The 144,179-nt window shown below is 48.0% G+C and overlaps 2 long non-coding RNA genes across 3 annotated transcripts; both read right to left on the bottom strand.

Annotated features, from left to right (window-relative positions):
* Positions 1–2,679: 2,679 nt before the first annotated feature.
* LOC126496747 (uncharacterized) lies at positions 2,680–5,778 on the bottom strand. The gene is made up of 3 exons (XR_007590419.1): positions 5,114–5,778; positions 4,432–4,545; positions 2,680–2,910 (listed from the first exon to the last, which is right to left on the bottom strand). It is a non-coding gene; the product is annotated as an uncharacterized lncRNA (long non-coding RNA).
* A 26,248-nt stretch (positions 5,779–32,026) lies between these two features.
* On the bottom strand, positions 32,027–108,482 carry LOC126496746 (uncharacterized). 2 transcript variants are annotated; one of them, XR_007590418.1, is made up of 3 exons: positions 107,567–108,295; positions 55,772–55,942; positions 32,027–35,085 (listed from the first exon to the last, which is right to left on the bottom strand). It is a non-coding gene; the product is annotated as an uncharacterized lncRNA (long non-coding RNA). The 2 variants fall into 2 exon arrangements; XR_007590417.1 differs by lacking the exon at positions 32,027–35,085 and adding an exon at positions 108,464–108,482 and having other exon boundaries at positions 55,646–55,942; positions 107,567–107,954.
* Positions 108,483–144,179: the final 35,697 nt, after the last annotated feature.

Below are 144,179 nucleotides of genomic sequence, written 5' to 3'. Positions count from 1 at the left end.
TCATGTAGGGCAAGCAGCAGGAATGTTTCTGTTCAAAGCTGTAGAGATTAGACACAAGGGAGCAGATGAGGAAAGCAAGAATCAAGGGGCTAAAGAGAAGGCTCCAGAGTGAATAGTCCACTGCTCTTCCAGAGGACCTGGATTTGGTTCCCACTTGTGGGTGGCTCACAACTGCTGGGACTCCAGGGCCAGGGGGTCTGATGCCTTCTTCTGGCCTCGGCAGACACCTGCATTTGAGTACATGAACACACATGTGCGCTCATACACACACACACACACACACATACACACACACACACACTTCCTCTCAAAATAGATACTTTTTTTTAAAAAAAATACGATACAATGGAAGAAAGCTCAGTACACAAAGAACATGGATTTTTCTGAAGTGAGAAGCAATTCCTATACGTTAAACCATCTATAAAAATATCGTTTCCCAATCTGGGGTCCTAAGCCTAGGCATTGCATGTAATTCATCAAAACATACCCCCTTGTTCCTCGACGAGAAAGCCAGAGAAGAGCTAAGCGCGTTCAAGGGCTAAGATCAAGATGTTATTTGGAGTCAGCGAGCAGAGGTGGACTCTTTGGTGAATGGTAGTGAAATAATGGGGGGGGGTACAAAGCACACATTCCATAGACAAATAAAGCCAACGTGGATCAAATATATAATGTAAAAAATGAAACAGAAAGAACTAGAAGAAAAATATAGATTTCCATTTTGTAGGGAAGAGGGTTTTTATAAGAATGCACAAAAAAGTAAAGAAGGGGAAACTGGTTCAATCGGTTGCACTTTAAAAATAAAACTCTATGTTGGAAAGATGGCTCAAGTCCAGTGTGAGGAGCAGAGTGCCCACGTGTGTCAGTGGGTGTGGTAGCCCGCCTGTAATCTCAGCTCCAGAGACAAGCTGGCTAGCTAGCTAGACTACCTGTGATGGAGAGATAGCATTTAGAGAACCCCTTGCCTCAAGAGAGCAATGGATGAAGGTTTGATTTAGCTCAGGATTTGAGAGGATGGGGGTCCAACATGGAGGGGAAGACATGCCATTGGTCACAGACAGCCAGGACTCCCCACGGCCGAACAAACCAGGAGGCAGACAACAGAAAATGCTGACGAATCTCCCATCCTGGAACTCCATTGCGTGGGATGGTGCCACCTACATACAGGCTGGGCTCTTCCTTCTCAGTTAAACCTCTCTGGAATCACCTTCAGGGACACCCCAAATCCAGTTGACACTGAAGGTTAACCCGCCTACTCCTCGTCACCAAACCTCCCATAAATGCACGCAAATCCACCCGCAGAAGTTATTCACAGTCAATATCTCAGACAACCAGCAAGCTCCCTTGCTTAAAGATTGTAATAAATCAACAAAAACAAAAACAAAAATAAAACAAAACAAAAAAACACCAACCTAAGCATCCCATGCAAACACCGACAAGAAGTAAGAGCTGACGAGATATGGTGATGGAACCTGGAATCTTAGATTACTTGGCCATTCTGGCACCTGAGGTGTAGAGATTGAAATACAATATCATATGCATTTGAAGAGAGGCTTTTAACAACACAGAATGGAAGAAAAAAGCAACTGAAATCTAAACCAAGGCATCACCATCCACCTTCGGGGCTGCCACAGTTCTCTCACGTGCTGTGTCTGAAATATGTCTGGGGCTGCATCCTTCTGCCTGCTGCTAAACTACAAAGGCTTCTCCCGTCCCCGAGAGCTCAGCCTCTGAGAACTCACAGAAAGGTGTGCTCAGGCGGGTGGGAGCCGTGTGCACCCCTACCGCCCTTTAGGCGGCATCACTTGTATTCACGGAAGACGGCACACAGCCCCAGTGTCTGGCATTCTGCAACTGGTTAAATAATCAGAGGCACAGCCCACTGCCCTCCATGTAACAAACTAAAGTGCCCTACCTCGTGTGTGACGAAAATACCTCCGTCGGCTCCTGTGAAATAGGGCAACAGTGGAAGAAGAAAAGTGATTTTCAAGAGACAGAGGCTGGGGCCAGCGAGATGGCTCAGTGGACAAAGGTGTTGGCCGCAAAAGCCTGGGGATCTGAGTTCGAGGCCCCAGATCCATTTAAAGATGGAAGGAGAGAAACAGCTCCCCCAGATTCCCTCTGACCGCTACATGCATGCTGTGGCATGTGAATCCCTTTCCCCGCGTCATACATACACATACATATTTCAGAACGACAGGCAGTTTAGATCTTTTATTTGTACAGGTGTACAGGTTATCTATTAAAATACATTTCAACATGTAAAACATGAAGCCCATGTCCTTTCTCCTGAGGGGCAGGCAGATTCTAAAGGCAAGTAATTAACCCTTCAAGCACATTCTATCCACTTAGGCTGCCAGCGGGTCACACTGCTGGGTGAGTGCCCCAGGGGTGGGGACAGTGGAGAAGTCCCTGCTCTGCTGTGCAGGAGCCACACCTCAGGCCTGTGTTAACTAAGTACACATTAGCCATCCTGCAGCTACCCTGCATCCGCTTAGGGAGAAGCAGAGGAGAGTGTGGTGTTAAAATGTGAACTAACCAAAACGTGCCAGCTGCCTGGCCAGCCTCAGGACTTGGAGGTGTTAATTGATGATAAATGCGTTTATGATCATGGCTCTTTTCACAGCTTGGGGTCACCTCCTTCTACTTCTCAGTTCAGGTTAAAATTAAAAGCCCCACCATTTGTCTTTTTTCCCTGCCCCCCTCCCTGGAGAGGATGAACATACTGTGGCCCCCACGGCTTTGGTCGGCCATTGTGGCTTTGCACTTGGTTACAGAGTACAGCACCGACACACTCAGCTGCTGGCTCCTGAATCTGCCTTCGGACTCCAGAGCACCTGTGGGTGACTGCTGTGCACCAAGCCCCAAGCAGGATGAGCTTGGCGTACCCTCTTTGGTTCCTCCAGTAGAAACCTAGAATGAAGAACAGAGCTATTCGGGGGTTTCACAGAGGGGTTGGCTGATCAAGCCTCCAGCTGTCATCTTGTGAAGGAGAGGGCAGCTTGTCTGTCAGGGGCCTGGCCAGCTGCCAGTGGGTGTCAACAGTAAATTCCCTTGCCCCTGGGCTCAAGCACTGGCTTTCCTGGCCTTCTAATGCTAGCCGGTCACTGTTTATTTTTTCTTTGTTCACCTTCCCTAGGGGCCCTGCCAGGAGGCAGGTGGTGGGGGCATGAGCAGAGAGCTGTCCCTGTTCTGCAGAGGCCTGAGCAGCCAGGAGGCTGACAAAGAGTAGAGGAAATTCCAGAGACAAACACACAAAAGGTCTGTGGGGAAAGACACCTGAGCGTCATTCAGCCAGGACAGCAGCACGCTGAAAAGCCTGCTCACTCCCTTATATGGAAGAGGGGGGCATTGGGTTAATGAGTCACAAAAGGTCAGCGGAGGCCTCACCTCAGTCCCTCTCTTTTCTGTCTTGGAGCTGAGCCCTAGGGAGACATGGCACACTCCCAGGCCCCAATGTCTTCACTTTAGGAAACTTTCTCCACCCCTGTAACTATTTGTGTGTCTTTGTACAGTTCATTGTAAAGAGGAAAGGCCTAAGAGCCCAGACACTCTGGCATCCTCCCTCTAGACCCACATTAGCCAGTGACAGACACCACGAGGCAGTGTCTCGGTTACTTGTCTCTTGCCATGACCAAACACACGACCAAGGCAGCTCACAGGAGAAAGCTTTTAACTGGGATTACAGTTCCAGAGGGCCAGAGTCTGTGATGACAGAACAAAAACACCGCAGAAAGAGCCAAGAGCTCACGTCTTGATTCGCAAACAGGAAGCAGAGAGCCCTCAGGAAACAGTGTGGATCTTTTGAAGCCACAAAGCTCGCCCTCCATGGTACACATCCTAGTCCTTCCCAAACAGTTCCACCAAATGGGGACTAAATATTCAAACATTAATCCTAAACAGTCACTCAAACTTTTAAAAGATGAACTACTCAGCTGACACGGTAGTGCACACGTTTAATCCCACCGTTGAAGAGGCAGAGGCAGAAGGATCTCTGGATTTGAGTAGTTTGACATAGTGAGTTCTGGAAGAGTTGGGGGTACATAGTGAGACTGTAGGCCGGGTGGTGGTGGCCCACGCCTTTAATCCCAGCACTCGGGAGGCAGAGGCAGGCGGATCTCTGTGAGTTTGAGGCCAGCCTGGCCTACAAGAGCTAGTTCCAAGACAGTCTCTAAAGCTATAGAGAAACCCTGTCTCGAAAAACAAAACAACAACCCAAAGAAGGAAGGAAGGAAGGAAGAAAGAAAGAAAGAAAGAAAGAAAGAAAGAAAGAAAAGAAGATGAGCTGCTAACAAATTCTGAAAGGCCTGAGATGCTTCTAAAGAGCCTGTGAACATGTTGTGTTCACTGGGGACTTTGCATGTGACTATTCATGTGTGTGTGTGTGTGTGTTCACACTTACTAATGCATGTATAAACATGTCTGAGTGCTCACCTGTTAACAAATGTGCACACACTTGAACCTCAAACAAGTGAGAGCATCCCATGGCTGCCCGTGTCACTCCCGGTCTGCCTAGAATCCTGTTCTGAGACTGCATGGGTACTCCAACTTTTAGACAAAGAAAGACCAGAGAAAACAGCTGTCAGCTTTGCATGATCAAACATCTGGGTGCCCAGAGTGGCCACTGCCTGAAGAGTCGTCACCTGAAGAGTATGGCAGATCACTCAGTGGACATGGAGACAGCATTCCCGAGGTTCTGGGATTCCTTGGGCATTTGGTTTGTACTGGATTCCTGGCTCAGCATGGGGTGGGGGTGGGGGTGGGGCAGCTCATTGGCTTTGACTGGGCAGAGAGCAGCTTCCAGGTTTTCTGGTTAAGCCCAGAGGAGAGAGAACTTTCTGAAAGGAAGTGTGTGTGTGTGGGGGGGGGCTAAAGGGACCTGGGAGAAGCCTTAAGCAATGTACGCAGAGTCAAAGTGCGGAGCACTCAGCTCATGGAATTGTTTCTTTCCTGGAGGCTAAAATCCACGGGCAGGTAGCCAGCAGCCACATTAGGATATGAAATGTAATCTGTTTAGAATAAGTTTGCAAACTGCCTCTCATTGGTGCAGAGCCGTGCAGAGGGCACCACAGCCCATGGTGATGGGACCCTTGCCTGCTGTCCATGGCAAGCTCACCCAAGCTGGCAGGTCACTGTGTGTGGAGTCCAGCCTCCCGTACACCTCCTTGCTCAGCCATCCATCTCCCTCTGGAGCAGATAAACACGTTACCAAAGACGACAGCTGGAGTGGCTGAGCGCCAACCCCAGCTGCTTCTCCCTCCGCCACTGCTGCTGCTGCTGCTGTCTCCGGAGGGCAGCTACAGAAGCAAAGAGGCAAATTGACCTCTGCAGGTTGGGAGGCACCCCCAGGTCACACAGTCTCGCTGGTACAGGAAGTTGGGTCCCCTACACCAGTATCCCCCTCCACACACACACACACACACACACACACACACACACACACACTTCGGGGCTTGGCCTGAACAAGGCAGCAGCCTGGGCAGCTGCTGGCCACCTCTGCCCCTGAAGGCATTGTTCTTGTAGTGTCTGTGCTTCCCCTTGCCACAGCATCTTGCTTTCCAGAACAATGGTGAGCGAGAACAGCAGCCAGGACTTATTAGGCGTTTGCAGTGGGCCTGATAGCGTCTCAGCACTTCACGTGTTTGTCTTGGTGTACTCACCCAGCACGTCTCCAGGGAGATGTTAGTCACCATTTTGTAAACGTGGAAATGGGAGTGTGGAAATGGGAGGCTCCAACAATATGCCCAAACTCTCAGGGTCGGTTGGTCGAGTCTGGATTGGAGCCCAGATTTTCTCAGCTCCAGAATCCAAGCAGCTATCATGCCCCCCCCCATCTCCCTCCTGCTCTGACCCCCTACATCTCCCGTGTGGAGGTCCACAGCCTGAATCCTTCCTAGAATCCCAGTTCCAGAACTGACACTGGACTATCTCCTCCCCCATTTCTTCCTTAGAAACCAAGGAAAAGATTGAATCTAGAACTTCCTTCAGACTTCTTCACACGCTGATCCCCAGAGGACACTCCTCCCCCCTATTCAAAATTGAGAAAACAATAAACCCTGTAGCAAAAAGAAAAAGGGAAAGCAAGGGAATTGGAGCCACACAAATCTAACTTACCCTTCTGTGTTCACCTCTCACCAAATCTGGGCCACTCGCTCAACCTTTCTAGATCTCCAATGTTCTAGAAGCAGGGAGCGCGAAAGTGCCCACCACCGTGGTAGGGCTGCTGTGAGAACTAAGTAAGACGGGCCAAGCCTGGTGGTTCAGGCCTGGAATCCCAGATACTCAGGAGGCTGAGGCAGGAAGATCTTATTAAGCTCAGGGCTTACCTGGGTTACAGAGTGAGTTCGGGGTTAGCCTGGGAACTTAGTACTCTCCTATCCCAGAAATAAGGGTAAAAGGAGGGGGGAGGTAGTGCCTTGGTCCCCAGTACCACAAGGCTAAATGGGATAAAACCTAAAGAATGGCTGGGTCTGGGTGTACATATGGCCCACAGCTCTACTGAAGACGTGGTAGCAAAAGTGGTGTCGCTCAGAGAAACACGTGGGCTCATTTAGTTCTCTTCAAACTCTCAGTTACAGCGCGAGAACTCCCACGGCCCTGGCTCTGAGAGAAGATTTGGCCTATAGCACACAGACCGGAAGCTCTAGGGACCACATGTGGCTGTAGGTTTTGAACTACTGCCACTCCTGGTGGGGATGCTCCCGAAGAAGAGGCGTGGTGGAAAGGTGGGCTGGAGAAAGGCAGGGTGTGCTCACATTGAGGGAGAAGGCACAGCCCTGAAAGCCGGCAATGAGAGTCACTCACTTCACTGGGCAGCCTCAGTCAGAGGCTTGTTCCCTGGGTCTGCCCCATCTTTCATGGACGGTGTGCAAGCCACCTCTTAGGTACATTGTTTCCCTAGGAGTGAAGACAATTAAAGATATAGGCTTACAGAAAAAAAAAATCCTGTGTCTTCCTCAAACCCAGCGTTCTCCAAGGGGCCTCCCAGTCCTTCTCCCGACAGGTTGGCCCTCCAGCCACCACTCTGGGACCGAAGGACACCTTGTCTACCACGAGGCTGCCTGGCGTGCTCCATCCACTAGGCCAGCACTACCTAACCTTCACAACAGGTGCTGCTGATGTCACTTGTCATCCCTTGTTTACAATATTGTCTTTCACCACTTGTCAACTGCTGCGGGAGAGATCTAGGTTCCCCCCCCACACAACACACACACTGCTGATAATCCTCCCGAAATGATTTCTAATTCGGAGAATAGGCTCACTTTAGTTTACATAGGCTGAGTGAAAGAAATAAATGGATGAAGGAAGAAACTTACAAACTCAAGGTGTGTCCTAGTAAGCTATAAAGGTTTCCTTTTTAGGTGCCTGGCAGTGGTGGCACACACCTTTAAACCCAGCAGTTGGGAGGCAGCGGCAGGCGTGTCTCTATAAGTCCAAGGCCAGCCTGGTCTAAAAAATGATTTCCTTTTTAGATTTAGTTATTTTATGTGTATTAGTGTTTTGCCTGGTGCCTGCAGAAGTCTGAGAAGGACAGCAGATCTCCTGGAACCAGAGTTACAGGAAGTTGTAAGCAACAGTGTGGGCTGAGAACTAAACCGGAGTCCTCTGCAAGAGCAACAAGTGCTTTTAAGCAAGAAACCAACTCCAACCCCACAAGTTTTAATTGTCAACTTGACACAGCCTGGAGTCACCTGAGGAAGAAGTCTTAATTGAGGGGTTGCCTAGATCAGATTGGCCTGAGGGTATGCCTGTGGGGGGTTGACTTGTTAATTATTGGCAGAGAGCCCAGCCCACCATGGGTGGCACCATTCCCTGGGCCTGTGCTCCTGGGCTGTGTAAGAAAGCTGACTGAGCATGAAGCTGAACCAGCCAGCAAACAGCATTCTTCAGGGTTTCTGCTTCAAATTCCAGCTTGAGTTCCTGTCCTGACTTTCACCAATGATGGACCGTGACCTGTAAGAGTAAAGCAATTAACCCTATCCTCCCCTAAGTTACTTTTGGTCAGAGTTTTATCACAGCAACAGAACAAAACCAGGACAGCGTGCCAGAAATAAAGGGTTTATTTGGAAGCATTGTTATTACTAAACTGTATGTTCAGTGGAAAGTTTATTGGGATCACTTTATTAAAATAACTTATTCGCTCTATACTTAATTCCCCAAACTCAGAAACTACTCAAGTGTTCATCAATAGGAACATGGTCAAGTTTCTGTATGCCCGTATACAACAGGGTACTCAGCAAAAGAAAGGGACTGATTCTAAACCACGAACAGACTCCAAACAGAGCTTACTAAGAGAGAAGGGTTCAGACAGAGGTGACTGCACAGTTCCTATTTCCACTCATCACATGGCATTAGCAGGAAAAGTGATTTTAGGAATTTTTTTTTTTTAAGAAAAACAATATTTGCATATTACCAAAAGGAAAGATGAGAGCTTCCACTTCCAGGAAGCTGGAGCAGACATTTCTGTTCCTCCTTCCGGCTGAGCACTGCTAGGAAGCCTGGGTATTATTATGTAGAGAAAATACAAAAGGCTCTGGAAGAAGGAGAGAAGACAGATTGATTGACTAGCAACCTTTAGACCAAAGGAATAAGTGGCAGAGAGTTCTCTCTGGAGCTGAAAAAAATGTAAATACCAAAAGACTGTCCGTGCAAACCTACTCTAAGACCTTGGAAAGGGGTGGCCTAGAAGACAGAGTCTCTTGGGCAATGGTGGTCCACTCCAGGCTCCACTCCAGAAAACACACCCCACAAGCCCACCCCATGCCGAAAGCTAAGTGGGGGACCTAGCTTCCCACTGTCTCCAGGGGAACTTCTCTACCCATCCACCCCTCTCCAGATTGGTATTCAAGAAGACTGAGTGGAGGGCTGAGACTTTTCATCCATGTCCAAGGGCAACAAGTTTCTGTGGTGTCAGGTAGACAACATCAGAGGAGCCTTGACTTGTGCCACCAGGAATAAGGAGACTCTCTCTTTAGATGCCAGCAGAAGCTGGTATGGAACCTGGGTTTCCACTTCTTCCTGGCCATAATGAGCTGGTTTCCACTCCCGAACCTTCCCTATGTAAGATCTGTCTGGAAACCAGTTAAAATGGAAGATAAAATGTAAGATGCTCAAATGTCAAGATGTCTATGGAAAATGCTCATACTAAAATCCAGGAACAAGGTGTTATTTGTCATGGTCAGGAAACAAGCTGAACAAAGGAGTTGAATTCAAAGACCTCTTTCTAAAGGAAAAGGGGGAGTATAATATAAAAATAATGAGATAAAAGGGTAGATTATTGAATCTACTTTAATCCAAAGAGCAACTAATAATCCCCAAAGAATTTACATTGGCACGGATTTTGGTTAATCCAAACTTAAAGCTCTTAAAGCTATTTTTGTTATACTGTTTTTATGTTTCTACTCTGGGGTTATTGTGTTTATGTAGCTCATTTACAAATGTGATGTATAATTAAGAAATACAGATTCTAGCTGGATGGTGGTGGTGGCGCACGCCTTTAAACCCAGAGCACTTGGGAGGTCGAAGCAGGCATACCTCTGTGAGTTCAAGGCCAGTCTGGTCTACAAGAGGTAGTTCCAGGACAGGTTTCAAATCAAAGTTACCTCAAAAAAAAAAAAAAAGAGAGAGAGAGAGAGAGAGAGAGAGAGAAAGATAGGTTAGTAGTTAGTCATCTACAATAAGCAAACTTGTAGTCATAATAGGTCTGTTTTCAAGGTTAAACAGAAATATTTAAATAGATAGATGGTCTTAAACACTTCAAAGACCTACAGAATATGGCACTTAAGATGTTTAATGACCTGAGACTTTTCATGACAGTGAGACACTTCTGCTCCTGGCAGTACCAATTTACTTCAGAAAAGATAATGGATATTGAAGAAACTCCATATGGAGCTTGCTTTCTTTGTGGAAAAAACTAGCCACTGGACAAGAAACTTCCCTTGCTTCAAGTGCTGACAGTATGCTTTCCAAACTGGACAAGTAGGACACAAAAGAAAGCTACTGCTGAACTTTGCCAAGACAAGGTGGGACAGTTCTTCAAAATTTCCTGCTTCTCATAAATGTCTGTCAGATATACTAGGCCTATAGACCAAAGGTGGATACCACAATGATACAGAAGAAAATTTGGGTGGGCCAGATGTCCCTGTTGTTAGGCAACATTACACCCTTCTGGGGTCTTTGATGGAGTTAAAGACTAAATAATTAGACTTAAAATTTTCCTTAGTTATGATAAAAAGGTAAATTATATCTAAAACTTTAGACTCACAAAGATAAGATAAATAATTGAATATTTTCTCTTAATTTGCCAAATACAAATGGATAGGATATTATAACTATTGTGGATTGCGTTGGGTGGGCTGGGTTACTCAGTCTAGGGGTTGTAACCCACCCGCAATCAAGTTATTCCAGGGTCTCGGAGGGGCGCTACCTGGAAGGGAATGAGCTAAGACAGAAGAACGAGGCCAAGCAACTTTGTCAAGGCCTCTGTTTATTAGGGACGGGTTACAGTTTATATATGGTAAGGGATGAGGGGCAGGGTACGGGATCTCGCAGGCCGCGTGGTTCCGGTCACGTAGCTCGGTTACATTCAGACAGACAGGCCAGAAGTCACAAGTGGCCACACCTGGTTCCCTGGATAGCTGGAATGTGAGGTGGGTTCCGCTAAGATTAGCAGTTAATTGGATGAGGGGCAGGTTTTGTCAATAGAACATAACTATGGGTGTGAGGTTCTCTGCAGACTCCCTAGAGTGATGGTTTCTGTAATGATTGTTAGAGGGGAAATGGCTCCTGACAAACTATAATTCTTACTTGATAACTTTTTTGTTGTATATAATTTTACTATGTTAAAGTTAAAACCTGGGCTGGAGAGATGGCTCAGAGGTTAAGAGCACTGGCTGCTCTTCCAGAGGTCCTGAGTTCAATTCCCAACAACTACATGGTGGCTCACAGCCATCTGTACTGAGATCTGGCACCCTCCTCAGGTGTGCGGGTATACATCGAGGCAGAATGTTGTATACATAATAAATAAATCTAAAGAAAAAAAGTTAAAACCTTCCTTTTTTATTTAGACAAAAGGGGAAAATGCTGTGGAATGATTCTTCTTTACAGTATGAAAATGTGCTGCTTTCATTATTAATAAAAAGTTGATTGGCTAACAGCTAGGCAGGATTTTTGGGGCAGAGAGAATGCTAGAATGAAGAAAGGCAGAGTTGGAGGAGACTGAAGGCATAGAGATACCATGAGATGCAGAGCAAGCAGAATGGGAAGTACATACATGAGGTAAACAAACCTGGGACAGCACATAGATTAATAGAAATGGGTTAAGTTATAAAAGCAAGCAAAAGAGAAAAAAAAGGCTTAAGCTATCAGCTGAACATTTATTATTAATATTAAGTCTCTGTGTAGTAGTTGGAGAGCAGTTGGTGGGACTGAAAAGTCTGCCTGCAAGCTTTAGATCAGAAAATCTAGGCAACCCATTTACAATAGTGTCATAAATATATAAAATATGGCCCAGTGAAATGGCCCAGGGAGTAAAGACACTTGTGGCTGAGTCTGACAACCTGAGTTCAATTCCTGGGCCCAACCCACACTGGAGAAACAACCAACCAACCAACCAACCAACCACACACACACACACAGAATGTAATTTTAAAAATTATAAAAGGAGATATATTTGGGGCAAATGTGACAGATGATGAAGACTGGCTATGGATTGACAACCACAAAGAGATGCCATAAGGTACCCATGGGCTGGGGACAAACAACAAACAAATAAACAAAACCAGCATCTCAATCAAGAGCCAGTCAGGACCCAGGGCAGAGGAACTTTCTCCAAACCAATGGCGTTCAGAGCTAACAAAACACCCACTGTTCCTCTCCCCTGGGCCTCCATGAAGTCAGTTGTCTACTGCTGCCTCCAGCCAGAGTAAACCCTGCTCTTCAGGGACCTGGGGTGGCTTTGGTTTAGAAATAATCCACTAGCCACTAGGTGCTCAGTGCTCTGTCCTTCCTTTCCTCCGTTTCTGGGGCTGGGAAAGGTAACACGTGCCTAGCTGAAGGAGAGCTAGGAAATGCAAGGCACACCCTACCAGCCTTCAGAGAATTCTTAGAGGACCAAACCTCTGACTGGCAGGCAGGGAGAGGGTCTGGCCAGGTCAAATAGGGTGCCAAATAGGGCAATACTCTGTGCCAGGAACCCTGAGGTTTTGTGTCCTTGGAACCAACATGGCTGTGTAAATATTGTCTGGGTGGGACAGGAGTGGGTGAGAATCTCTAGGAAGAACGCGGCACCGTTACTGCTCAGGTTCCCACGGGAGACCCTGAAGGCCGGAGTGAGCCTTCTTTTATGGTGATTATTATTTTAAGTGGAGCATCAGTTTATAAACAGAGCTGTCAGCCTACATGCCCTGTGTAAGCTCAGAGCCCCACTGCATCAATGAGTATTTTTAGCCTTGGTTAGCTGGGAGTCTAGCAATGGGCCAGGATGGAGGCTCATGGTGGCCTCAGCCAGCACGTGGATCTACCGAACCTGATCAAACTCCAGAATAAACTAAAGGATTCAAGACACCTAGTTCAACTATCTATAGAAGGCCAGGTCCCACCCTCCTCAAAGATTACTTAAAATGAAGGGGAGGGGAGGAGGAGAAGAAAAGAAGGAGGAGGAGAAGAAAGAGGAGGAAAAAAGAAAGACTTCAAAGATAGAGGTGTCCCTGGGGAGGAATAGTACTAAAGATTCACAAATTGAACAATTATAATAACAAAATAAACATTATTAAATTGTCCTTGAAAGGTGACAAATTGGTGGGAATTTTGTTATCCTTTCCAATGAACCTTGGCGGGGGAGGGGATATATGTGCATTTAAAAGCTCCCTGTGGAGGCTGGAGAGATGGCTCAGCAGTTAAGAGCACTGACTGCTCTTCCAGAGGAACCTGGGTTCAATTCCCAGCTCCCACATGACAGCTCACAATTGTTTGTTCCAAGGGATCAGACACCCTTACACAGACATACATGCAGGCTGTCGGGGGTTGTGGACCCCCAGACCCTGAATTTCTTGTGAACAATTTGTTATGCTTGCATCTGCTCTGAGCATCAGGAGTTCCTGATGCCAGGGGAGGGTTTCTGGTGGGTTTGGCTGAGGGATGGATATCAGTCAAGGATCCCTATATAAGCTGCCCTGGAACACAATAAAAGGGGCATTCTTGTTTCAAGGATGACCCATGCCCCCCCCCTCTCTGTGTGTGAATAGCCAAAGGCCCTGTAGTGCAGGCGGTAAGCTACAGGCATAGTACATGTAGTATAGGCGCTACAGGACTGTAGTACCCATAGTAGCACAGACGCTACAGCAGGCAAAACACCAACGCACATAAAAAATACAAATAAATACATTTAAATGCACCCTGTAGAGAATGTGTTATTTATTTCTGTATCCTGCCTCCCTGACTAGCTAGCTTTTCCTTCGGACCTCCCAGTGTTATGCACACCCTTCCTGGGGTTCTTCAGGGGCTGCTTTGGGCATTATCCTCTGTTCTGTCTCCTCCATACAAGGCCTAGAATAGGGGGGACAGACCTTCTTTCCCATACCTGGGTATTAGGGTTCAGCGGTACTGTAGGATAATTGTGCGTTCTGTTCTGGAAGTCTCCTTCTGGAGACGAGAAAGGTGTTGCATGCGCTAATCTGGGGGTCCCTTTTTCTCCTGCCCCTCCCTTTGCTTGACTATGAAATTAAAGATAGGGTTCAATATTTGTGAGCTGTGTTTCAGCTGGGTTTTTAGTTTTTAAAGTTAGCATGTTGTAACATGTAAAAGTCATTTGTTTGTTGGAGGATGTGGGTAGCAGGGTGTTTACTGACTGTTCTCCATGTTTTCTTCCATCTTGAAGATCTCCTGTCTCAAAGAAAAGACCCACATGAAACTTGGTCCCTCCCCACAGACAGGAGAGAGAAGGGTGACTAGCTTCTTGCTGTCTTTTGCTTTGTTTGCTATAGATAAACCAGAACCCACAATGAGGGCCTCCTCTCTTTGTCTGGCGCAGCTGCTGTTCACCCAGTCCTGGTTTGCTGGTGGGGTGGGAGTCTTCTGGGTGAAGGCAGGTGAGTCCAGAATGACGTCATTTCCAAGGTTTGACTCAATTCCTGCCCCCGCAACCATCCCACCTGCAGCGAACAGAAAGGAACACCTGTGAGGAGAGAAACCGCTCTGCGCTGCCATTAAAAGTGAACCTGCTGTAACAAAAGCCAAACAAACGGTCTCAGGCCTGACGCGAAGGCATCACCAGAGAAAACCCACGGTGACATCGGCACTCTTCTCTCAAAAACAGTCGCGCTAAATTAAGTAACAACAGCAACAACAACAAATTGTTTCCCACACCCTTTGCCTGGCTTCCACCACCAGGGCTCAGCCTGCACCAGTTTCCATGCTTGAGTTATTAACTTATGAAAATAGGCACAAAGGGGGGGAAATGCGCACAGATCCCCGGCTGCGTTATTACTCATTGCTATGGCTCAGTGGGTTCCAGCACAAAGGCGTGTTATTCTGCCTGCCACTCTCTCGGGTTTGAACAAAACGCGGCTCGCTAATGGGTTCTGCCTCATATACCTTTCTGTAATCATTACGTTGCCATTCTCTGTAATTTATCCTGTTCTTCACGAGGACTGTGTGCATTAGTCAGACGTGCCCATGTCTTGGACATCCCCTTTCATTTGTGGCTGGGAACCAAAGGTCACGAAGCTGCCAGTCACTTGGGGTAAGCACCCATAATGCACCCGTTATGCTGATCTGGGCAATATTTGGAAATAGTAATGGATGACCCTGAATGGATTCTGAAAACCCAGTGAATTGGGATAGCGGTGTGAATGATGAAGGGAATCTGAGAGCAGTCAAGAGAAGACGGAAGGAGGGGGAGTCTTCCACCCATCCCAGATGGGCCTCATGGTGGACCACATCTCCCTGAGCCAGTTGTGGCTGCTCACAGGCTGAATGGTCTCAAGTTTTCCACTTGAACTCCTATACTGCCAGTTATACCCTACAGTTTCTAATTTGTGCCCAGCAGTGCTATTTCAGGGCTGGAGAGATGGTTCAGTGGATCAAAGTCCTTGCTATTCAAGCACAATAACCTGACTGCAGATCTCTAGGACCTAGATGTGGCCACGGAAGGATCCAATGCTGGACACTGGCCCTTATAAGTGCATAGATGAGCACACATATGCATGGCGTACATGTGCATGTGTGCATGCATGCACACACCAACTTTTTTTTTTTTTTCCTGAGACAGGGTTTCTCTATATAGTCCTAGCTGTTCTGGAACTTGTTTTGTAGACCAGGCTGGCGTCAAACTCAGAGATCTGTCTGCCTCTGTCTCCCAAGGGCTGGGACTAAAGGCCACCACACCCAGCCACAAACGTTCTTTTTGAAGGAAAGAAGAACTATCCTATACTAGCTTGAGCCAAGTGTGTAAAGGGATTGAGTGACATCGTGCTCCTGGACACTCTAGAACTGGCCGTAGAAGTCAAGGCCTGTCAAAGTTTATTTTGGGGGCAAAGGGGCACAGCCAAAATTTCCAGTGAACTTGAGACTGACAACCCTGGGAAAGCTGGGACACAAGGTTTTTAAAAACCAAGTCGGAATCGCATGCCACCGGCTACTAAGCAGGTGACGTGGGTTGGGCACCTTAGAGCAGCCAGAGAAGAGCCCGTGAAGCCCCCTCCCTCCACCAGGACAGAGAATTCTCCACCAGCCTCTTTGCCAGTCAGCTCCGCAGCTATCGTGACTCTAGTAAAAGAGCAAGTACATTCTTGCACCTTCCTGGAAGTGCTAATGAATGCTTTGGTTTTGTTCTTTCCTCCTCATTAAGATAAATGAGTTCTTTTCTGCCCCCAGGAAGCTGCTCTAACCCAGACGCCAGCCACCCTCCTTCCTGCTCAGCAGAGCTCAAACCTCTCTAAGGGGCCCTGTCCTGTCAAGTGGCCTAGGGGCCTACCTTGCTTGCTTCAGACTTAGCCTCAGGGCCTTTTCAGACAGCTCACGGCTCTTGGAACCCAGCGCTCACCAACCTGGGTTATCTCAACTCTGGAGGTCCTGATACACACTAAGAAACACAGGCACATGGCAATGTGTCCTGGAGAGGCTGCCAGGCTCAGCAGAGTTTAGGAAGACAACACCCCTAAAGGATCTTTAGAGACTGTACAGCCAAACCCTGTTCACCCTAATTTTGAGTCAAAAATCTCTCACTGGCCTTGAATTCACTAAAGGAGCTACGTGGACCTTACTGTCTCTGCCTCCCCAGAACCTAGCCTTTATCTGTGTGGGTGCTTGTGGGATGAGCACTTTATATCCCTAGCCCTTTGCCCTACTTTTAACAGTCTAAAATGAAGCAAAGTGGTGTGTGGATCCATGTTGTCAGGGTAGTGGCCTGAAGCTGGAAGCAGTGTTTCTTCACTCTGCTGGCCTGTTGTCCACACTATCCCCACCTAAGACCTCCTTCCCTCCTTCCCAATGCCAATGCAAAGCTACCGGATCATGCTGACTGGAGGACAATGTGAACTTACCCAGAGACCACTGGTGGTAGAACAAAGGGCCTTCGTGCAGCTGTAAGGGAATGGCAGGCCTCTGGGACACAGCTCTGTGTAGACAGAAGTTTCTGTCTTGCCCAGTCCCACAGCGGTTCAGTCCCAAAGAAACACACACAGAATTATACTAATTATAAACTGTTTGACTTGTTAGTTCAGGCGTATAACTAACTAGCTCTTACAACTTAAATTAACCCATAATTCTTATCTATGTTTGGCCCACATGGCTTGGTACCTTTTATCAGTGAGGCATTCTCATCTTGCTTCCTATGACTCTGGCTATTGACTACACGCCTGAGCCATTCCTCTTCCCAGAATTCTCCTAGTCTGGTCACCTGTCTATACTTCCTGCCTGGCCCACTGGCCAATCAGTGTTTTATTAAACCAATACAAGCGACAAGTGTTTACAGGGAACAAGAGCGTTACTCCACAGCAGCTCTGTGCTCCAAAGTCACAGTGACCATCAAGGATACAGCACAGCTGGCCTATATGTGTGAAAGGCCTAGGTGGTTGCTAAACTGTCAGAGGAGAGTGAGGGCCACTTGAGGACTGTTCCTGGGATTCAAGCTGAGCAAACTGGTTGGTTGGAAGCATCACCTCAGCCCCTAACATGCTTATCCAAAGAGTCTGGAACGTTTGGGTGGGGATTCACCCCAGCCCCTGGCATCCATTTTGGAATGTTGGGTGAAAAGCCCCCGTTTTAAGCCCCTTCCCCTGGCAGTTGCCACAGTCCAGACTCCACCTCCGAGAAAGCCCACCAAACAGGTGACTCCTCCCCGAGAGGGTCAAGACCACTCCCACAGGCCCCCAGAGAACAAACACATGGTGCTTTTGGTTCTCCTCCCCCACTCTCCATGTTTTCCTGAAGGGCCACCTGGGGGCTCTGGTACCCATTAAACCTAGCCCTTTTTAAATTTGGTTCGATTTGATCTGATTTGGATTATTGCATCGGCAGAGAGGCTTATTGGATCAGAAAAACTTGACACAAACATAACCCACCTTCCCTCCCCCTACTTGAGCTATGACCAGTATGAGCACCAGGTCACATCTTACTCATCCATCCCTAAGTGATTTGATGGTTGATATAAAGAGCTGGACAGGCTCCAGAGCCACCTAAGAGACAAGCTTCTGCACGATGCCTGTGAGGGATTCTCTACAGAAGTTCGTTGAGGTGGGAAGACGTCCCGTAACTGTAGGGTCACCCTGCCATGGGCTGGGGGCTTGAACTGACCCACAAGAAGACAAGTTGAGCATCAGCATTCATCTGGCTGAGTGTGCGATGTGACTGAGTGTTCAAGTTCCTTCAGCCAGCCCTTCTCCACCAAGACAGACTGCACCCTCAAACTGTAAGCCAAAAAAAAAAAAAAAAAAAAAAAAAAAAAAAAAAAAAAAAGCCCACTCTCCCTTAACTTCTTGTCATCAAGAAAGGTCACTGATGCTGGTGGCTATATTGATGAGTTCCTTTCTTTAACTCCTTCTCTGTAGCATCAAGTTCCTTCCCACGCTGCCCAGGCCTCTATTCCCTTTCAAACTGAGACTCTCTGGCCAAAGAGCAGCCCCCGACAGCCGCCACTCGACATCTCTGTGGGAACTGAACTGCTCTAAGTACTCCATATAAGTATGTTCTTTCACATCTGAATGATTTTCATTAACTGCATCTGGACTCCACTAAAGCCCAAGCTGCTGGGCACTCCTGCAGTGGTGAACTTTTCCCAAGCCTCAGGTTGGGGGATTTGTAGTTTAGGGTGAAAGGCTGGTACAGGTGTCCGGGACCACTACAGTGTTTGACTCACCACCCCCAGCCCACTCCCCCCACCCTACCCCCAGCCAACACTGTCCACCAAACATACCCTCCGCTCTCATAGCCTCGTGTGCAAGATTGCTGTTTGGAAACCATTGGCAACCCCAAGCTGCACAGAACCCAGAAGCAAGTGTATGACACCCGCTTCAATGGGAGTTATATATATAAAAAAAAATTCTTTCCCACTTCAAGGAAGAGGAGAGAGCTGAAGCTGTTGATGGAAAAACACACTTCCATGGGCAGCACAGGGTAGCCATGCGCACGTCTGCTGTTAACAGGTTGCAGCTGGAAACAAACCTAGAGCTGTGTATGTGGAACCAGCTAAACACGATAAGATTACAACTTGGAGGGTAACAACGGAGTTAGGAGTGGGGCAGGGGGGCAGGAAAAACCCAGACCCACACTCAGTCTGTGTATTTGCTCCTCACACTTTACTACAGACGTGTTGACTGGGCCAGATTTGCTATGAATTTGAAAAGCCGGAATGGCTCAAGATTAGTTACAGATGAACTCAAGATGTTCCCAGAGCCTTGCAGTGCAGCCTGCAGCACAGCCTCCAGCCTCCCATGAGAGTGCAAAAGGAGACTGCAGCTAGGAAGTCACTTGGATTTGAGGAGCTCTGGCCCAGGAGAAAGACAGTGTGCTAGCTACTCACATGGAGAGGACACACAATGCCTTAAGAACAACTCAAAAATTTCCTTTGGGTCAAGGGTACAGCTCACAGCCGACTTGCTCTGGTGGTTCTGAGTCTGTAGCAAGAATGTCATGGTAATGGGAGCATAGGGCTGACACCTCATGGCAGGCAGATGAGAGAGAGAGAGAGAGAGAGAGAGAGAGAGAGAGAGAGAGAGAGGAGAGAAGGGAGTTTCCTTCACCTCCCACTAATGGTAACAATTTCTGTGCCCATCAGAATTATACTCATGGAATAGGTCAGAACCCTCAATCATCCAGTAATGATCTCAATGATTGAATCCACCAGCTGGGGTCCAAGAGTTTAGCATGGGAGATGTCTTGGGAAGACATTTCATATCCAAACCATTAGAGACACCAAAGCCTCCTCTGCAAGGGCAGGCACGTGCCTAGGCCTTTCTCTGCCGGCTCTGTGCTCTTGGGGAGGGATCTTTTGACTATGAACCCACAACTACACTCTGAAGCTACACTGTCCGCTCAGCACAGAGCTGAGCAAAGGCTGAAGGGATTTTCTCAGAGTCCTGGTACTCTTCCTGGAGGTAAGACCTTGATTTGCATGCTCACAGGGTCCAGAAGGAACCAAAGGAATTAGGACTAGCGGGTAGCTAACACTGCGGAGGAAGGAACTGCATTGGCTTTGCCTGCTCCGGCCTCTGCCCACCAGGATTCCCATCTTGGACAAAAAGGTGTCACAGTTTAGTACCCTTCACCAGTTTCCCTCTGAATGTCACCAGCCTCCGTATCTTCACACCATGGCTTGGAACTATGTACTCATCTGCAGACATCTTTCCCTAATCTTTCTCTAGAGATTGATACCAGTCTATAAAATGCATCATAGGACGCAAAAATAAGTCACAGGGCCTCAGAAACAATCAGCTGAAATTGACATCTGGAAACATACCTTTCCCTGCACTCACGCATGCACCCCGGGTGTGTGTGTGTGTGTGTGTGTGTGTGTGTGTGTGTGTGTGTGACATCTGGAAACATACCCCCCCCTGCACTCACGCATGCACCCCGGGTGTGTGTGTGTGTGTGTGTGTGTGTGTGTGACATCTGGAAACATACCCCCCCTGCACTCACGCATGCACCCAGGGTGTGTGTGTGTGTGTGTGTGTGTGTGTGTGACATCTGGAAACATATCCCCCCCTGCACTCACGCATGCACCCCGTGTGTGCATTCCTGATGGGCCTCATGCTGTGAGCGCTCACCTAATAGACTTCATCAAAAATCACTTCTTTTAATAAGCAGCCCGCAGGGAAACAATTATTGATGTCAGTTTCATTATCCGCAAAATTCTAGAACAAAGGATGCAAGGCCCGCAACTCTGACTCATTAGATGATACCGAATTTTAGTTAAAGACATTAATATGTTAAGTTGATGGCAGAAGGAGGCTATTCTTCCCAGGTTTGAGAAAGAAACCGGAAGGCAGAATATGGCTGCCAGATTGTCTCAATAAACTGTGCAATGTGCAATATTTGTCACCTGTGGCTTTTGTCTGAGGCTTTAGGTTCTGTCTGATTTTTTTTTTTAAAGACAAGTCTTTACTGTGAGGCCCTGGCTGGCCCCAAACTGTCAGCAACCAGCCTGCCTCCACCTTCCGGGGACTGGGATTACAGGTGCACCTTCCGGGTCTGGGATTACAGGTGCACAGCCCCTCAGCACCACTTTAGCTGGGGTAAAGCAGGACCCAAGTTGTGCACATCCACAGGAGAGAGGGTGGTGGGATTCAAGGAGGAAGCTTCGGTCCCCTCAAGTACCGCCACAGCAGATCCTTGAAGAGGATCCACCACTAAAATCCCACCCCTCCCAGGGGGCTACTGCCCCAGGTTGAGATAAGTCCTTGAAAGGAAGCTCTGGGTTTGTTTATTTGTTTGTTTTCTGAATAAGAAACTTGGTGCTATGTCCAGGCCATTAACACAGGAAAACCTTCTGCAGTGGGGCTGGTAAGTGGAACTGCTCTTCTGAAAGCGGTAGATTAACAATATAATGATGGGCAAGGATGTCCAAGCCACCCCAACCAATTCTAGGAGCACTGGCTTCTGAAACATTAACAGGCACACACACGCGCTGTGCTCCAAACCTGTTGACACACTGGCTTCAGGAAAGGCCTTCGACAGCAGGTGAATGTCCCCACCCTCTCTGGACAAGCCTCCATCTAAGTCATGCTGTGTCAGAGAAGGCCTAAAATTCTGTGAAAGAGGAGACGTTTTGCCCCAGCCACAGAGCACTGAGCTGTGGCCAGGACCTCTGGGGGAAGACATTGGCTCGTGTCCAAGGAGGAAGTAGCTGCCTGGGTCTTGGAAGCCCACAACAACCAGCTTCATGCCTGGGCCAGAGAATATATACAGGGTGCTAAGTGAGGCCTGCCACGTGTTCTAAAGGATTTGGGTCTTGGGATGTGCGGTGTCAGCCCAGCATGGGCACTGAGGCAACTCCTTCTATCCTGAGTGGGGTTGGGATGGTATGGGGGCAGGCTGTGGAGTTCGGCACGGACTAGAAGGACCCCTCCTTCCTCCAAAGAAGAGAGCAGAATGTAGTTAGAGCTGAGGCTCCAGACCGCCACAGTACAGTCGCTGAGGCTGGACTGGGCCAGTGTAAGGCAATGAGCCACAGCCGAGGATGGACCAGGCCAGTGTAAGACAGTGAGCCACAGCCGAGGCTGGACCAGGTCAGTGTAAGGCGGTGAGCTACAGCAGAGGCTGGATCAGGTCAACGTAAACCAAAAACCATAAACCAAAAAAAAACCCAAAACAAACAAACAAACAAAAAAACAAGATGATTAGTGCCTAAGGAATGATGCCTGAGGTTATCCTCTAGTTTACACACACACACACACACACACACACACACACACACCACCATACCAAAAAAAAAAAAAAGACAAAAAATCATTGTCAGGTCCTAGCTCAGTTGTTCCTGAGTTGTGCTTCTGGACACCAATGGGCTGACCACTCTCTTGTGGCCCCACCCCTCTCTTCCTCACTGTGTCAAGGTCAGTGACTACAACCGCTGTAGGCCCCTGGCTCACGTTGGGTGCCCAGGCAGGATAGGTTTGTGTTACTCTTTCTGGGAAAATACGTGGAGCTTCATTGAGGAGCAGTATGTAATGAGCATCCAGCATCTTGAAAATGCCATGTGATTCCGCAAAGAAACTGAGAGAGGACCAGCACATGGAGAGCCACCATAGCCCTGAAGTGAAGCAGGAGGGCCACACTGGACACCACGGAGAGCCCCTGCAGCCCTGGAGTGAAGTAGGAGAGCCACACTGGACACCACGGAGAGCCCCTGCAGCCCTGGAGGGAAGCAGGAGAGCCACACTGGACCGCTCTCACACAAGGCCCCTCTCCCGACATGGTGACGGCAGGTCGCAGGGGTCCCAGAAGAGGTCAAGTGTGCCCCTTTGAGACAGTGTGGCTCCTGGACACAGGGCCACCTCAGTTCTCACAATTTTCCAGGTGGGGAGATGCTGGTGAGGTTTATGGAGGCTGGGTCTCGCCTGTGTGCTCTTCCCACCGGCTGGGGGAGGGGTCCTAAGAAGAAGAGATGCCAAGGCTGGGTGAAAACGGACAGCGGGCCTCGTGGGGCAGGGTTCACTGTGCCCTATTTGGGCTGGGGCACATGATCACTTTTCTCTGAGGCAGCACATTTTCCATTCTAAAAATAGCCCGCGATGACCCAAGCCATCTTCCCCTCCTGAGGAGTCCCATGGCTCTGTGTTGTTGTTTTCCCGGAATTTTTGTGATTTCTGAAGGCTGTGAACAACGAAGGCATCATGCTATCAATGCCCCTCCGACGATCCCCCAGACACAACCACCTGAGGACCAATATTCAACCCTTCCATTGAAAGAACAACTTGCCCTGGGAGATGAGGGAAGCTCCCTTTGACAAGCCCCTGTAGTCAGCCTGCCTTCTCCCACCATCAAAGGAAACACGGGTGCTGGTTAACTAGAAAGACCCAGCCGCCACCCCGCCGCCACCCCCGCCCCCCATACACACAGGCTAGCAGCAGAGGGGTTCGGCCTCTGCCTAGGCCTGAACTAGCCACACATGGAGGGGTTTGAACAGGACACTGGATTTCTGTCTGCCCTGAGAACCTCCCTACATCGATTTTGGTGGTATTTCCGGGAAGTTCAGGATACAATTCTTTTGAGGAGGAGGCACCTGCTACTGGTCAGGTGACTCCTGGGATCCCAGTTCCTTGACTGCTTGTTTGCAAGCAAAGGGACTATTTTTATGCATCTGAGTGGGGCCCTACTAATGGCTGCACAAGCACTTCTAGGGAAGTTCACGTTTCCCAGAAGCCAACGTTAACTCTAACAGCGCCAACAGGGCACCGGGAGTGGGGGGCAGGGAAACTTAGCGATTTAATTATGAGAGACACTAGCTTTCTCTAAAGGGTTAATGGCTGTGGACAAGACAGTCATATTAAGTTATACATGGCAAAGGGTGATCAGTGGGTGAGCAACGCAGGCAAGCAAAAGAAAAAACCGTAAAAAAGGGGAAGATAGGATAAAGAAAACCGCAAGGATATACACCCTCTCCCCACCCCCCACTCCCATCCACCCCCACCCTCACACAGAGCATTATATGTACAGTCCACAGATCGGAGCGAAGTTAAATTGGGCTCACAGGAATATAGGGAAGAAAGAAAACAGATCAAGTTACACAGAATCCTATTCAGATTTGGGCTTGGGCCTCAGTGCACAATGCCTGACTAAAGAGAACAAGGCCATGGTGTGCCGGTGTGCTGCGGAGAGCTCACACCCACTAGCTCCGCTTTCCCTGTGGTCATCGGCTGGCCTGGCCCTGGGCTGCAGGCTAATTCCCTGCTCTGCAGGTGGAGACAGATAAAATAAACCCAAACGGTGGTCACGGACTGCAGAAAGCCTTTCTTTCAGAACTTGATCAGCCTCCAGAAAGGAAACATGCATGGATTTTTCTCCGGACAGCAATCTGTTTTCTTAGGGTGCAGAGAAAGGCCCGGTGGCCAGGGTAAACAAGGCAACCGGTGGCAGGGCTTTTGGCAGGCTGGGTTGCACAGGAAGTTTGAAAAGACCGCTTCCTACACTCTGATTTCAACCAAAAGGGAGCTGTCAATCTCGCAGGATGGAGGTACTGGGAAAGCAGCCGCCAGGAAAGAGCCGCTGCAAGGGGGAAACCTGAGTCACAGGTGCGTGCCTGGAATCCTCCCCAGCTGCCTCCGGCTGCTTCACCTGGCTAGAACCCAGTCCTAGAAGCTGGATTCTACAAGTTCACTAACTGGGGCCAAGCAGGGCTGCTGGAACAAAACAACAACAAAAAAACAAAACAAAACAAAACAAAAAAACTCCAGGTAGATTTTGGCTTCTCTTTCGAGCAACTGGGAGGGCTGGCTGGGAAAATCCAACTGGCCAAGTGACCCCTGCATGTCAAGCCAGCCATGAGATGGCCAGGTATGTTTGAAACAGTAGAGATCAGACCCTGTCCCTCCAGCAGACACTTGTGATGCAACTCTGAGAGGAGAGAGGCCCGCCAGTGCTTCCCAGGGAAGTGACACACATAATGGTCTAGGAACAGCACCCCGCGTTGCTGTGGTGTGTGACTCTTTTCAAAGCCATTCTATCTTTTCCTATTTAAGTCCCTCCTGACCCTAGGTGGGCCAGACAGGGAGAACATTCTTCTCACTGTGGAGCGGAAGAGGAAGACGCCTAAGGACATTGCCTAGCCTCTGAACAGACACGTGCCAGGTCGTGCTGGGTGGCACAAAGTCCTCATACCTGGATGTACATCACAGTCATCAGCCTTCACCAGAAGAATGTTGCCCTTAAGGGCGGGAGAGATGGCTCAGTGGTTAAGAGCACTCACTGACTGTGTTCTTCCAGAGGACCCAGGTTCAATTCCCAGCACTGACATGGTAGCTCACAACTGTCTTTAACTCCAGGATTCAACACCCTCGCATGGACATGCATACAGACAAAACACCAATAAATAAAAATAATTTTTTTTTTAAAAAAAAGAACATTACCCTTAATCTGGTGGTGGTGACTTATGCCTTTGATCCCAGCACTCAGGAGGCAGAGGCAGTTGGGTTTCTGAGTTTGAGGTCAGCCTGGTTTACAGAGTGAGTTCCAGGACACAGAGAAACCCTGTCTTGGGGAGAAAAAAAGAAGAAAAGAATGCTGCCTTAGGGGCTGGAGGAATGACTTAGCAGTTAAAAACACTGGCCGCTCTCCCCAGAGGACTCAGGTTCAATTCCCAGCACCCCCATGGCTCCTCACAACCATCTGTAGCTCCAGTTCCAGGGTATTCAACGGCATCTTCTGGTCTCTGCAGGCATACATGCAGGCAAAAGACCTGCACACATAAAAATAAACATTTAAAATAAAAAATACAATGAAGAATCTTCCCCTAACCTGGACCCCAGTAGTGGAGTGGGCATCTAGTGTCCTTAGTTCTCACTGGGCTCTGCCGTGGTGTGAGCTCAGGCTGTGTCTGCCGTGTGGGGACAGGGCTCAGAGCATATCTGAGGCTGATTCAGTGAGAGATCCCAAGCCTTTCGTCCTTGCTTCTGCCTGGGACGCTGTGGATCCTGAAACCTACGTAGACCAAAGGTCAGCAAGGGGACTGTGTCCCCTACTGTTCTCCTTTGCTTTCTGTTGCTGTGGTGAAAAGCTGAGGAAAATGAGCTGGGAGAGCAAAGGCTTTGTTTGGCTTGGAGATTAGAGTCCACCATCAAGGGAAGTCAAGGCAGGAACCGGGAGAGAGAAACTGAAACAGGCTTCAGGGGAGGAATGCTGCTTACTTGCTCCCACAGATACTTTAAATAGCCCAGGCACAGGCTGGGCCCTCCCACATCAATCATCAATCAAGACAATTCCCCACAGACACGCCCTACAGGCAAATCTGAGGAAGGCAGTCCTTGACTGACGTCCCTTCTCCCAGAGGCATCCAGGTTTGTGTCAACTTGACGCGAGCTATGACATCTACCAAACCTGTGCCTTCAAATCCAATCTCCAGCACTTCAGAATGTACCCTTGCGTGAAAATGGAAAGGCCATGGTGTCTCTCTTCATGTCGAGTCCCTGTACACCAAGATGCTAAGAGACTAGGCAGGAAGGGGTTTCAGTCTGCAGCGGTTGCGCATTCAAAGTCAGCATCCAGTGCCCGCCAAGCTCCGAAGACATTCTGTCGCATGAAGGGTCTCTGCTCCTTTGGGAATGAAGGAGAGCCAGTCTGGTCTTTCTCCTTTACATCTCATCCCTATTTGTTCTCAGCAGAATTTTTCTGAAGTGTCTCAGAAGTGAGAGCAGCCCACACTTCCTCTTTAGGACATAGACGGGCTCCCGGGTGAATTGTGGGGCAGAGGAATACCTTTGTCCTCAGCAACTTAAGACCTTGCCCACTTGGTAACTTCCCCTTTATCCCAATGGCTTTTCTAGAGAAATCTGAAAAATGCATTCACATGACTGCTGGACAAACCAGTCAGGAGCTTGAAGCAGAAGCTTCCTTAGGTGGGAATGAGGCTACAGAATGCATCCATAGGCAGGCTCGTGTGGGGACCCCAGACCCCGACAACACACACTCATAACATGAAACTTCTCCCACGTGGTAGAAGTGCCTCCCCACCCACCAATCCACATCAGCACCCTGTGCAGTGCTGGTCAGACCTCAACTTTCCCAGGGCGGCGTAAGATTCCATTTCTGTTCTGGGAAAACCTTACATATCAAGCCGGCAGTCTTAGGACTCGGGCAGCCTTCGCAGACAGAGGAGGTCCAGGGATGTGGAATGCCACTCTTTCTCTATTTCCTGTACCTCTATAGCGCTCTTCTGAACACCCTCTCTTTCTTCCTTGCTTCCTTGCCTTTACCCCAAAGTCTTCACTGATTACACAAGTCCAGAGTTTGTTTTTTTTTTCCCCTTCACCAAGCATTACTTAATGTATCAATTTGGGAAACATTTTTTTCCCTCAATGGAGACCCTCGCTTGTCCATGTTTATTGAGGCTATATTCATAACAGCAGAGAGATGCAAGGGACCCAGCCTAGACATCTGATGTGGGATTCCCCTCTATATGCTGTGAATATATTTTATTACCATTGGTTAATAAAAAAAGCCGCTTTGGGCCTATGGCAGTGCAGAATAGAGTAAGGCGGGAATTCCAAGCAGAGATAGAGGAGAAAAGAAGGTGGAGTCAAGGAGACAAGATACCATGTAGCTAGCCAAGGAGACAGATGCCAGAACCTTACCGGTAAAGCAGGAGCTTTGTGGTAAAATACAAAATAACAGAAATGGGTTCATTTAAGATGTAAGAGTTAGTTAATAAGAAGCCAGCTGAGTTATAGGCTGAGCAGTGTTTTAATTAATATAGTTTCTATGTGATTATTTCAGGTTTGGGCAGCTGGGAAATGAATGAGCAATCTCTGTCTACAGACATCCATCAATGAAACATTATTCAGCAGTAAGGAAAAAAAACTATAATCTACAGGAAAATGGATGTATCTTGAATGTATAACACTAAGTAAGGCCACCCGAAATCAAAAAGACAAAAAAAAAATGTGGATCCTAGTCTATAATATGTATTTGTATATATGTAAACAGGTTTGAGCGTGGGTGCTTTGAAAGTCTAGGAGGCCAAGAGATGGTAGCAATAGATGATAAGGAAGGAATGGGGGCGGGGTGCTGGCTACGCGTTCATCAAGTTTACAGAAGCTAGGGTCATCTGAGGGGAGGGACTCTCAGCTGAGAAAATGCCTCCAGAATACCAGCCTGTCCCAAACCTGTGGGGCATTTTCTTGATTGATGATTGATATGGGAGGACTCAGCTCTCTGTGGGTTGTGTTAGATTCCTTCTATTTCAATGTTACATTCCACATGCCTTCAAGAGAGTCCAGCCATCCAGTCTGCCCCACAGATATCCCAGGTACTGAGCTGTATGAGCCATCTGCCCTCGACACAGCAGGTTGCAAGGTGGGGGACTCTGCTCTCTGCTCCTTTTCACAGATCCACTTCAGCCACAGGGACTTCCATGGAGACTGCTGTGCAACTGTCAGAGACGGATCTGTTTCTCAACCCCTGCAGAAGCTTAAAGCAAAACAGTCTTCCTGGCTCAGAAGCCAGCCTCATTGTTTTCGAGTCGCACACATGTTTTACATCAAGAGGAGGGCTGTGGTCGGGGTAGGGGAGCTGAAGGGAGATTCAAAGGTTCCTCGGTTCTCATAGGTCTCAGCCTCTTCAAAGCTTCATCCCACTCGACAGGAGAGCTTCTGCCCACACTTGGGTGCTGTGGTGCGTGCACACAAGGGACTAGTCTGTGGGCCAGAGAGCAGGTAGCAGACACAGAAGGCACCCTCCGTGCACACGCCTTCCCTACAGGATGGACGGTTCCCTTTGGAGTTTCCGAAGGCGTAGCCTAAGGCATCGCGCAGGAGGTCCTGACTGTCCACAAGGCAACGTCAGACAGGGCTGACGGGTGCGGGTGCGAATGGGCTCAAGATTGCAGGAGCAGGCAACTTCTACTAGGGACTTTTGCAAGTGTCAAGGTCAACAGGGGATGGGGATAGCTGCCTGTCTGTGAATTGGAGTGTTGCACAGATGCCATTAGCAGGCTTCTGAATAAGGCACAGGGAGGCAGCTAGACAAGGGCAAGGGCTAGCCATTTGTATGATGGTGTTCCTGAAAGGAAGGAGTAGAGGGGGAGAAGAGGAGGGGAGAAGAAAAGTCAGAGGAACGGAAGAAAGAGTGGAGAGGTTACCTTTATTTACCTGCTGATTTTAATTTTCCAGAAAAGTTGATAAAATAGTCTGGAGGCTCTCCCTAGACCTCACCCCCAGTTTCCCTGGCCGGTATATTTGTCAGCATTAGTCCCAATGTAGAGTAACCGAAGTCTGTAGTTTACCCAGATTCCTATGGTTTTGTAGGTCAGTGTCTCTCTCTTGGAACAGCATCCCATGTTTAGATATCACATCTCACTGATGCCTCTTGGTCACGACAATTGCTCAGACCTTTATTTTTGAAGCCTGTGGCCCTTTTGAGGGCCACTGTCAGGTGGAGGTTTTGTTGCTGTTATTTTGTTTGTTTATTTTTCTACAATTAGGAGAGGAAAGCACAGAAGAGCACACTGTAGGAATATCTGTTATCAAGATCACCTCTCTTGACCTCTGACTGTGATGGTGCTTGTGGTCCCTCTCTGCTATGAGACTCCTCCCACTATCGGGCAGGAAGTCCTCATGCCAGCTACACTTACAAAGTGGGGAACTACTTTTCACCTAGAAGGGTGGAATGTTTGTAAATTATTTGAAATTCTTTTGCAAACTAGAGATTCTTCTATATTCCTCCATTCCTTTAATCAGATCTATCTGTAGTTAGCTATCGTGCATGCTAATTTGTACTTGAGTTACTTCGCCTATACACTACATAACTGCTCAAATTACTCTGTCTCCGGCTGCTGAAAACTCCAGTGGCTGTTGCGCCCCCTGATGTGTGTTGCTGCTTGTTTTTCTGCTCTCTTCCTGGGACCCTCAAGTGTACCACACTCCAACTGTCTATGCTCTGCTTGTCCACGGGTCAGCTATGGTATATGAAGTGGTGTCAAGGCTGGTATTGTAAACTAAAGTCTGGACATAAGGGGCTGGAGGGACGGCTCAGTTGTTAAGAACCCTGGTGACTTTTGCAGAGGACTCAGGTTCAGTTCTTAGCACACACTGCAACTCATGGCCATCTGTAACTCCAGGGGTCTGACACCCCCTTCTGGACTCTGAGGGCACTGCATGCGTGTGGTGCACGGAAGTATAAGCAGGCAAAACACCCACACACATACAGTAAAAATGAGAACACACCGTCTGGAAATGTGTGTTCTTTGTTAGTGTAGTAAGACTGTTTTCAGCCTCCCCCCCCTCAGCTGACAGAATAAGGAAATATCTGTGTCTACACAAACTATCTGAATATTTTGTGTACCCATCAGTATCTGTGGGAAGCTAAAGTTGAGTCCATACTGATTTCTCTAACCCTGAGCCGCCGCTGCGTGAACAATCCCGGCCTCCTCCTTGTCTGTCAATCCCACTCTAACCGTGAGAAGCCTGATTCTCGCCCTCCACTGTCAGACACTTCCCTAGAGGCCTGATTTCATTCTCCACTGTCCAGACTCTTCACTGTTAGAACACTTAACTCCCAGCCTCAGAATGTGCACTCGCGAGGAAAACAATTCTTTTAAATTTCATTTTTAAAATTGCATGTGTATGAGTGATGGACACCTCTGAAAATCTCGCTGGAGTTTGATCATCATCGCGAAGTATGAGGACGGCGGAAGCTTCGTGGAAATACAGTGTTTGCAGGTAGAATGGCTAAGAGAAAATTAGGATGAGGAAGTCATCAGAGTAGTCATAACACACACACGCACACACACACACACATACGTGCGTGCGCACCCCCCCCACACACACACAAATGCACTCCCTTTCACTATGTGTTCTTCTGTGCCAGCTTGGGATTCTGCCAGCAAGGCTATCGCGAGTGATGGCTACTTGACATTGACCCCTTACTACAAGCCATGATAAATGGCCCATATTATAAGCAACTAGCAGCAGGGAGCATGCCATTGTCTCGAAACCCTATGCAGCCAGGACGGAGGTACACCTAAGACAATACTTTCTCCATATGTGATGGCTAATCTTCACTGAAAACTCGATGAGGTCAAGAGTTACCATAGAGGCCAGGCAGTAGTGGTGCATGCTTTTAATCCCAGCACTCAGGAGGCAGAGGTAGGTGAATCTCTGTGAGTTCAAGGCCGGCCTGGTTTATAAGAGCAAGTTCCCAGGACAGCCAAGGTTGTTACACAGAGAAACCCTGTCTTGAAAAAAAAAAAAAAAGAATTACCATAGAAACAATCCTCTTGGCACATCTGTGGAGGGATTTTTTTTTTTTTAGATTGAGCTAGTTGTGGGCTGGAGAGAAGGCTCAGTGGTTAAGAGCGCTGCTTGTTCTTACAGAGGACCTGGGTTCAATTCCCAGTATCCTCCTGGTGGTTCACAGCTATCCTTAACTCCAAGGGTTCTAATGCCCACTTCTGACTTCAGTGCGTGTCTAGCGTGCACAGACAAACATGCAAGCAAAATATTCAAACACATAAAAGTGTAATAAATCTAAAAATAATTTACATTGAGTTAGTTGAGGTGAGAAAAAAAAAAACCCCTTCCAACTGTGGCACCAGGCTCTGGGCTGGGGTGCTGGACTGAAGAAGGAAACGTGAACTGAGTATCAATTCACATCTCCCTGCTGCCTGAGGGCCTGACCTCCTGTGACCAGCTGCCCACACCCTTGCCCCACCATGATGTACGCGGAAGCTTTCTTAAATCGGGCACCAAAATAAACCCCTCTTCCCTACTTTTGCTTCTTCTCACAGCAATGAGAAAAGTAAGTCATCCTCAGGGCCAGGCTGGCCAGCAGGCACCCCAGGCCCGCCTGTCTCCCCCACACAAGCAGAGCCCGGTAGCTAGACTGCTCAGGATGAGGGGTGGATGCTAAATCAGCTCAGCTCGCACTGCACCGGGGCAGGGTTTGTTAGCTCACATGCCCTCTCCTCCCACCCCACCACCACTCTCTGTTCCCCCAGCTCAAATTCATGCCACCCCTCCAGTGTCTGTCACTCAAGTCCTGAGTCCCTGCCAAGACTGGAGGGGCACCACCCTCCCCCCAACATCCATACACCCACAGACGTGCTTCTGTCAATAGGCCCAGGAGAGAAATAACTATTCCATTAAAGATTTGATTGTTGTTGGAATTGATCCGCATCTCTATATTGCCATAGTAATCTGATAGGAGACATCATTTTTATGTTTTTTTTAATGTGTAGTTAGAAAGAAATAAAACCATTCGTCAAAGGCTGTACTTAGAGACCAAGAGACTCAGATCAGAGAGACTTGATGAGCTACCAAGAAGCAGGCAACATGACACACAAAGTATACCCCAGGGAGATGACCCTGCTGCTGTGAGGGAGGAGGGAGGGACCGGGCGCTCCCGTGTGAAGATAAAAACAGGCAGTTGGGCAGCTGCGTGGCTCACCGGAGGGTCTTGTATGCGCGGGTGCCAGCTGGTAGGAGCCCCAACCTAGAGAATAACTGCGGCTTGAAGATTTAGAGGCTGGCACTGGGCTCCCAAAGTACAAGAGCCAAGTCTACTCTGTGTGTCCCTACAGGCCTGTAGCTCCTGGCAGAGGTGACCCTCTGTAATGTCATCATCTGGGGTGTAGTGTCCAGCAACCATAGGAGGACAGAAGCTTGGAGGTTAGGTCCTTAGCCAATTGGAATATGCAACCTTGGGGTTCCGGTTGGCTTTTTATTGGGCATTCTTCTTCTGATTGCAAACCTGATGGACATTTATTGCATGGATTTTGGAAAGAGAGAAAAGCAAACAAGAAATTAAAATGGACCAGCGTCATCCTTCCAGCTAACTGGACTCATTTATCAATCAGACATTTTTATTTCCCAGCCTTTGGAAAAATACAGACTGTAAAGAAGAGAAGGCGAGAAAGAGCTTGGATATTGGGAAGTCAGGGCAGGGGAAGGGGTGACCCACCATCCACACAGCCTGGGAACACAATGAAGAGATTGAAAGTGACTGTGCCACCAGAATCCTCAGTCCCTCTGAGGAGAAACTGAGGCTCAGAAGGTGGGTGCAGAGATAGATCTCTGTGAGTTTAAGGCCATCCTGGGTTACAGGGGACTGATCCAGTCTAAAAGAGAAACCGAGTTAGGCAGTGGTGGTTCCCAGTACTTGGGAATCACACATCTTTAATCCCAGCACTAGGGAGGTGGAGACAGGAAGGGATATGGCTGGGCGGAGAAAGGAATACAAGGTGGGAGAAGACAGGAGCTCAAGGCATTCAATCTGAGGATTCGTAGAGACAGGATCTTGCCCCCATGGGTCTGAGGATTTTGTAGAGGTAAGAAATAGTGGCTGACTGCTCTGCTTCTCTGATCTTTCAGCTTTCACCCCGAATATCTGACTCTGGGTTTTTATTATTAAGACCAACTAGAATTCACATCAAGTAGTTACTGGTTTGACCTCTTGACCTAAGGTTTGTTGATTTTATTTAATTACTCAGTCTCAGTGATCAAATATCCCGCAACACTGTGTCCTCAGGGAGGGTCTTGGGGGTCTTAGGAGGAGATGAAGAAATACCATGGGGAATCTGGAATAGCTTTTAAAATAGAGTTGTTGATTGACTGCTGAGAAAGGGCCTCAGGGGGCCTTCAGTATCTTCTAGATCGGGCTCAACCTGTGCCAAGTGCATAGGACACTTGTCATAGGCACCAGGGATCCACCTCTGGGTAGGACACAGACAAGACACAGTTCCATGGGGCGGGGCTGACGTGGTTCCTCACTTCTACCACACACTTTCACTCCCACCATGAGCATCTGTGGCAAGTGTAGCTAGTCAGGTTCCCGGCTATAGAAAGCACCTGTTGGAGCCACAGACTGGGCTCTTCCCAAATGAGAAAGCCAAGGTCAAAGCAGGTGGGAGGTTCTCAGCCTTAGTGCCACTACCTACAGAGGCTCAAGCTGCCTCACGGTTTGAACCCAAAGGGGCCTATGCAGAATGAAGAAGATTTATTTTTCTTTCCATAGAAATCCTAGAACTTCAGGAAAGAGGGGGAAAACTCACTGGATTTAGGAAAGGAAACTTCAGGGGAATCAGGTCTGCTCTGATTGGCCCTCATGGAGCTTTCCAGATTCCAAGCATTTCTCCTGATCCAAAGTGTGAGGCTGGCAGGAAGTGAGCATGAGAGTAAACCTCATAGGAAAAAAAAAAGAAAGAAAAAAATAACAGAAAAAAAAAACAAGCCTTCAAGATAAGCGTTCAGGGCTGTACTTGAACTTTAGAATGTGAACATATTTATTTTCCAAAATTGTAACTACAACAGAAGAACAGAAGCTGGGGCCGATGGCTGGCTCATGACTTAACTCAAGCACTTGGGAAGGTGATACAGGAAGATTTCCATGGATCTGAGGTCTGCAGGGACTGCATAGTAAGTTCTAGGCCAACCTGAGCTATAGTATTAGACCCTATCTCTGAGAAACAATAACACAAACAAAAAAGAGCCATGATTAGTGCCAATGAAAAGGAATTACATAGACATCTTGTCAATGAAAGACAGTGCAGTGGCCCAAACCAATCCGGTAAATATGTGTGCTCCAACATGCCCACCTAGACAGCTGGGCAATCGTGTGTAGCACAGGCAAGATAAGTGAAGGCATGTGCTGGCCAGGGCTGGATGGGTCAGAGGTGGATCTAGGTAGTCCTCTCCTCCTATTAGTAAACTGGAGTTTATTTTCTTTGAAAATAGGATTGTACAATGAACAAAGGGAATCAAGCAAAATTATAATTACAAAAGCAACAATGGTTCACATGTATATCCTGTTTTCTGTATGAAATAATTAAGAATTTTATATACTGTGGTAGAATAATCCTTTTGTACACTGTGAAGATGTGTGCTCTCATTGATTTAATAGAGAGCAGGAAGAGGTTAGGCAGGACTTGTGGACAAGAAAAAAGGGAGCCTGGGGATGAAGAAGGGCAGAGTCACCAGGGGACAAGGAGAGAGGCAAGATGAACTTGCTGTGCCGAAAAAAGGCACTGCCACGTGGTAGAGTGTAGACAAGAAATATGAGCTAATTTAAGTCATAAGAGCTAGTTAGTAACCAGCCTATGCTATTGGCTGAGCATCTATAATTAATAATAAGTCTCTGTGTGGTTATTTGGGAGCTCGCAGATGGAACAGAAACTTCTGCCAACAGCATGCAATAGCTAAAATACCAACACATGTATTTAACAGATGGGGAACATGGGCCCCAGGAAGACTAGACAAGGTTGTAGAGCTCGTGTGTGTTGGAGCTGGGACTGAAGCAGACTCATTCAGTGAGGAAGTGGAAGCTATAGTGATTCTCATAGACAGATCTGAAGATAACATTCAGATGGGCTGGCTTCAGAGTCTGCAGATTTTCTACCTCTAAATTATAGGTCCAAAGCATTCGAATCTTCACATCATTTTATTTGAAGATCTGAAATGAGAGAAAAATACAGTTCATGTCTTCAGATCTGAACAGACAAGTGTGATGATGATTCAATGATTTGTTTCGGGCATCAACGGGACACAATCTAGGGCGCACCTGGGAAAAGTCTCCATCATGGATTGTTAGAGCAGGTTGGCTTGTGCACATGACCTGTCTTGAGGTGAGAGGACCCTCCCTGATTGCATGTGGGCAGCACGGTTTTACCTGCTGGGCCCTGAGCCAGCTAAGAGTGAAGAAAGGGCACTGGACAAACCAGCAAGCCAACAGAAGCAATGTGTGCCTTCATTTCTCTTTGTTCTCAGATGAGAGGTGACTAGCTGTTTTAATTCCTTCCACCTTGACATGGAATTGGAAGTCAAAGGAACCCTTTCCTTTCCTAAACTGCTTTTGGCCAAGATATTTTATCACAGCAAGAGACATGAAACTAGAACAGCTTAGTGAATGAAAGAATATTGTGAAAGACCTTGACAGTCCATTCAGCTTCAAATCCTCTCCCCAATGTGTCTCCTTCCTTTGTTCTTTCCCTCCTTCCTTCCTTCCTTCCTTCCTTCCTTCCTTCCTTCCTTCCTTCCTTCCTTCCTTTCAGTTTTTCAAGACAGGGTTTCACTGTGTAGCCCTGGCTGCCCTGGTGTTTGTTCTATAGACCTGACTGACCTTGAACATACAGAGATCTGCCTGTCTCTGCCTCCTGAGTGCTAGGTTTGAAGGTATATGATAACACCAATCAGTCCTTTTTCTTTTTAAAAAGTCTTTATTTACTTATTTGTGTCTTTGTGTGTGTAAATGACATATGCATGCCAATGCCCAAGGAGGCCAAAAGGCATTTGACTTCCTGCAGCAGGAATTACAGGTGGTCATGGGCCCACTGATGTGGATGTTGGGACCAAACTCTAATCCCCTGGAAGGGCAGCATGTGCTCCTAACTGCTGAACCACCTCTCCAGCCCCCACCATTCCTTCTCTTTCCTTTCTGGAACATGGTGGATCTCAGAATCACTCCTTCCCAGACAGAAGGAGCAGCTGAGCTCAGAGCACAGTCTAATGCTGGTTTTGATCTCTGCACTCACAGTGGGAGTCGGTCTGTGGGACTCTGGGCACCTCTTTTATGTCTTTGGGCGTCTATCAGTGCTTATGGACAGGACAGAAGCAAGGAAGAAGTCTTGTTGTCTAGAGATTTTCTCATTCACTGCCCACAGTGCCCAGGGCCATAAGAACTCATCAGATCAACTCTCCCTGGGAGACTCCAGCATCCTATCACCAGTACCCCACTTATCAGTAAGAATGACATTTGCAAGTTTGGGCCTATCAAAAATGAATTTCACTTTCAAGGAATGTTCCCAAAGGGCAGGAGGACACCAGTCTCTCTATGAGAAAAAGAAAAAAAAGGATACAAGTCCAACCCCAAAGTAATGGTACTTAAGGCTTAAGTTATGAAGAACTGTATTGTATATTCACGCAAAGTGTAAAAATGTCTGAAGATCTCTCTCTCTCTCTCTCTCTCTCTCTCTCTCTCTCTCTCTCTCTCCCTCTCTCTCTCTCTGTCCCCCCCCCTTCACCCTTCCTCCTCCATAACCCCCTGAATAAACATTCAACCTCACCCTGCAAAAAAAAAAAAAAAAAAGTCTGAAGACCATTTTTTTCACCCCGAATTACCTTTATACAGCCTTTGGGTGCACAGGCACCTTTAAACAGGTAGAAAGTAGCAAGCCTGGTGTTCTCTAAGTTTCTGACTTCCTGAAATTGTCATCCTGAGAAATACTAGCCACTAACCAGGAAGGGTTGAAGAACTCTATGATGTGGGATTCCCCTCTGTATGTTGTGATTATGTTTTATTGCCATTGGTTAATAAAGAAGCTGCTTTTGGCCAATGGCTTACCAGAGTAAAGCCAGGCAGAAAATTGAAACAGAGATGTAGAGAGAGTAGGCGGAGTCAGGGAGATGCCATGTAGCTGCCAGAGGAGAAAGAAAGCTGGCAGTAGGAACCTTGCTGGTAGGCTACACCCTTGTGGTAATGCACAGATTAATAGAGATGGATTAATTAAGATATAAGAAATCGCTAACAATATGCCTAAGTGATTGGTCAAGCAGTGTTTTAATTAATACAGTTTCTGTGTGGTTATTTTGAGTCTGGGCGTCGGGGAACTAATAAGCAGCCTCTGCCAACAAATTGACGCCAATGTGAGTAACTACATCCTGGAGATTTTAAAGGTAAATAGAGATTTTCTCTCCTGCCTACTTGAGAATACTTAAGAGTTTGAATCCTGCCAACTTTTCCAAAAGAGCCTTTGAAATATCCTGGGGAAGTCACAAAATCCTAGGGCACATTATACTAAGGAGCAAAGACCACGTCCCAAGGATTAAATTTTTTCTTTCCATCTAAGGGAAAATGTTCAACAAGGCTACATTAAAGAATACAAAGCCAAACATCTACAACTTTGAAGTGATGGTCCATCAATAACCACCTGATGTCGAAGAAAGACAGAACCAGAATCTCTGAAACCATTATGAAAAACAATATCAATGGAAGTTTTAGACAGGCAAGAAATTTTTTTTTTCAAGACAGGGTTTCTCTGTAGCTTTGGAGCCTCTTCTAGAACTAGCTCTTGTAGACCAGGCTGGCCTTGAACTCACAAAGATCTGCCTGCCTCTGCCCTCCGAGTGCTGGGATTAAAGGCGTGCGCCACCACGGCCTGGTGCAAGAAAAAATTTTAAAGCGATTTGTATTGAAAGGGAAAACAGTGCCACAAAAGCCCAAGAATATCATGTGTTAGATGGACAAGAGCTCCTGCTTTCCCTTGATGCTTAGGTTTAAATCCAGGGCATTGCACATGGTAGAAGGCTGCTCTAGTGCTGAACTAATTGTACAGCCCTGTAAAAACCTTTAAGTAGCAATTATATGTTCAGAGGACATAAGAGAAAACATAGCCACAATGAGTGAACAGATGGAGAATTGCCAGACAGCAATGGATGTATAGGAGTGTGTGTGTGTGTGTGTTCATTGTTCATTGTGGCATTTTCATTTATATGATCATATGCATTATACTTTGTTCTCACTTGTCCCCCTCCCCCACTGTTTGCTCCAGTGCTTCCCCACCTCCAGCTGGTTCCTCTCCCTCCCCCACAGTCTCCCATCTACTTCCTTCTCACATGTGTTCCATTATCCTCTCTATTCCCCACTTTCTTAGCAATGTATTTTTAAAGAATCAAAGGAAGTTCTGGAGCTGATGAGACAATAAAACCTAAAATAATAGTAAAACTTTTAAATCTTCAAGAGAAAATTAAATAACACAAACTTAGAAGTAAAAGTCCCAAGCTATAAAACAAACAGAAGAAGACCTGGGAAGTCTTGGAAGTCTTGGGGTAGGCAAAGACCTCTTAGAACATGAAAAAACACTAATCACAATTTGTTTGTTTGGTTTGGTTTTTTGAGACAGGGTTTCTCTGTAGCTTTTGGAGCCTGTCCTTGATCTAGCTCATGTAGACCAGGCTGGCCTCAAACTCACAGAGATTCATCTGCCTCTGCCTCCCGAGTGTTGGGATTAAAGGGTGTGCACCACCACCACCCAGCTTACTGATCACAAAATTTAAGTGATAAACTGATCATATCAACAAAATAATAGATGGTGTGAAAATATTCAAAATCTGTTTAGTCAATAAAGGATTTATACTAAGCATATATAAAGATCTCCTACAAATTCTTAATAAAAGCTATCATCTTCTTCATCATCTGGTAAATAACTCTGGGACCTCAGCCCATGAGATGATGTCACCCACATCCAGGGTGAGTCCTCCTTTCTTGGTTCATTCTGTCTGTGAACACCCTCATGGGTACACACAGAGATGTGGTTTCACGGTGATTCTAAACCCTGCTCAACTAAGAAGATGAACTACCACAATGGAGGCTCCAGAGGTTGACACCCAGAGAACTCTCCCTCCAGATGCTCGCCTCTTCACCTAGGTGTCCCTGGTGATGAGACAATGCTACCACAGTCTTCACTGAGCCATCTCCAGATCGAGGGAATTCTCTCTGTAATTCACACTTATTCCAGTGCTGGGTCCCCTAGAGAAAGAATACTTTCCATGCTGACTCAGTTCCAGCTCTGAGCAGCAATGTGTCTGCATTTTGTCAAATATTATAATTTACTGTTAAAATAAAATCCTGTTCTCATTAAACCCTAAAGGTTTTTAAGTGTTTGCTTTCCACCTCCCAGTCCAAAATCCAGGAAAACTTCTGGCCTCTATTCTAAGAGAAACACACACACACACACACACACACACCCCTCCCCGCAAAACACACACACACACACCAAAAATAACCAAAAGGGGGCACCTACCCCAGTGATCCGGGCTCCAGACAAGGGGGAGTGGTGTCCCTTCAGAGCCACAGAGTTCTAGAGGGAAGGCCTGAGATACAGACATCAAGGTTTCCCCAGGGTTGATCTGACTTTAGTGCCAAAAGTCCTTCATCCCAGGAGATCCTAAGCCCGGAGTACACCAGGATGGTTGCCCACCTAGCGGAAGATCGAGAGCTGCTGGTTGGAGGCCTCGTGTCTTTGTCAACCCTCAACTCTCAAGCTGCTTCTGGTGGACCTTGGATATGATGGTTCATACTCCTTCTGCTCCAACCAGTTCTCCTGGATTGTGTTATCTTTGCTATCAGCCCCCCTCCCAGACATACACACATATACAGAAATACACACATACAAGCACACCTACACAGAAACATACACAGACACACATGTAAAGGCACACACAGACACACATGTAAAGGCACACACAGACATACACACCGCATACAGAGAAACACATAGATGATACACAGTCAGCTGCCCAAACTCTATATATCTTACTAGGTGTCAACCATACTGTGGTGGTTTGAATGCCAAATGCTCCCCATAGTCTCTGGTATTTGAATACTTGGTCCCTGTTGATGGGATCCTTTGAGGAGGCTCAGGAGGGTGTGACCTTGCAGGCGGACATATGCCACTGGGGGTAGGTTTCGAGATTTCAGAGCGGTGCACCATTCCCAGCTTGCTCTCTGCTTCCTGCTTGTGGTTTAAGATGTGAGCTCAAAGCTGTCTTAATGTCATGCCTGCCTGCTGCCAGGCTTCCTCACCATGGCAGGGACGGACTCCTATCCCTCTGGAACTGTGATTCCCCAAGGAACCTTTCATTTTAATGAGTTGTCTTGGTCATATTGTTATAGTAACATCTTATTATTATATATTATATAGCACATAATATATTGTATATTATAATATAGCATATAACATGATATATGTTGTACAAATTAACATGTAAACACAGCAATATTGACATAACTAAAACCCACTTTCTCAGCTGGACTGGATGGTACGTTCACACCTGTAATCTCAGCACATGGATGGAGAGGCAGGAGACCCTCTTTCAGACAAAGCAAAAATCAAAACACAAAAAATAATTTTAACCACACCATGTATCTTGGCTTTTTTTGTTTGTTTGTTTTCTTTATCCAACGATGTCAGGACACTTCCCAAAGGGGTCCACAGTTTAAAAGTCTTTGAAATACTTGAGTTATCTGTGAATTTACTAAATTTTGTTTGGTTGTATTATTCTACTTGAGGCAGATTTTCTGCTCTTAGCCCAGGCTGGCCTGGAATTCACTATACGAGGTTTTCCCAGAACCCAGAGTTATTACTCTATGTAGCAAAGGACTTGGAGCTGAAGAGATCACCTTGCCGTCTCTGGTCCCGAAACACAATTTCGTTATCATCCAGGTGCTCATGAAATGGAGACAAGAGGCCAGAGGAGGCAAGGCGGAGGTGACTAGCGCAGCCATTCTCTGAGACGGAGGAAGGGTCCCCAAGGACTGCTGGCAGCCTGGAAAACCCAAAGAGGAGGGAACAAGAGTTACCCTCTGGCACCCCAGGCACCTTGACTTTTGCTAGTAAAGTCGTTTCAGCCTCCTGAACTCTAACAGCAAACACTTGTGCCACTGGAATCTTCCGAGATGTGCGCGCGCGCAGCAAGGGAAAGAAGGGTACTCAGCAGGAAAAAGAACTAACGCTAGAGGAACCAAGTGCGTTAGGCCGTGGGGAAATCCCGGGAGGAGTTCGGACAGCCTCCTGCTGGGAAACAGCCTCCAAATCCCCCAGCCTGGAACCCTAAAATCCCCTGGGCCAGACCCCAGCCCCACCCCGGCCCCTGGAGTCATCCGCATCTGCTCCAATGTGCCGACTCTCAGCCTGTACCACTTGGGAATCTGCGGGGTTACTAGCCTATAAGGCCAAAGGGAAGGAGTACCTGCCATGCTGGCTGCAGTGCATGCTGGGAACAGGACCAGGCCAATTATCGTAACAATCTGGGCTGCCGGGCACCTACCTATCTAGAGTGAGCTCCTGTAAAGAAGCACTGACTCTCAGCAACTTTCAGATCCTGAGTAGGAATCGCTAAAGGCTCCTGAGTGGCTGGAGGGCCACAGGCCACTGAAGCATTTAAGTCACAGGATGTGTATGGGGGGGGGGGGGGGGGGGGGAGCGGGTAGAACTGGTAGACAGGTCTTGGGCCACAGGTGTCCCAAGCAGATGTCGCTCAAAAGATGCTGAAATAAACCTAGGTAGACTTGAAACGTTTCTTGCTGGCTCATTTCATCCCAGCCTGAATGACAGGGTGTGGTGTGGGGGAGGGAGGGGTGAGGTACATTTGGTCATACAGCCCTTGTTTACTGAAATGGCTTCTCTTAACCGAGAAAAAAAAAGTCCCGGAATAAAGGGGGTGGGGGTTGTCCTTGGCTTCCTTCAGCTTGCTTGGTTACAACAGTCAAAACCGGCCTTCAGATTTAGTTCCCGAAGGCAGTCAAAACCGGCCTTCAGATTTAGTTCCCGAAGGCGCCAATGACAAACGGAGAGTGCTGTCCCTTGGCCATCAGAATCACAGCGCCTTCCCCCGTGTGCACTGTGGGACACAGGCAGTGTGTGCCTAACACCTCCGAGGCCAGACAACCCAGACTCTGCTCCCCAAAGCCTGGGTCCAGCCACTATGCCAGAAGCGACAGCCCAGACTTTCCCTGACACAGTTGAGCAACTTGAGGCTTTTAACTGCCTTGGGAATTTGGGTGTGCCTCAAATGAGGAACTGAGATAGGCTCTCACTTCCCAGTGGGGGGCACAGCTCTACTCACAGAGTCCCAGTTCCCAGGCCTGGGAAGCAGGCAGATGGAGCTTCCATCAGGACCCAGAAGCACTGTTCCAGGGGCTGGGGGCCCATTTGCTTTTCTAGCAACTCGCCTTCTCATTTCAAGGGCATGACGATGGGAACAAGGACACAGTGTCCACCTCTAGCCAGTGTTGGAGCCTCCTCCTCTGCTGACCTGTGCACAGTGCAACCCCAGGTTCTCCTTCCATCCGCCTTTAAACATCCAAGGGCTTTGGGGAATTGGGGGTCTAAGGGGGACCAATGGCTCGACTCTGTCATTCTCAGAGCAGCTGGTACAGGAGGCACAGGCATATCCCAGAGAAAGAGGAAGGCTTGGCCTTGCCTCAGTTTCCTCCACACTCAGAGGGCCTCCCTGTCCAGCCAAGTCGCAGACCCGCCAAGACCTAGCATGTGCTGTGTCCTGGCTACCAGTGGTTAGGCGGGAAAACTCAGGCATTCACCTGCCAGGTTCTAATCCTACCACCAGGTCTTACTTTCCTCCACTTATTGTGGCATTGCTTCAGTTCAGTGCCTCAGTTTCCCCATCCCTAAGTAGTAAGGAGTTTGGGCCTTTTGAGAAAGCTGTGTGTGTGTGTGAGCAACACAGGAGAGCCGAGGGCCGCACCCGGCATGCGGGATGTGATTGAACCTGAACGCGGTCTTCAAGCACCAGAATCTGAACCAGCGCGCTAGGCTGCTTACCACGAAGGGAGTCAAGGTCCCTTTTACGTAGCTTGCCAAGCTCCCCTAGGATCTGACATTGGTTCCCAGGCATGGACAAATGGCAAAAGCTTTTCCTGGCACCTCAGCATGGAGGCCCCTTCCCTGGGGGCTAGCCCCCAGGTCCTTCTCTTTTCCCCTATATCTCCATGGGGCAAGGATCAATCTTCTCCCCCATATGCCAAAGGGGAAATGAGGATCAGAGAGGTTGGATGGTAAAGTGAGTCAGGGTGGCACTGTGAACTGACCCTTCTGACCCTTGCCTGCCTGTTATCAGGTCTGCTCACTGTCGTGAGAGGTGGCTGGATGTCTTTGCTACATGGGCCCCGTAGAGGCAGGTTTAGGAAGCAGGCTAGGTACATAAGGCACCGGAACCAGGCTCTCACATCATGGTTCTCCTAGACTGCTGGGCCTGGGCTACCTGGAGGGTAAGTGGTAAGTGTCCTCATACTTCTGCCTGCCTGCAAGGACACTCTCCCCCTACCCCCATCCCAGTTTCACTTCTGATAGGTTGGACAGACCCTATGTCTAAAATGCTAGGGCTGTGGTATTACTTTGAATGATGTCTTGAGATGAAAACGATGGGGTCTCAAACTATTGCCCATTGCCCCAAATGACTAGGTTACCCGATTATTATTTAATAACATCTTATCAGAACACAGTGGTTCTCTGTGCATCACCGCTGGCTGCTGTTATGCTACATGGCACAGTAGAGCGGCTGTGACAGACAGAAGGGCCTACATGACTAAGGACATTACCAGCTGGCCACTGTGAAAAATCAAAGCTCCCTTGAAAGTTTGGTTCTGGAATGCCTTGACAACATGGGGAGTTTATATTCTGAATCTCTACAGTTTGGACCAATTCAGGTTCTACTGAAGGTGCATCCAGTGTTAATACAAGTGCAGACAAGGGGTGGGGCGTGTGTTGTGTGTGTGTGCGCGCACGCGCGCGCACAAGAACTAGTAGCAGGCAGTGAACATGCACTTATTTATTACTAATGTTGAACTCGAAGTCAGGGTTCTCCAAAGCCGAGAGTCTGTATGGGATTTGTTAGCTTGCTTACAAGATGCCGTGCAGGTAGTCCAGCAATGGCCTTTTCACACTGGAAAGGCTCAGAATCATGTGTCTGTTCAGTCCAGGAGGCTGGATAGCTCACGGACTCGATGTGGAGTCCTGGAGAGACACTGGCTTCAGTCTGTACTGGAATCCCAAAGAAAGAAATCGGTTCCAATGTTGGTGAAGAAATGTCGTAGAAGCAGGATAGATGGTCTTGCCAGAGGGTATGAGGCCAGAGAGGCAAAGATCAAAGTTTTCTTTTTCCATGTCTTTTTATATGGCCCGCCCAACCAGAGGCCCAGATTTGGGGTGGGTCTTCCTGCCTCAAATAATCTGGTAAGAAAATCCTCCCAGGGGTGCCCCTCACGGGGGTTTCAGCTGATGTTGACAACAGAGGTTCGCCGGTAGAGCTCCTTCCGTCATCCCATAGGCCTCAGCTCGCTCACAGGAGAACATGGAGAAAACGCCACCCACCTCACAGGGCCGCTCTTGCCAGCAAATGAAGTCACATATGAGGAACTCAGCATTTGGGGCCCTTCCAGAGCCCCCAAAACCATTCCCAGGAGCACCGCCGCGGCTCTAGTGAGGGTGCCTAGCATGTGTTAAATGCTCAGCCAGCTCACCAGCCCCCACACCAGAATTATCCTAGGCACCTGCCATCATATTTGGAGTACAGGTATCATTTGAAATAAGATAATCTCCCTTTTTCTCAGGTACCAATTTGGGTCATCTCAAGAATGTGACCTTCTGCCAGTTTCAAAGGTGCAACATTGGTCACTTTACCTGCAAACAGGACCCCGCCAGTGCTCTGTGCATAAACCAATGTCAGTGGGGTCCGGGATGTCTCCCACAGACCCTCTGAGACCCCCAGACAAATGCCAAGGTGTACATGACTCCCACTGGAGCTAATAAGGAGACATTTTGGATTCCCCAGGGTAGACTGGATCAGTCCTCTTTCTGTCAGCCATCATCTCCGCCCAGAGACAAACGGGTTTATCTGCCTTTTACTGCAGCCAGTTGCCCATATTTAATAAGGGGGGGGGGAATGGAGGGGATTTGCCGAAATGGTTCCTGGGCCACAGGAGGAAAAGAAGGGAAAGGGGTGGGAAGCTGCTCTTTGACCCCAAAGTTGGCGAACTTGCCTCATTAATCAATCAGACCTGTGCTGGAATACAACGTTGCTCATGTTCAGGGAATTAAAACTTGAAGCTAAACTTGTAGCCGGAGGTAACCTGAGCGCAGGCAGCCTGTCTCCCACCGTAGATTTATGGTGTTTACTCAACAGTGGATGGGAACTTTCAGGGAAAGAACACCTCTCTTCTCTTTTTTCAAAACACTTCGTCAGCCCAGAGTGATCAAGTTCCCGATTTTCAGTGTGCGGAGCGCACACTGGATTTGATCTTCCCTGTTCTGAGCCCAGCTGAAGGGGGAAAGCGGGCAGCTGACACCCACCGGTGGGAGTTGCCTGGGAGTGGTTTCCTTATCAGAGTCAGCTCTGGCTGCAACCCTTGCTTGGCCTGGGCAGCTCGAAAATGGGCCACCTGCACACAGCCTAAAGGTGAACCCGGAACATGGGTCACCTTGCCACACGCCACGAGGGGCACAGGGAATTCTTCAGAAAAGCCTCCGGTTCCCCTTGTTTTGCTTTCGGGTCCTTTGTGGTTTCAATTCTGAGCAGTGATTGCTGTGACTTCAGAAAAACAAGGGGTCCCATTTTTCAAGCTTTTCCCACAACAGCCTCACCTGTCAGTCCACGTAAACATCTCCCAAGTACACAGGTTTCAGGCTGACGTCCTTTCTGGATAAGATTCCTTTAAGACACCTCACAAGGAGCTTTCCTGCAACTATGCTTGGACATGAGGCTTGGAAGTGTGGGAGCCTATAGTCAGTCCAGATCTTCTCTCCCTACAGACATCCGCCCCTACAGGATCCCACTCCTACCTTGCCTTCTGGTTGCCTTGGGCCTAGGGTAGTGGAGATAACCATCCAGCTGTTTCAAATTAACCTAACATTTTGAGCCTTCTTGTTAAACAAACCCATCCCCTGCAAGCCATTACAAAAGCATTTTATGAACACAGGCTTACAAAGGCTTTCTCAAGCTTAGCAGTGTCCAGAAATTTTGCACTGACTGATATTCTATGTCAACAAGAAAGGCCACGAGTAAGAAAACCAAAGATTCCATCACTTACAGCAGTTCTCACCCCCTTTATATGGGGAGCCTGGTTGTTGGGGGGCACAGAATAGTTTGCTGGCAAAGCCAGAGTCCTCCCAGACCTGTTCTCTAAGTGACCTGCAGAGGCCCAGAGACCTCACAGTAGCTAGTTTTCCTGCAGGGCAGACTTGCCCGCTTTTGTGCTCCTGGACCTGGAGAGCAGGACCAAGGATGCCGAGAATTTACAAGCAGAGATAAGATAGGATTTAGAGGAGGAGGTCAATCAGATAAAAATGCCACACACAGACTTGGAATGGAGCTGAGTCTTCTGCCTGTCCTGAAAGGAAAAACGGAGAGGGATGAAGATGAGCGTAGCTCAGACTTCTGGCAACCTGCCTGTTTTTAACACATTGTGGTTTAGTTCAATCCATCTTTAAACAAGGTGGAGTGACTCATTTCGTCTTTTCTGCTTCCTTTTTCTCTTCTGCCTCCATCAAAGACTTGAAGGATGTAGTCACGATGCCCTCAGTTTACCTTCCAACAGGAACAGTCTTTGAGAAACTGACCTTGCCAGAATTAGATGAATGGGCAAGTAAGTGCATTGTGGGATGAGGAGAGAGTAAGGCCCAGAGGCTCTGGTTGGTCTTGGGGGGTGGGGGGCTTTGGATTCATTCTCATCTGCGACTTTACCAAGACTGAGGTTACAAAGCGCCCCTTTCCCCACCAGTTCCAAAGCACATTAGGGATCTTGTGTTTTGACAACACCTCCCTGTATCTTGAAAGTCAAGAAACAGTATACTCAAGGAACAGTTAAATTGTGTGGAAGACGTAAAGAAAGCCTTCCTGGGGGAAGCTAGTGGGGTAATCTAGTTTTGGGGTGGACCCTGCTGTTCTCACAAAACAGTCTTACAGGATGGCTTGACACAGCAATCTCCTTCAGCCTCCTGCCTGGAGAGAGAAGGCTGATGACTTTGAGACTGAAAATGGGCCTTACAGTCTGCTCTTTTCTTCTGTCATAATCTCAGAATTTAGGATAGGATTGAAGCCAGACGGTGACAGTAGACCAGAGCCAATGGGGAGTGAAGCTTTGAGCTACTGTTGTGTGCAACCAGACGCAACATTGCTCATTTCTTCCTACTTACTTTTTGAAGAAAGAACAAAACAAAAGCTTAGATTCTTTTTAAATTTTGTTTGTATAGTTCTGTGCTGTTTCATCAGAGACTGTCTCCAGGTAATATGTCCTCACCTTTTGCCTATAGACTTTGCTCTATTTGAACAAGTATATTTACACATTTTAATCATTCTGATTTCCATAAGTTAAAATTAAGCTTTTTTGGTTTTGGTGACCCAGAGCTTTCTGAAGCAGAGTTGAAAAAGAATGCAAAGGTTGTCAATCATGCAAGAGACTGACACTTAGCTCATTCTTAAAAAATCTTTTTCACCCTTCCTATTTCCTCAAAAGTTAGTTCTCAGAAAACAATTCATTTACTGTATGTGCTCTATTTACCAGCAAGGTTAAAGGTTCAGGAAAAGAAAGACTTCAAAATATTTACATTAAGGCAAATGGTTCTGAGAGCAGGAGCTGGCCTTGTCTGACACAGGCTGGGGGAAGCAGGATGGTCACAAGTCAGCGCATCTTCTTGTTCCCCCACTATTTCTCTTTTTCTTCTGAGAATGTGATCCTCTTTTCTTCTTTCTTGTAATGTCCGTACATCATAGCTAAGGTCCTTATGACTCCAGGAGAATATCTTTCTGATGAACATGTCTATATTTTCTACTGTATTCATTTTTCCAAACAAACAGTTTGGTGAGTGAAAGCAAATAATGTGTATGGGGGTCAGCATGGTGAGCCTTTGCCTTTATGCCAGGTATTTTGCTCAGAGCTAACGCATTAGGACAGAGAGTTTCCTATGCTGATGTGGTTGTTAGGCAATATCTTCTCTAGTTTGTGGGTTTGCAAAGCAAGGATCCGGCTGCATTACTGCACACGTCCATCACACATGCACACAACTACTATACACAGCTATCACACACACATGTACACGGTTACCATACACAACTATCACACACACACACATGTACATGACTACTTTACACAGCCATCGCATACACATGCACACAGCTACCATATACAACTATCACATATACATGCACACAGCAACCATACACAACTATCACACACACAGGCACATGGTTACTATATACAGCCATCATACATGCACAAGGGCTTCTATACACAATCATCACCCATGCATACGGCTACCAAACACAACCATCACACACAGGCACACAGCTACCATACCCAACTATCACACACACACATGCACACAGCTACCTATACATAACTCTCACACACACAGGCACACAGCTACTATACACAACTATTACACACACATGTACATGGCTACTATACACCGCCATAACACATGCACATGGCTACCATACACACCCATCACACGTGCACATGCTACTGCACACGTCTACAGACACCATGTACCACAAAAGTCATACCCATTTACACCCAGTGCAGAATACCACACACATGAACATTACATACCTATACCCACATTATACATGTATCACACATCTAGGCACACACTCACATATGTGTGTGTGTGTGCCAAAGATGTCTACACTTACATCTACCCTCGGACCTACCCACACAGGCATGGGTGCACAAACATACCCAAGTACGCACATGCTGCAGACATTTATTAGACAGACATACCCACATATGCACCATAGACATCTATCCCATACACACTCAGCATCAAACATGCAATCCGCATCATCATATACATCACAGCCTGTGTCACATGTACACAAGCACAATACTCATATGACTGTATATCCCCCCTAACACACACATCATACACACACTTAGGTACCCACACTCATTTCCCCATCCTTACCCCTCGAGGTCGGCTCTGCTCCCTTTTAAAAGGACACTGTGGTGTTAAGTGGCTACCGTTTGCAAAGGAACCAGACTTGAGAGAGCCTGTGCCTAAGGAAAGCTTTCTACCGCAGGTCAGTCCTGCTCAGACCAGGACCTCCTCTGAGCATGAATGACTAGACAGTGACTAACTGGAGGAATATTACTTTTTGCTTGGTTGGTTTTTTGAGACAGGGTTTCTCTGTAGCTTTGGAGCCTGTCCTAGAACTAGCTCTTGTAGACCAGGCTGGCCTTGAACCCATAGAGATCTGCCTGCCCCTGCCTCCCAAGTGCCGGGATTAAAAGCGTGTGCCACCACCGCCCAGCTAGGAATATTAATTTTTAATAGGCATGAACAAACTATCCTGAGCAAGTTGGGGACTGAGGATATCTAGAAAGGCCTAGAAGTCCAAAATGGCAGGATAGTGGTTGGTATAGAGGGATGGTTGTAGACCAGCAGCCATTTTGGATGGTTTGTTTTTTCCTTTCTCTTGTTTGCCCTCCTCAAAGGCCAGCAGTGACTTGCGTGGGAGTCTTTTCATAGTTTATCATCCATGCGTGTCTCTGTGTTATCACCGATTCTCAATGTTTTTCCCACCCTAACCAGCTGGGAGGGAGAGGCTCGTATGAGGCCCAGGAGCTTCTCTGTCTGTCTGGCCACGCCACCATTCAGTCTAGAACGCTGTGGAATCACTGACTGACTCAGCACTGACAGCCAAGAGCAGATGTGGCCTTTGCCCTTTTGAAGTCCCCTGGGAGCTGGTGGAAGTGGTTGATTCTGGTGCCAGTGGTCAGAGCTGGGGCCTCTACCATTTTGACTCAGAGAGCTACAGCAAACCGAACCCAGAACTGCACAGGTCACTGAACTTGCAGTTTTGCCTTGATGTCATTGACCATGCAGAGGCCTTGGGAAAGGCTGCATGGCAGGCAGATACCCTGAGCCCAGACACTTTGGATTTCAAGCCCGGGCACACCACCATGAGTCAGCTGTGTGACAGAAGGTAGACTTATTCTTGGGAAAATTCGGTTTCCTTAACCTAAATGAAGATAACCCTGCCTCCAGCGCCTGTGAAGAGACTCTGAACTAATGTTGGAAGCCCCTAGAAGAGAGCAAACCAGAGCCTCAGCCTGGGTAGCCAGGATGGTTCTTAGAGAGGCGACCATTTACAAACCTGTCTATACAGACACTCAGCACTGACACACGGGGCCTCAAGAAGAATGGCCATCGAGATCCTTCCCAGCCTTGAGATCAGGCTGGCTTCTCAGATCCTGCTAAGTCAAGTATAAAATGAAACCTGCCCTTGATTACAGAAGTGAGAACCCAGAAGGTGGGCGGGTGGATGCCAAGAGGTAAATCAAGTCTAGGATTTGGAGACTACAGTCTGTCTTAGTCATTGTGAGTCAAGGCCACACTTTCCCTCAACTGCATAAAGGCAAACTGACCTCAAAAGTACTTTAGTATTAGGAAAAGGTGTGTGGTTCTAGAAAGTTCAACCAGAGCCCTTTGTCAGAGGCCTCAGCAAAGATAACCAAGAGACCCTGCCAAGACTGTGAGACCTTCATCACATCTCGACAACTTCATCAAAGAACTCAATGGGCTTCCTCTGAAAGGAGCCAGCCGAGCGAGCTCCTTCTGCCTTGAAAGTCCCCTATGGGCCAGGGGAGGAAAAGAAATTGTTCCCATGGAAGTTTTCAGTCCACCCCCACCCCTGGGTTTGCTTTCTCTTCCTGGCATCTTTGTGAAAACATGGGATCAAAGAGCCCCGCTTTGGCAGGAGCTGCCTAGAGCCCATGCCACATGTGAACCCTCTCTCCTCAGAGGTGTGCAGGGCCCTCGGCTTAACCACAGTCTTGCTGTGGTTGGCATATATGCAGATCTAGCTTCCCGCCAACCTGCAAATGTTTCAGAGGGGCTGATCTGGGAGGGAGAGGCAGGAGTCGAAAGAATGGGAACAGGTGTTTCCCAAAGACACCTATTCGAAAAGCCTGCAGAAAACCAGACCCTCTCCCACTTCTAGGAAAGCCCGGGGAAGGAGTGAAACTGGACCACAAGCTTTTGGGAAGAATCTGGTGGTCTTGAGGAGGCAACAGAAGTTCTCTGAGAGAAAGTCATTCCATGCTAACCTCATTTCCTGTTTTGACGTGCTTCACCAGAACAGGCGATTAGGGGAATGCCCCAGAAAGTGTGTCTTACTTTCAGTAAAGCATTTGAAAGCCTCTCCTTCTATCCTATCTGTGCCTGGTTCAAGATGGGCTAGATGACCTTGAGACTAGCATTCACGATTGGCCAGACCAGACTTCCCCAGAGAAAACCAACCCACGACCTCATGGCAGCCCTGCTGACCTATTGACCAGGCCACTCAGAAGATCCTGGATTCATAGGTGTTTCCTTCCACAGTCAAGTAGCCTGGAATGACCATCATTCCACCCACCAGGAGGTTGAGTGGTGGCAGCATTGACCTGTGGTCGGGCAATAGGGATGAGGCCCTTGAGAGATGTGACCTTCACAGAGCCCAGTGTGGCTCTTGCCGGTGTTTTTATAACACCTATTGCTTTCTAAAATAGCTCGTAAGGAGACACAGAAGGCATATTTACCAAGACTGCCAGCCACATGAATCTCTGAGGAAGACACACGTACTGATTCAAGGGCCGAGAGCGAAAAGACCACGTGGAACTCAACACGCCGTGGGCAGGCTGGGTAAAAACACAACCTATGTAGGGGTTTAAAAAGAAAAATTCTCTCAACATTTTCTCCCAGCTGTGACACTAAGCATTCGAGTGTGTCCAAGGATGTGAAAAACCAACCTCCACCTTTGAATTCTTTCCTTAAAGACGGAACTTCTTTTAGGGACGCTTGGGTGACAGCCTGAATCCCTCCCCGGCGGATCTGAGAGCCTCAGTGTGAGAGCAAGCTAAACCCAAGATGATAAAGTGCTTAAAAGGGAAAGCTCTGAAATTCTAAATAGTATTATTCTCTGTCTAAGGTGCTTTCCCTCCAACTTTAAAAAAAAATAGAAAGAAATCTGACAGCGGCTGAGTGATAAGAGGAAAATGATTCAGCATGGCTTCTCTCTTCGTCTCTAACCCCTCGCTGGCAGGGCTGGCTCAGCCAGCTCCCTCTGCCCATTACTTTCTTTAAAAATTAAGTAAATTTTCTATGTATAGCTGTTTTGTCTGCATGTGTACACATGCATAAGGTGGGTGTAGTGCTGGCAGAGGCCAGAAGAGGGTGTTGGATCCACTGAGTCACAGACAGTTGTGTGTCACCATGCAGGGCCTAGGGATTGAACCTGGGTGGTGTCTGCAACCCCACCTAAGCCCACTTCAACAGCTGAGAATACCTCTCGTCTCCCAAACTTCGAAAATTCTTGAATTCATTAATTACACAGGTAGGTTCAGAGGGCTCACTCTCTGTGGCTGAGTCTCCAAAGAGGCAGGTGAAAGCATTGTCTTGAATGAAATCTTACAAAGACAGGCCTTGCGCATTTGCAGGGTATTTTAAGTTCTTTTCAATCATCTAGTGCAGGGAATGTTTCCTTTGCTGCTGCTCAGGCCCTGCCTCAGAATATGCTTGAGGTAGGAGGGCAGGCCTTTGCAAAGTTAACCAGTAGACAGAGCTAGCCCAAATTCTTTCCGCGTCAGCCAGAGTTTCCCTTACAGTTAAGGGCTCGCTGCTCCTGTGTGCCAGGCTAGCGCCTGTGTTTCTCAGGACATTGCCTTTCCATGATATGTATGAATGTATATATTCTCCTCTGAATTGTTCAATATGACAGCTGCAGCCGTGGGTCTGCAGCTGCTCTGCTTAGACAAATTAAAGTCGAAAGGAGTTAAAGGCTCTGATCCTCAGTTATATTAAATGTCCAGGGCCATATCGGCTGAAAGATAGAGTAACAGAGGAGGTGGTCCTAGATCAGTGTTGCTTAGTCTTGTGTTAGCAATTACATTAAATGTATATAACTTAAATAAAAATATTATAATGTTTATATTATAATTTATAATATAAAATACATACATATACATATCTTCAGTTATATTAAATGTCAATGGCCATATCGGCTGAAGGATACAGTAACCAACAAGGTAGAGCAAAGGTGCTCAGTCTTGGCTTAGTATTAAACAGGCTTGTGTTGCTCAGTGGTTAAGAGCACTTGTGCTGGGCAGTGGTGGCGCACGCCTTTAATCCCAGCACATGGGAGACAGAGGCAGGTGGATCTCAGTGAGTTTGAGGCCAGCCTGGTCTACAGAGTGAGTTCTAGGACTGTTACACAGAGAAACCCTGTCTTAAAAAACAAAACAAACCAAAAAAAAAAAAAAAAAAACCAAGAAAAAAAAGAGCACTTGTTGCTCTTCTAGAGGACCCAGGTTCAATTCCCAGCACCCACATGGTGAGTCTCAATGATCTGTAACTCCAGTCCCAGGACATCCAACATCTTCTTCTGACTTCATTGGATGTCAGGCACCCATGTGGCAAAAAACTTACATAAAGAAAATAAAATAAAAATTTAAAAATGCCTGTGGAGAATTTTAGAATATCAGTGTTTGTTCCTCATGTTTCCTACTTCCAAATTCTGGTGCTTTGAATCCAGGTGAGTCCTGGAAATTGAGGGTTGTTTTTGTTGTTTTTATATATAATTTGTGATTAATTTCACTCTCTGGTCAGGGTCAGAATTTTGTCCTAAAAGCATCTAAAATTATATGGTTAATTCTCTTTTGCCTTTTTTTCTTATTATCCTTATGAGTGAATTAACCCATGAATACTGTTTAGATTATCTCTGGTCTTTCCAAAGCCTGTGACTTCCACTTTGCTGCTGTTGTTGTTGAGGTCATAAATACCCTACTGAGTAGAGGTGGGTAGTGAACAGAGGGCGGGCTGTGTTCTGTTTGAGAACATAGGAAAAGAAAGGCTATCTGGGGGAGACATGCCTGCTAGTGGAAGCCCCTGTGCCTGGGTAGGGGTATGCCCAGAGAGGACTGTGTGAACCTCTGCAGGGCACATACACACACCTATGTTTGGGTCTAAGCCCCTTGTCATCTCCTGGGGGCTTTGTCTCCACTCCATGGGTGACCCCCTCCACATTGCTTCCTTCTCTGGTAGAGCCCAGACCAATGAACCTAGCACAGGAGACAGAGTCTCAGGACATTCTGCTGAGGATAGCTGCTGCTGGAGACACCCCACTGAAGACTTGTCTCTTCCACAACTCAATGGTTTTTGACTTTCCAGGAATATAATCAAACAAACTTGTACTTGAGGATAGGTAAGCAAGATTGGTTCTAATAAGCATCTGGGTATGAAGATAGGGGAAGGCTTGTGTCCCACCTCTCCTGCTAAGCAGGGAGCTGGAGGATGGGCTGGATCCACATCCTACTGCTCCAGCAACCAGCTGCAGAGACGGAGGCTTAAGCCTCACCATGTCGTTAGAATGTAGATATGCCTATTGCTGAGAAACAACACATGTCTGCTGTAGTGAGAGCCAGATGCTGTGGACAGATTTGGGGGTAAGACAGCACATCTGCCTCTATCAAGAAAAAACTAGGAAGGACAGTAAGATGCACAGACAATAAACAGCGATGGTCACTTCTAATAGTAGGTCAACCCTATGCAGAAAATAAGAGAGATGAAATGGAAGGGGTCAAGGTGTCTCTCAGGACTTGGTGTTCAGGGAGACTTCCTAGAGTCTTAGCATTTGGGTGAGAACTGGATGGGGCCCCTGGGCCTCTGTGATGAGCCCATGACCAATTAGCAAGCTGATATTGAGAGTATAAAGCAGTGAGCACAGCCACTGAGTTATTCTTGGATTTCTGCTAAGCTTACAAGTGAAAACTAATAGACTCTTGGAGGTGACTACAAATGGCCTCTTTGGCTACATTCCCAGGATGGTGAATATGTTCAGTTTACCACTGGAAATGAGAAGAGGACTCTGGAGCAGGAATGGCTGGCCATTTAACCATTTCAGAGGACATTCAAGTGCCAGTCACAGGATTTGAGGGACAGATTTGGAAAATCAGGACATCTGGATGAAACATCCATGATTTACAGTGCTTCACTTCTTGAGCCAAGCCTACTTGTAAGTAGGCTATACATGCCAGGGAGGCTATCCCATCTTGACTCCAGAACATGGTACACAGTAGGCCCCATAAGAAAATTATTATGGGCTGACTCTGCAAATCAATGTTGTACGTGGAGGTGGGGGGAGCAGAGAAAGTGGGAATTTCCCATTGTGACACTCTAGGCCAGTTCTCAGTTGTGACCAAAATGAACATGGACAGACATGGACAGAGCCCAAAGCTCTCAACTGTCAGCCTGCCGACAGTGGCTCCAAGAGAGATCTTCTAGAATGGAATAAAAAGTAGGGCCATCATGACCGAGTACTGAGATTCATGCTTAACACACTTTTCAAATGCCATGGTGATCTATGTGGTTATGACAACCTTGACGTGTAGCCTTGAAGAAAGTTACCTTAAGTTCAAGCTTAATTAGTGTTTCCGTATAGCTAATCAACAGACTATTCCATTTTCTTTGGTTTTGCTTTTAATGAAGAAAAAAAATCAAGACATGAGAGAGGGCCCGGTAAGTGAGAAACCAACCGAAGAAGACTATCACCAAAATACTGCAGGCTCATCACCAGAGAGCAGGGAGGCTCACCAGAGTCCTCCGTAGCCAGAGTCCATTCCCAGGGAAAACCCTTCACCTGCCTTCTCGCTGCAATCAGCAGGCAGCAGGTAGAGGTGCTGGGGGCACGTCCTGATTTTTCTGTGTCTGTGTCATTTTCGATCAACTGTGTCATGGGGCTTCCTGTTTCAGCTCCCAGTTATTCTGAAACAAAAATATGCAAGAAAAACATAGGTCACTGCCAACCGCACTGAGACAGTCACTCTAGTACATGGAAACCGAAAAGGGAGGCAGATCATAAACGCCGCTGTGAGCAGGGGGGTCAAATCAATAACACATCTATTCACGTAGTGAGACCTGAAATCTAAGGGTGGCGGTGAGGTGTGACAACCTTTTAAAGCCATTCAGGGGAGATCAGAGCGACAAATGTTCCCAGAATCTCACTGTCTTGTTTGGGGCCACCCTGTTGTGACTTCCCCATGGGGTTGGATGCCCAGTGAGCTTTGAGGCTCTACTTCTGTGTGCTCTTGTTGATTGTTCTGGAGACTCACAAAGGACTTAGAAGATACCCTAGATGATGCCTTAAGCTCCCACCCCCTAGGACCCAGAGCAACCCCAAGCAAGGTCACTGGAAATTCCAGTTCGTGGAGGTGCAGAGCCCCCAGTCAATTCTCTGAGACTCTGAAGATCACAGCTATGGGCTCACTTGAACTTGTGCCAAGTAGCCTCCATAGAAGAGAAGGAAAAAGTGAGACAAGCCCCCGCCACACACACACACACACACACACACACACACACACAACCAAGCAGAGGTTGCAAGGACAGTCCAAAGCTGACAAAAGTTCCAGAAAGACCATGGTTCTATTAATAACTGCATTGTTGCTTGAGGCCCCTGTGGTCAGCCTCCCAAGATGCACCCTGCCTGCAGATCACATTCTCAGCGCTCCCAAACAAGTGAAAGGGTATTTCCAAAGGCAGAGTAGATACAGAGATGCAGATGGTGCCACGCCCCCAAAGGGTATGCTGAAGGCCCACAAAGCCAGCTCTGCACTCAGATCTGCTACACACACACACACACACACACATGCACACACACGCCAACAGAATGGAGCAATTTTTCCAAGAGATGGTTGGAAACAATACTCCCATGGGAGGAAGGTCAAATCTAAGCTGACCACTCTTTCCAGCTGTGATTCTGAACAAGGCTGATAGCTGAGAAGGCAGTACCACTGAGCTTCCTGGGACATCCCCCTGTCTCCTCCAGCAGGCAGCCTGTTTAAGACACCACCCTGGGTTCACCCTGAGCTCCAGCAGATCCTGCACTTCCTTGGGGCCTTTTGTTAATGACTCGTTTTCTGCAGTATCAGTGGAGGGAGTGTATGATTTTTGGAATGGATCCATCCTTCCCCACTCTTGTGATTCCTTCACAACGCACAGTGCCCAAAGGATGTGAGAAGTAGGAAATGTGGAAAGTTGCTCGGACTGGTGTATTGTGTGTTTCCCAACATGTCTGCTGCTGCTGAATGAAGTTAGGAAGTCCTGCGAAGGACAGATTGCCCGTCCATTGAGGTCTGACTGGAATTCTAAGGATGCTCTCTGGGCTGCAGGTCACTAACAGCAGAGCTCCTCTGAGGCTCAAGGCTCTTGATGCGGGCAACTGTGACACCATAGGCCCTTTACTTTCCTGCAAAGGCCCCTACTGGCAGTGGCAGTGGGGAAGTTTCTGGAAGCTAAAGAACCTGGCTGTGTGACACCTACACAGTTAGGAGGAACAGCACCAACACCCCAGGCCCCCAATGAATCTCTTGGGAAAACCAGCTTCCCGTTTTGTGTCCTGTGAGCCAGCATTTTCTGACCAGGCTCACAGTATCCGCCATCTGGCCCAGGATTTCATCTGCAGCGCCTTCCTGGGTGGGCAAAGAGAAACAGGAACTGAGTGACGCACCAGTGGCTGACATGGGTGGAAGGAGAAACTGGCTTCCTTTAGTTCTACCAACAAAGTAGAGGCAGCTGACTACCCTATCCCCACCAGCCTGCCTCTTCTCAGCGGGATGCAGGACCCAAACCTAACGGTCTAGGCAGCTACAATATGGCGTACCCAGTCAAGTGGGTACAGAAATTACTTGGGGTAGCCAGGCCTTACAGATGAAGTAGGCCAAGCATACAGAAGGAGGAAGTGGACACCCTTCCCAAGGTCACACTGGAAGGGGCACAGCTAGACTGGGACTTGAGTCTTTCCCACCTAGTTCCATTGGGCTAGTGGCCAAAGCTGAGAAGTTTCTTGAATTCCAGCTTCTGCTACAGGGCCTGAATTAGCTGGCCTGGGGAACTTTGGCATGGACAAAGCCAGTTCCTATGGGTCCCATGCCGGATGACTAGTTATCAATGGAGGCTAGTCCATCTAGGTACTATAAGAAGTCTGTTCCTAATGCTAAGTGCATCTCAAGAAAGGCTTCCATAATCTAGTGGGCACTGAGAGTGGGCAGAAACTACCCATGACCCTTCAGAACTGGGGTGAGCCTGAATGGGTACCTGGTCACACATGGGACCATATTACTCTCTGCTTTGGTGGCCTTGCTATTCTTGTGGATCTTTAATACTCACTGTTAACACCGCCCCCCCCCACACACACTATGGATACACAACTTTATTTCCCCCAGGATGTGAGAAACAGCCTAGAAACTACATGCACCATACTGTGCTCACTGGGGACCAGAAACGCACAAACCCTTGATGCCTCTCCACCCACCTTGTCTCTCATCAGGGTTCCTGTGTCCAGAGCTACATCCATTATCTCCGAGCAAATTTAGAGCCTTTGTGGGTGGGGGACTCCCCTGAGAAACTTGTGAGTGCTCCATGCATCACTCTTAACTACACCTAACTGAGGAAGTGGCTGCTTTCAGCCCCGACAGCAGAGCCCGAGTCTTTCCCAGAGCTGTTCCAACACCCAGCTCCTCTCACCCACCACCGAGTACAGCATCCCATCTGCTAGAGTGTCCCCATGTGTGTTTTCTCCCAAACTCAGCGTCGGTCCTCTCAGAAGGATGTGCCAAGGCCATCTCTTACCAATCTGGCAGAGCCCAAAGCCCTGGGGATTCCCAAGTCCAGCAGGTAAAGTTTGATAGTCATACCAGATTCCCACCCTGCATCCTGGTCCTCACATTCTGAGAGTCCTGGAATGGCCAGACGCTCACCAGTAATTCAAATAAACCAGAGCCTCAAGGATCTTGCAAGCTGGCTCACCTTTTAATAATCCTTAGGTACCTCTAGGAACTGCCTCAGTTTACGCAAAGTTACAATTGAGCAAAAGGGCCACAGCTAAAGGTCTGGTCTTCCTAGGCTATCTTCTGGTCTTTTCTTTCCACACCCTTCCCTTCGGCTACATTTTTGCTAGAGAAAAATTATTTTTTGGAAGAACATCATTAGCAAATTTATATAGCCTGACTGGCTTTGTGAGAGGCCAAAATAATAGAACACCCTGCTATACAGTCACTAAGAACTGCCACGGGCCTCTGAAGAGCTGTATTCACCAGAAACAACGCAGAGCCCCAGTCCTCCAGGCATGCCAGGCTGGCCCTGAGAGCGAGCAGGTCTCAGTGCAGGTCTCCAGACTAAGCCCATTCTCGCCGCAGTAGCATGCATGGAATTACCCGAGGATGCATTCGACACCCAAAGGCTCCAGCTTCCTCCCGGCTCTTCTAATTTAGAAACTCTGGGGTAAAGACCAGGAACTGGGGTTGTCCTCATAGCTTCCCTCCCCGGAATAGAAATGCAAGAGCCATCAGTGGCAAGTGGTGGTTTGTTCCCTGCGCCAGTCTTCGGCACTGGGTCATGAACTTAGTCTCCTCTGGCCCTACTGACCACACCTAGCCATCTGTTGGTGTCTAGTTTCAGTAACTATACTCGAGCCACTCAGTGGCTGGCCCTTTCCAGAGATTCCCCACAGTGGGCAGGGAGAGTGTGCAACTCCAAAGGCATCCAAAACGTGGGGAGACTGTAGGGGAAGCCTCCATCTCCTGTGTTTGATAGTGCCCTCCTACACAGCACAGATCTGAGCTGGAGGGCTCTCAAACTCATGAGGCAGAAATTCTCCTACACCAAACTGCTCAGCCAGCCAAGCCACCCGTCACTGCCTCCTCTCCCCAGCCTACACAGACATACTGAGACTACGGGACCCTGAGGTCTCTTGACATTTCCCTTTAATAGAAACAGAATCATGTCACCATCTCTGTATGCCTTGCTGTCACCCTGGGAAGGAGGGTGGATACAAAGGCACCCACCTTCTAGTCTGGTCACACTGAAGTGTAAGAGCATAGGTACCAGACACAACAAAACACTTGCACTGAGTCAGGTAGGAACCACAGAAGGGAAGCTTGAGAACAGGTTAAAAAATAGTTTAACAACAACAACAAAAAGCCTAACCTTGTACAGAAAGTATGAAAAAAAAGGAGAAAAGAGAAAAGGAAGGAAGGAAGGAGGGAGAAAGAAAGTTAGGAAGCTGTAAGTACGATACAGGTAAGATGTTTGTCCCTCGGTTTCCATGGTCACCTTTTCCATGGCAGAGAAGGGGCCACAGGCAGGGTGGAGTACTTGGGTACTGTACTGTGGGGGCTTACAGTAATTCACAAACTACAGGCTGGTCAGACCCCAGGAGACCCCAGTTCCCACTCAAAGTCTTCCCCAAAGGTGTGAGCACCCTATCTCTGAGAACAGAGCCCCGTCACTCTGGCCTCTCCATCTCAAGTTAGGATCTCTTGCCTGTTTCAGGTGAAGAAGCAAGGCTTGCAAGATCCTGACATGACCCCCACTTCCACCCCACCCCTGCCCACATACCCCTGCCCACATAACTGCAGTGGCTGGAGAAAGCCTGCCAGCCCAGCCTCCATAAAGGCCCCGGGGCCACAGAGACCTGCACATAATCAAGCCAATTAAACCTAGCTTTAGTGTCACAGATAGGGACCCGGAGGCTACCTGAGGCAGGGAGGAGGAAGGGGGCTGCCGCCTGACACCAAGCCATCTGCCCTCTGTGAAATGTGACCTGATTGGATTTTGAAAAATACCAGAGAGGTGTGTACTCAGATCCTACACAGGAGAGGAGCTGAGGCGACGAGCCAGAGTCAAGTCCACTTCCTCTTGGTAGCACCAAATACTAGAAGACTGGGAACTAGGAATCCTCCTCCCCACAATAAAAGTCAACATTGTAAAATAAGCAATTGATTGAAAACAGAGCTACTAATTACGTAACCAGGGAGGAAAGCAATTAGTCAAGGGGGGGGGGGGGAGAAAGAAAGAAAAAGGGTTTTTGTACACCATAATCTTAAAAATAGAAGTAAAAGCTTCAAATCATACCCAGTTGTCTATTGTGCACCCCTCTTTGAGCTGCTGAAAAGGTTAATAATTTTCCTACCGAAACTGAATGTGGGTTGTGAAAGAGCATTAAAATAAAGAAAATTTCCCCGCGGCTGCTAATGTATTATCACCAAAGCCATCGAGTTTCAGTTTGAGTTATTTGTATTTATTTGTGAAAACAAAGATCACATCAGCAGAAGCCTCATCCTAATCATTGTCCTGGAGTGGCTGAGTTTTTTGGATGGAAAAGAAGAAGACCCTCACATGTATGTACACACACACACACACACACACACACACACACACACACACCAAGTCAAAACAACAGGCTCGAAGGGGAGAATAGTCTTAACTCAATTTTATCATTTGGAAAGAAAAAAGTATTTTCTTATGTAAAACATTAACATTTGTTTACAGTTTGTCCAGATACGAGGCTCCATTTGTGCTTTCGGTTGTTGAAACTTTTGTCTATCGCGTGGCCAGGTAGAGAACTTTTTTTTTTTTTAACTGTAGTGTTTGTTTAACACTCTCAGGAGTGTAGTTATAGCGATATCATAATTCTGTGTGGAAGACTTGGGGGGGGAACAATTTAAATTCTCCTTTCAAAGATCAAAATTGTGAGCTTGGAGACATTTCTGAGCCCGTGGAACCTGGATGAGATGCAGAGGCTTAGGTGCTTTTAACTAAACGGTGTCTCAGATGCCAGGTGAACAGGCTGTTCTCTGAAGTTTTAAAAGAAACCAGATGATGAGGTGGTTAATGAGGCCGTGAGGGTGCTCAGAGACTTCTCTGCGTGTATTTCCATCACAACATAAACATCAGAATGAAAAAAAAAGAGAGAGAGAAAAAAAACCTGCAAAAGGAACCCTCCAGAGGTCTCACATCACCGAACAAACTGTTTTTCTACCTATTTTGTGTTGCGGGCTTTTGTTATCAACCCAATCGGCAAATTGTGGCCAATTTTGTCATGGTGTAAGCAGACATTTTGTTCCCAAACTGTTTTCAACATTTTAGCTACCAATTACAGTCAATGAGAAAAATGAACAAGCCACAACACAAACAGAAAGGGTACTTCTTCTGTACCCAATTAACCCCTTTTAAGGTTAAAAATGCATAGATGTGCACTGGTATATATATCTGAAAACAGAACTCTAGTAAATTCATATTCTGAAACAACCTAATCAGCCTTTTGTGGAAAAAAAAAAGAATCATTAATGATTAACCCGCTGATTGGATTTTGAAACCAGCCAGGAGTCATTCTCTGGTTCTGAACACGATGAGACCCTGAGACTACCCCGTTTGATGACACACTGTATCATTATTAATTTACAAAAAAATTATAGGAACCAGATAAAACTGGAAAATGCAGATGAGGCTCCCTGGGAGTCAAATGAATTAAACCAAGGTTTTAAAAAAGAAATCACCAGTTAAGCCGTTATTTACTACTGAAAATAAACGACACCCACGGAGTTCAGCAATATATTAATATTGAAACCAAACGGCAGTCGTACACCACAAATCATTTCATTAAAAACAAATAAAGAATGACACCTAGTTAAAATGAAAACGCATGGCTTTATTTGATGAGGCATTAAATATGAAAACCAAGACAAGATGGAAAACTGCCATGGCTTTTCCCCCACCCCTTTTTGTTTTTGTTGGTGCATCATTACAACAAGACACTGACGAGGAAGAAGCCAGGAAGGACCCTTCCCTAAAGACTCAAAAGTGACTTGGAAGGAAAGCAGAACAGGAGACGCAGGACCGAGTTCAGAAAGCTCTTCTCTTCCCCGTCCCTCAGGTTCGAAGGTACAGCAATGTGTACATGTGTACATTTTTAGCCTTTTAAAATACCGGCATGCCCACACAGTGCCTCAGATTAAACCAAGGAGAAAATGACACATTCTGAAACCATTTTCTACAGCTACTTTCCTGATAACACTGAGGCGTTTACAATCAAATTAATGAGTTCTTAAAAGCCCAAACATCTCTCCACAGAGAGACAGCACCCTTCACAGCAGCCTGCGCGCACTATCAGTTTTTCAGGCACTTCTGCAAGTATCAGTCTTTGTTATTTGCGTTGAGGAAAATCCAGTTTTTCATCTCTGCTTTAGACAAAGACACTGCTCGTGGCTCTGGGTAGTTAAATTGAGGTAGACTTTGAAAAAAGCCCACGGAGGCACCACAGTGCTTCCCTGATCTCAAACAACGTAGGAATTGGTTGGTTCTTGTTCCTTGTGCCTTTGCATAACCCCGTTGATATTTGAAAATTCTCTAAGTAGCAAAGAGAGGAAACACCCACAGAGTCGAAGGAGTCATTGTCTCTTCAGAAAGTCTATTTCTTCATAAACAGCCTCCCCAGAATAAACAGTGAGGGGGACCCAAAACAAGCAGTCTTTAAAAACTGAGGAGGGTGGCTGGACAAATAGCTTGTCAGAACACTTAGCCCAAGGAATCTCAAGTCATTAGCAAGGGAGTCACTTTTATTTGTGGTCAACCTAAACGATTCTCAGTGAAAGGTTGACATTGCTTCTGGTAAAGTGGAACCTACGAGAACACCAGTGAGTTAATGTCTTCCATTCAAGAGTGTGATGTTTAGTGACCTGCCTGGGATTCAGAAACACGTCAGTCTCCAGCTTTCTCAGTCCCATGAGGCAATGTCCCTCCAAGCCAGCCGACTGCCTTCTGGAAGATCCCAGCATTTAACACAAGACAGACAGAACAGCTTTGAAACAAAGCTGTGATTTTTAAAAAAGTGACCGGGAATTTCAAGACAAAAGAGGTCACCGACATTTGTCATTGTTCAGAGAGCATCTGGTGAGAATTTCCCTTTAGAACGTCCTCTCTGTCCTCGTTCAGCAAAGCCGAGCACTCAGAACAGGCTTGCCCTGAGCACCTACCACCCTTGTAAAACCACACACAGCCCCGCTGCCCTGTGTGAGACTTGGGAAATGATGGTAGCTTTAGTCATCTGGAAAAAGCAAAGCATGACATGGTTTAGAAGGGCTTTTCTTCAGAATTTCTGTGCTTTTAACTCTGCCTCACCACAGCAGAGAAGCTAGGCTCACACTCCTCTGTGCTTGTGACCCGGGAATTTCTTAAGAGCAGGGTGGTTGCACAGCCCCCGAGCTCTTCCTGAATAAATGGTCAACACGTTTTTGTTTTTTGTTTTTTTTTTTTTAAAAAAAGATAATAGAAGAAGAAGAATTCAATTTTGGGGGAAAGTATATATAAACATAAAAACTCTCCTGCATTAAAAATTAAAGTTTTAGCAATTATTTGACATATAACCTGTTTTATTGTTTCTCTTTTTCACACACACACACAACTGAACTAGTTAACACCAAAACTTTTAAAACTTTGTTCTATTTAAATATACTCCTAAGTGTAAGTAAAATGTGTTTTCCCCTCCTTTGCTCTTTTGTTTGAAGCCAATCTATCATTTATAAGATGATGGCAGTAATTTTGTTAAAATAACATAACTTTAGAGGCTTAGACTGGTTCAGATGTAGAATTAGGATATTAAGGTTTTTTTTAATGCAAGACTTTTTTAAAGGATCTATAAATAACTACAAGCCGGGGGTGGGGAGCTGGACAGACAAAAGTCAGAGGAGCCCCCCAAACTCAGAATGCCTTTTTTTCTTTCTACAGAGAAGAAAATAAAATTGACTGCCAGTAAAAAAAAAAAAAAATTAAATATCCAACAAGCAAGAGGAATTTACAATATATGTAATATATTAGATATACTGTAATATATGTGTTACTAATTATGAGGAAAGGCAGCCTGTCTCTGCCCCCAGTCTCTCTGGTGACAAGGCAAGCTAGCCAGTTTCATTACACGGTGGGTCTGTATCACAGACAGCAGGACAGCTCTGGCTGTAGGCTCATGGGTACAGCTAAGCAGCTTCACTCTGAAGGGTGGATCTGTCGCACAAGTCAAAGGCACCGTGATGCCCCTGGACCCTGAAGAGTGGCGTGTGCTTGTGAGAGTCACCTAGCCCTTTCATTGATGTTAGCTGGGAAGCTCGGTCTAATTAGCTGCAGAATGCCAACCAATCTCTTTATCAAAGCCAGCTGAAAACAAAACTGAGAAACACAGCTTGTGGTTTCACAAAAAATGTATTTACATGAAGTGTATTTTAAAGGGACTTCGATCCCCAGGCACAATGCCATCTGTGATGTGCGGTGAGTTTGACATTTAAAGATGTCAGATGTATCTACCTCGAGTCTATACTTAGCTGACAATGCCGCCACCCCCTCCCAGCAAGGCTTGTTTTGCTGATTCCCAGCTTAGAAATCTGAAAATAAGTCTCGATGTTATTGATTTCCCACCAAGGCTCTCCTAGCCTTTCAGTTCTCACCTAAGAGCTGTTCAAAAGGAAGTGGAGCCGTGGGTGACCAGGGGAGGAAAAGCCAACTTTCACATGTTGTCACAGGGATGGTGACGGAGAGACCAAACCACAGAGTCCTGAGTTGGGGGACAGCGTTATAAATGGCAGTAGCGTTTCCCACCCCGGGGCCCACTTCCTCACCCCGAATTATCTAGGGAAGAACTGTCTGTCAAGGAGGCTCTCCTTGACTCTTAAAAATGGTCCACGGTGCCTGGAAAAACCCAAAAGGACACCAAATGTTTAGCGTCACTTAGAGCTGCATCAAAAGAAGTCACACCAAAGGAGCCATAAAAGTCCCTTATAAACGCCGGCTTTAGGGTCTGTAACTGAAGAACTCAGATCCATCCTATCATAGGCCCTGGGTCGGTGTTTAGCAGCAAAGAGTGAAGATACTTCTACTATCAAGAAGTAAGAGTGGATCACCACCGGCTCACCCCCAGGCGAGTGATGTTTAGTCAGTGTTAGCCATTGTTCCCTCGTTCCCAAATACCACTTCCCGGCCCCATTTGTTGGGAATGAAAATTGAGCCCTAATGTAAATTAAGATAAGCCCCAAAGACCCAAACAGAACCACTACCCTGTAGTCAGTAACACCCTGAATTTTCAGAACCCCATTCCTGGGAATATACAGATATTTCAGACAGAACGGGACATGATCCTTAAGCCTCCCACAATCCCCCATTTTCATTAGCATTGTGGAGCCTGGGGGATGCTGACCCAGGACCATAATGCAAACAAGGGCTTATGTGCAGTGGCAGTGTGGCTTTCAAAGGATGTGGGGAGGAGGGGGATATTTTATAACACTGGGCCAGTTCATTATCTGACAGTTGGTTTTCAAAAGGCTTCTGCTCTGAACCGGGGCTTTCATTAGAAACCTTTTGTTGTTTTTTTGTAAAATTGTGGTATTATTTCGGAGTGTATCAAATATATATGTATATATTATATACTTAAAAAACTAAGACAGGATTTTAACACACATATTGAAAACTTTTAAAGAATATGTTGGTTATTGTTACTTATTTATTATTATGGTTATTGTGCTGGGACTCAAATTTAGGGCTTAGTGTATATGAGACAAACATTCTTCCATCCTACCTATGTTCCCCAGTCAGGAGATAGCTCTATTGTACCTGATCTAGACATTACACATTGCAGGCACATAACACTTGGCACTCATGCTTTTAAATTTCATATTTATCAGTTTAGTTTTTAACTGATAACTATACACAAATATCTGCAATAGCAAGCATGTAAAATCCCATGTCAAGTGCCACATTTCCTCCAAATGACTGCTCTAACTCTATGGGAGCTCATTGAAATGTATAGACTTTGGGTCTGGTTCATTTTGATGTGTGATATTTTTATTTGCGAGGATTTTTTTAAAGAAAGTTTATAATTTTTTTTTCAAAAAGGTGATAATTTAGTATGTGAATTTTATTTCAATAAAATGATAAAAATTATTTTAAAAACATCTGCCCTTATAGGTTACCTCCAAACCCTAGAGGACCAGGCTCGCACACAATCGGTTCTACAGAAAAGCTAGAGCCTCAGGGACAACAAACTGCCACCAACGCCGGTCTCTCTGTACCTGTCTTCATCAGCAAACAGCAGCTTTGATTGATGTGAACTTAGAGGTACCAGACTTCACTTCCTAAGAGTTCTCCTCACTTGCCTGAGCTGTGGCCTTCATTCTAGAAGTTACAGAAGCAGGGTCACCAATGCCAAGGTGAGGTGGTCTCCTTGGATATGGGCACGAGCAGACTCTTAGATCCACCATGCCCAGGTACACCAGGTTGGCTGACATTCTGGGTGGGTCAGCACACAGAAGTCCCAGGGAGAGCTGATCAGCTTTTATGGATTCATTTTGAGAAGGGCAAATAGAGTCACCATTCAGCACTTCTGACAGCCCTCGTCCAGCCCACTGGCGACTGCCCGCACAATCAAAGGTGAAGCCCTCCTTTCCAGCCAGTCCAGGCGACTTCTACACCAGGGTCCTCTTTCCTCCAGGTTCCAGCCACCGGCAGACAGGGAGCCCTCGTCCCTCCCTCCATGGCTGACTTTGTTGTTGACACTGTCCCCACTGGTTTATTAGCCTGCCCTGCTTGCTTTCTGCTGCTGCCTGTTGCTAGGGAAGGAGCCTTAATCTCCCAGAAAGAATAACAGTCGCAGTCTGCAGTGAGCAGGCACACGCGGCACAGTTCGGTGACAAAGCAGAAATAGCCCACACATTGATTTTTACATTTTCTCCAACAGGATAACAATGCACATCCCACAGTGGTGTGTGTGTGTGTGTGTGTGTGTGTGTGTGTGTGTGTGTGTGTGTGTTAGTGTATATATATGATACCCATCCCGAGTGTGTTATGTAAGGTTTGCCTTTGGAGTGACTCTGATCTCACTCTGAATCGCTGTCCTTCACTAGCAACCAGGGTGCCTGCAGGCTCATAGAATAGTTTGACTGTGGTTCTCACTAAATTGACAGTCTTTATTTACTACCCCCACCCCAGCGGGGGGGGGGGGGAAGCAAACCACATTGTCAAATCATGTAAAAACAAACCGAAGGAAACTGGGTTTCCAGGCTTTAAGCAGATGTTATTTACCCACAATCCATTTCCAAGAAGTCACTTGGAAACCAACTCTATGTTCATCAGTATTCACTTGGAAGCATGGCATCTTGCTGGTACGGATAACGCACATTTGCTTCTTGCCAGTGATAAGTGCAGGGTAGACTATGCCTTCACCCCAGTTTACCTCCAGCCTGGGGATGTGATCATCCCCAGCCCTTTCTTTATGTGCCTATCTGGCCGCCGTGGCTGGTGGAGATGAGCAAGCAGTTCCTGTGTAGGTGTTCACAGGCTACACTGCAGCCGAGTCCCAGCACCAGCTTGTGTTTCGAGAGATCTCTCCCTTCCCTCTTGCTAGGAGGATGGTCCTTACATGAGGCTTCCTGGACCATGTCCCCCAAGTGTCAAGACTGACTTTCCGGATGGGAAGGCTTGGAGTAGAACTGCTCACTGGGCCTTCCCCAGGGCATAGTTGGTTCAGAGAGGGTGAGCATTTGCGAACTGGGCTCACGGACGAGATGATGAGGAGGATGGATCAGTCTTGTAGCTGGGACTGAGCTGTCACATTAGAGTTGACCCAGCCAAGCCCAGTGAGATGAGTCCTGCTCCGGTGGCCCTCGGCCAGCCGTGTCCTTTGCGGTGCTTTCCCAGGCCCACGGGGTAATATCAAATCCTTTGCAGAAGTGATCTAATACCCTCTCTAGAGAGAGGGAAACCAATAGAAGGATAGTCAGTTTGCGTCTGATGACAATTAAGGACCACAGACACCGACAGCCCAGCTATCACTCTGTCCTGACTATAAAGATCTCCCTGCCATTCTACTCAACGTCCACTCCTCTGCAGTCCACACGACACTTTCCTGAACCCTGTGTATCTGAGCACCTATCTGCTTGACTGGACTGTGGTTTGCTGAGACAGAGACCATAGCTGCCGTTCTCAACCTGTGAGTCATATGACCCCTTTGGGGTTTGAACGACCCTTTCGCAGGGGTTGCATATCAGATATCCTGCGCATCAGATATTTACATTATGATTCGTAACTGTAGCAAAATTATGTTATGAAGTAGCAATGAAAGTAATGTTATGGTCGGGGGATCACTATAACATGAGGAACTGTATTAAAGGATTGTAGCACTAGGAAGGCCGAGAGCCACTGCCCTATAGTCAGTCAACTAACTTCATCTCTCCGGCTCCAAGTATCCTTCCTGGGGCATAACAGCACATGTTCGTCTGTCTGTCTATCCCAGAGATGAGCACTTGCCAGGATGGAACCTTCCATATGGACACAGGCTCAGAGAAAAAATATTCTCAAAACCTGCCCCGTTAGCCCTGTCCAGTAGGCCCTTAAAAGAAAACAGAAAAGAGAAACTGTACTAAGATTGTTTACCCAATTAAATAACATTTGTCTTCAGAGGCTTTTGTATGTATAAGCTCCGCAGCCAAAGCCATTGACCAGTCTGGCACACCTAATCCAGTGTTCTGCCAAACATTCTGGAGGACAGCATCTAAGTAAAGCTGCTTACCAGGCGAGTGGCCTGCAGGGTTAGTCTAAGGTGTGTGCCCAGGGAAGCGTGCATGTGGTGGCCAAGGAGGGGGCTTTCTGGCCAACAGGACTCGAGCATGTTCTTCATAGAAAGTTTATTAGGTTGGTTATTTCAAACCCAACACTATTTCAACTCTGAGTTTGCAAGGTCACCCCCAGTTCGCTGGGTTTTTTAAATATAGCTTCATTTAAACTACCCAGCTGCCCTAGAAGGTGAAGGGCAGGTGGACTCAGACCCGTCGTTTGTTCATTTGTTTATCTAAAAGAAGAAAAAAAGCTTCTCTGGGCAGAGAGACCTGGTTAGTGGCTTCTGGGACTCAGACCTCCTGCCCAGAAGAGCCAGAGCCCAGCCTTTTGATTCCCAACCCCCACATCTGGGGGCTGTCCAAATGGTATAGCCTCCTTGTTACAGGAAGGTCTTAGCCTACCCTGAGGGTAGCAAGTGGAATCAGTAAGCTTGGGATAAAAGACCACAGAGCTAGCTACTCCCTAGCGAGGTCTGGACTAAACTCTGAGGCAAACTGTCTAGTCTTGTGGTTGAAACCCTGACTTGATATCACAGAAGGCACACTCCATAGATGCGGCCTACACTTCCCATCGGCCAAGTAAGGCCCACGGGTGTCTCTCTAGGGGTTTTAATGACACACTTTGAGAAAATGATTAGTTAGGTGTGTCACCAGAGTGAAAGGACACAAATGACAGGCATCCAAGCACACTCTGAGGATTCTGAGTCAACATCCAAGTACATCACCCCATATTGTCAAGCAGTGAAGGAGCCAGACATAGGTCTGGAAACCAGAAGTAGGAGACCACTGCACTGGGAAGACAAAGAGAGAAGAAGAGAGAGTGAATGGGTATTTTCTCTTTCTTCACAGTAGCCCCTCCATCTGCAACAGTGTTCAGCCATGGGCAGGCAGCCCACGGACTTCTCCCCTAGCCTGTTCCATCACCCAAGACCCTCCTCTCCCTTCAACCACCCAGGCAGCCTCAGCATGTCTCAGAAAGACCCGGAGACCCTCTACAGCCTTGGGTCACTGAGCAGTGGTGTCTCGCAGACCAGAAGTGGACAGAGCACCCAGGGGTCCCTGTGCTTCTGAGTTTCCAAAATCGGGGCTGCAGCTTGACTTGACAAGTTACGTCTCTAACCCTAACACGTGGGGAGCAGAGACGGCAGGATGGAGAACTCAAGGCCAGTCTGGGCTATATGTGATTTCCAGGTCAGAGAGAACAGGGCTGGAGAGAGAGCTCAGCTGGTGAAGTGTCCGCCATGCACGCGTGAAGGCCTGAGTTCAGATTCCCAGCACCTAAATCAAAATCCAGGTGTGATCAAGTGCATCTGAAGCCCCATCGCAGGACCTGGTCAGACTGTCTGACCAATCGGCGAATGCCAGGTTCAGGGAGATGCCTCAGAAAACCAAGATGATGGCACAGAGAACTATCGAAGAAGACATGTTGACTTCTTCGTAACATGCATGTGCATGTGTACACACCCATAATACATACACAAATAAACTGAGAGAAGAGAAATGTTGAGGGAGGGAGGGAGAGAGGGAGGGAGGGAGAGAGAGGGAGGGAGGGAGGGAGGGAGAGAGAGAGGAGACAAAAGTACACAGGCCACACTCATTTCGTGCCAGATCAAAAATGCGGGGGAGGTGACATTTGGAGAAGGGCCTATCTCATCAGCCTGTGGCTTGCTTGTCTTTTTTTTTTTTTTTTTTTTTTTTTTTCCTGGGGGAGTTAGAAGGCCTGCTCTTCCTGGGTCCTCCTGATTGGCTTGCGGCCCTCTTTGGGAGAGTGGCAGCCACGATCACCAGCAAGGCCTGGTGGGCCTCTTGTGGCACCCTGTCAGGCCACCCAGGTCATTGTGGCTTTTCTGGTCCTTTGCCACAGAAGCAAGCAGGAAGCTCCTTACCCACAAGGAGGGGATAGGATCCTGCTTGAGCCGCTCACAACTGCAGAGAAATCTGTTATTTGCTGCTCACCTCTGCTTTTCTTCCTATAGGCTGAAGGTTGATTTCATTTGTTTAAGTTCATTTTTAAAAAAAAAATTAATAATTTTTTTCTTTTTTCCCCTTGGTGCCAAAGAGCAAGCCCAAGGCTTCAGGCATGTTAGGTGAGCGGCTTACCCACTGAGCTACTTCCCAATTCCTTGACATCATTATAATAAATAATTCACATAGTTTTTTTTTTTTTTAGAAAGTGAAAAGAGAGGCCCTGAAGGGAAAAAAAAGAGTAAAAAGAAAAGGGGGAAGAATTGAGGAAGAAAGGACGATGGGAAGGGAAAGGAACCCAAACACTGAACCTCCCTTAGAGAGAACTGGGAGAACCACGGCCTCCTTTTGGACTCAGATATTCATCTCACAGAGCACTTAAAAATCAGTTACCGAAATAAAAAGGGAAAGGCTCTTGGGTCGGACTCCCCCTGTTCTGTGGAGATGCATCCGCAGGATGAGGGCTGGGGGAACCCACTTAGGGGCTTTGTTCCCTAGCGTCTTGACTGAGAGTTTTAGCAGCAGGCCAGTCATGGAAGCCAGGAAGGCTTAGACCCCAGACTGTCAATGTAGCCTCAGAGCCCAGCTAATGAAATAAATCTCTGCCTGCGGGGAAGCAAACACAAAGGGCCACCTCAGGGAGCGGTGGGGGGCATCCTTCCAGCCCTTTTCAGGAGTGTGGTTTTAATGGAAAGTGCTCTGAGATTAGTGATGATTCTGCAATTTATCTGAGAAGTCAGAAGAGGGTTTCAAAATGATGCTCTATAGAAATTTGTACTTGTGACTCCACAACCCCCATCGAGTGCTCCAGAGTATCTTGGCGAGTCTCCAGAGCTCAGCTCCCCAATTACCGTGGCTGCTTGGAGAATGTTCTAAAACTCCAACACTGCCCCTCAGGCCGGCAGCCTGGCCGACCACTGTGAACACCCTACCAGCCATTTCCCTTCACTCTGGCCCCAGACCTAGCCAGCTTGCATCTTCCTATTCCTTGGCTTTTTTTTTAGGCCTTCTCTGTCTTATCAGAGAAACAGGCCATGTCCATCCTGGTCCCATCCCCCCCCCCCCTCTTCATCTCTTCTTCTTTTTCCTGATAAGCCCATTTCACTCTCCGCTGGACCCCCCCCCCCCCTCTCCCCTGTTGGAATGCAGATTTCTGATATTACATTCCAGGCCCTCTTCCCTTGGTTTCACCCCATTACTCTGGTTACCCCTCTTTCAAGCATGCTAACTTCTTCATATACCTCCTGGGTATCGATAACCTTCACAGGTGGGAGAGCTACAAGCTTTTTCCTGCTCAGACAGCATTCAGGCAAGCTCATCCTCTTTAACTCCTGTGAGCTGTCTGTCCTCTGTGTCTCTCCTTTCCCTCACTAGGGTTCTCTGTCCCTGTGGTGCTTTCCAGCTCTTCATCCCCCCACCACCACCCCAACTCCACGTGTGTGGTCCCTTTTAGAATTTATAACAAGGACAGGGTGGGAGCGGTAGGCGAGGTGGGGGTGGGGCAGCATCTGATTAGAAGATAAAGTTTTACCTTGCTAGCTGGTGACAAAGGTGGCCGTTTGGACCTACATTATTTCACACACTGTGTTGGGGTGGTGTGCAGTGTCTAGTCTCAACCCCCCCCCCCAGGAATGAAGTTATTAGGTGTGGCATGTGTCCCCAAGAGCACTGAAGCTGCCTGAGGATGGGAATGAGCCCCTGGCTTTCCCCGGGAGAGGGGGGACCAGAAATCTCAAGACGCACAGCTTTCCAGCGGTGAGGCCGTCTCATTCGGAAAGAAAGGCCGGTCGTGTTTTGCGTCAGCGAGATAACTACTTCACGCATGAAGGCCTCTGCAGCCCCCACCCCCACCCCGGGCCCTGTCTTCATCTGTCACCCCCACCCCGAGCAGAACTTAGTGCCAGTGTTAGTCACCCGTGTGCTATGACAACGCTTCACACAGGTTGGAACCAAACTCACTATCAAGAACTATGTGAGTTGTCCGTCCCAGGGCGACCGGCTTGTGTGGAGCTAGGTAGAATTAGCGCCCATTTGACCGACATGGACTTTACATATACCAGATATGGCTCTCGAACGTGCTGTCCGAGAGAGAGGGTAAAAACTGAAGGGATGTCCTAGAAATGGCATTGGGAATAGTCCTCTCAAGACAGCAAGTCGTTATGGAATCTTGTTTCATGAGGTTTTAGCTCTCCAGGGAATATAAACCGCTTATAGATTCCTCACGGGGAGACTGGAGAGTTAGCTTAGTGGTGGAGTATTTCCCTGGCCAGTCTGACGCCCTGCACTCAACCGCCAGCATTGTATAATAATTTACATGGGCAACTCCCATCTATAAATCTCTCTTAGTAAGATGGCATGCTTAAGAATAATAAGTAGGGCCTGATGGTCCAGCCTGTATCTCGCCTACAAGTGACCATCACAAGTTGAAACCCAGCCTGGGCAGCTTAGAGAGACTGATATTCTTGAAGAACGGTACAGCTCAGTGGTAGAGAGCTTGCCTAACCTAGTATGCATGCGGCTTAGATTCAAACCTCAAAAAAAAAAAAAAAGATACAAATAAAATTGGACTTAACATTATGAAACCACAGGTCAGATCCTACCTAGTTCAAAGTTCAAATAAGGCCACCCAGCCTAAGTGACATGAAAAACCTTGGTCTTTTCATATCGTCCTGAAAGAGCCATGGGCTGCAGACTAGAGAGCAATGCCACAAATAAAAACTCCCAATGGAATAACCATCTCTGACTTCATGGCTTTGTGGAGTCTCAGGCTGGAGCAACCAACCCTGAGCTTCACCCCGGACATGACTAACAGTATAGCTCGGGGAAATGTCCAGATTGAGGGGCGGGGGTCCTTGCTGCAGGGCTTTATAAAGAGGTTGATCTAGTCACAGAGAGAAGAAATGGCCCTCCTAGGGCCAAGTGCAGCAGAGGCAAAGAACCCAGAACTACAGGGGGCTCCTCAGATTTTTAATTTTTTCCTTTAAATTTCTTTTTTTAATAAAAATTTCAACTCTATTACTAAAATAAGTAGCAAAAAAAAAAACCCAAAAAACCAAAACCCAAATCTAGCTTCTGTACAATAGTCAGAGTAGCCATTCTGAATGGAAGCTTCTAAGAATTCTTACAAATCACATCTAGCTCCTAATTTTATTACAGATGATTCAAATCCTCAATTTCTACAGATGTGTACATATTTTTTTTAACTGTGCTTAAACAGACATAACAAAACTGAGCATTGAAACCACATTTCCATGCATAATTCGGCCCCTTTGCGTTGTGCAGTGAACACCACCGCCTTCCAAACCGAAGCTGGCTCCGCCTCACGGACTCCCACCTCCTCCCTTCCAGCCCCGTAGGTCTCCAGCCCCCATTCTTTTCCTATGAAGGGGGCTAAGGTGTCTTAGCACTGTGGTCACATATTTTTTTAAACATTAACAAATGTCCCCAATGAGGTAAACATGGGAGCCGGTTAGAGTGTGTTGACTACTCAGTCTTTTTCCTGTCCTGCAACAGGTACATTCCAGTCAATTCTCCAGGCCTGCTGGTAGGAGCGCTGCTTTTACAGCCTAAAAAAATTAGCCTAATTTTTCTAATTTAATGAAGCAGAGGAGCAAGGACATCACCCAGAAACCTCAGGGCACCCTACGCTTTGGGTTCCGTAAATGACGCACTTTTAAATCTGATACTTTAAGTCATTTCAGAAGCCAAATCACCCAGACTGCCACCTCCAACCCCCCCACCCCCCACCCCGTGCGTTCTCTACATGCAATCTGTCACCACGGAGAAAAGCCATTCGAAACAACAGGAAGTTTCTGTGGATCCTGACATGGGCCCCCCGGGGTGACTGTGAGCCTAGAATACAGTGAGTCATTCTACCAAGGCAGAAGAAGACAGAATGATTGAAGTAGATTGTCTAGCATTTCAAAATAAACAGAACTGACAAAAATGGGGGTGGGGTGGGGTCTTTGTTGCTAGGAAAGGCGAGCTGCATTTTAAAATTCCTCTGCAAGCGCCGAGGAAGGCGGGCCTGCTTTGTTTTGTAGTATGGGGGTCCTTACAGATCTTTTTCAAAGTTGTTATACAAGAGGCATACAGGGTCACAGGGAAAAAAAAAATCCTAGGCAAGCAAATAGTAAGGAAGAATTTCACAGGTAAGTTTGTGTGATATCAATATCAGCTATTGATATCAAGCAATGTCTATAAATATAGGTTTAAAAAATCACTGGCTAAAAACAAGAATTATTTAAAAACACTGCTCCGTATCATAAAGACAACCAAGTGGCAAGTCAGTGACTGTCCTGACACAACATGCCTCCACAGCATCTGAAGAGCCCTGATGTTGGACAAAAGCTACAGCTTCCCGAGGAAACAATAATAAAGACAGACCCACAAATGCCATTCAGGTTTAGGTAAATGCCAACTGGTTCAGTTTCGGAACCATCTCCTTATTGGGGGTTACTAGCCATTGGATGCCCTAAGGTTAAGGAAATAATAATAATCATAACAACTTCTCTTTTAGAAGCCTCAGATGCTTGCCTCCATGCATAGCTATGCAGTATAAAAATATACAAAACAGAAACACAAAAGAACACAAAAATCGGTCGTAGCTAATATTTGTTAAGAGACTTCCTAGGAACAAGAGGAAAGAGTACAAAGAATCATATTCTTTATTTGACGATTATCTATTATGTTTTCTTTGTTGCCTGGAGGCAACAGTCGGAGGAGCTTAGGTTTTAGAGAATATTTGTGGAAGAGGATGGAGATCATTACTCTGGAAATGCAGCAGTAAACACTTCATTCGCACCACCGAAGACCCGTCTTGTCACCCTTCTTTCCGGAAAAGCAAAAACTGGACCCTCTGCAAAGACAGTCAGGTGACAGGGGAGTCGGCCACAGTCCACAGCAGGCTCCCTGTCCATACCCACTCCGGGACTTCGAAATCAACAAGTCCCTAGACCACACACCAGGCAGGGCCTGCTCGTTTCCCCGAGGGAAAATAGCTGTGTTTAAAATGAAAGTATGATCAACACTGGCCTCAAGGCTGCTAAAACGACCTTGAGGAAGTTTCAAACACACTGAATTAGCTCCCCATCCGTCTTCAATTACTAAAGTACTAAAAACCAAAAGAAGCTGGTTACACAAAACACACCCAAGTTTAAAAATGACTAAGCCAGCTTCTGCCATAGGAATCCCTGTATTTTTGCAGAAAGATAAAAAAAAGGGCGCTATCACACACACACACACACACACACACACACACACACACACACACACACTTGTTTTGCCACATTGAAGGTGGCAGAGCCCGAGGGGCAGGGTGACAATGATCTTCACTGGACCCTGGGCTGGGAATTTTATTTCACATCTCCCTCGACCACTAAATAGGGTAGCGAAGTGGGAGGCAGCCATGTACGAAACACACTTGACTGTGAAAGCCACAGCCCAGGAGAAAGATGACTGAAGCCGGGTCCAAACCAGGGCAGCGTGGCTGAGGTCCACAGCCCCTGGGACCTGAAGGTGAGCATCACGTCTCCTAATGAGTAAGACTGAAATCAGAGACAATTTGTGTCTTAAAGAGAAAAAAAAGTGTATCTGCTCCCCACGCACAGGGCTCCGTGATCTGCAAGAACCCCTGATGAGCGGTGAATCAAGGCTCCACACACACAGAAGCAGCAGAATCTGTGGAGCTAATATGACTTCAGGGTTTAATTTTAGTAGCTTAGTTCAGTGGAAAAGAACACAGGTAGCCGGTCTAGGAAGCAAGAGGGATGTGTTGCTTTCTTGAACATTCTCCATGCAGTGGGAGCTGACTTCGGTGGGTGAAGTTCTTGACCCTGAACAGAAAATAAAATGCTAAAAATAGTTATGAGAGTACTGCCTGTCTTCGTAGTCAACCCTAGAATGTAGCATGTGCGACGTGTCTATGAAACACGGCCGGGGACAGTAAGAACAATGACTTGTGCTGGGACCTGAAAGAAACGTGCTGGAGTCTATGGGACAGGGCTCTGCACAGCTGTCATAAAACGCAAGTACCAATTTCACTGTGGAAACCTTTACCCCTGAGAAGGTCCCCAGGACCCAGGAGAAAAATCTCTTATTCAGAATCCTGTTCTTTGCCAAAAGGGTGAACCCCAGGAAGCCTTTTCCAGGGTATGTGATGGACTGAGAATCTCTCTCTGTCTCTCTCGCCTCTTTGTTCTGTCGTTGTTTTTCTTGTGAGACAGGGTGTGATTATGTAGCTCAGGCTGGCTCGAGACTGAGAAGCCCAGGATGCTCTTCTCACTTCAACTTCCCAGATCTCTGCCACCATCCCTGGCTGCCTGGCTTCTTTCCCATTTTTTTTTAAAACACAAACAACAGCAATATTTTACTGGACCAGACAGAGCTCCTGCCAGTCAGACCTCTGGAGTCGCATTTCCTCCCAGCCAGTCTCATAGCCCTGCACGCGGATCTATAGTGGCTATCCAGTTTGGACCCCGGGCTCCCCTTAGCAACCCACACAAAAACAGAAGAGGAATAGGCAAGACTGCGGGTGTTTGCTCATCGGGACTGAAGCAGTTTGTGAGGTTCAGATTTGGCCCGACAGTGCAGTGGGCATCAGTATTGTGGGTGCCTCTGGGAACATCCTGAGACATTCTCTTGGCCCTAATTTCCCTAGCAGGGACCCTGGCAGGCTGAAGGCAGCATCTGGCCAGCCTGCAGCTCCTCGGGGCTCTGCTCTCATTTCCAGCAACCTGTACCCCTGTTTCCTTCCTGGTCTCCAGGCTATGGAAAAACACAAGGAGGTGGGACCATTTTAGGGAGTCGAAAAGGCAAAGGTTGTGTGACCTAGTTCTGTGTGTCTCACAGAGAAGTGGGAAGCCACAGAAGACAGAAGGGCCAGCACAGGGCTCTGCAGTGACAGAGGACAATGGACACACCCAAGGGTCCTACTTCCTTTTAGCTTCTGTCTGCTATCAGAGGCAAGAGGCTCCAAACCCTTCAGCCTAGGCTGGCCAGGACCTGAGGAGGATGGAAGGGCCTGGGAAGGAAGGGGTTGCTCATCACCTTGAAGTGGATCGTGAAACTGAGCAACTGACACTCTTTAAAAAGGAGAGAAAATAAAATTTCAAATTTTTCCTAGTTTATTGAAGTCACAACAGTCTCAGGTTGTGGCTCTTTATATGCCACAAAAATAAACAAAGGGATGTATATTGCTATTAAATTGTTTGTGCCTGGACAAACACACACACACGCACACACACACATACCACACCCCACACTTGCAAGGATTTGGAGAAATATAATATTCTTGTGTATTCAACATGAAGAATAAAGAAGAAAAATATATTTTCCACAGGAACGGCCTGACCTTCACCGCCTTAAAATTCTACAACTTGGTTCGGGACAAATAAAGAGGAAAGTGCTGGAACTTGGAGCTGGGCTCAGGAGTGCCCAGTCCAAGTCTCAGCAGGAGGCTAGCAGCTGCGAGAGCCTCGGGCTACTTCATTTCTTTCTCAACACCGCCACCTACAGGGATGTCTTGGAATAGCACCTGGCGGTGCAGCCTAGACACACTTAAAAGAAAAACATTCAGAACAATCGCATTACTTTTTTTTCTTTTTTTAAAGCTTCCTGTTTATTAGTATTTTATCTAAGAGCAGAACAAAAGTATGCATGGGGGGGAGAAAATTCATGGCCCTACTCCAATAACACACACAGTTTTCAAATACAAGGGAATTATATTTTTACACCAAACCTACCCCAGACAGGCCTTCACAAACCTCAGAGGACAACTGAAGGATATAAGGATGGAATTCACTAGAGCATTAAGATTATAAAATATCATCTCTCCAGCCTCCATCCATCGTGTATTCCTTTATCACCTTCCTGAAATGCATATACAGAGAGTTCTCATGACTACAGCCAGCAAGCAAGGAATGGCTGCTGCAGTATTTGGTGACCTTCATTGTTCTTGTGATGGCTTCAGGTCACCTGAGCTCCCCAGCACCCTCAGCTGTTCAGAGACTGTCCGTTCTGGTAGCAGCATTTACACTCCGCTTCTGGTAACTGCCTCTCGTCTTGGCGAGCACTACACACATTTCAACTTGGCTGGACGCTTTTCCTATCTGCAGATACATTTCTTGTGAGTCCACACAATTGAAGGCCTTTTTGTTTTCTTACTCGTTTTCATTTTCAAGTGAATGAGAAAGATGATATTACGAGCCACTCACGGGGCCGGAAAGAGAGGCTGTGGTTAAAACACAAGCGTGCTCTTCCAGAGGGCAGAGTTGGGTTCCCAGCAGCCAGGCCAGGCTGCTCACAACTGCCTGTAATTTCCAGCTACATTATGCCAGCTTCTTCTTCTGGCCTCTCTGGGAATCTTCACATACTTGGCATACTCACACAAATAAAAGTAAAAACAAATCTTACAAAAAAAAAAAAAAAAAAGACCCATTAGGCAAGGTTATGCCTGTGTGCATGTGAACATCCCAAGAGAAAAGTCAGACATAGAAAAGGTTCTGGGTGATTTCCCGAGATGACAGAGTCTAGTCTGTAGGTGTCTGTCTTGAAAACGGGACATGTTGTATTAATAAATGAGTCTGTCACCTTCTTGGGTCAATCTCCTGAGTCCTGGGATCATTGGCGTGTGCCGTTGCACCTAGTTTTTCCAAAAGGCTCTCGATGAAATGAGAGATATGGGTTGGGGATACAGCTCAGTTGGAATGTCTGCCAAGCATGGAGGAAGCCCTGGGTTCACTCTCTAACACCACATAAACCGGGCATGTTGACGGGCACCGGTAATCCCAGAGGAAGGGAGGTGGGGGCAGGAGAAGTTCAAGGTCACCCTCAGCCACATAGTGAATCCCAGACCAGTTGCGGTACATGAGACTCTGTCTCTAAATAATTGAATAAATAGAGAGAGCTGCAAGTGTGGCTCCCTTTTTCCTCAGAAAGTGCTTCTGTGTGTCACTACCACATTTAACTAGACACACGGAGGGGCACCCCAGATCACAGCAGTTCTCTTGGGGCTTCTGCTCTTTAGTACAGGGAAATCCTGCCAAGCAGGGTCACCCCAGGCTATCTGGCAGGTCTCATCCATCTCTTCTGTACTTGTCCAGTGACTACAAAGGAAGTTATAGCCTTCAGAACTAGAAAGAGCCGCATGAAACGGCTTGGTAAAACACAGACAAGGAGGCGATGACAGGAATTGACATGGCAGGACCTTTAGCTCTTTGTCCATTTTCAACGTCGTTTTTCACCAAGCCCATTTGAAGATATCAAGTCCCTCTACCCATGCATTCATCATTTGGAGAAAGTTTAAAGACCTCATACTAGACAGCCTTCTGCTTTTCCATACAGAGCAAAGACTACAGCTAAGTGTCTCGGCGTTCTCAGTCCCCCAGGCAAAGCCCGTAATAACTCAGTATCCTAAGGACTTTGAAAAGGTGCTCACACGGGCAGGCTCAACAAATAAAGAAATAGGCATCCTACTTTGAGCAAAGCATACTTTTAAAGATGCTCCTGATATTCTGCACTTGGATTTGCTTCATAGCCTTAACTCTGAGTCGGAGGCTCCTGCCGGGGCTTGACAAATGATCTGCCCTGATCTTGCATCCATGCATCTTTGAACCTCAGTGAAGATAAATTTAAAAGGCTCTGTCATTAGGCTGAGACCTTAACATGAGACCAGCATCCACTCAAGCTAAGGACCAGGATAGGTGTCTTCCATAGCTAGTGGCCAAAGAGCTTCTGAGCGCTGTGGCCTTGACCACAGGGGGCCTGGCAAGCTGCAGAGCCCACAGGCTACCCCTGCTGGGCCTTTGTGCTCTGCATATAGACTCTGAACAGCCAACTCCTCATCTCTTTCCTCCCTGAGGAGTCACGGCAAGGAGTGGAGTAGGCTAAAAGCAGAGGTCTCCACCTCGCCCGAGGGATGCTTTCTCTTCCTATCACCTCCCCTGTCTCCCAGAAGTCCACAGTGTGACTTAGAATTCCTTAGAGATCAGCTTGTTCACTCTTGAGCTACTCTCTGTCTAATCAGAGAGGAGCCTCCTGACCTTAAGGTAGAACTGTAGTCTCCTCCAGGAGCCAATACTGACCAGGAAAGAAACCCAAGCATCTCACAGCACCCTCTTTCTCTAGTAAGGACCTCCTCACTGTCCCAGGGCTCCAGAGCCTCCCTGAGCCCATGGCTTCCCGCACAGAGATCCCACCATCTCTAGATTGTCTCATGGGCCAAGAGACTACAGCGACAGAAACATTTCCTCTCTGCCTGAAGCCCAGCAGCCTCAGATGGTTACAGGCATTGAATACTGGCAGGTTGTGGAACCTTCAGGGGACGGGGCCTGGTTGGCAGACAGAGAGCCCCTAAGGCCTTCCAATCCCTGGTCCTAGCAACTCAACTCCCACCCCACCAGCCCCCACCCTCTCCCTCCCAACTCCCTGCTACTACCATTTCTGCTTTGGTCCACTTGCACATGGGGAATCTGTCATGGCTTCCTCGGTCACAGACAAAGGTGTTCTCCTAGGCAGGCCCTCAACACCATGGTGGCCCGAAATCTCTGAAACCACAAGTCAAAATAAATCTGAAATTGTTTCTGTCATATATTCTGTTACAGAGCCTTAAGGTGTGAGCAGGGCTGGTTTCGTCTTGACTAGCGGATGCTTGGTCCTCACGTGCAGAGGGAACAGCGTGTGCCTCGGTCCTTACCTCCTCCTAGGAGGACACTGGTCTTGCTGAGTTAGGGTCAACTTGTGTGGCTTCCTTTTACCTTACTTTCCCCCTCCAAGTACAGTCCCATTCTGAGGCCCCGGGGCTAGAGTTTTGCTGCAGGAATTTAGGGTGAGGTAGCACCATGGGTTGGAGAAGGACAAGAAAAAAAGGGAAGGGTTTCATCCACAGGTTTGCAAAGCCAACACCCCACCATTGCTTAGTGTGGACTGCAGGTGTGAGCGAGAACACAGCACAGGGGGAGCGGGCGCTGGCTTGAGAACGGTAGCAAGGCCCTGGGCTCCACCCTCAGTACCGAAAAACAAATAAAGCCACAAACAAAAGAAAACCAAACGTCGCACGCCTCTGCAGACTAGAGTGTCCCTCTCTCATTACTCACATAGAAACACCCTCCAACACAAAGGAGACAGCCCGAGGCTGGCCTCTTCTCAGAAGACTGAAAACCGGCACCATGACACTTCTCCTGGCCACAAATGAAGGACAATTTCAACTGCAAAGTTGGCTGGCCTCAGGACACCCTGGAAACTGTGACTCTTACTTCTGAGCCAGAGCCCACCTGCCTTGCACGCCACACATTGTGTCATTATTCCTTTATCTTGTCTTTAAGAAAAACTTGCATGAATGTCCCTGACCCCATGAAGAGACTCAGACTACCAACATCACACAAGAGACCCTGTACCAAAGGCTGCGTCAAAGTGGTGACAAGCTTCTAAGTTGGCCTGGTTTTCACAAAGGCCAGTGGCGTTCAGACTATTCAGAGAATATCCCCAAAGGAGCTGAGACCTGTCCCAGTAAAGGGACAGTAGCAAGCTGAAGACAGAGCAAAAGGAAGTGTGACCCCAAAAGGCTTCTTCTACTCTTCCCTGCCCATAAGGAACATGGACTTGACAGTCGAAAACCCTGTACCTGTGGCAAATCTGTCCTGTATTAAAAAGCATCCTGGTTTTTATTATATTAGAAAAACAAACAACCTTTTGCCACCTGGGGACATCATCCAACCAATAGTGACGAAGCCGTAAAGCTGTCTGACTTTGCCATTACTCTGGCTGCATGTGCCTTACTTACTTGTTTGAACACCAAGGAGCTGGAAAAGCCTTTTATGGCACCGGAAAGCTGAGGGTCCCCAAGCTACCTGTGGGCCTTTCCCTCTATGAACGCTTGGCCACCAAGGTTTGGAAGATTCCAGACGATTGAGACAATGACTAGCCGGGAGAGAAGCGGAGGGGAGAGAAGCGGAGGTTTGCCTTGGTTCGCAGTGTCAAAATAACTCAGCAGGGAGAGCGTTAGACTGAAGCTAATAATACCGTGGCTTTATTTTCCAAGGTTCTCCATGCCGCATGCCGGGCCCCACCAACGGATTGCAATCTGAATTAGAAATGAAGGACTCTGCATGCTTGTTCACAGAGCGCTGCAGAGAGCCTATGGCCAGTCCAAGCACCAGGTGTCTTAGCTGGTTTCACAATGGTGCCCCCAGTCCCTGGGCCTTGCCATCCCTAAGCCTAGGTGGGAGCCTGGAGGGCGCCTGCGTTGGTGGGGGCAGCTGTGGTGGCTTTGAGAAACAAGGCCCCACCTACACAGGCTAGGGTTTCAGTTTCACCCAGACTCAAACACCATTATGCAAATGAGTTGGCCACTTGGCCCCACCAGGGCCTTCCTCACTCTTCATTCCAAAGTTGGGGTGATGCGCGCCGAGTGCCAGGAGAGCGTATTTGCATCTCATTTAAAATGCCCAGGTGCAATTGGAAGCAGACTCTCCTTTCAGAAGGGCAATCACGAATATAAAGTAGGGAATTAGTCGCAGTGTCAAGAATGAAGCCCCGCGGCTAGTGCCGAGCTTCTCCAGTAAATGGAGCATCGGCAGGCGTGTGGAGAGGGAGGCACCCTCTGTTCCAGAGATTCATTGGCGCTGGTCCAAGGGGAGCTGGGCCCCCCGAGAGTGGACAAGACAGCCCCAGGCTCTGCAGCTCTGCAGCTCTGCACTTTCAAATCTCCAGGCCTGTGGGGTTTAGGAAAAACAAATGCAGAGTTCACATTCAAGGCACGTTCGAGAAAGTGGGGAGTGCAGTCATTTTACCGGAGGTCCACACCTGCAGCGAATGCAAGTGATCTGAGATGACATCCGCTCAGACAAGAAGCTTGCAGCCCAGAATCAGTGTCTGTGAGATTTGGGGGGGGTGGGGGGCGTACAGAAGCAGGCCTTCCTGCGTGGTTGTGCTAAATGCTGACTCAGGATTTTTCTTTCAGGAGTTTTAGACCAGAATAATTAGATTGTCACTCAGATGACCTTGTGAGCAGCGTGTGCGCATCTTAGTGAGATGCCCCAGGTTTCTCCTGGTCTCCTTGTGGGAGGCACCGCTTTCAGGATAATGGCCTCTTGCCCGCTCACAAATGCTCTTCCTCCAGCCCCCACTTACTACTCAGTTTCGTTTTCAAGTTTTGTGTAGAGCTCACAGCTGCCACGACGAGATGGTAGCTCTCTGACTTAGCCTGAGTGCAAAGAAAAGCTAATCAGGTGAGCATGTGATAAGATGAAAACCTGCAGAGACTCCGGGCCTTCTCAGGATGAGGCCTTAGGCACCATGGGTGCGGTCTGTCTCCATTAAGGTTGGTAGAACCAGTGCTTTACAGAGGTGGGCAACTTGGCCCACAAAGATGGTTTCTGATCTTCATACACTATCAGGTCCATGGGGTGAGCAGAACCATTGAGTGCTCTTGTTCTGCCCATACTCTGAATGGTTGATTTTGGAATGGTTTCCTTTCCTTGACGTGTGTGAGTAGACCTGCAGCTGCCCAGCCCTTCCTGCCTGTGTGAACAGACGATCTGGAGAGAGTGAGGGTGTGCAGTGGGGTCTTGCTGGGTGATGTTCGGGGTACCTTCTCCCTCACCACCTTTGGCTGGCACAGTTACTTTCTCTTACATCCCACGGTGCGCTGGGGACTCCTGAATCAGTCACCGTAGGTACTTGGTGTGTTTACAGTCTTCTTTGACTCAGCACTTCTTCTGGTCATCAGCAGTGAATGAGGTGTTCCACCACCGGGGCCACACACTAGAACATTTAAAAAAAAAAAAAAAACTGCTGCCTGCTTAATGCCAGGGCAGCTCCCACAACAGCTCGTAACCAACTCAAGTGCTGAGAACAAGCGATTGTCAACTGCTCAGCCTAAATGGAATACCTACATTACTCTCTCCAAAGTCCAGGAAATGTTGTAGAAGAAAGGGTGGGAAGAGGCAGCCGAAGGGGAGGTCGGCGTGAAATACTGTCTTTTCAACAGTATGGCCCTTTGCACTCAAGAACTCCCGGCAGCTGGGCTTCCCTGAACAAAGCTGGTCTTTCCAACATTCCCTCTGGAGCTATTGGCAATTAATGGTTTCCAGGGAAGGAGGTGCCGTTCTCTTTAGCCGTGTACCCGTTATGTTGCCTAGGCTCCAAGTCTCCTCTACCTGTGCTCACACAAGTAACCTCCGCTAAGCTCAGTGGGTCCAAAATACCACCCTCAAATACATTGCTAGGAATGTAAATGTATTTATACACACATGTATAAGTATATTTACCCATGTATAAAATTTTATTTAAACAAATGCTGTTTTTTCCAACCATCAATTTAATGATGCTATCAGCTCCATGACTTTATTATTATTATTTATTTATTTATTTGGTTTTTCGAGACAGGGTTTCTCTATGGTTTTGGAGCCTGTCCTGGAACTAGCTCTTGTAGACCAGGCTGGTTTTGAACTCACAGAGATCCGCCTGCCTCTGCCTCCTGAGTGCTTGGGATTGAAGGCGAGCTCCATGACTTTAAATGTTAGCGATTAAAATCAGAGAAGAGGTGGGAAGAGAAAGCAGCATAGTCCCAGGCCAGTGTCTTATGAAACATGAAATGTAGGATGACAAGGTCCAGTGGAGAAAGTGTCCCCTGCCTGTGGAGACCAAAGCCACCCTACAGTAGGTGCTTGGCATGTGCTTTTAAATGGAAGCCAGCAGAGTGTGCTCAGGAAATACCCATCTAAATGAGCTAGAGAAATAAAAGAGCTTGGTTGCAAAGGAAAGCAGGGCACCTCTGCCCCTGATGTATGCACTTATGTGTTCTTTATGTCACAGAGAATAGCATTAGTGCTGGGAAGATGATCACCTTAGTCCGGTTTCTCCAGAGAAACAACCCATAGAACATGTACACACATATGTGTGCATGACAGAGAGACAGACAGACACAGACAGGGTGATTTAAGGGCTGGTTCACATAGTGGTGGGGCCACAATTCCTGGTGAGCACAGCAGGCTAGAGACCTTAAAGGAGCTGATAATGTAGGAGCAGGCCTTCCTGAGGTGTTGCATCAAAAGCTATAAATCTCCAATCCTGTGGGGCTTAGGAGAGCACAGTGGTGGAGCTTTGAGACCCTGAGGCTTTCCTAGGAGGTTAGTTTTTCTATGAAGGCCTTCAGTGGGTTGAGTGAGGCCCACTGACTATCTAAATGATGATCTCATCTTGCAAATACCTTCACAGTAATAGCAAGACTAGCAGAGGGTGGGGGAGGCTAGAGAGATGGCTCAGCAGTTAAGAACACTTGCCGCTCTTCCGGAGAATCTGCCTTCAGGTCCCAGCACCCACATGGAAGCTTATGGATTCTCTGTGACTCCAATTCTAGGGAGTCCAGTGTCCTCTTCTGGTTTCCATAGACTCCAGGCACACACCCAATGCCCTTACATACACGCAGGCAAAACACTCATATTCATAAGATAAATAATGAAAAAAAAAAAAAAGAGGAGTCAGCAAGATGGTTCAGAAGGTAAAGGTGCTTGCTGCCAAGCTCAGAGACCTGCATTTGATCCCCAGGACCCACAAGGTAGAAGGAGAGAACTAACTCCCACAGATTATCCTCCAACCTCCATATTTATGCTGTGATATTTAAGCACACACCCACCCATACCCACAAAATGAATAATGTAATTTGGAGAAGGGTCACTAAGATGGCTCAGCAGGAAAAGGCATTTAACACCCCAAAACCGAATAACAGAATTGGGGCAGGGAAGATGGCTTAGTCGGTACACTGCCTGCCGTGCAAACATAAGGACCTCGCTTTGGGTCCTTGACACCTACACAAAAGCAGAGTGTGGGGCGGCACTTGTCCAGAGCCCCAGCTCTAGGGGCAGAGAGATGGATCCCGGGAGATCATTGGCTAACCAGCTTAGCCAAACCCACAAGGCTTTTAAGTGCACAAACAAAACCCACAGGAGTTGGGCTTTTGTAACATAAAGACAGAAAAAAGAAACTCAGTTATTAACAGAAAAGCTATGGGCCCAGCAGTAAGGCAAAGGAAGGGCCCAAGGCCTGCTGACGGGGGAAAGTGGTGGCTCCCCTGGAGACTCATTTCATCCTGCAGTATCAGAATAATGGGGACCACTGAGAAGGCACAGGGAGTATGATCAGACAGCAGAGGACCTGTTAGGTGTGAAGCAGTCAAAAGCTTTAGTCCTGGGGCTGTCCTGGTGGGTCAGGAAAGAAGGTAGGTGGGTTTAACCCTCCTGTAGCAAGGGACAGAAGGTGAATCAGAGGCTGGCGAACCTCCAGTGCACAGAGAGGGTCAATGCAAACCAGAAACTTCCAGCTGTCATACGCAGCCTGGACCTCTGGATCCTAGAGGAGACCTTGCATCCCAGAGGTCCAGAGGGGATGTGGGAGACCGTCAGTGGGTTCTCTCTAGTCTCCGCAGATCAGGGAAAAAAAAGAAGCCTTTGCCTCATGTGACTCAGTGTTCAATGATGTTTTCTGTGCACGGACCCTGTGTGTCTCACTCAGGGCCCCTCCAATGAGGATCATCATATAGAGTCAAGGCATCCAGCCTACAAGTGCCCAGAGGACACCCTGACCCACATGACCCAGCCAATTGGTTGTTTGTTTTCAGAGTCCTCAGTGATGTCCTAGACAGCAAGGGAAGTGGTAGTAAGTCAAGACTTCACCTTTAACTACGGAGCCACACAGAAATACCCACCCGCAGCACAGGTCAACCATGGGGAGCTGTAGAAAGAAACAACTGAACCCAAGTATGACCACTGAGACAGGGTCGTAATGGTGCCCAGTAACACAAAAATGATGACCCCAGTAGGTGGTTTGGGACAGCATGAATCCTGTATTAGGAAGTGTTGTAAGGTTTCTATTGCTGTGATAGGACACCATGACCAAATGACCCCCAGGGAAGTCAGGGCAGGAACCTGGAGTCCACGGAGGAGTCATGCTGCTGATGGCTGGTTCAGCCTGCTTTCTAAAACACCCCAAAGACCACCTGCCCAGGACTGAAACTGACTCCCCGGGTGATGGGAGCTCCCACACCAATGATTAACCCAGAGAATGCCCCGCAGGCCTGCCTACAGGTCAGTCTTGAGAAGACACTTCCTCAATTAAGATTCCCTCTTTTCCCAGATGTACCTAGGCTTGTGTCAAGTTGATAAAAAGCAACCAGCCCTGGAAGTCAAAGCAAGGATATTCCGGATGCATCTGAACCTTTCTTCCTGTCTGGAGTCAGCGAACTAGGCTGTGACCCTGCTCCACACTGCTGGGCTCTCACAGGTTTGCACCCTGAAAGGCTAATCAAGGACTAACTCGATAATTCAAACAAGCCCTGTAGCTCAAAGTCAGTTTGCAGCTTCCATGTTTGAGCTTCAAGCTCCTCCTTCGGAGTTGCTTCTCAGACCCACACACTGTGTGTTTCAGAAATCAGTCTCCCGGTCTCGCCAACATGCCCCAGACAGACAGACAGTACACAGTGCCCCCTTCTGGCACACAGTCTTACTAGCCCAGTCGGGCTGCTCCAACTTGGGTCTTTTCTGCACAGAACCTTCACCTGCCTCTCAAGTCCTGGTCCTTCCCGGGCACAGCCAAGTCCACGTGAGGGTCATGACTCCCTCCTGAACACATAGACCCTATGAATCCTCCCTCCTCCTCTAAACCTCTCTTACTTTTCCAAAGCAATCCACCTTTTTCACTGGAACGCCTTTCTGATTCATCTCATCAGAACTCACCTTCTAGAGATGAACTGTTTGCTGCTGGTGCTGGTTGGAGCCCAGAGCTTAGCCCAAGCTGGGCGAGCACTCCACTGGGGGCGGGGGCTACATCCTGGCAAGTGTTCTGAGGACTGTACGTGTGATGTTTTCACCGTTTGAATATCATTGCTCCCTAATCACCATGCAGGACTACTTTAGCAGTGTATTTCAGAGGCGATCAGGGGCATCCAGGGTGCTATGGCTGTATTAGCAGCAGCTTTCAAAGCACATGGTTATTGGTGCTCTTGAGGAGAACCATTGACTACCACATCTGCCCCAAACCTCTCAGCCATCTGTCCTGGTTATCTGCCTTGGCTGAAAAGGGTATAGATTGTGCGCGCGCGTGAGCGCGCGCGCGCACACACACACACACACACACACACACGGGTGTGCAGGGTTGTACACCATGGTATTTGTGCATCAGCGTAGTTGCAAAGACTAGTTGAGGCAGCATCTGGGAATGGGCCTGATGGGATTTCTGTGAGAGACACACAGCAGGAGATGCTTGTGTCTCTGCAAATATGAGCCTTGATTCAAAAACTGTTGCTTCTAGAATGTTCTTTGTCTCACATGAAAACACAAAGAAGCAACACCCATGCCGTCTGAACCACAGGGCGTGTTTGACTTATTTATCTACTTATTCTTCCTTGAACAACTTCCGTGTGCAGCAGGATGATCATGCAGCTCAACACGCAGGGAGTTTTGCTGGCCCCCAACATCCAACAGTTATTACTTGTGAGGGGTTGCATTCAACTAGAACGTTCTTTATTCACTGTGTATTCCCGAATGCTGACTGGGACTGTAACTGCGAATGGGCAATGCTAAGGACAGCATTGTACCCATCCTAGCAAAAGGCCAGCGTGAACCTGCTGGAGCCATGGCAAAGGTTCCTTACACTGTCTCCAACATGTCCCACGAAAGAACAGCCCTACTGAAGGGGCTGCGGGGGTACCATCTGGCAAACAGGTGTCTCCACTTGTTATTGGTGGCTGCTCAGCCAACACACACTTGGGGACCCGAGGGGTAGTCCCCTAGAGGTACTTCACTGGTTTTGTGCCACTTCCACTTTGTATTGCTGAGAGAAGCGGTGCCACCCAAGCCCGGCCCTCACACACGGCATCCTCTCCGGCCTCGTCTGCACAGATGGAGGCCCAAGTGGTGCTGCCTGCTCTGGGTTCTTGAACTATGGGTGTGACAAGAGTGGCCTGGAGTTTCAAAAGTCAGCCTGTCTCTGCTGTCACTTCTGCCAGGATGGTGGCTCTTGGGCACCCATGCCATCTTCCAAGCTCAAGGAATAGTCTTTTTCTGTCCCACCAAGGTCCCCTGTAAAAGCCACTTTCTAGAGGTCTAAGGATCTCCACTGCATCTCCATTGTAATTCTGCCCACAAGCTTGTTATTCTAAACCTTTTTGCTCACCATGCCATCCCCTCCTCAAAAACCTTCAAACACCCCCAGACATGCAACTGACAGGTGAGAGACCCCCACAACAGGGTCTGGCAACCAAAGCTCTGTACGGTTGGCTTTCCTCGTCACCACAGCCCGAGTTGAGGGGCCCACATTCCTCCGCCCCTCCCTTCTCGGAGGGATGCTTCTCCCATCTTATTTTTATTAATATTTGAATGGTGTGTGGTGTGTGTGTGCGTGTATGTGTGTGTACATGCGTGTGTGTGTATGTGTGTGCACGTGTGTGTACATAGACAGGCAGAGGTCTGAGGCTAATTCATTCAGCTAGCCCAGTTCAGCAGATTTGCCCGCTTCTGTCCCCAGTCCTTTGCACTGGGGTCACAGACATGTCCCTCTGTTACATGGACACCAGGTATCCAAACTCAGGTCCTCTCGCTTGAGCAACAAGCACTTTACCCAGTGAGCCACTTTCCAGCCCTTTTCGCTTTTTGACTATTTCAATGTAAACGTCACTTAATTCCCTGGCAATTTATCCCTTCTAGTCCTTTACAGCAGTCACGTTTCATCCTAAATTACAGTCTTTGAGATTCGGGCACCATGAAATTCTAAAACAGAAAAATCCATACGTGGAGAAGTAGGATTTTTGCTTTGTCCACATCCAACACCAGCTGCATGGTCTCTGCCATGTTAGCTATTGTTGAAGAGCATGTCTGGATACTTACAATCCGTGATCAAAGGTCCTGATAAATCTTGCAGTTAAAAATAAATAAATATTTCTATTGGCTCATCTGGACTCTCCAGTCCCACCCTGACTGTAGGTCTTGGTGGAGAAGCACATCCACAGGCAATTACACAGCTCCCTAGCGCCCCCTGTCCTCCAATACCACCCTCTGCAGGCCCCGTTGCAGTAGCACAACTGACCAACAGGTGGCCTGAAAGTAACACAGCAGCAGAGCACCTGCAGGTGGATGTGTGGGTGTCCAGTTTCACGGGTTTTCTGGTTAGCTAAGCTAAGCCCCTCAGCTGTGGCCTTGGTAAAGCACAAAAGCAGAGCAGAGCCCCGGGGTAGCTTTGTGGCCCCAGGCTTTCCTTGTCCTGGTAAATCAAGTTCTCTTTAAGTTGCTACCCATTTTCATGCTGACCTCATGACCATGGAGGGAAAGACCCTGAGTTCCAATGGTGCTCTCTTTGCTCCCAATGCCTAAAACAAAGCGTCGGGATCTAGGGGGACAGCCAAGGAGTAGCAGAAGCGTGTGATGGAAAGAGGGGGGGGGTCCAGAACAGAAATCCACTTCCTCATTCTCAGGGGAGTCCTGAGATTGACAGAAAAGGGGGGTGTGTGTGCAACAGTTCACCCCTGCAATAAATGTCCTACGTGGGGACAAATTGGTCCCCTACAGCCAACCTTCCAGGGACTTGGAGTCCTAGCTGGGGAGACATTCGGGATCCTGCATACTTCTGGGCTAAGGTGCAGTTCCATGGTCCACTTGGGGCTCCCGTCGGATGCTTTGAATCATGGGACTAGAGAGGCCCTGAGCTTGGGGATAGGAGACAGACCCTACCACAAACTGATCCCTGCCTCTTCATTTATGTAAATTGCTTTTACACCCCGCGTTGTAAATCAGCAGGAGCTGCTGTTACTTCAGGGATTCGTGAGGAGTCCAAGTCGGAAAGCCAGTCACTGGTTTCATCTGTGCTTGCTCTACCTTCAGCAGGGGCTCCCTGGAGCAGATGCTGGAGGACCAGAAGCATCATGCAGGCTCATCAAGAAAGGAGTTAGGACCAAAGTCCTGGCCTGGCTATGTTAGGCATGAGCCCAGGTTAAAAAACAAAACAAAACAGAACAAAAAAATAAATAAATAAAAGAATGTGCGAGGCTTCGTGTTTAAAAAGCAAGTTTCAAACAGGGCTCGGAGACGGCTCAGTGGGTGATGTGTGTGCTGTGCAGCATGAGGACCTGAGTTTGGATATGTTGAACCCAAGTAAAAAGTCAGGTGTGGCAGCTTTCTTCTACAATCCCAGGACTGGGGAAAGCGGGGAGGAGATGGCAGATCCAGGGAGCTCGCTGGCGAGCCATTTTAGCTGAAATGGTGAGCTCCAGGCTGGGTCAGAGACCCTGCCATAAAAATACAAGGGAGAGCTCTAACGTTGACTTTTGGTCTCCACAAGACACATAGTTGAGTACCCACACACATGTGCATGAGTGCACACACATGCATACGCCACACAACACATAAGACTTCAAGACAGCGGCAACAGGATGTTGAATGAATGCAGGCCTTGCTGCAACTACAGACTAGGTTCCAGAGGCCAACCTAGCCTGCATCTGTCATGCATGGGCTCAGAGCTGCAGAGTGCAGGACTCAATGGCTTGCAGGTCCTCAAGGAGGCAATTCTGAAACAGAACATTCTGGAAAGAGGTCTTCAAGTGGTGCCTCCCAGGCTGGCTCTCCATTGCTTCAGCCCAGATTCCAGCCTCTGCCATACCCCACAGCTTTAAACCCACCAGCTTCTATAGTGTGGGTCTCTGTTTTACAAAGTCCATTCTTACCTGAGGTTATCTTTGTAGTCCCCAGTTACTGCATTTCCCTTCCCTTTGTTTAGCTGTCTTTCTGGGCACAGGTACTTGAATCTGATTCTCTGAGCACCCAGGGGTCTCCCAGGATCCTGCCTGGCCTGGGTTTGGCCTGCATCCAGCATAGCACATCTGTTTCTCCTGGATTACCCACCTGCTGAACTATTTTCTGCCCTGACTTTTCTTCAGATCCTGAAGCAGGGGCTTCTTGGGTACCTTGTGGCATCTTTTACCTGGTACTTTCTTTGCCATTTTCTTCACATCCCCATCTTATCCACACACCGTTTTGGCAGTGCTTTAAGTAACAACTTCCATTTTACGGTCAAAGAATTACTAAATATTTACATAGGAAATGGCTGTTCTTTGGAAGCCCTTGGGGAGAACATTCTCTGCTCGGCCACAAGAGTATCCCCCTAACTTCTAAGAGGGCAGGAACCTATAGGCTCCTGAACCCCAGTGCAAGGGAACACCCAGCCAATGGCCCGGGACTCAGTCTACAGGTCACTGCACCCTGAGTCCTTGCTCCCCACCTCCTGACTTTGAAGTCAAAGTTTTACTCCCTTGACAAAATATTCATTGCTGGAGGCTCCTCCTGATACTAAAATAACTTTCCACGAAATGCTCAGAAAGTGGCTCCTTGCTTGTAAATGCTGTGATATTATAAGAAACATCCGTGTTTGTGTGCGGTTACGTCTCGTGTAACTGCCTCAGTGGGGCCTGCGAGGCCATCACAGCTCATTTCTGTCATTTCTAAAACCCGACACTCTTTCACTATACTGTGGCACCTTCTCGGTTCTTTAAACTATTTTTCTCTTCAAGTTCTCATGAACTGATGGTTCCTGTTTTTCTGACTGTGCTGTTGGAGCCTGAATTGTTGAGAGCTCACTACAACTCCTGTTCAACAGCGAGGCAACGGGCCCACACGCCCCTATGGCTGTGATGCTGCCGTCCCTTGGGAGGCTGCCGCTCCTCGCTCTTTGGAAAGCATCTCTAGGAGTGAGATGCACCCATTGGCTCCCTGATGAACACTGACTCCGGAGAAAAGAGAAAGGAAAGTGGCAAAGTGGGTGAAAGTTCGGATGGCGCAGGCAAGACTCGGCGTGAGATGAGTGGCCGTGGGCGAGCCACCAGCCCTGGGCTCAGAACCCCCAACGGACCCTGTGAGGGGGCACACTCTGTGGCCCACTAGAGATTACCTCATTCTGTATAAGGGTGAGACACGTCTTTCCGTTTTCAGTCCCCGTCCCCCCCGCCCCTTTTCCTTAGCAAACGTAAGTACAAGAATCTACTTTTGAGCCTCGGATTATCCTGCCACTCCTGAAAAATAATGTTTATATTTTGAGATTATAATATAATTACATCTTTGTTCCTTTCCTTCCTTCAAGTCCTTCCACGTACCCATCCCCCCTGCTGTCTTTCAAATTCATGGTCTCTTTTTCTTTAATTGTTGTTACCTTTAAGAAAAAGTCAGATACGGCGAGACTATTTGAGTCCCTAAATATTAAGGACTTCTTGCTAACGGGCTGACAACACACCCACTATCAGGAGGCAGCTTTTGAAGAGCTAAGCCACACTGAGGTGGACCTGGGAGTCCTCGGAGCCGCCTTCAATACCTGTGAGCCACATGCTATGTTCACATACTGCGGCTGTGGCTGTGGAGTACAGCAGGTATCTGTCTCTCGGGCTAGCGTCCAGAACCAAAGGCTCAGACAAGCTGTGCGCCCTCCAAAGAAGGGTCCGCTCCTGGGATCTCCCCACATCTTCTCTTGATCCCTAGGCTGCATCTCGGTGCCTCCAGCCTCCCAGGCCAGGGCCTGTGTATGCATATCTGTCTGTCCGATTGTTGTTTTCTTTCTCTATGGGTGTTTTGCCTGCAAATAAGTCTGCATACCACATTTGCACCTGGTGCCAGGTAAGGTCATAGGAAGGCGCTGGATCTCCTGGAACTGGCGTTGTAGCTGGTTGTGAGCTGTCTAGCTGCTGGGAAGAGAACCAGGGTCTTCTGGAAAAGCAGCCAGCACTCTTAACCGCTGAGCCCTCTCTTCAGCCCCAAGTTCCTTTTTCTAAGGCCATCCGTGACATTGGATTAGAGGCTCACCTCACTCCACAAGACCTTGTCCTCGGTAGTTAAAACCATGGTGACCCCGTCATGGAATAAGGACCTGTTCTGAGCTGCTGGACGCATGTGAATCCTCAGAGACGCGTGTCAGTCCCAGACACAAGCGGAGGCCCTGACTGGTGACTCACAGTCTGTGACTCCTACTCCTTCTCTCTCACCAACCCACTCCCCTGAAAACAACTGCCTTCTGAGCAGGTACCATTTGCTTCCTGTTCCATCGAGGTCAGTGTCCCTGCTCGGATGGAGTCAGACAGACCAAAGCTGCTCGCAGGGCAGAGCTTCAGCCCCTCAAACTGCCCATACTCAATAAAGCCCACTCCTCCTTGGCTGAGCCTCCCTGCCAGCCTGGTCTCTGGAAGGAACCAGACAAACTAGACATGGACGCCTCCTTTTACCTCCTGTCACCCATGGGTGCTCAGAGGGAACCTCCAGGAAGTCCCATAGGCCCCGTCTGCCCTCCAGTGGCGTGCTCAGTGTTCCGGGGGGGAACCTTGGGGCAGACACCAGCAGGCAGAAAGTGATCATGTCTCTATCACTGCTAAGAGGGTCTTGATTCTGTCTGCTTGGTAAATAGCACTTTTGTCAAGGGGACTCTGGGGGTCTGGGTCCCTCATGAAGCTCATGGTCCTTAACAGATTAGCGTCCCAGCCCTCAGCGGCATATCCGAGGCTGACTCTAATGCAGATGGCTCACCACCACGGCCCCCTGGGACTGGGCTGGGGGCTGCAGATCAGCTCCCATGCTTTTCCTACGTGTAAGAGCTTGTTGTCCGTGACACTCACCTCCTCTCCAGGGATGTCATCCTCTTGGCTTGGAGCTGGGGATATAGCTCATTTAGTAGAGTACTTGCCTCGCATGCACGAAGCCCCGGGTTCAGTCACCAGCACCTCATAAACTGGCTATGGTGACATGAATACCTTTTCACACAATTTCCCTTTTTATCTTATATGAAAAAAAATGAATTATCGGGCTAGAAGTTCTAGTCCTTCATTCACCTCATTTGTGGGTTCAAAGAGACCCCTTGCTTGGCTCAAAAGCTGCTAGGAAAGTCAGATGGAGGTCAGTATGGTAGCCCTGAAGGCCCCTTCCCAGATGAGGCAGGAAGGACAGCTGTGAGGAGGTGTGGCCTCACATTGCATCCGGCATCCTGAGGCCTTCCCTGAGAGTGTTTGAGGTCAAGGAAAGACTGCCTCCACCCAGGGCCAACAAGACGACCGTCTTTCCTAGGAAATAATCTGTCTGAACAGAGTCTTGGAAAACAGAACCCGGCAGTGCTGCGTGCACGCGGTCCAGGTTCATGGTGACCAGGGATACTGCATCCACCCCAGCCCTGCACTCTCCACTCCTCATGGACCTCAGTTTAATCAGCTAAGCCTTTTGTGAGTGGAAGAAGGTTAAATGGGCCTCTGGAACACATGCATGACCCACTGAGGGTGCCCAGAGCACCAGTTTCTCATCCCCATCCTGTTGCCAGAGGTTCTTCCCAAAGAAATGTGATCCCCCGCCTACACTTTAAGCAGCATGGCCAATGTCTCTTACTGCCTACAGGAGAGGAAATCAAATCCTCAAACTCCCAAAGTGGTTTGACTGGAACTTCCATGGGGCGGGGTGGGGGGAGGGGGCAAGGATAGGGGAAGATGGAGGAGGATAGGGTGTGCGGGGGGGGGGGGGGGGGAATCCAAGATCTTACAGTGTTTTGGCTAAGATAATGCTTAGACTCTCTGTTTTCTAGCACACACACACTCAGACCCACATACATATACTAAAAAATAACGTAAAGGAGACGATAGCTCCAATTGGAAAGGCATCACGCCTGACACACAGACTTTGCGGTGATGAAGGCGATGGTGCCCAAAGGTTGCATTCCCGAGTTCTGACAGAGGACCGCCCTGTTCGTTACTTTCCCCTTGCTATGACAAAAGCGACTTTTCCCGCTCCAGGGTGCAGTCCATGGCGGCCGTGGGAAAGGCACGTCAACGGGACCTTCGTGCACCTGCTTACCCTGAGCCCACACCCAGGAAGCAGAGAGATGAAAACGAGTATTCAGCTTTCGGCTCGCTTTCTTCGTTTTCTACAGTCTGAGATCCCAGCCTGTGGAACGGCGCTGCCAACATTTAGGGTGGGCCTACCCACCTCAGGAAACCCAACCTAGAAATCCCATCAAAGACGCCTCCAGAGGCTTACCTACTAGTTGATCCCAGATCCTGTCAAACTGACGATGTAAACACCACAGGAACTGACTGCCAAAGCCCCTGTACTTGAGGAGAGAGGGTTGAGAGAGGCGGTGGGGGGCGGGGAGGCAATCATGGGAGGAGGTGAATCATCACCTGCCCCAGTCACCTAGACAACCATGGTCATGTACTCTACCACACAAAGTTCCCATCACTGACACTTTCGCAGTATTCCCGAGGGTAACTGCAAATGCCGGGGTACCTGCAAACTTGAAGGTGATCTTTAGTGAATTTGCTGTCCCCAGCCTCCACTGATCCACATTGTCATTTGAGGAAGAGGTCAAGGGGATGTCTCCCCAACTTCCATGGGTTTTTAAAAAAATTTTTTTTTTAATATTTATTTATTTATTTTGGTTTTTTTTTTTAAGACAGGCTTTCTCTGAAGGTTTGGAAGCTGTCCTGGAACTAGCACTTGTAGACCTGGTTGGCCTCGAACTCACAGAGATCTGCCTGCCTCTGCCTCCCGAGTACTAACTGCATGCATCACCACCGCCCAGCAACTTCATGTTTTATACGGAATGTATGAGCTGTGGTCTTGGGGATCAACTAGACACAACTGACAAGGAGGGACGCTCAGTTGAGAAACTGCTTCTATCAGATGGGCCTGTGGACACATCTGTGGGGGAATTTTACCAACTGCTAGTTAACACAGAACTCAGCAGCCTCTGGGCTGAACCATTCCACAGGCAGGTGGGCCTGGACGGCTTTAGGAAGGCAGCTGAGGCCAATTGTGGCTGCATACATCACCAAGAACTCAGTAGACAGAGGCAGACTCTGGGAGTCTGAAGCCAGATTCTTTGACGTAGTTCTAGCCCAGCCAGAGCTACACAGTGAAACCCTGTCTGGGTGCTTCTCCGTGGCATCTGCTCCGGGTTCCAGCCTTGAGGTCACATCCCTCAGTGAAGCAATCCGGAAGAAATGCAAGAGGAAATAAACACTTGGCTCCCTAAGCTGCTGTCAGTCATGGTGTTTGTCATAGCAACAGAGAAGCAAACTAGAACATGAGCCAAGGCTAGACTATAACATTAGCCAAGGCTAGACTAAACCAGGCATGATCGAAGTTTAAAAAAAAATAATGTCACGGCCTCAGATACAGAGTAAGAAGGATAATGGCTCTGCGTGTCCCCACAGGTTGTAGACAGGCTGTGAGAACCCTGTGGGCCCAGCAGATGGGGTTGGTCACCAATAACCTCGGTCTTGCAGCCAGGACAAGGGCAGATGTGCTGAAGTACAGACAGCTGAACCCTTTCCAGGGAGGGCTGTGTGGGGGCCTCGGGGACTGACACCACCCAGGGAAGGAACCTAGCTCGGGGCCACCAGAGGAAGAAGGAGCCCACAGGCAAGGCGAGGACAGCCCAGAAAGTTGGAAGGACCAAGGCTGTCCGAAGCACAGTGAGTGTTGTGTATGAGATGCTGTTGGCCATCGGCCACAGCACAGGAGGGCAGAAACTGGGCCAAAACGTGGAAGTGGCAAAAAACAAAACAAATAAAAAAAAAACCGGCCTGTGGATCATTTCCAGAAGCACATCCCACGGGGAACCAGGCAGTGTCGCACTGGCTGCTGGGGAATGGGAAAGGAGCCCAGGCATGGGGCAGCAGTGCCTAGGGGGCTTCTGTAGCAGCCCCGCCCCCACACAGGAAGCAGCAAATCTAAGGAAGGAATGCTAAGTGAGGCCAGGCCAAATGGGCGCATCTGGTACCCCGGGTCACCTCAGCTGTATCTGAAGGAAGGGTAAAGGTGACCCGCCCATGGCCAACCAGCTAATCAGGAAGAAGCGAGGATTCAACTGGGGACCCTGACTGTATGTGGGAGCCAACACAGTCTGGGGTCTCCCAGGGTCCTTCCTTTCACCCCCCACCTAAAGCTGAAACATCCATCCTAGAGAAGGCAAACCAATTCTCAAAGCCCACTGCGAACCACTCAGAGGCCAGCTCTTGCATTCCAACCACACAGAGAGGACCCTGCCCAGGCACCCACCACCATGTTGCCCCGGCCAGCCATCATGGGGCTCAGTAAAGACCTTAGCAGAGGGGTGAGCCGCCAGGGACTGCTCTCTCCTTCCCCAGGTTCCCACGACTCCACAGTTCACACAAAGGCAGCGAGGTGAGACTTCCCTGACGTGTAGCCATAGAGGACGGCATTGCTATAGCTGCGATATGCCACCCAGAGCAAGGAAGAAATGACGAGAAGACACCAAAACGCACAATATCAGCTGGACAACTGAATGCCTGCTACGTGTGGAACATCCCTAGGAGTCCTTCATGCTTAACTCCTTTCCTATCTGGAGAATGGGCTGCAGTATGGATTCCTGTGCTCCCATTTTACAGATCAGGAAACTGAGGCTTGCGTGTTGAGTAACTTTCCCACTCAACAAGCTGAGTGAGGCTACAGGTGAGTTTTCAGCTCTGTGTTTTGCGGCTTCCTAGGGGACTTGGCAGTCCAAATGGGCCAATAACTAGCGAGAGGCAGCAATCTCAGAACTTACAGGAGCAGTGGCATGGCATTCAAACAGCCTGGCACCTCGTCAGGGCCCCACCCGTGCCCCCTCTTGTGTGTCTTATCTGTAGCCTCTAGATGCACTTTGATGCTCGTGTCTGGGAAAACCTCCCAAAGACAATTTGAAGGAGTCTAAAACGGTGACAGCCTCGGCAAATGGTGCTTCTTCTTATCCAATCTGGTCAGATGGCGGAATGGCCTCACGCAGACAAGAGCACAGCAGACCCCCATCCTCACAGAAAACACCCCAAGACCCCAGAGTGTGCCTGAAGCTGCAGGGGGCATCTAACATTGTATATCTGGGGTTTCTTGAGCGATCTATATAAGGCTGATCTTACAACTTAGACAAAATAAGAGGTGAATGGTTATTAATGAAATCTCACACTTATAACAACAAGGTATATAATAAAGGCATCACCAGTTGCGTGCACTGGGGCAGTACCAAGTCAAATGAAGGCCGTTTGGACACAAGCTCTGGGCCATTGGGCAATCTAATGACAGATGACAACTGAGGGACTAACGGGCCGGTAGTATATACAGAGTGGATCCTCTGGATAGAGGGCCTTGTGATGGGCAGGATGAACAGGTCTATGGTGATTTCTTCAGTGCTCCCATGCACCTGCAGTTTAAAGCTTAGGGATTATCTATGTATGGACTTTAACCTTTGGTGGGGTTCGTTCGACTATGGGTGATCAAAACCAAGGACCATTAAAGTGAGTCTGGGGAACGTCGTTGGGGAAAGGACGTGTGCCAACCCCGTAGCTTCCAGCCACGTGTGGCTCCGAATATTTAAATTTAAATTAGGTGAAGTTAAGTGTCCAGTTCTGTTTCTGGTCACCTTGGCCATATGCCAACACTTGTGGCCACCACATCAGGCAAGGCAGACAGGGTGTTGCTGTCGCTGCAGGGCTGCTTTGAGGAGTCACAGGCATGACTGTTGCACTTCACCAGACATGCAAGAGCTGTCTCATTGTTGCCAGGCAGGATTAGGAGCCTCCACATGTTCGGCAACAGATGGGTAAGGTGTGCAGAGGCTGTCCCCATCAGACTCTGCCGAGGGGAGAGAGCGGATGACAGCATCTGAGCTGTCATTCTGTCCCCAGCCCAGGTGGGGTCAGCCCTGAGTGGCTCCTGTAGCCCCTGACACCACAGTGGGTGGCAGCCACCTCAAATGATGGGCATCCCCTGTGGCCTGAGCCATGTCATCACAGTCCCTAAAACTACCTAACCACACCTGGAGCACAGGGTCCAGTGATGAGGGAATCTACTCCCCAGTAGTCAGGTGGAGGGGGAGGAAAGGAAGAAACAGATGATGTAAGTAGAGACACATCCTGCAGGACACGGGAAGAGTGGAGAAACGCAGACAGGACTGGGAGGAGGCTGAACTGCAGGTAAAAGCACCTGCCCGGCAAGTTGGAGGACTGAGCTCAATCCCCAGAATCCACCGTTTTAAGCCAAATGTCATGGTGCATACTTGGGGTCCCATCTTTAGGGAGGTAAAGACAGGAGATTAGCTGGGGCTCACTGCCAGCCAGCCCAGCGGGGGGAAAAAGAAGAAAGAAAGGAAAAGAAAGAAAGAAAGAGAGAGAGAGAGAGAGAGAGAGAGAGAGAGAGAGAGAGAGAGAGAGAGAGAAACGGAAGAAAGAAAAGTAAGTAACACCTACTTTGTCCCCTGGTTTCTGCACACAAGGATAAGCATGCTGACCAGCACGTACATGAACACACACACGCATGTGCACACATATGTGCACACACAAATACAAATGGAGGGGCAAATCTACTCTGGAAGTCCAAGGATAACATGAGGGAGTATGTAGAGGCTCGTCCAATAGAACCTAAGAGTCAAACCTGTTTGCCAAAGGTAGAAATGGGTTATATCCAGGGTCCACTGTGGCTGCTGCTCTGGCTGCTGATTGTCCGTAGTCACAAGCTGCTCCTTAAGAGACCCTTCCCCAAGGCAAGGTTCTTCCAAGGCCTGCTTCTGTGATTCCACCAGACCTAGCGGGTACTATGCTCTGAGTTCATGGTATGGTCCCCTAATTTTAAGGTCAAGAAGGCTGCTAGAGTCCCAGCCATCTCTGCATCCAAGTCAGGAAGAAGGAACGGAGAAGGAGTCAAAAGGTTGGGCCAAAGTAGTTAGAACACATGGGGATACGAAGAAGGGAAGTGTGAGAACAAAGGTCAAAGGTGAGACATGTCAGAGTTCTTTAAAGGGCTTTCCCAGCATCCCTGGTGGATCCACTACTCTTCATCTCTCTAAGGGCAAAAGAGTCTGGGAAACAGTCTTTACTGGAAATACTGTTGCCCCTAGCAACACAGAAGCTGTTGTTGACAACACAGGAAGAAGAGGAAGGATGTAAGACAGGATACTTCACAACAGGTGTGTGGGGCTGTGGAGGTGGCTGGGTGATTAAGAGTGAAGAAGACTGATCTTGCAGAGGCCTACAGTTGGTTCCCAGCACCCGTGCTGGGCAGCTCACAAGACTGGACGCCCTCTTCTGGCTTCCATAGGCACTGCACCCTATATGCATGATTTAAGAAAAAAGATACTGGTCAACCGCTTTTATGCTAATAGCTCCTCTGCCCTGAGAATGAGCACTGGGACAAGTCATTCATGATTCTGTGACCAGGATCTACTTTGTAGAACCTGGACAGGGTTCTCACAGGAAGGGGCAGGAAGCTCTCCATGGGGAATTTAAGAGCAGACCCTTTGATCTGAGCAGCTAGTGAGCACTTATTCTTTACCTAATAAAGGAGCAGCATACAGCCCTGCCTTTACTCCCAGCACCTGAGGTGGAGGCAGGAGGATCCCGAGTTTGAGGCCAACCTGAACTTCTGTTCTCGAAGGGTGTACTTGTTGCCTGGTTCTATTCCAGGTTGCTGATCATCTGATCTCGGACTCACAAGACACCACCTGTCACGTCTGTTGCTGTCATCCCGCACCATCAGATGAGGAGGGGTGCAGAGGACAGAAGGAAGAAACCCCTGCCCCCATTGTCAGTCTGCAAAGGAGTCAGGGATAAGAAGGGTGTAGATGCTTCTCCTTTGGTGGCTGATGAAATCTAAACTTGTCGCATATCATAGACTTCACAGAAGCTTGGGAGGTGACAGCTGGGAGAAGAAGGGAGCACTCCCCTTGGGTGACGTGACCTCCACCTGGCCGTGAGGAAGCTGTTCAGACTCCCCCAAGCTAGGCTTCTTTCCCCCCACCCCCAGGAGGACACACCAGGGGTCCGGCTGCTCTTGGCCAGGTGACAGCCTTTCCTCCTGAGCTTGTTCCCGAGTCAGGACAGGGTACCTGGTCCCAGCCAGCTGTTAGGAAGCTGCTCAGACCTAGCATCAGAGACCAGGCTGGGGTCCAGGACAAAGACAATGCGGCCTTGGCTTGGAGCATCAGAAGAGGTATGGCTCCAAGGTCAGGGACTCTCTTTATAGAAAACAACCTGATCCACCCCAGAGAAGCTGAAATGGGTGAGTCTCCATCACCTGGAACCAAGATGTGAATGGGGTAGGGGCTCTTGTCTTTAGCTCTACTTCAGACCCAAGTCCTCTTCTTGTGAGTCCCATTTTGGATCCTTTCTTCATCTCCGTCCCCCCATGCAATACACCCCTCACTTTCTCCACCCACCCCACCCACACGTTTGTAGACAACGTGACTGAAAGTCAACTGAGCTGGTTTGCTGGGGTTTTAGGGAAACTTTCAAGGAGGCTGACATTGAAAAGATGAACTTTTTATCCCCCCCTCCCCACTTCCTCCTGCCAATGCAAAGATGATGCCTGGAGCTTCAGCAGCCTTCTTGAAACTCTAAGACAAAATGAAGAAAGGAAGCCGGGACTACGGATGACGGAGCTGGACAGCGGATGAACCAACTGCCTTGTTGATTCTCCTTGGACAAATCCCTTCCTGCCTGAGAACAGTAAAGATGGGAGAACAGAGCCCTTTAGCTGCGTGAGAGCAAGCAAGCTTGGCTCCCTGTTATATGTTCCTTATGTCCAGCTTAATAAATGTTCTTTATGTCCAGCTGAATCGACAGGTGCCCATGCGGCCCCCGAACTCTCAGCAAATGACTCATACAATGAGAAGATACACATTCTGCCATCACTAACAAAACCGCTCTGTTTTAAAATGATATATTATCCAAGGGCAGAGTGGCAGGAAAGTCCCACCTCTCCTGTCCCAGAAGTCCTTCTTTGCATGCATAAGTCTGGAAAGCGAAAGACAAGCAGGCAGACCAGGCTAGGTAAGACATTGTCATCAGCTCCTCCGGCTACGCTAAAGACAACTGGCTGAATCCTATGAGACCAGCTGATCATTGACCCCCATCTCCTTCCTGTGAGCCAGCTTCCTTCAAACTCACTGCCTTTTCTGTGAACACCACCTTTGATCCACCCAGAACCTGTGGGGAGCCCTGCCCTTGACACACCCCTAAATCTTAGCAATGATGCCCTGAGGCTCTTGGCATAAGAGCAGCTTATGAGGACCCACGAGCCCCACAATCCTCTAGCATTAAACGTGGCACACAGGATAGACAGAGCATAAAGAGACTGCCACCATGACAGTACAAAGACCAAAATGATGCTGGCCACTTCTGGCCCCTGAGAGTGGGCATTGGGGTGTGGCTTTTGAGACATGGCATAAATCCAAAGCCTCCTTGGCTTTGGTAAAGAGAGGCTGCTCTGTGCTCTGGTCTGGGTTCTCGGTGTAGCTTACTTAGTGTTTTCACTACAACGCCTCTCCCGTTCATGATGATCTTCAAGTAGCACGAATCTAGAGGAGCTAAAGGACAGTTGCCACTACTTCAGCCAGGAGGTGTCAGGGCCAAATCCAGCTGTGCCACTACTGGCAGGCCCATGCCTGGTGAGCCTGGGGTGTCTGGCCCTTGGCCCAGCTGGCTTCATTGGCACAGGATGCCCTCCTGGCTGCCCGATTGTGCCCTTATCCCTGTGCTGAGTGGGCGACTGGCTCCCTGGCAGCTGCTGCGTGGACTATCCACTGAGGCAGGGAGTAAGGCGAGTGGCTGTCTCCTGTCCATGTCCTGGAGGTTGTTATGGTGTTAAATGGAGGGTACACACCGAATAAAATGGGAACTGTCCTTTGTAATGACATTGACAATAACGCCGATAATGACAATGATAATAATAATGCTAATGGTAATACCTAGAACCCAAGGTTTCCTGAGAGGACCAAGGAGCACTGCCCTTTTGCTTGCTAAGTGAGACCATGGTGAATGAAGAGCCCATCATGGACTGAGGCCTCGGGAGAGACCTTGCTTTAAGGACAAGATCCATTCTTAATAGAATACCACAAGGCAGTGGGGCCCAGGCCGGATGAAAGCGGCTAGTCACATCTCTGTGGAGATGATTGTCCTGGTAACAGTATATCCTGGCAACCGGTATATGCATCCCAGAATCTTCCCAAGGCTCACACCCATGAGATTCTAATTCTTGCTTCACAGTGAAGAAGGCTGGACACCAGGGGGCTTCAACATCTCAACAGCACCGCCGCCAGAATCAGACTCAGAGTTGATGTGGATGATATAAAAAGCCCTGCACAAAAGGTCATAGAGCACGGAACCCACCATGATGGAGACCAGAGGTAGACAAGGCCACAAACCACAGGCTAGTTCCAGGCTGAGCACACCATGACAGCAGGATTCTGGGCAACTTGCACTGTCATGAAGTTAGGAGCACTTTCTGTTTGCAGTTAGACGTCCCTTCCGAGCGTGGTCTCAATCCCTGCCATGGAGTGAGCCCCTGTGGCTCCTGCCTGCAGCAACCCTCAGCTCAGTGTGGCAAGTGGAAGCCATAACAAAGTCACGCGCCGTGTGTGTTGTATGTGTGCTCACATGTGTGAACGCAGACCTGCACATGCCATGGTACATGCATGCAGAGGTCAGAGGACAACCACACTAGTTATCACCCTTTGCCTTGCTTGAGACGGCATGTCTTGCTTGCAGCCCTGCATGCCAGGCTCTGCCCCCTATCCGGCCATGAGTACTGGGATGACAGACCCTGCTGCAGTCTTCCCTGCAATCTTCAATCTTGTCAGCCTCGTTCTGTGGCCTCGGGGTGTGGCCCCCGGGAGCTGGGAACCACCCGCGATTATCCAAACACAGATAAACAGTCTTCAAGTGGACTCACAGAACTAGCTGGGAAAATTCAAACCCGACATGGACCTGCGAAGCCTCCAGCAGCAACCTCAGTGGTGCAGCATGCTTGTTGCAGAAGCCAATTTCAAAGTTCTGCTACCTGAGTCTCCCAACCAACACTGGATCACCCTGGTCCTTCCTAAACACCAGAGTTTTCACTTAACCAATTCTGTGCTCAACCAGGGGCAGGACCTGAAACCATAGCCAGCAGCTCAAGGGCATGCTGAGAAAGCCAAACACAGAGTTCCAGACACAGGAACGGAGCCCTCGGTCCGTCGAGGGATCTCTCAAGCGCAGCGCAGGAGAAAGCTAAGAGTGTGTGTGACGAACCTCTTTACAGAGGGGCAGTCAATGCTATTTCCACCAAAGACCAAGTTCCTTCCTGGGCCAGGCCAGCCAGCCCGTGTTTTGCTCAGGGCGGATGGAGCTGCTCTCAGAGCTCATTCAGTCAGGATGCTGACTCATTCTTAACCCGGGAAGCCCCACACACCCCAGTGAGTTGCTCAGAACAGGCTCCTGTCTTCCCTGCAGCCTGCCTGCTATGCCACTTTTAAAGCAAGGGACCATTTTTCAGATTTGCTTAAGAAGCGTCCCAGCAGTTACAGTAACTGTTACTTGACAGTAAAGTTAAGCTCATAAGAACAGTAACTCGGGCCACTTCCTTCCCCTGTATTCAACCATCCCCCTCCTGCTGGTTCCCAGCCTGTGGCTTTCTTTCTTTCCAGCATGATTTTCCGCCTGGAGAATTAAGGGAATGGAAAGGACATAAATACAGTCCTGAAGCCATTCACACATGTTCGGAGAAAAGCCAAGATTCTGCCTCGCTGCCATATTTCTCGTCCTGCAGCTGGACAGCTCAGATCAGGCTACTTAGGTCAGTGGCCAGAAGCCTCTTCCTTCCTACTTCTTAGGAGCGGATGCTAGTCCAACCTCAGTGCCCAGTGAGCATAGACTCACCCACCTCCATCTCTGGCCTTCTTTGGTTCCTGGCTAGGAGTCCATCTGAGGTGGCTCCTTCCCAGGCAGGCATTGTCACTACGTCTCACGCTCTCTTCTGAGGCAGCACTACACACAGCCAGCACCCACGATGCACAGCTAAGAAACTCCCCAGAGTCCCATAGACACAGCGGAGGTGGGGTGGAGGCAGCGGGAGCCGCTTTTCTGACATCACAGACCTTCAAAGTCTGGGAGAAGCAGTGTCTACCCCAGGATGCCGCAGCTGTCACAGCCCTGAGGCGCACACAGGCGTCATTGACAGAATATACTCACCGGGGAGAAGCTGATGAATGGCTCCACTCCCAGCCACTGTGCTGTGAAGATCCCAAGACGTGCTCAGCTTGCCTGGAAAGTCACTTTGAAACTTAGAAAGCAGCCACTGTAAAGTCACTGAGTCCCCTCCATTCTCAGAGTTGTCCACATGATTAAGAAAAAAAAAAAAAGACAAGAAAAAGAAAAAGGCGCACACCTCAGCCTTCATTGCCACTGGAACCAGATGACTCATGCTGACTCAGAACCACCACTTCCTCTCCCGACATTCTCTTCATACTTGTGAGCCGGGCTGGTCCGATTCCCAGGGTCTCTACCACCCTTCCGGAAAGAGCGACTTCCCAGACCCAGGCAGAGAGAGCCTCCAGCTCGTAGCCAGGCGTCACTGTCACTGGGGAAGAAATGCTTTGTTTAGCAGACTTGGGACATCGGAGGATAAAAGGCAGAGCTCTCACGTGTAATTGAGTGTCAGATGCTCATGGATACTGAAACGCAGCCCACGGAAGAGGCAAGAATCCATCTTTGCCATGGTGTTAAGGCATCTGGGTTTGCTTTGCCCTGATAACACCCATTTCCGTTCATGCTTTCTTCTGCACATAGCCCTGATCTAAAATCATTGTCTGTTCTGAACGGCTTGTGAGAAGCGTGTGTAGACCTCAGTTACTTGGTGTTCAAGGATAGGCTAGATCACAAGAGCAAAAGAACCAAGGAATGAAATCAAAGCCATGGCTCTCTAACTTTTAAAATCTACTGGACGTTTCTGTACAAGAACCAAAAGCCCGCCTCCCGCCTCCGTGTCTGAGTTTTCTTTTGAATGATGCAGAGGGCGGGGCTGTCTTCCGCAGCTTCAAGCATTTTTAAATTACGAGAAGTACCCCAGAGAAAGCGGAATCCACGTACCACTGAGCAGTCTCTGGTGAGGCCAGGTAGGGTTGTGGATATCTCTAGGCTCAGTTCTTCCTCAAAACATGTGCTCTTAAAAGTAAGGTTTTCCTGAATTAAAAAATATATATATATAAAGCATCGGTCTCATTTTGAACCATGCACTGTGGCTTATCAGAGAATTCTTTTTTTGGGGGGCAGGGGGTTTGAGACAGGGTTTCTCTGTGGGTTTTTTGTTGTTGTTGTTGTTTTGGAGCCTGTCCTGGAACTAGCTCTTGTAGACCAGGCTGGTCTCGAACTCACAGAGATCCACCTGCTTCTGCCTCCTGAGTGCTGGGATTAAAGGCGTGCGCCACCACCGCCTGGCTCAGAGAATTCTTATAAAGAACACAGCATATATGTGGGCCAGAGACTCTCTTAAAGATGCATTTTTATTTTATGTGCATTGGTGTTTTGCCTGCACAGATGCCTGCAACAGAGGATGTTGGATCCCCTGAAACTGGAGTTACAGACAGTTGTGAACTCCCATGTGGGTGCTGGGAATTGAACCTGGATCCTCTGGAAGAATAGTCAGTGCTCTTAACTGCTGAGCCATCTCTCTAGCCCCTGGAGATTCTCTTAGACACCTGCAGGTGAGGGAAGGAGAGGGGATTTGGTGGCACAGAGGTAGGAGTAGAAATCTATCCATAGCCAAGGCAGTGTTTCTCAATCTGGGAATTGAGATCCCTCTGGGGGGCTCAAAGAGCCCTTTCACAGTGGCCACCTTAGACCACCAGAAAACAGATATCTCCATTACTATTCCTAACAGTGGCAACAATCACAGTTATGAAACAGCAGTGAAGTAATTTTATGGCTGGGGATCACCACGACTAGAGGAACTGTATTAAAGCGTCGTGGCATTGGGAAGGTTGAGAGCCACCAGCCTGAGGGGCTGGACTACTTGTCCTTGGAAATAACCTGCAAGTAGAGTTTCCTCCAAAGCACCCAGGACTTCGGGGATGTTGAAAGAGACAATCTGGTATAGTTTGCCCAGACTTCTGAAAATTACTAAATGAGAGAAGAGGTGATTTCAGTACAAAACACTCCCTTTGGGTAATCAATTCTACATCCTTCGAAGACCAGTACACTTGGTCCATTTGCAAAATCCAGACAACAATATTTCCTTTTAGGATTGTATGAAAACTAAAAGCTAACTGCAGGACCGACAAGTTAGTGAGCATCTCTGCAGGCCAAAGCTGCTATCGGATGGTATGTGTGGTTTATTGTTTGAAAGTTTTCCTACCGGTCTAGTAGTTGAGTCACAGGCCACAATCAAGAGTCTAGAATTCAGACAGATGAATCGCACCCTAAATATGTAACAGCTTAAAAAAATCCAGGGCCCTTGATAAAAATGTATGCTCATAAGCTGTTACTTAACAACGCAAACCATGATGAAGACAAAGACAGAGAGCGAAGAACAGGACGTCTGGAGGTCAACCGTTCACATATATTCAACAAATGGGCTCCAGATGCCAGGCTCTGATGTGGCCATGGGAAACAGCAGGAAAAAAACAAAAGCAAGTTCCCTGCTCTCAGGAAGCTTATTCTCAAGGGATGGGACAGAAAATAATCACACAGGAAGAACGCAAGACTGTGACATAAACTATATGAAGAATTTCTAGCAGTAAAGTGCAAAGTCCTTGACGTGGGTGGGCTGTGGAGATGGGGATGGGTTGGGGAAGGAGGGAGGAAAGGGGCTGGGAGTCTGTGCCTGGTGTAATAAGAAAGCAGGGGGCAGGGCGGGGTGGATTAACCAAGAGAGTGGCCGGTCTGGTTGGGATTTTCCAAGGACAGCTCTTGCTGGAAGTGGAGCACCAGGGAGTGCAGTCAGCCCCACTCTGGTCTGGTGATAGCGATGTGGTCCCAGCAGAGGTGTGGGATGGGTTGGGTAGGGCAATGGTAGACACAGACATTAGAATTCTGGGACTTCTGGGTTGAGCCGTAAAGGGGTGCCACCTACTAAGATGGGCAGAGACCGTCGCAGTGAGGAAGAAATCCCAGGCACGCTCCCTGTTCTAGCTACTGTTTGGCCGTGCCTAAAAGACGGCCCGTGGAAATGCTCGTAAATATGTCGGCTGACATTAAGTGCTGGGGCTGGGAGATGGCCTGGGTTCAAAACAGGCTGGACAGGTAATGATGGAGCAGGAACCAAAGGCAAGATGCACAGAGAGGAGAGGGGAGAGATAAGCAAGGCGGTTCGGACTCTTGGTCAGTGAGCCTGGAGAGAACCGAGAAAACCAGGGCTCAGAGCCAAGGGCTGGAGGTTTCAGGAAAGCAAGGAGAGGCCAGCTGGCCAGGACTGCTGGGAGTTCCTGTCAGACGGAAGCAGGGCAGGGCATGTTGGCCAGGGCACAGGAGGCCATGGTGACCAGGTACCTGGCAGCCTCTGTGACCCAGACAAAGCCTGGCAGCCAGGGCTGGCAAAGGAACTCAGCCAAAGGAGTGGGAGCCAGATTCAAAGGCAGCGCCCTCCAAAAGGGCACCAAGGAAACGGATACATGACTCTCAGAGGCCTCAGTTAGAACAGTGATATCAATTAAATGGCAGAAGCTGGGCAGGGTAGTGAATGCCTATAGCCCCATTACTCAGGAGAGGAAGGCAAGAGGATTGTGAGTTCAAGCACAGCCTAGACTACATAGCGAGACTCTTGTCTTCATCAAACACCGCATCCCTGGATTTAGATGCTGTGGCGGCTACCTGTGTCTGTGTGTAACCAGGGCTCCTATTGCCCTGTGGATGGAGAAGATAGAATGTGTGGCTTTAGGTGCTCAATAGCAACCAGGACACCACCCACGGGGCAGTGTTCTGGCTTTCCTTCAATCCTACGGACACCAGAGCTACGGTCCTAGGTCATGTTCGGATCAGTCGTCTCTGATTCGGTGAAGGCAGGCGGTACTTTTGAAATGTAACAGGAAAAATGTCAAGGCAGCTGTAATTCTGATTTGGAACAGATGGAAGAGCATACAAATGGCTTCTTTCTGCTATAAGCAATATCTGATAACACCCAATGTCACTTCCTATGATATGATGTAAGTACTAAGTTTCATAGACTAGCATGTCAACGAAAAAAGTAAAACTATCTAAAACCTGCCTGGTCTGATGCAGACTGCCATGAGGAAGGGTGGAGCCTAGCCTCTGCTATACCATCTTGATTGATGGACAAGTCATTTTGTTATTAGCAACATTCGCTTCTTAATTTTCCATTCTCATCGTTCACAAGGCCCCTCGTGTCTTCCTCAAACACCCTGTGTAGATAAACCTCCCCCAGGAGTTCTGCCTCGGCTTTGACTGGACTGAGAAGAAATCACACTTCCCGAGAGCGGCTGGCAGGTGGCTGGATTTCATCCAGTGGGAACTTGCCAGAGTGCATTCATGTTCACCGCCAGCGCTTTCAGTGGAAAACAGCGAGTTTGGGATCTTATCTGAGGCTGTTGACTGCAGGCCCGAGAACAGGTTCCCAGAGGAGCACTGTGGTCCCTGAGGGTCACCCCATCCCTCCCCGACCCACCCCCTGCCTTCCAGGCACAGAAGCCTCCATTCATCCTTCCTGCTCACCAGCCAGGCTCTGCCGCCTTCTCTGAACCACTTCTTTCGCTTTTGAGGCGACACCAAGCCACAGCTCAGCCAGACCATTCTCTGGTCTTCACATCTGCATGGCCTCATGAGGCCAGGTGGGGTGGAAGTGAAGGGGGTCGTCCTTGAGTCTAACAGACCAGGGTTTAGAGCTGGCCTCCCAACTCAGTGGCTTTGAAGACATGCCTGTCCTGAGGTTTGATGCCCACACTTATAAACTGTGGAAAGTCACAGTCCTAAGAATGCCCTCAAATGCAGCCTTTGGCAGGGATTAAATGAGGGGGGAGGGACTTAATGTAGAGTGGCTGGAACGCGGCTCTACCAGCCAAAGCAGGTCGTTATTGTGAATGTGTGAAACTTTGGTCCATACCACCCCTTCCTGGGTACCTCCCCTTCCTGTCTCCCTCCTGTACCCGTCACTCTCAACCACCTATTCTTAGGTCGGCCTGCCCATGTGGGAACAAAAGCAGTGGTAGCTTAGGTTAGAGAGCAGTCTGACATCGGCTGTGTGGGCTGGCGGGGCAGCCCCAACTATCACTAGGATATCAGGCACTTGGGGTTCTGAGCTGCCATCTGGAACTTGGCTTTCTTTAGATGACTCCACAGACCAAAATGGTTGCTGAAAGCCCGCAAATCTGTATTCTTCATCTTGACAGTAGGAGGAGTTAAGGTCTGTAGTCTCTCTATTAGGAGAGAAAGAAGAAGGAAGGGAGGACCAGCCCCCACCCCCACCCCCCGCAACAAAAACAATTGTGTAACACAACTCCTGTCCTCACCACCATGGAGCTTAGGTGAAGCCACTACTGGGTAAATTTCTCCATGTCCCGAAGCAGGTCTCGCGGTCTCTTCTAGTTGCTAGATGTAGTTTGTCTCTGGGTGATATATTAGTAATAGCTTTTAGGAAAGCAGGGCAAAGCGAAAGTGTATCCATTCCTAACCAGCAGCATCGGCCATGGCCTGGGACACAGGGTAGCCATCAGTGCCCTTCCGTCGGATCTGATGTAGGACACCGTGAAAGAGGTGATCCATGTCCCGTATGGGCCACAGACGGAGGGACACAGTCACACCGCGACGCAGAACACAGCGGCACCAGTCGAGGGAGGCAAAGAGCAAGCCCAGGAAGGAGGCTGCCCTGGGGCTCTGACTAGGCAGATCCCTAGTCACCTCTTGACCCAAGCACGTTTACGTGGAGTCTCATTGGTGCTGACTCAACGCCCATGATGCCAGCTGCGTGTTGTAATGAATGGGCTGAGCTTACAACTGATGGTGATGATACCCAGGAGACATGGGGGCTCTTTCCTGCGCTCGGCAGCCTCCTTGGAGGGTCTCAAAAGCACCACCCTTGCCTGAATGCTCCCCTCCCCATCAATGCCTCCTTTTCATCCTCTTCCTCCAAGAAATCTGTTTAGTCTTAAAGTCGGACACCCAAATTCCCTCCTCGATAGAAATTCCCTCAGCTCTTCTGCAGTCCTTTGATCCTTGGTGTCTCAAGGAGCCCTCTCCTTTGAATGTAGCTCTTCATGGCCCCTCCCATCACCCCATCACATGCCAGATCAGAGGACCCAGAGGGAAAATCCCATCCCACCCACACTGACTCCCACAGGTGACCTTTTGTTTGTAGCTGGATGACTGAATGAAAGCCGTGGAGTGAGCTTTGGTTTCTATGCAAACTAAATCCAACCAGGACTCTGAGCAGGGCTACTGGGTGTGAACCCCAGGGTGCCTCCACCATCTCTGGGTCACAGCTACCCCCCTGCACCCCGGGAATCCTTCACATTGCCTGGCACACAGTAGTGACACATTTTGTGCCCTTGGCTCGGGAGGGTCGTTATCGGTGCGCTCTCGACTCTGAAGCCCTCCTTTCTTTCATTCTGTAGCAGTACTTTGTCCCAGGGCGTGGCATACTGAGCTGACAGCTTGTTGGTTTTCCAGGAGGGGCAAAAAATTCCTGTGCTGCTTTGCTGTGAACATCGTTGAGAAGTCAACGCAGTCCTTACCAGCAGGGGAGGGACGGAGTGCTGGAAGTCAGGGCCTTGCCAAAAGTCCTGCAGCTAAAGGCGAGACTAGGCTGGCCTTGGAGCAGCCAGAGCCCCACATAGGACAGAAAGAGATGGAGGGAAGGCTGGTGAGAAGGCTCAGTGGGTAAAGGCACTTGCTGCTAAAGGCCATGAGCTGAGTTCCATTCCCAGGACCCACGTGGCAGAAGGAGGGAACTGACTCCTGAGAGTTAACCTCTGACCTCCAGATAAACCATAGTATGCACCACCACCACCCACTACCACCCTGGGGTGTATACACACACACACACACACACACACACACACACACACACACACACACACACACACATTTTTTTTAAGTTGGAGAGAGGCCTGGTCTCCTTTGTGTTCTGCAAAAGAAGTCAAGAGGATGAGGTAAGCAGGGCAGGAGCGGGTGGAGACAGGCATCAAGACTACATGTTGTCAGAGTGTGTGGTGGTTGGAATAATGCCCCCATAGGCTCATAGATTTGAAGGCTTCATCACCAGGGAGCAGCGTGACTTGAAAGGATTAGGAGGTATGGCCTTGTTGGAGGAACTGTGTCACCAGGGGCGGGCTTTGAGATTCAAACCCCACACCATTCCCAGTCTCTCTCTCTTCTTCCTGCTGCCTGGGGATCTGGATATAGAATTCTCAGCTTCTTTTCCAGCACCCTGTCTGCCTGCAGGCCACCATAATAATGGACTAACTCTCTGAAACTGCGAGTTAGCCCCCATTAAATGCTTTCTTTCCTAAGAGTTACTGTGGTTATGGTGTCTCCTCACAGCAATAGAACACTGACTAAGACAAAAGCAAGACTGGAAACTCCTGGGGCTGAGAGCTACATGTAACAAAAGAGCATGTGCGAGATATAAGTCACACAGGGGGAGGAGGCAGTGCCACATATGAGCCTTATTAAGGATCATGGAGCTGGAGTCTGGGGTCTTCTGCATCGCCTACCTGCCCTGCTTCTGTAGCCCACTACCATTTTCAGGAGGGCCTTTCTGTCTTGGAATAAACTGTAGCTAAGTCTGCCATGATCTGTGTGTTCCTGGTCCCGTTCTCTGCGTTAGGATGTAAGAACCTGGAAACCTTAGCTGCTGCCCTGTGGATTCAGATCCACACCAATGACATAAAGGTCAGAGCAGAAGGAACAGTGGGGCCTGGTCAGTAAGCCTACAGTCCTTTCTGCGCTGGAGGCTGAGTCAGAGGGATCAAGTTTAGTGCTTGTCTGGGTTACAGAGTGAGTCCAAGACCAACCCTGTCAACTTAAGGAGACCTTGCTGCCAAATAGGATATACAAGAAAGCTAGGATGCAACACCACAGGAGGATGCTTGCCTAACTCGCACAAGGCGATGGGCTCAAGTGATTGCAGCTAACAAGGAGAAAGCAAAGGAGGAGTAAAGGAAGTCTTAGCTGAGTCATTTGAAAGCCGGGTGGGATTGTGGCCATGTAGAGCTGACCAGAGCACACAGCTAAGGAACTGGTGAGAACTGAATTGTCAAAAGGATGTGAGCTGAGACACTCCAGTCCCATGATAGAATAGCACCATGGGCACCAAAAGGGAATGAGGTTTCCACACGTGTGTCAGTGTGGAAGACCCTGGAAGAACCTCATGCTAGGTGATAGAGGCCAAAAGGACATGGCTTCATTTCCATGAACTCTCCAGAATAGACCCTGATGCAGACAGGAAGTCGTGTGTGGTGCTGGAAGAGGAGGCGTGGGGTTTGATGGCCCTGGGTTTCCTTCTGATGATACTCTTGAGATGGGCAGATGTGCTGTGTACAGTGGACCGTTGTTCTAAGGTCCACGACATTGTTCATTTGTAGCGGTTAATTCACTTCAAGTTTTAAAAACACTTCCCTCCTCAACTGGAGGACCCCAGGCCTTTCAGAAATGGGACATGATCTAGAAAAGCCTTGTAGCCCTCAAGAGGATGACATGTCCGATCATGGATTATCAGCAGCTGCCCAAGGGAAGGGGCTCCCTGGGCACAAGTCAGGACCCCGGAGAATGATGGGTAGGAAGTCTCCAGAGAGGGATAATCTTGAAGGAGGAATTCCCTTGTCTGTTCTAGTGACTTTGGGGGAGAACCTGGCCACTCTGAGCAGCCCCCTGCTCATCTTGGGGTAGTAGCATCATTCCCAAACCTTACATCCCATCTGCAGGATTCTGGGGGGCAGGTGAGGCCACTGTTTGATCTTATTGTATGATTATCTGTCAAGAATGATCTCAAAAGCTGGCCTCTGCCTAGAAGTCAGAGGCATCCCACCAAGTCAGAGGCATACCCCGAATGATGACAGCAATTCCTTATTGCTTTACCCCACAGCTGCTCAAGCCCTTGACTTTTGGCTGGATAGAGAAGGATTCTTTCTGAACAGTTCACCCACATGCTCTCTCCCTTGCAGACATGCGAGGCCACAAGCAAGGAAGTGCAGGACAGAACTGGAAATAACTGGATTAGTAAGAGTGGGTAACTGGCCAGAGGACCCATCACCACCCAGCTTTGCATTTCCTTTCCACGAAGGGTTGAATCATTTGTGTCTGAGCCTTGTAATTGCAGTTCCCATAAATGATAAGTGACAGAGAAGGTCGTTGAGTCTGTGGACTCTGTCCTAGTTAACACTAACTCTCAATCACATATCCCAGCGTTATCCAAGAGGGAAGCCTTGATTGACAAACTGCCTACATCAGAGTGACCTCTGGGCGTGTCTGCAGGAGACAGCCCACTGTGGGCAGCTCAATCCCTAGGCAGGTGGTGCTAGGCTATCTAAGAAAGCTAACTAAGCACGAGCCTATAAGCAAACCAGAGAGCAAGCCTACAAGCAGTGTCCCTCCACAGGCTCCTTCAGGTTCCAGCCTTGAGTCCCCCAATCACAGACTGTGAACTTTAAGTGTAAGCCAAATAAACCCTTTTCTCCCTAAGCCCTGCCAACTTTTAGTGTTTTCTCAGGGTCCTCATTCCCTACAGAACCAACTGGCCAGGGGACCACTAGCAAAAACAACTCCACCTTTTCTTGCCAGAAAAGAGCAAGAGCCTTGCCAGGTTCAGGCAAGAATTTTATCTCTGCGCCCATAAGACACCCCCACTGGCCACAGGAGTTTCTAGAATGATAAAATAGTTACGGAAGACCCCACCTGTCCCTGTGTCCCTTTGTGCAGTTGTGTAAATTGCAAAGTCGTGCAATTCTAAGTAAATTTCTTAGTGTATGCAAAGGAAGAAATTCATCTCTGGTAGATTTTATTGGGGCCAAGGGGTATGTGCCAGGGCACGCAGTGGAGGTCAGAGGAGGAGCTGCTTCTCTCTTCCCACCATGTGGGACCCAGATCATCAGGCTCAGGGCCATGTGACTTTACCCACTGAGCCTTCTTACCCGCCCCTTATGATTTTCTTCCTCTTCTGCCTCCTCCTCTGTTTACATAGATGGGTTCCCCATTTATAAGCAACTGCACCCCACTTCTTTATTTTATTCAGTTATGTGTGACACTAAGCTTGTTACATTTAAGCATGCTTGTTGAGCCCCTTAGTGCCCAGTGGCCAATCTATCTTTACAATGGGGTTCAGTTGGCCCATTCAGTGAGGTTCTCATGCCCAGTCTTAATTACAGAGGCATCTCAGAAGGACAATAAGACCAGTCCTCTCTTTGTCTACTGAGAAAGAGCCAGAACAACAGCAGTCACAGAAAGGCATCCTTCAGTAGCCCCGCTAATTTAGAAGTTCCTCCATGCAGAAACACTCAGACTTTAACCCACAGAGGCAGGCCTCAGTAGTCTCAGATCCCCAAAGAAAGAGCAAAACTATGTAGTGGGAACACTCGGGTTGGCTTTCAGAAGGTAAAACATCACCTATCTTACAGACACAGTCAAGGCTGAGTTGCTTGCATAAACCCGAGGTTGTGTGGAGCCTAAGGTGAGGACCAGGATGGAGTCAGAACAGACTCTAGATAGATTCTCTCAGCATCATTTGGCTTCTCTGAAAACAGAGTCTCTTCTGCAGGGACCCAGTGACCCAAAGCCGACCACTGTGTGCCTCACACCCAGAACCTGCTCGGCATATACTATGCACTCAGAATGGTTTAATGACTGTGTTTATAAACTCTCCTCAGTGTCAACACTCAGAAATCCATCAAAGTCACCAGCATTTTCTCATGAAGGAGCAAATGCCTCCGGGCTTACACAGTCTTCAGCTGATAATGGGGTGAAGTACCCATAAAACCATCATACACCGAGGATATGGGAAATTGAGCATGCCGTTAACACGTGCAATGCCACCCCAATTCTCTGCCTCAGCTCAGCTCAGCAACACAGCACACTACACTGGAGAGATTGCTTCCCCTTGTGAGTACACAGTCAGAGCTTCAACTACAGAAAATACCACCTCATTAGCCCAGGGCAAAGCCCAAACTTCTAATTTAGAAGTATGACTTCCATTGCCTGTGTGTCTTTTTCTCATCAGAATAAAATAGGATGATCCTCTGGGGACCCATCCTACATGAGGTCAAGGGTCATCTATGTTTCCCTAGTGGCCAGGGCATCTGAAGTGAGGCTGCTTTTTTCTCAGCTGGCTGCTCCCTTTCCTCCTTGACCCCTGCGGTCAGGTGGACAAAGCTTCAGGAAAGAAGGGTGGAGGGACATGTGGAGGTAGACCTTGTATCGAGGGACAGAGGTACAAGGGAGATAGATAAACTTCCCTGTTTCAAAGCTTCATCCCAGCCTTCTTCCTCAAACCTCTCCTCCTTCCCCGTTTCAGATTCTTCTATCTCCCCACAGTTCTCCAGACCCCAACCTTGGTCAACTGTGTGATGAGGTTAGCCCATCATCGGGCTCCATCATGGCGCATGTCATTCAGCTTCCGGAAGATGAGCTGACAGCTTTGACTGTAAGAGACTATTCAGACCACACACATACCTGTAAGTCAGGTGTGGCTCATGTGAAGAGCTGTCTGGGCATCCGGACCAGTGGAGAATCATTCTGAACTCTCACCCACTCAGGAAGCCAGGAATCTCCCAGATCCATCTGCGGCATGGAGGGTTCTCCCTACAGTAGTATAAACAGACCATATGCAATGCTATATACTGGTGTGCATGTGTCCAACAGGAAGGACTGAATAGACTTTGTCACCATTTGCTGTCTGTGTTGGCATTACCAGTGTCTTCACTATCACCTACACAGTTACCTGGATCCTGCTATGCCCAGGGCACTGTGCAAACACATGTCTTCTCGTGCAGTTTTACAAGAGTCTTCCAGGTGAACAGAGCGCATCTCTCTTTGCTTTTCCCCCTGTTTACCCAGGAGACACAGCTGTGGCAGGCAAAGGTCCAGCCTCAGCCTCTGGTGAAGGGAGATCTTTACTGTGGGCAGAACTTCAGGCAGTACCTCAGTCACTGCAGGGAAGTCGGAAACAGAGCCTCTGAGATGACCTCTAACTCCAAGTACCTCGTATCCTGGGACTCGCTGTTATGGAATCCCACCCTTAAGCCTGAGTCTGACTTGCTTCTATCAATAAATATGGCAGACATGATAGAGTGTCACCTCCAAGATTAAATGATGAAAGACGAGCTTCCATCTCCAGGGTATTTTCTCTTTCTCCTCCAGCTTGCTCACCCTGGAGGGAGCTAGAGTGCACACCTTGACACAGCCCTACAGAATAGTGAAGGCTGAGGCCTGAGGTGACCATTTTAGTAAGCTGGAAGCAGAGAGGGCCACCCAGCATGGTAAGTGGTGCTTTGAATGAGAATGGCCCCCGCAGGCTCATATATTTGAACACTCGGTCCCCAGTCAGTGGAACTGTTTGGGAAGGATTAGGAGGCGTGGTCTCATGGGAAAAGGTGTGTCACTCAGGACAGGCTTTGAGATTTTAGAAGCTTATGCCATTCCCAGTTAGCTCTCTCTCTGCCTCCTGTTTGTGTACTGGCTGTAAACTCTCTGCTACTGTCCCACCTCCATGCCTGCCTGCCTACCTGTCACCATGCTCCCCACCAAGAGAGTCATGGACTCTAACCTTCTGGAACTATGAGCCCCCAACTAAAGACTTTCTTTTATAAGTTGTCTCGGTCATGACATCTGTATTAGTCAGGGTTCTCTAGAGGAACACAACTGATAGAATGAGTCAATCAATATAGATAGATAGATAGATAGATAGATAGATAGATAGATAGATGATAGATGATAGATAGATAGATAGATGATAGATGATAGATAGATAGATAGATAGATAGATAATAGATAGATAGATAGATAGATAGATAGATAGATAGATAGATAGATAGATAAAAGCAGGCTTTCTCTCTTTTTGGGCCACCAACTAACTCCCAAATCATGACACAGAAATTTATTATTAGTTATGAATGTTCAGCCTTATATTAGTTCTTATTTTAATCTGTTTCTGTTTGTCTATGTTTTGCTCAGGGTTTTTGCCTTCCTTTCTGTATGTCATACTTTTCCACTTCTCATGTCTGACTGATGGCTGCCTGCCTCCAAACAAGGTGGAAGCCTCTTTTTCACTCCTGTCTCCCCTCTCTTCTCTCTCTCTCTCTCTCTCTCTCTCTCTCTCTCTCTCTCTCTCTCTCTTCTTCTCTCTCTCTCTCTCCCCTCTCTCCCTCCACACTCTCCCCCAGCCTAGAAAATTTCTCCTCCTACTTACTCTCTCTGCCACCAGCCCCACCCATCCCTCTCCTACCTAGCTATTGGCCATTCAGGTTTTTACTAGACCGGTCAAGTGCCTTAGGCAGGCAAGGTGAAACGAATGTAACACATCTTTACATGGTTAACAAGGGCAACAGAAAAAAAAATGTAACACACCTTCACATAGTTAAAGTAATATTCCAAAGCATAAACAAATGTAACAATCTTTGCCTAGTTAAAATAATATTCCACAACGATAGATAGATAGATAGATAGATAGATAGATAGATAGATAGATAGATAGATAGATGATAGATGGGATTTATTAGAATGGCTTACAGGCTTGGTCCTGCTAGTCCAACAATGGCTGTCCAATGGAAAGTCCAAGAACACCATAGTTGTTTAGTACACAAGGTTGGGATCCTGAAAAAGTAGGCTCTAATGCCGGGGGAGGGAAAGGACTTGCCAGTGGGAATGAGAGAAAGCAGGCAAAGAGAGCAAGCTTCCTTCCTCCATGTCCTTTATATAGGCTAAGTGTGAGCTCTCTAAATCTTCAATTGTGTGCCTTAAGTCACACCATCCTCCTTAAAATATGGGCTCCTGGAGAGAATGCTTAGCACATCGCAGATGCTCAACAGAGGAAGGGAAGGGATGGAAGGGTCTATGACTTGCTCAGCTATTCTACAGCACCTATAGTCTCAATAAATAGCGGATAAAGCACAGATGTTGATAAAGGTAGGAGAAAAATATGTGATGAGATGATTGGCAATTTTACCTAGGTTGGCCCTTCTAGTCTCAGTTTAGCACTACGCTGAAGGTGATCTCTTCTTGGCAGGCCTTACTAAGAATGGTATCTCATAGCATCCAACATCCATCATTGAGTATAAAAGTAAACAAATCTTTATTTATTACAGTATTCCAATAAATAACACATTAATACGATGTGTGAAGGCCAGAAGCTACAAGTCAAGCGAACAGCCTGACATTAATAGGGAAAACCCACGGCTCCTTGCGTAATTTATGGATTCGTGCAGAAATCGGAGCTCATTTCAGAATCAGCTTCGAGAGCTGGAGGAACAATGATAGCAGCTGCTGAGAGGCGGTGCGGGCTCATTCTTCACTGTCAAATGTAGGCAGGATCCTTATTTAGTCCATCTAGCTTTTCAATTCATTATCCAAGGCCTTTAACTGGTAGCCCGAGGCAAACGAGAAGGCTCGTGTTGTGTTTTAATCTAGACTAGTAACCTATTTAAAAGCCTTTGGCCAACAAGTGACTGTTTAATCCCAGTTGTATATGGAAGGGGTTGGGAAAAAAAGATTTTACGAAATAGAGAATGAAAGTATATTCGGTGGAATGGCCCAGGGGATCCCAGGAGATCTGACTGTCTCCCTGTGAGAGAGACCCTGGGACCCACTAAGAGTTTATGACCAAGGCCACCAGCATTGGCACACACTGGGCATACAATTCCCCCAAAAGTTATTGACATGACAAGGACAATATTTTTCCATCCTTTCTTTAAATCTGGTTTTAAACTCAGAAAAATGGACTTGGGCTTTCTGTGTGATTTATTTCCATGTATTAGGCAGATGCACGGTTGTCACCAGGGCCTTGTAGAAAAGTCAAAGGAAATCCTCCCCCGGGGGCCCAGGAGCATCGTCTGGCATTTATTTTGGCAGCAGTACCGCTCCCCTCAACCCCTCAGCACCCGTCATGTTCCCTCCACCTCTGCATCCTCCAAGTCCCCCAAGACAAATCCTTACAGGTCTGTAGAATGGGATTCCAGTCCTTTACCCAGCAACATCGCCTTTGTTTCTCAAAAAATTTTATCTTACGTAGCACCCTTGCCAGATTGGATTCTGTTACCGCTGTCAAAGGTGGGCGGCCCACACAACGACTCAAAGAGACGGAGCTCTGAAACAATGCCATTAGAAGGAGGTGAGTTCCTAGTTGTCTCTGCAGAGTCATTCGTGAGCCTAGTCTCCAGGCAAATTCTGCAGCTAGTCCCAAGCAGCATTGTACATTTCTGCCAAATGGCTCCGGATCCATCAGCAGAGAGGACCTGGTAGCTGGAAGGGCTGTTCTTTCCCTCCTGTTCATGGCTCTGCTTACAGTTGCTGAGACAGAAAAGTTCCCATGCTCCTGTGGACCAGGACCCACGCAACAGAGAAGCCAAACTCTGCCTTCAGAGGACGTTCGTAAGTTCTCACAGCTTCTCCAGTGTGAGGTGTCTGGATAAACAGCTGTTCCCTGTGCATAGAGACACCAGGGAAAGCTCGTACAAGATTAGTGAGATGAATACCCTGAAACCAAACACACTCTTACACACGCACATACATACACAACTCATATATGTACATACATTCATACACACGTACATACACCAGTCACTCACACATACTCGCATGCACACACACACACCAGAAATGGGGGAAGGAGAGGATGGGAGGGAGGGAAGGAGAGAGAAAGAGAGAGAGAGAGCTTTAAAAAAAAAAAAGTCTCTTCCTCAGTCTTCAAAAAATAAACCAGATTCTGAATAGAGCCTAAAACCGGCCTCAGATGTGAACTTCAACCATTAGAATGTCTTAGGCCAGGCATATTGGCACACGCCTGCCATTCAGCAATTAGTAGGTGGAGGTAGGAAAATCGGGAGTTCAAGGTCATCTTCAGCCAGTCAATCAGGCAACCAATCACCAATCAAAATGGCCTCAGTCCCTGAAGTCATTCACGCAGATCTTCCTCACAGCCGACAGACGTGCGAGATCAAATGCATTTCACAAAGGACCTCCAAAATGTGGCATCTCTAGGCATGTAAGTAGAACTCCAGAACTGTGTAAAAGTTACTTGAGAAGACGTTTCCCTCAAGCCACTTGGGCAGTTGGCGACTCAGGACAAAGTTCCAACCCCATCATTAATTGAAATAGTTAGAATCAGACTCCCCCTTTTCAGTTTTGCAGTCGGAGATTCACCGTCTGTTCACTGGTGTCCAAGGGGAACCGTGCCCCAGGAGGGCTGGGTCTCGTCCCTCAAAAGACCAAAGACACCCTCCTTTCCACTCCTGCCTTCTTTTGGCCTTCAAAGTACCTGTCCCTTCCATTTCCTCCCATCACACCATGGGCCCCAGAGGCAGACACGCTTTCCTGGAAACCGACTTCCCTCCACCGGCACTTTCTCTAAGGCCAGTTCCCATCACAGGGGGGACGTGGGGACTGTGAAAGTTATCCAGCTTTTCCATCGCTGTGGCAAAGTACCCAAGAAAATGCAGCATGTGAGGAGAGCGTCCTTTTGGTTCAAAGTTTCCCTCAAGGGCCAGTTGGCTCCATTGTTTTGGTGCCTTTGGTGAAGACAAAACACCATGGTTGGGGTCACAGGGCAGAACAAAGCTGCTCGCTCCCTTCGGCAGGAAACGAAGAGAAAAAGGAGGATGCCAATGTCCTCTTCAGGGACATGTCTCCAGTGATGTAACTTCCTTCGACTGACCCTCAAACGGTTCTGTTTCTTCCTTACAGCTGGTGAGCAAGAGTTCATGATGGGGAAATTCAAGATCCAATCTTCAGCGTGAAGGCAAATCCACAGGGTGCACCCCCATCATCACCACCCACAGGGGTGTGGCCCAAAATGCCACGGTTTGGAGGAAGCGTCTCTTGTCCCTCCTTCCAGAATTCGTTTGCGAGAATCTTTGTAGACCTGAGAGGTACACTGTAGTGCCCCATCAATCCTGTCTCTCTTCTACAACCTCAAGCCTTGAGTTTCCTCTGTCTATCAGAAAGGCAAGTTCTGACCCCCGACCCTGCTGTTGGCAGCCTTCAGCCACCCGACACTGCAGTCACGACGTCACAGACCACTTCCACAGCCTTGCTGAGCTTCCCAGGAGGAAGAAGTGCCCATCTTCCCACAGCTGCAGCGAGTGAGCACGCTTGACCCCAGGAACCAGCCCTGGGATGACATTTTACAATCACGGAGTTTCTCTCACTTGGGGGAACATAAATTAACTTCTCTGCAGCTGAAACCCACCTAGAGAATTGGGGGGGCGAGAGCAAATCTGTTCGTTTTATGTGAGCAGCTAGAGTAGAACGGAAAGTACTCCAAGTGGGACCAGCTGGTGTGGGACACTGGTTCCTGTCCTGTCAGTCTTGTTCTCCGTGCTCCCCAGCTCACGGCTCCTCCCATCTGCACCCCCCCAACTGTGAGTTATTGTAGGCCGCAGTGGGGGTGAGGGAATTAGACCGGGAGGACCCACTGAAGTTTCAAAGGCATGTGAGATGTGACAAGCAAGGCCACAGCATACATAATCGATCATGAACAAGCCTAGAGAAGAGGGAGATTCTCTCCTGCCAAGATCCTCGGCCTTGGCAGCATCCGTGTGTGTGTGTGTGTGTGTGTGTGTGTGTGTGTGTGTGTGTGTGTGTGTGTGAACCCCGAGGCAGATCCCAGAAGAGGACCGGAATCCTGCCCAGGCCTTTAAAGCTTACAGAGATTTGACGCTAATGCGGCAAAACAACATGAAGGATGGAGTGGCTTCTAAAAGTCCATGACGGTAAAAGAGGTTTGGCGGTTTCCAGGAGGAGATGAGGGTCTCATGGCGGGCTTCCAGAGTCATCAGTCCCCAGAGGAGGTCAGCCGAAGAGGAGAACCAGAAAAGCAATCCTTAAGCAGTAGACAATTCAGAGGCCCCAGATAGGTAGGGGCTTTGAGATGAGATGGCAAGACCTGTGCCATTATGTTCAATATTTCAGACTCAAAACACTTAGAGCTGGTGGTCCTTAGCAGGGTCTAGCCTCCCAAGAACATCAGCAAGGGAAGGGGAGTTATAAGAGAACACACATCGGCTGGATACAGAAGATGGTTTGGAGCTACAGAAGGTTCTGCGGCTGACACAGCGGTAGGCAGGGGTGAAACTCATTGGAGGCAGAAAGAGAAGAGCTGTGGTCAGGGCACGGTTGCCACCCTGGCACCCGAGAGATCTAGAAAGGTACTGGGAACAGAAGAAGCAGGATGAGGAGCCTATGGATAAACAGGAGACCGGACTGCTGTTTGCAGCTTGTGTTTACAGGACCAGAGAAGCCATGAAGAGGAAGCATCCCCCGGGAAAGACAAGAGGGCCAAGCAAAATGGGGGTGCTGGGGCCGAAGACCCAGATCTGAGCTTTGAACTGAAGTAGTTTGTGGACACTAGCCAAAGCTGTAAGGAACGATCCCGGAAGATGTGGAGGGAGGGTCGGAGCTCCTCAAAGTGAGCTCCCTGGCAGCACTCACTGGCCACCCATGCAAAGAGCCCCAGGCCACACAGCTACTTGGCAAAAAAAAAAAAAAAATTCTGTCCCATTTTATAGATGGGCCTGTGACATTTGTCCCGAGTTCAGAAGCTATAAAGGGGGAGGAGCTGGGAAAAGAGCCCAAGGGTGTGAGGCTGCAGGGCTGGGTTCTTCCTTCCAGGCCTGGTCCATCCAGCCTTGGAACTAATGGATGGGGGTGGGGCTTGGCTACTTAGTTTTCATTTACTAAGAACTTGGTATATCTAAGTTTGGAGAGGGAAAACTTTTCAGGTTCTGGGGAAGTTACGAAACCCAGGGAAATTATAAAGTTCACAGAGGTGACTTGAGCCTCAGCTCAGAACTGTAAAAGCTTTGGGATGCAGAGACGCCGGAACTCCTGAGACAGATGAGCTGGCAGAGGCCACGGTACCCTTGGCCTGATCATGTCTCTCTGGATAACAAGCCATAGAGCCGCTTCCGTGCACTTCATGTCTTGCTGGCTTTGTTTTCTAAGAGTCAAATCAACCCCACTGTGCTCATGGCAGCACAGGAAGCCCTGCGGACTTTCATTTCTCCTTCCCACACCTGGCAAAATGTGAATGAATTTCCCCAGGGCCTTGGGTCGCTCTCTGAGCCGGAGATGTAATCAGTCACTTGAACTTCCACACAAGTTTGGACATCTTAGAAGAGATTTGCTTTTAAATTCATGCAGGAGAACACACAAGGGGTCTGAGAGACCTGTTGGCCAAAGCATGGTGCACTGTCTTCACCATACGGGATTACAGTCAAAACCGTGCAGCCCCATGCTCCCCCCCCCCAGCCTGCTGTGGCCCAATGGCCTGCTGTTGCCTGTGGGAGGCGCTGCAAATAATGTGGGGACAGCTTCAGAAAGGCAGGCCAGATTTCTTCACTCTCCCTCTGCACCACTGTCCAAAGATCTGCCATAAGATTCCTTTACAAAGACAGACCCCAGCTCCTGTGATAAATACATTGTTCCACTTACTAAAAAAATGTTTTTAAACAGTTGCCAACAATGTCATGAGCAGGCAACAAGGTTAACAGAGATGGTCCCGTTCAGTCTCTCCTTGGGCCACATAGGATGTCTTAGTGGATGTTGGCAATTGATCTGCAACCTACCTTCGAGCCCAAGGGCCAAGTGCACTTACAGCCACTAAGAAGAGCAGGCAGAGCATCTTGTTTCTCGTTCTTGGTTCTTTTTCCCTTCAGTCTACAGTGACCAAAGCAGACAAGGCTGGGCTAGTTTTTCTTTTGGGGTGTTGTTTCTGCACATGGCAATCTGCTGCATTATGGAGGCTTTCTCTGATAGTGCCCCAGAGCAGAACACGCCCCCTTGCAGAACATAAAATCCATAAAGCATAGTTTTGAGTTGAATGAGTTCTGTCTTTTGTTGGTCAAATGTGGAGCTGAGGTTCCCAGTTTTTCCTTTTAGGCAATGAGACAAAGAATGCAAGGACCATTTAGGCAGAGTGTGCCTGTCAATCACGTAGTTACGCTTTGCTTTGGAAAAGCTGGTGCCTCACTGAGCACCCAGCTTCCTCAATCATGTAAACAGCACAAGGCAGACCTACCAGAAGCTTCCCTAAAGCTCTCTCTTCACCCCTCATGACAGACAAAGACCAACAGATTATCAGCCACGGAGTCTCAACGGCCGCCCCCTTTCCACCCACGAGGGAAATGGAAGCTGCGCCCAGATGGTCTTTCAGGATGCAGAATCACATCCTCTCTCAGTCTTGCTGTCTTCCCAACCAGTCCTTTCCCTGGCTGCTGTGATTTATCTTTAACCCTCGGGGCCCCTTCCCCAGCTGTGAGTAAATGGACTTGATGTCAGTCACAGGTACAAGGGCTGGGAATCAAGGCTAGAAGGAGTTAGGGAGAAGCCTGTGTGAGAGGTGTCAGCAGGTCTGTCTGCTAGGAAGGTGAAGGGGAGGGGGAAGGGTCTAGAAGTGATATTTACTGTGAAATCACACTAAACTGACAAGGAACAAATATTAAAAAAAAACCTAATGAGGGCATAGAGGTGCATGCACTTGGGAGGCAGAGTAAGGCAGATAGATCTCTGTGAGTTCAAAGCCAGCTTGGTCTATATATTGAGTTCAAGGACAGCTTGGTATATATATTGAGTTCAAGGACATCCAGAGCTACATCACAAAAAGAGAGCCTGTCCCAACAAACCAAAAGTAAAAAAAAAAAAAAAAATTAAAGGAAAAGAAAGACAGAAAACCCAAAGGATCGAGCTGAGATCAAGGGATAAATAAAAGGAATAAAATGGTTCCTAAGGCAGCAAAGCCTCCCAAGGTATTAGTCATTTATATAAGTGTCAGAGTATCAGGACATGCTTTCAAAATATATTCACCCCTATAAATATTTTTGGGTGAGGACAGCTGCTCCTCTTACAAATTGTCATGATCGCGTATGCAGGCAGCCACTGGAAAAGAAGGCAGCTTGTGCCTCAGTCCCCCAACATTCTTCCGAGACACCCTGTGTCGACCCACGGACAGCTGGACGGGGCCATCTTGTCCACAGAGAGAATCCCTCAGAGACCTGTGGTGGAATTGGGTTTTTGTTTGTTTGTTGTTTCTTTGCCTTTTTTAGTCTTTGGGGTCCCAACACCCAGCTCCCAAATAAATACATGAGACTTACTCTTACTAACGAATGCCCGACCTTAACTTTGCTCCTTTCTAGTGAGCTTTTCTAACTTAAACTGCCCACATCTCTTTAATTAAAGTTTGCCTCTGGGCTTTTTACTTCTCTTTATTCTACATATCTTTCTCCCCTTCTTATTCCATGGTTGGCTATGTGGCTGGCCCCTGGCATCCTTCTCTCCTTTTCCAATTCTCGCTCTTCTCTCTTTTCTCATTCATTCTCCCTGCCAGCCCTATTTCTCTTTTCTGTCCAGCTATTGGCCATTCAGCTCTTTATTAGATCAAGCGGGTATTTTAGACAAAGTAACACAGCTTCACAGAGTTCAACAAATGCAACATAAAAGAATGCAGCACACCCCTGCATCACCAGGCACATATTCCACAGCGTAAATGAACGCAACACATCTTAAACTAATATTGCACGATACTGCGGGCTCAGTTCCGCATGTGGCCAGACCCCAGGAGCTTCCCCGCATCTTCAGCGTACTGGGATCCACATGTTCTGTGACTCTTTTCAGAGAAGAGCTCGGTAGACAGAATGATGAAGCATCCAACTAGTCGTGAATCCATTACTTATAGATACCATGCCACACGAATGTAAAAAACAAAACAAAACAAAACAAATAATAAATACGTGGCCCTCTAAGTAAGTCACCAAAGCAAGGCAGTGAAGAACCATGGCAACAGGCTCTAAAGCAGTGCTTCTCAACCTTCCTAACGCGGTGACCCTGTAATACAGTCCCCTCATGTTGTGGTGACCCCCAACCATAAGGTTATTTTTGATGCTGCTTCATAACTATAATTTTGCAACTGTTATGAACAGAATGTAAAGATCTGACATGCAGGGTATCTTATATGTGACCCCTGTGAAAGGGTCATTTGACCTTAATGGGATCTCAACTCCTAGGTTAAGAACCACAGCTCTAAAGAGTGTAGTAAAAGGCACTTACTTCTACTTGGGTGGTCTAAGACAACAGGCCTCAGCTTCCCCAGTGCTGGTGGGCTTCAAACCTCCCCACATCTCTGCCAAATGTATGGTCTGATTTGGTTGGTCTGAGCTGAGCCCTGGGATTCTGATGTTTCAGAAGCTTCCTGGGGTGCCGCTGGTCCAAGGACCACAGTTTGAGTAGCTGATATTTAGAACAACTCATTTGAGAATAATAAAGTTAGCGACATTAGAGGCTCAGCCTCGGATCTGAGACCATGGCATCCGAGATACCCTGCTGAGCTTCCCAGGGCTGCCAAGGCTTTAGTCGCACAGATGTGTGCACTCACACCTGAGAGCATATATGCCATGTTGCTAACACTAGGCTGCACAGAAAGATAAATGTCATGCAATCTCCCTTACATGTGAGAGCCAAAGTGTCAATCTCGTATCTAAGTTACCATGGGGTGAAAGGGACGGGACAGCGGTTGGATCACAGGATGTGATTGGATAGGATGAGTGACTTCTAGTGTTACCATACGGTAGCTGTGGTTGACAACATTTAATTGTATGTTTTAAAATCACAGGTAGAGATCATTTCTGAGGTTCCCAGAGAAATAAATGACAAGTGTTTGAAGCGATAGATATGCCAATTATCTTGATATGACCATTTATATTGAAATGTATAATGTGTTGAAAAGTCACACTGTGCTCTGTAAATATGCACAATCATTATCTGTCAATTTTAAAAAACGTGCTACAGCCTTTTCTCCACACCCTACATCATGCGGGTAACACATTCAGCCTGGAAGTTTGAGCATTCATTCTGGAAGTTTCTTTTTGAGTCTCAGTCACAGGAGTGACTTTAAAAAGCAAATGTTTGAAATACCTTCTGATATCCAGGCCTGTATGCCTGCCTCTCTTACTGCCACTAAGCCGGTCAGAGAGAAGAGGCTCTTAACTGATAGCAACACACTCAAGGGCCAACCACTGAAGCTCCAAAATGAATGGGATGGTCTGGTTCACTCCCTTCCCGGATCTGACAGCTGTGGACTGCCAGCAACACCAAACCTGCCAGGCACTGTGGAGGGGACTCTCGGGCATGCTGGGTCACAGCCAGATTCCAATAACACCAAACATGCCAGACACCGTGGAAAGGACACTTGAGGTGCTGGATCACAGCCAGATCCCAATAACATCAAAACACCAGGCACCGTGGAGAGGAGACTTGGGGGTCACAGCCAGACCCCAATAACATCAAATCACCAGGTGCCCTGGAGAGAAGGCTTGGGAATTGTGGGTCCGAATCAAATTCCAAGACCCCTTTCTCTCAACATTAAATGATTGGCTGACACCTTAGATTACCTTTGCTCATTGTTCTCTAGGGTCCCCTAATATCACATGATCTCTAACTCGCTCTGCACTGGGAAGATGGCTAAAGAGAAAGGAAAGCGAACAGGGGAGTTTTTCTACGCATGTTCTTTGTTTAGAATTTAAATCATCTTCTGATTTTTCTATTAAGCCTTGATCCAATATGAACAAAATAGAACATGTGGTCAAACAGAAGGCCTGGCCCAGAAACTACAGGAAAGAGGCAGACATAAATTCATGCTGAGTTTGGGATCCTCTGAGGAATGGGCTTGGGACCCTCCTAACAACCCCTCAGGTTTACACAGGGAACTCCAGCATGAGCCTTCGAGGGCTCACCCTGTTGTTGTACCCAGCGGAGAGGTGTCTGGTTTTGGCACCTTGCCTGACTTATTTCAGTTAGGGGTTCCTCAGTTTCCTCGTGTCTATTTCCTGGGTTTGCCACCCAGGTAGAATATGATGCTATAGATTAAGGGTGTCTTCTCGTGCTCTGTGACAATGGGTGACCATGAAGTGACAAAGCCATTGCTGCTGTCATGAACTTCCATAAAGAGTCTTCAAAATGATAATCTCTACACTCCCGATTTCTCCTGATTGCCATAACCTTTACCACACAAATGGAGGTGGGGTTGGATTCTTATCTATCCAATGTCCTCAGTGACGTTCTCCCCCCCCCCTTATTTTCTGTGTCTGAATTGGAGGTTGAGATCACAAAGTTATTCTGTTTTCTCCTAAAGGTCAAGTGCCCCATCTTCCCCACCTAAGTCAGCCATCCCTCTGGAGTGGTTTTTAGCAATAATATTGTATATAGTAATTTGGTGTCTGAATATTAACTCAGTGACATCCGTCATAAATCGTAGGGCTTTTGTTTGTAATAAGCAACCAGAAATTTACAAAGTAGACAATCGATATACCCTGAAAGTACAGTACTGTGCTACTTTAGCACAAAGATAGTCCAGATGCCAGAATGCAATCTCTTCCATTTTGTGAGGCTAAATAAAAATCCATTTTCCATTCACAGACATTAGAAACATGAGGAGAGAAAGCATGTGTGAGCTGGCCCAATCCCGGTGACTATTAAAACAGTTAAAAAAAGAGTGGGATCATGAGGGGTACACAACACAATACTTACCTAAAATGTACAGGGCTGTGTCCATTCCCAAGCACATCCCCTCAACCCCCACAAAAAAAACCCAACTAAATCCCATTGAACAATGGATTGTTATTTGTATATAGATGCATAGTCATAAAAGTGTACCTCTATAAACGCCGTGCTTACTAGTTCCGTTCATTGTATTCATCTTGGGTGTGTTTGTGCACTCACTGGTATTAATTATATCGAGTATACCATGTGCAGTGAAGTGGTTCACATGGGTAAAATTGGGAACCTTCCAAAACCACTCAGCATGACCGCTTGGCTGAAGACGCTTGAGAATGGGTCTGGCCATGCTGCTGGTGTCCGCTGTCATGCGTTGTGACTTGTGGCTGAGCATCGCGATTGTTCGCAAGCAGGGTCTTCTGGGTCACAGGGGTGACACGTTCGTCTAGCTTGAAAGGGGCTGGCATGTGTGGTGCACCCGTAGCCACATCCTGAGTCAGAACCGGAACACCAAGACTGATTTAGATATACTGTATGTGACAGAGCAGAATTTCTCTTGCTGGGAATTGACTACCGAGTCGGCCTTTTCGGGGGGGTGCTGAGCTGCTAAGTGGGGAAAGTAGTTGATTCTTCTTTTCCTTTCTAAAGGTAATTAGTTAATTTTTATGTGTGTGGGAGTTCTGCTTGCATGTATGCCCGTGTGCCACATGTGTGCAGTACCCATAGAGGGCAGAAAAAAATGTCAGGCCCTCTGAGACTAGAGTTACAGGCAGCTGTGAGCTGTCATGTGGGTGCTGGGAATCAAACCTAGCCCCTCTGGAAGAGCAACCAACACTCTTAACCTCTGAGCTAACCCTCCTTTTTCTTTGAATATAAGGTTAAGTGCCCCGGTAAAGTGCCCTGAGAGTCTTAGGACTTGCCTAGGCCAAGCAGCCTGAGCTGTGTCTCTGCTGAGTGTAAACTTCCACCTGGAGATCTCAGGACAGGAAGCACTCTTGCTCCTTTTGATTTCGACTTCATGTGGCCTAGAAGGCAACTGAGCGATCCATTATTTTCCTTAAAATGACACCCACCAACGTGTCCGGATCACGCTTGTGACCCCAATGGTGCCAGACACATTCATTGTCTTTGATTTTCCAGACACAGGGCCGTGGAACATTACCCTTGAACTCACCATGTAGCTCAGGTGAGCCTTGAATTCATGATCCTTTGGACTCGGGCCTTCCAAGTGCTGAAGGGGACCATTGTGCTCAGCTCACATACTGATCCTGGGTAGTATTATCGGGAATTCAAAAAAAATTTACAGAGCCTAAGTTCCTAGCCAGCTGTATCCAGTACACAGGAACGTCATTGTGGGACAAAGTGCGTATGTGACTCAGGGCAGAGGCAAATTCATGTGGAGATACAAGTTGCTATTTAGCTCTGCCCCCAGATGTCTATCCTAGCCACCCTTTGCTTGAGCATAAAGGACTCTTAAGTCCCTCTGTCTGATCACCATGTCCCCATATGGGCGCTGGCTTTTACTTCAGGTTAGGAATAAGAGAAAAGGCTTTGGTTAGAGGGGTGGTACCTGCCCTTCCCCTGAATGTCTACTAGCTGCTCTGAGCTGTCAATCAATGCAAAAAGAGAAAGAGTTGGTCCATGCCTGGGTCACACGGCATCATAAAGTACGTCTGGTTCCCAGCCATTCCTCCATCCACAGTCAACACTGTTGGAGGTGCTGGGACACTCTCCTCGTTCTTTTTAAGATTTAATGCTATGTGCATGAGTGTTTTCCTGCACGGATGTATGGGTGTCACGTGTGTGCCTGGTGCCCACAGAGGCTGCAAAGTGGCATCAGATCTCCTAGAAATGGAGTTACAGACAGTTGTGAGCTGCCATGTGGATGCTGGCAACTCAACCTGGCTCCTCTGTGAGGGCAGCCGGTGCTCTTTCCCTGTGAGCCATCTCTCCAGGCCTTACTTGCCTTGTTCTTAACTGACTTCCTGATGAAATGAAACAGATTATAAACTAAATCTACTCAATTTCCTCCTCATACGGTGGCTGTGGGGAGGCCTCATCCTGTTCCCCAGAATCCTGCAGCGAATGGAAGATGTGAGCGAGATTCTCTCTTCTACCATGAAACCTTTCAGAGCGGAACCTACCCGAGTCAAAATTGTAAGGATGTCACAATTTAAAACTGCAAGATCTTTCCATCTAGCCCCAGAAAGAGATGATTCATTTTCAGAGTGATTCCATGACCTGCCCCATTCAAAATGTCACCTTAACCTTTGATGAAAGGAGGCAATGTAGAAAAAGAAAATTAATAATTAGCAAAAAGTTGAGGATTGCCACCGAGATCAGGACTGTGGTCAAAGCCGTCCCCACCAGGCTAGAAAATTGATTTGATTTCTTCGAATGGTGGCGGAGGTAGCGGTATTTCAGAGACGAGAGCATGGAACCACTGAGTAGAATGTTTTCTTTAAATCATATTCCAGGTTTATCCTCATGGCATCAGACGTGTAAAGAGCAGAAACGCCGGTCACAGCCCAGTGGGCTGTACCATCAGTGAGTCCCTGGCTCCTGACCACAGTGTGTGACCACACTTCACAGAGACATGGCCACATATCATGTTCACTTCGCTTCCCTGTAGCCACAGAGACAGAGCATTCGACTGCATGCCTTGCTCATCGTTTGGGCCCTTTGTACATCAAGCTATGTCAGCAGGGAAAACAAAGATCAAAACACCAGCACTGCCCCCGCCCCCCGCCTCCCATTTTCCAAATACACATTAGCTGCTCCTGCTGCGGTTCACATTTTATTGCTGTTGGCAAAATGACGTCCTCCCTGCAATATGGCCGGGAATCCTAGCTTGTATCAGTTGCCTCGGAAAACACATGCCATTATGCATTAGACGCAGAGGAAATAAAAACTGCTGATGCTCTCTTTTTGCAAGGACAAATTAATTTGCTCCAGAAATGGCACACATGCCACCAATCTCATTAAAAGTACAGTGAGATCATCAGGAAATATTAATCCAAGTTATGGCCTACCACCTGCACCATGTCAGCGCACAGAGACACGTGCCACTTGTCAGCTTGCTGCTGCGGGCAAGGACAGGTATTAACGAAGAAAGTCACACTCAATTAGAAACCAGCCCTGTGCTGGCATCTTCTACACCAGATCAACTCCAACAATCACGGCACTTCGCTTTGCTTTGAACTTGAAAACAGGGAGAGCCGAGCCCTCTCTCGAAAGCACAGAGGAGGAGGACCAATCTGCTTGGAGAGCTGGGAGACTGAGGCTCCAAGCTACTAAGAAAGCTCAAGAAACCTGTGATGGGATGATTATCCGTGTGTGCCTTGAGATAATCATTCCGCGAGCATGAAGTGGTCGGATTTTCAAGGTGTTGATATGCCTCTCCCTGGTGCCCTGCACTGATCCCCTAAGTGCCAGTCCCGAGGTGACTGACTGTTCTATGATCTCTGTGCATGAATGTCAGGCATGGCAGGTTCTAGGCACCAATCCAAAGTCTAAGAATGTCCACTGACAACTGCCACCATGACAGGCCCTTGTATATATATCTTCTAAACCATCCATTTAGCAAACTCTTAGTGGGCAACAGCTATGAGCCTAAATGCCATCCAACACCCTGGGGATGTAGGAAGTGACAAAGAGAAATTATGTTCATAAGTATTTTATTACTCAATGCACATCCCTGGATTTGCCTTTATAGACAGGCTGCCTGGGCTGGGAGTTGGAAAGCTCCAAGTTCAATCAGAGATCCTCTCTCTAACACAACAAGGTGGAAAGCAATAGGGGAAGATACCCGGCATTGACTCTTGGCCTCCGAGGCCATACGATGATACCCTCCCATATATATATACACACACAGGAGTCTCTCTCTCTCTGTGTCCCTGTCTCTTTCTCTCTTTCACACACACACACACACACACACACACAGAGAGAGAGAGAGAGAGAGAGAGAGAGAGAGAGAGAGAGAGAGAGAGAGAGAACAAGAGAAGTCCATGTCTCTCCATCTAACAGCCCCAGTGAGAATCACCATGTGTCTCCTGCTGGGCCACCATATCCTACAGGTGGAAAGAATATGTCCTTTGTCAAATCATGATGTCCGACAGCTCTATACATACACTGACATATAGTAAATTTTGAAGAAGAAAAAAATGCTGAAATGTGTCCATGGTGGAATTCATTTCAGATCCTATGGATGCCTGAGCAGGGCCGGAAGTCCCTAGCCTGGGTCATCTAACTGGTACGGGATGTGCTCCCAAAGACTTTCTGGATGCTTCTTGGTACCTCGAGCCAGTACTCCTAGAGTGGGGCTTGTCCTGCTGTGTGGTTGGTATGCACTATGATCTCATCTTGGTGCTGACTAATGCATCCAAGCTTGGTCAAGCAGGGGAATTCCAGGCCCCTTCTCTTGAATGTACCTGAGTGGCAGATGGCCCCCTGAGAGGTGGTGCTCCTCAAGTCAGAGGTCTTGGGACTGAGGTTGCTTGGATCCCTTGTGTGTCCTCTGAGGCGGAGTGTGACCTCCAGATTATTGGTTCCATGAAATGACAAGAGGTTTCTTAGTGCGGGGCTCCCCTAGTCTTAGTGACTCCTCTGAATCCCCAGAGGCAGAGTCTGCAGCGACACAAGGAAGATTACGCAGGGATACGTCTAAGCAGCCCACACCTTGACTGAAGAGTTAGAGGTGATCACAAAGGCCGTTCTTTACATCCTGCCTCTGATTATAACCAAGGCAGCTGGCCTGCCTACCAGGGAAAAGCCACTATGCTGACCTCTGGGAACCAGAAGGTCCTGGAAGCTCTTGGAGCCCTTTTGTGACTATCAGCTCTGCTGAGTTTGTTAAAGCCCCATCTGCAAAGGGGGCAGAAAGCATTCCTCTCAGAGGCGCACGCTATCAGAACTACCGGAGCTCACAGGGAATGGAGACTTCCCCCATAAGGACCATGGAAGGGTCTCATGGGCACAGCAGACAGTAGCAATGGGCCTCCATTTTGGTTGATATCCATATGGCAAGCTAGGCCTTCTCAACAGTACCTAGACAGAGAGACATGGATGCCCGTGGCTGAAGGAGACACATTAATGGCTAGAACAATGGAAAACATTTTCTCTGGTCCATCCTAGAGGAAGTGAAAGGCCTTGTCCAGAGCCTATCTGAATGTGTCTGAATATAAGTGATGTTTGAGCTGCAATGAGGCTAGAGCTAACTAGGTCTTTACTCGTTGGTTCCAGTTTCTCTCTCCTGTTCACTCAAGTCCTCTGGCAAGCTCTTGACCTTGGCAGGGCTTACAATCTGAGAGAGCAATTGTGCCCAATGTCACCGTCCTGAAACTCCCCTGTCAGGCATCGCACCCCCCCCCCCCCCCCCCCCCCCCCCCCCCCCCCCCCCCCCCCCCCCCCCCCCCCCCCCCCCCGGCTCCATTCTCCAGCACCCTGCAGCCTTAACCTGAAGGCCAGAGAAGGAAGCACCACACAGTCACAACCTATAGGGTGTTTTTTTTTCCTCTCATATACCCATTTTAGGTTGTGTGGTCTTAAACTTATCTGCCAGTAAGTAGAAAAGCCATTTTTTGTAAAAACTGAGAAACAACTCACAGGCGAGAACAGCTATTTCAGAAATGACTCAGAGTCATGTTTTGCTAGAAGAATGCTAATGAAACGCGGAGCGTGTAGTCATGGCACTGACAGCACTCCCTCAGAGAGAAAACGACTCTCTGAGATGCGGGGGCTTGAGCAAAACGCTCACTGATTACAGAGTAGCGGACGGGATTGTGCCTGGCCAAATGTCACCTTCATGTGAAGAACGGTGTCCTGTAATCTCATGAAAAAGGACACCTCACTTGACCTTAACCCTCAAGGGAAAAGTCTCAAAAACACCACCAGAGAGCCTGGTCCCCAGCGTGCCACTTCTACACCTCCCACCACCTTCCCAGGTCCCTGTGAAGACGGCTTTCCCACATCCTCCACAACTGTTAGAGAATAAGGCAAGCTTAGCATCCCACACCCAGTTCTCCATGTAAGATCTTGCTCAGGGAATAAGCCAGCTTGGAACCCAGAAACAGGTTTTCTTACAAATTCTGTGATGTTCCTATCAATGACCTAGGGCATTTCTGCAGACGGCTAAGGCCTATCGGGGAAGCCGTGGGCTGATCCTCTCTGTATGTCAAGCCCAGCTCATGTATCCAAGGCTCTTCTTTGTCTCCTTCAAATAAATCTTGTTGGCAGACACCTGTCCCTTTACCTGCTGCTGTGTTCGAGGGTGGTTCTGCTGCCAGCCCTATCTTCCTCGCTCTTGTTCTTAAATACAGCTATGAATAAGGGACAACTCACATGGAAGCCACAAGGACTGAAACCTAGAAAGAGTGCAGGTGTAAATACACAGCCACAGCCAGTTGTTCCAGATCTGGGGGCCTCAGCTCCTTCCAGAATCCAGAGACCTAGTCTGGGTGGCTCAACCTCAGGTCACACCTCTAACTTCTCTTTATTTAAGTGATTTAGTATTTTAGATAAGGCAAACTCTGTAGAGCAGACCACTTTTGAACTCAGTATTCTTCTCTCCTAGGCCCTACAGCACTGGTATCATAGAAATGTACCTCTCTGCCTGGCATCTAGTGCCCCTAAGTGTGTTCAGAGAGGCTTCTTGGAGGACCAGAAGGAAAATCAGACTTCAAGCAACATTAAGAGCAATTTCAAACCTAAAGTAGTAAGGCTATGGATAGAGGAAAAATGTAAACCTCATTAATTGGATAGAGTTTTCCATGAAATAACAATCTCTAACAGTACAGAGCCAGAGACAAGAGGACCAAAAGGTCAAGGCCAGCCTAGGCTACACAAAGAAATTGACGCAAAGAGGAGAGAGGGAAAGGGAGATAGACATAGAGGGGGTTATGGGAAGGAGGAGAGAGAGAGAGAGAGAGAGAGAGAGAGAGAGACATAGAAGGGGGGATGGGAAGGAGGAGAGAGAGAGGAAGAGAGAGGGAGAGAAAGAGAATTGGGGTTATAACCAAGAAAAACAAGAGTTCTTATATATTAGAGATGCACACTAAATTTTTATAGACAAAGTCATGCAACTCATGGTATTTGCTTTTTATGACAATCCAGAGTGGCAAGGGAGAGCTACAGATGAGACACAGTTACCCTAAGTGGATCAGGGCCCAGGGGTCCGCACATGAGGGTTCACTATAAGATTCTATCTGTTTATGCTTTGAGATGGTCTTTGATGAAAAGTTAAAGTTAAATAGTACAAGACAAGAATGTCTTTCTTGAGAACGATGATCTAATTTGAAACTCAGTTTTCCTTAACGCTTAAGATTTGTTTGCATATATCTAAATTATGAGAGTCTTGTCTTGTAAAAGAGAAACCACAGCATTAAACACTAGCTTTCTCTCCTCCCCTCCTCTCCCCTCCCCTCTCGTCTCCCCTTTTCTCTTCTCTCCTCCTTTTCTCCATCATTTTACCCAGGAATTCTGAGCAAGGGCGACACAGCCCAGACCTGGCACTCAGCAGATGCATTCTGGAGGCACTGCAACATCCTCGTCACACAAACAGGCCCTTCCCTGTGTGCTGGTGCTTAAACAGGTTTGGGGGTCACATTACAACATGAAACAGCCAGACCATGGCTTCTGTAAACATCATCTAAAGGTACAATTACAAGACCTGACTACTGACAAATCAACAAATGTTTTCATATTCTTCCATAAGGAAGAAACAAATCCATGATACTCCTGGGGGCACAAAGAAGTTCCGGGTACATCTGTGCTCTCTTGCCCATACCCCAGCCCTCTAGCTTCGGGTTAGAGGGAATCCGTCTGAACATAGCGGATGCTCGCTGGAAGCAGATGCCAAGTGAGTGAGGCACAGGTGACTCTGGCGGGACTGTCCCATCCCCCTGAATCCTCCCAGGGGCTACAGGTTCTCTGGTGGGGTCCAGCCTCGACAAAATCCGCATGTTCCAGGGTAGGAGCTTGGGGATTAGAATTATTAAGCAAAGGGAACAGAGATATAAGAGAAATAAAAGACAGAAACACAGAGCAGCATTGGGAGGGACATTCAGTGAATCCCGAACCACCCGCAGTTATTTTCCACCTGCTTATAGACTTCACACCAAATGGGGAGCATGGTAGCAAGAGACTCCATTAACATGGTGTAAGGAATAGACTTGAATTCTCTAACCTTTGGTCCAGGTGGAGCGGATCCACCTCTATACTCAAAATACTAATTAACCACACCCTAGGTCAGGATCTCTTGTTTGTCGCTACACCTGTTGTCAACAACTTTGAGAGAGCAAGAATAAGGTCAAACTGTCTGACCTTTAGTCAAGGTGGAACAGGACTTACATCTGCGGGCCCTGACAGCCCTCCCAACAAACAGGCACGGTGAAAGAGCATCCAGTACCTGACTTCATTAAACCCAAAGCCAAAGCATCCTTGAAAAATCAAACTCTGAAAAAGGAAAAAGAGAAAGAAAGAAAAACAACTGATATTTTCCAAGATGATAGATACCACTTGACATTGCTCGTCCTGGGTGCCACAATCTCAAAGGCGGGCAGGACAGAAGGAATCTCAACCAAATCCGTGTGACAGGAGAGGGCGGCTGGGTACAAAACGAGGATGAAGATTCATAACCCCTGGCTATGTAAGCAGAGAGACCAGAGGCCACAGTGACTTTCCAGTGGGGTGGCCGCTTAGCTGGGCCCTTGCTCTCTGCGCTGCCGACGGCTCAGTGTCTGAGAGTCCGAGAAATCCGCAGCAGGGAAACAACCCAAATCCAGATTAGGAGGAAATACAATTACAGTTAAGTCTATTGTGAATTATTCCCTGGGTCGGCCTTGAGACCTTGGCTATCTAACTGCTCTAAGCCTCAGTTTCCCCGTGAGTAAAACAAGGAGAGGGTCACAGAATCTACTTAGGGGACTGCTGTGGGGATTAACAATGAACACAGTGGAAGGGCTGACTGCTGAATCTGAGAGCCCTGGGGGGACACACCATAGCCACTAACCCCAGAGTGTCCACACCGCTAACCCCGTGTCACCTGCCTGCTGCCCAGAACAATGACAACAGCATCCTCCAGGGCTGGGGCATGGGCGCTGTCTCTCCTTTGTCTGAGAGCTCTCCAGCTGTAAGGCCACCGTGTCCCCTCAGTATGCAGCATGCTGGGGACCTTCTGAGTTCAGTGGTGAGCATCTGAAGTGGGAGGTGAGCCTTGAAGGCAGATCGTCTTCACAGGACTCATACTCGCTGCTATTTCTTTGTTAGTCTCTTTGCTCAGTGCCTCACTTAGCATCACGGATGTTCAATTCCTGGATGAATGAAACACTGCTTATTCTATGTAACTGACGCCTGTTGTCCTAGTATCCTCTATTTCCAGGAGGCTGTGCGCACTGAGTCCTGGACCCGATTCTAGAGTGTTCCTCGGAGTCCCAAGAATGGGTCACTTGGGTTTTCTGCCAGATGACCCAGGTTTGACTGGCTCCAGGGGGTTTGTATGCTCAGGAAATACCCACCAGGTATCTGAAATATCAGAGGAACACTTGGGCCAGCTCAGGACAGAGAAGGGTGAGGTCCACATTGGCTCTGAATGTACCATCATCTGCAGGGCTCTGACGACAGGACAGCAGGAAAGCAGTGTCACCATGGAGAGGAAGCCGGAAGGCAAGTGGATTCTTCTCTTAAATAATGAGGTAAGACATGTCTCCTCTTGTGCTAGGCAGAGGTGAAGCCTCGGCTTTTGTGGCATCTGTCACCACGTAGAACAAGAAGGCACTAATTACCCTCGGGCTGCCCTTGGGAATCCAGTGTGGGAGAAGGAAGTACCCAGAGGTGCACATCTGTGCACATGGCGACTCTGCATCTCTATCCACCCGGTTGTGCACATGCACACATATGCACATACACACAGATCAAATTAAACTGTAATAGGAATAAGGACAGTAGTGCACTGGACTTTGTAATTTTTAAAAGCGTCTTCTATTAACTGGGGACAACAGCAGTGCTGATAGCCATAAGCATCTATTCGGCACGAAGTGGCTGACAACCGCCGCCACTTGGCTTATTTGCATATCCCGTAACCATCCTTCACACAATTATGTGAAGTAAGACGATAACCATCTGTATATGATGTGATCACTTATAGAAAAATCCCCCAGATATCCTCTGACTTCTGCTTACAGAGAAAAATCCCCAAAGTTCTGATGAAATGAAAGGTGGTGGTGAAGACTTGAAATTTTGCTCAAGTTTGGATCTGGGATGAACATTAAGGGTTGGACCCCATCTTGGAGCGACTGAGAAGTAGTGGAACATTAAGAGATGGGGCCAACAGGGAGGCCGTCAGGTCACTGGGAGTGTGTCCTCAAAGGCCACTGTGGGATTCCAATCTTCTCCTCTCTCTTTTCCTTCACCCTGGCTATGAGGTGAGCTAAGATACTTCACCACTGTCTTTCCAGTGTGAGGCACTGTCTTCCCACAGTCCTAAAAGCAAGGAACCCCCAAACTGTACGCAAGAATAAGTGTTTCCACTTCATAAATTGATAGCCTCAGGTGTCTGTTAGCCAATTAACACAAATTCTCATGTGAATTAAGCAACTAGAAAGTTTAAAGAGAGTTCTCTGAGACTAAACCTAACAACAGGTGTTTAAGACCTCTAAAAGGACCAGGGGCTGAAGAGATGGCTCAGTAATTAAGATTACTCTTAACACTTGCAGAGGACCTGGGTTTGGTTCCCACGAAATTGTCTGTAACTCCAGTTCCAGGGGAGGGTTTGATGCCCTCTTCTGGTCTCTGTTGGTACAGCACACACATAGTGCACATGCATACATGCAGGCAGATACTTTTACACATACAATTTTAAATATAGATCTTCAAAGGTAACAGTATAAAATTTATTAAGACATGATAAAGAAGGCTTTGGTAAGTCCAAGATGCAGTATAACCCGGAATAATATGATTAAATGGTGTATTTTTTTCTGCCACACACTCATATTTTTTTCAGCACTGAGCCTACTTGCCTGTGAATTGCACATCATAGTCCTACTTTCCAAAATAGAATATGAAAAGAATAATTCTAAATTTGTTCAAGAGTGTCAAAGGATCAATGTAGCCAAGATTGAGCAGCAACTTACTTTAGGAGGTACCTGGACATTCTGGTGCTGGAGTGATGAATCTGGCAGTATTGGTGCACAGAGAGAGAGAAAAAACTTGGTCATAGCACATTATGAGATCTCAGAAAAGACCCACACAATTAAAGAATATTAGTGCGGGGACGAATAAAGGAGGTTAGTGATGAACTGAGTGGTTGATCACTAAGCAGAGCTGGAAAAAGTACTTATGTGAGGAAAAGGGGGAGCTTGGGAATCTCCCCCAAACTGTTTCTGATGAACAAATCCAGATGAATGAAAGGATTAAAGGTTTCCCAACACTTGAGATTTTGTAATAAATAATACCTTTGATACATAGAATGCCTAGATATTTTCTTAACTGAGCACATAAATTATTGGTGATAAAATGATACAATTAGCTATATCGAAATCAAGAACTTTGGTCCACCGAGAGTTGCTTCTGCAAAATAAAAAGTTATCTAGGCATAGAAGGGCATCCTTGTAAGCCCAGTTCTGTAGGCACCAACACCCTGCATTCCTGTCAGCCCAGCTCTCTGGACACCAAGGTTGGAGATTTGTGAGTTGAGGTCATCTTTGGCAACATAAGAAAATCCTGACTCCAAAAAAACACCACCACAAGAATCTTTTTTTTTTTTAGCATTCATGTATATGGGTGTTTTGCTTCCATGTATGTGTGTATACATGTATATATGCTCTGTGTACACACAGTGTCTAAAGAGGCCAGGAGAGGGTGTTCGATCCCCTGGAACTGGAGTTATAGATGGTTGTGAGCTTCCATGTGAGCGCCAGGACTCAAATCTGGGTCCTCTGCGAGAACCAGTGCTCTCAAACAACTAGCCATCCCCCCAGGCCCACAACACAACAATTCTAAGTGAAAAGACAAGGTGGAAATTGAAAGAAGTCATTCATAACATCAACCACAGAGGCCTAGTATCTAGACTGTGCGGAGCTGCTCAAATCAATTCTAGCAAAACAAACAGTCCAGCGGCACAATGGGTGAAAACCACCAACAGGCATTTCTCAGAAGAGGAAACTAGCTTTCTCAAATA

The sequence above is a fragment of the Alexandromys fortis genome, unplaced genomic scaffold (assembly GCF_014885135.2).
Source record: "Alexandromys fortis isolate MF-2015 unplaced genomic scaffold, M_Fortis_MF-2015_v1.1 scaffold_6, whole genome shotgun sequence".
Lineage (NCBI taxonomy): Eukaryota > Metazoa > Chordata > Mammalia > Rodentia > Cricetidae > Alexandromys > Alexandromys fortis.
Note: the sequence above shows the minus strand (reverse complement) of the source record. Positions and strands in the feature narration are given on the sequence as shown.